Here is a 144,179-nt window from a genome sequence, read left to right as displayed (position 1 = left end):
TCATTGAAAATTATTTTAGTAAACCCTAGTTGGTTTCAGAGGGGACTGGGGGTTCTGTCATCCCCATTTCAGGTTTCTGCTGAAAGAGTAAACATGATGCAACACTCTAATGCATGACTAGCTAGGGTGTGACAACTCACCCCCACTCAAAAGAATCTCGTCCCGAGATTTGGGTTCCTCCGGGAAGAAGGCGGGATACTCAAGTCGAAGACGATCCTCCCTTTCCCAAGTTGCTTCATCTTCAGAATGATGCGACCATTGAACTTTGAGGAACTTGATGTTATGACGTCGCGTGGTACGCTCGGCCTGATCGAGGATACGGATGGGGTACTCTCGATATGTAAGATCATCTTGGAGATCAAGCGTTTCGTGGTCCACTTCACGGATAGGATCCGAGAAGCAACGTCTGAGTTGAGAAACGTGGAAGACATCGTGAACTCTGGAGAGGTGCGGAGGTAGTTCCAATTGGTAGGCAACTTCTCCTCGTTTGGCAAGAATGCGAAAAGGTCCAATGTAACGAGGAGCCAATTTGCCTTTGATACCGAAACGATGGGTTCCCTTCAGAGGGGTGACCCGAAGATAAGCCTTCTCGTCAACCTCGAAAGTCATAGCCTTATGTTTTCGGTCATATTGACTCTTTTGACGGGATTGGGCTGTTTTCAACTTTTCACGAACGATACGAACTTGTTCTTCTGCTTCCTGAATCATATCCGGGCCAAAGAATTGTCTTTCCCCGGTTTCTGACCAGTTAAGGGGTGTTCGACATCGTCGTCCATAGAGAACTTCAAAAGGGGCTTTACCCAAGCTAGATTGATAGCTGTTGTTGTAAGCGAATTCGGCAAATGGAAGGCACTTCTCCCAGTCCATTCCGAACGAGATAACAGAGGCTCGAAGCATGTCTTCTAAAATTTGGTTGACGCGTTCCACTTGACCACTCGACTAAGGGTGGAAAGCGGTGCTAAAGGAGAGACGGGTTCCCATAGCATTTTGGAAACTTTCCCAAAATCGAGAGGTGAAAAGACTTCCTCGATCCGAATTGATTTCCAAAGGAACACCATGGAGAGACACTATTCGGGAGATGTATAAGTCTGCCAGCTGACTAGCGGTTATACTCTCACGAACAGGTAAGAAATGAGCTACTTTGGAAAGACGATCGACCACGACGAAAATAGCATTATTCCCTCTTTTGGTCCTGGGAAAACCGGTAATGAAATCCATACCAATTTTATCCCATTTCCATTCAGGAATAGCTAAGGGTTGAAGGGTGCCAGCAGGCCGTTGATGCTCTGCTTTTACACGACGACAGACGTCGCAATTAGCAATATACTGAGCGATTTCTCTCTTCATCCTAGTCCACCAGAACCTCTGGCGTAGGTCCTGATACATCTTGGTACTACCGGGATGAATGGTGAGAGGAGATTCATGAGCCTCCTTAAGGATCAACTGCCGTAGATGCTGGTTCTTGGGAACCACTAGACGGTACTCAAAGTACACAACACCATGATCATTTGTGGAGAAACAACTAGCACCTCCGCTAGCAATGTTCTCTTTGATTTTAGATATCCCCTTATCTCGCTTTTGGGCAGCGATGATTTGATCCATAAGAGTAGGTTTTGCTACCAAGGTGGAAAGAAAACCTTGAGGTACAATGTGAAGGTTAAGCTTCCGAAATTCCTCATGGAGAAGCGGTTGACTTTGTTGTAACATCAGGTTGTTACAATAAGATTTACGACTTAGCGCATCAGCCATGACGTTGGCTTTCCCTGGGGTATAGGTTATTCCTAGGTCGAAGTCAGTGATCAATTCAACCCAACGTCTCTGCCTGAGATTCAAATCCGGTTGGGTGAAAATATACTTCAGACTTTGGTGATCAGTGAATATTTCGCAACGATTACCGAGGAGGTAATGTCGCCAGGTCTTAAGTGCATAGACTACGGCTGCAAGTTCTAGATCATGAGTAGGATAATTCTCCTCATGTGGGTGCAATTGCCGTGAAGCGTAAGCAATTACGTGTCGATCTTGCATGAGAATGCAACCTAGTCCTTGTCGCGAGGCGTCGCAGTAGATAACAAAGTCCTTGGAGAAGTCTGGCGGTACCAGCACGGGAGCAGAGGTCAGGCGTCTTTTCAGTTCCTGAAAGCTGTGCTCACATTGTGGAGTCCATTCGAACTTCTTATCTTTCTTGAGGAGTTCGGTTAGAGGTTTGGCAACTTTGGAGAAGTTCTCGACAAAGCGACGGCAATAGCTCGCTAAGCCTAGAAAACTCCGAACTTGCTTGACCGATTCAGGAGGAGTCCAATTAAGGACGGCTTGAACTCGCTCAGGGTTAACAGCAATACCTTTACCAGATATTACATGACCCAGATAGGTCACTTCTGGCAACCAGAATTCACATTTAGAAAATTTGGCATAAAGGCGATGCTCTCGAAGTTTCTGCAACACTAGCCTTAGATGTTCGGCATGTTCTTCCTCGTTCTTGGAGTAGATGAGTATATCATCGAGATAAACTACGACGAACTTATCCAAATACTCCATGAAGATTGAGTTCATTAACCGAGAAAAGGTGGCTGGAGCGTTGGTTAAACCGAAGGACATGACGGTGTACTCGTATTGGCCATAACGAGTAACAAAGGCCGTTTTAGGAATGTCCCCGTTTCTGATTTTGATTTGATGGTAGCCCAACCTCAAATCCATCTTGGAGAAGACTGAGGATCCAGCGAGCTGATCATACAGATCATTGATCCTGGGAATACCAACGCTGTCAGGACCCCGACTCGATGTCACATCGATCTAGCTGGTAACACCTCATATCACTTTGCGGCCTCACGCACGGTATCCCCACGGGTGTCGTCTTACCTTTTCCCGGGACCGTTTGCGCCTTTTGGCTCACGTATATGATAGTGTCGCTAGCATCCATATGATAAAGAGCCCGGGCTGACATGACTAGTCGTAAACCCAAAGTGGCACAGACTTACAGGGACAGGCATCCATGACCCAGCTTCGAACGTGTCGGTCATCAGCAAGTGGGTCCGGGCTGTAGCACTGGGCTAGCAGGACTCCGGTAAACCGGGCTGTAGCGGGCTAACAGGACTCCGGTACTCAAAGCGTGACATTTCCCCGAAGGGACAGACACAGGAACAAAGAAGGACACATGCCGGCCAGCCTAAGTGTTCCAGAGCAGTAGCAAGCTACCATGGCTCAGCGGTAACACTAGGAGACATTTCCCGGTAAGAGAGGCTACTAAAGATAAACAACTAGATAGTCAGATCCCACACATACCAAGCATTTCAATCATACACACAATATGCTCGATATGTGCAAATACAATGAAGCATCACAACATGACTCTATGACACAAGTACTTTATTTAAGGCTCAGGGAGCCATACATAACATTCACAAAGGTACGGGTCTCACGACCCAACATACAAGTCATACAGTCATACAAGCCAGCAGCGGAAGTACATTGTCTGGGTACAGACAACTAGTAAAATAAAAGAGGCTTGGAAGCCTAACTATACTACGTGGTCCATCACAAGCTCAGGGTCACCACCTGGTCTTTAGCCTACTCGTTGATGTCAACGTCTACATAGAACCCATCAGAAGGGGTTGCAGCGTCTTCTGTAAAGAAATGTAAATTATAGCAACATGAGTACAAAGGTACTCAGCAAGACTTACATCAGATCCTACATACATGCATAGTATCAAGAATGGTTGGTGGAGTTATTGCAGCAAGCCAGCTTTGACTCTTGGCTAGACTATCCTACGATACTCCAACTTGAAATGTTTTGCGCACACGAGTCCACTACTCACCACTTCAATACACTACCGAGGATCCACCTCCGTCTCCCTACGGAAGAGCCATCCTCGACACTCACACTTATCTTGAGGCTTTTAGTGGTTTCCATTTACTTGTCTATGAACTGTATAGGCAACCAAGTAGTCCTTTACCGCGGACGCGGCTATTCGAATAGATCATGATAACCCTGCAGGGGTGTACTTCTTCATACATGTTTCCACCACTTAGCGTCTGCACATGACATGTGCTCGGCAGACTTCAAGCGAAAGCCGACGTGGGTGTAGACCACGACCTACCTAAACACTTAAGCCTCTAGTCCAGGTTTATCGCCTATTCAGGTTCCATCCGCAGGGAGTCCGGCCGAGGTTTCCCATACGGCCCCGAACGATGTGAACAGGGTTCCCGAGATACCTAACGGGTATTCGGTACACCCGGCCACGTACCTACCGCATCACAGCCCACCCCTACGGTCAGCGCTGTCCACGGCCTCCAGTAGGCTACAAACACCAGAAACTACTTGCAACTCCTGGACAGAGAGCTAGGGTGAATAAGAAGTCGAGCGGGGTCATATTTTAGGGCCCAATGCATGGTAGTAGCTGTATCTTAAATCACACATACAGATCTCAGTGCTTAAGGTCGGCTTCAATGAAACAACCCACCATGTACTCCTACATGGCCTCTCATCGATACCTTTACCAAATCGTGTTCACCACACCACTCTTATTACCGACATAATCATTTCACTCTAGCCCATCACCCAGATGAACCAGACCTGACACAACTCTAAGCATAGCAGGCATAGCAAGGTAGGAACAACACATACATATGGCTCAATCAACTCCTACACATGCTAGTGGGTTTCATCTAGTTACTGTGGCAATGACAGGTCATGCAGAGGAAATGGGTTCAACTACCGTAGCACACAGCAGTTTGAATCGCGTTGTCTTAATGCAGTAAAAGAGAGCAGGAGCGAGAACATGGGATTGTATCGATATGATCAAATGGTTGGTTGCTTGCCTGATGGTTCGTTGCACGGATACGATTCTTCGTTAGGGTAATCCCGATACTCCTCGGGGACAGATCCTGTCGCAAAGGATAACGATACACAGGCATCACCAAACAATGTGCAACAATATGATGCATGCATGAAACATGGCAATATGAGTGTGTTGGGCTAATGCAACTAAAGCCAGAAGTGTTTGAGCAAATTTGAATCAAAGATTCAAATTCCAAATTCAAATATGGCCTTTTAAAGTGCCTTTTCTTGTTCTGTTTAAAACATCAATTTAACTTGTTTGATCATGCATGAAAATAGTACAGATGGATAGATTGGATTTTTCTGATCATTTTTCATATATAATTTGTCCAATTTGGAGTTACAGAATAAAAGTTATGAATTTTTGAAGTTTAATTAATATTCTGGAATTTCCTGATTTAATTTAAATCCAGAAATATCATTTACTGCGTCAGCCTGACGTCACAGTGACATCAGCAGGTCAACAGGGCTGGCTCAGGTCAAACCTGACGTGTGGGGTCCACACGTCAGTGACACAGGGGCTAATCCCGTGTTGACCCGGGCTGGTTAGCTTTGACTAAGCCCTGGGGCCCACTTGTCAGCGTCAGTAGGTGGTGGGTTAGTGGCTAATTAACTAGGCCACGTCAGCTCGCCGGAGTTCTGGCCGGCGGCGACCATCAGTGCGGCGGCGATAGTGGTTTTGGTCGTTTCGGCCACCAAATGAACCGCGGAGGCCACCGGAGTGAAGCTGAGGACGACCCGCGGCTCTTGGCGGAGTCCGTTGGGGTCGGGGTGGCCGGAGTCGACGGCGGCGAGCTCGGTTGCGGCCGCCGGGGTTCGGTCGTGCACGGGAAGGGTGTTGCAGGGGGTTTGGGGTAGCGTTGGTGCGTGCTACGTGCTCCTAGTGAGATGTGGAGCACGATGGTGAGCTCGGTTGGGCGCTACGGCGACCGTGGCCATGACGGCGACATCGCCGGCGGCGTGAAGCTTTCGGCCGCGGTGGGGCTAGGGCCTAGGGGTCGGGAGAGAGCAGGGAAGAAGGGGGAAACGGTGGCGTAGCTCACCGCGGTTGCAGTGGGCGTCGAAACGGGCTCGGGGACGCGCTGGAGACGGCGAATTCGTCGGCGACGGTGATCGGAGCCCGAAGAGGGGAACGGCGACGTGGCGGCGATGCAGGGCTTCCGGGGACTCGTGGAGCGGTGGGGAGGAAGAGGGAGTCGAGGCGGAGCTCCTGAGCTAATCGGGGGAGCGAGGGGTGGTCGGAGGCAGTGGCTAAGGCGAACGGCGGCGACGGTGTGCTTCGGCCGTGAGAGGGAGAGAGCGAGAGAGAGGAAGGAGAGAGCCAGGGAGAGTGAGAGAGAGCAGGGGGAGAGGCGTGGCGTCGTCCAGGGCGTCGAGCGAGGAGGGGAGGCCAGGCAAGCAGGCGAGCAGGTGGCGTGGCGCGGTGGCGCGCGCGCGCGCCGGCCACACTCCCCTCCCTCTGTCTGGACGAAGACGACAGAGGAGGGAGGTGGGCTGGGCTGGCTGGGCTAGCCAGCTGGCTGGGCCGCACAGTGGAGGAGCCCAGGTAGGTTTTTCCTCCTTTCTTTTCCGTTTTCCGTTTTTATTTAATATATCTGCAACTTTGTTGAATTAAATAAAATACCTAGGCAATTCCAAAAATCACCAAACTACTCCTGGCTCATAGTTGGATTATTTCCAACATGAAACATTTTAGTTTGGAGATATTTGAGCATTTAAATATTTTATATAATTTTAAATGCCCAAATTCAAATAGTTATGATTTAATTCAAAAACCCTAGGATGGCCTAGGAAAATGTGCACCACTTTTGCAGAGGTTCTGAACCAAGACAAAAGTGATGGGCATTTTAGAAGGGCATTTCAGGTTCATTGAAAATTATTTTAGTAAACCCTAGTTGGTTTCAGAGGGGACTGGGGGTTCTGTCATCCCCATTTCAAGTTTCTGATGAATGAGTAAACATGATGCAACACTCTAATGCATGACTAGCTAGGGTGTGACAACTCACCCCCACTCAAAAGAATCTCGTCCCGAGATTTGGGTTCCTCCGGGAAGAAGGCGGGATACTCGAGTCGAAGACGATCCTCCCTTTCCCAAGTTGCTTCATCTTCAGAATGATGCGACCATTGAACTTTGAGGAACTTGATGTTATGACGTCGCGTGGTACGCTCGGCCTGATCGAGGATACGGATGGGGTACTCTCGATATGTAAGATCATCTTGGAGATCAAGCGTTTCGTGGTCCACTTCACGGATAGGATCCGAGAAGCAACGTCTGAGTTGAGAAACGTGGAAGACATCGTGAACTCTGGAGAGGTGCGGAGGTAGTTCCAATTGGTAGGCAACTTCTCCTCGTTTGGCAAGAATGCGAAAAGGTCCAATGTAACGAGGAGCCAATTTGCCTTTGATACCGAAACGATGGGTTCCCTTCAGAGGGGTGACCCGAAGATAAGCCTTCTCGTCAACCTCGAAAGTCATAGCCTTATGTTTTCGGTCATATTGACTCTTTTGACGGGATTGGGCTGTTTTCAACTTTTCACGAACGATACGAACTTGTTCTTCTGCTTCCTGAATCATATCCGGGCCAAAGAATTGTCTTTCCCCGGTTTCTGACCAGTTAAGGGGTGTTCGACATCGTCGTCCATAGAGAACTTCAAAAGGGGCTTTACCCAAGCTAGATTGATAGCTGTTGTTGTAAGCGAATTCGGCAAATGGAAGGCACTTCTCCCAGTCCATTCCGAACGAGATAACAGAGGCTCGAAGCATGTCTTCTAGAATTTGGTTGACGTGTTCCACTTGACCACTCGACTGAGGGTGGAAAGCGGTGCTAAAGGAGAGACGGGTTCCCATAGCATTTTGGAAACTTTCCCAAAATCGAGAGGTGAAAAGACTTCCTCGATCCGAATTGATTTCCAAAGGAACACCATGGAGAGACACTATTCGGGAGATGTATAAGTCTGCCAGCTGACTAGCGGTTATACTCTCACGAACAGGTAAGAAATGAGCTACTTTGGAAAGACGATCGACCACGACGAAAATAGCATTATTCCCTCTTTTGGTCCTGGGAAAACCGGTAATGAAATCCATACCAATTTTATCCCATTTCCATTCAGGAATAGCTAAGGGTTGAAGGGTGCCAGCAGGCCGTTGATGCTCTGCTTTTACACGACGACAGACGTCGCAATTAGCAATATACTGAGCGATTTCTCTCTTCATCCTAGTCCACCAGAACCTCTGGCGTAGGTCCTGATACATCTTGGTACTACCGGGATGAATGGTGAGAGGAGATTCATGAGCCTCCTTAAGGATCAACTGCCGTAGATGCTGGTTCTTGGGAACCACTAGACGGTACTCAAAGTACACAACACCATGATCATTTGTGGAGAAACAACTAGCACCTCCGCTAGCAATGTTCTCTTTGATTTTAGATATCCCCTTATCTCGCTTTTGGGCAGCGATGATTTGATCCATAAGAGTAGGTTTTGCTACCAAGGTGGAAAGAAAACCTTGAGGTACAATGTGAAGGTTAAGCTTCCGAAATTCCTCATGGAGAAGCGGTTGACTTTGTTGTAACATCAGGTTGTTACAATAAGATTTACGACTTAGCGCATCAGCCATGACGTTGGCTTTCCCTGGGGTATAGGTTATTCCTAGGTCGAAGTCAGTGATCAATTCAACCCAACGTCTCTGCCTGAGATTCAAATCCGGTTGGGTGAAAATATACTTCAGACTTTGGTGATCAGTGAATATTTCGCAACGATTACCGAGGAGGTAATGTCGCCAGGTCTTAAGTGCATAGACTACGGCTGCAAGTTCTAGATCATGAGTAGGATAATTCTCCTCATGTGGGTGCAATTGCCGTGAAGCGTAAGCAATTACGTGTCGATCTTGCATGAGAATGCAACCTAGTCCTTGTCGCGAGGCGTCGCAGTAGATAACAAAGTCCTTGGAGAAGTCTGGCGGTACCAGTACAGGAGCAGAGGTCAGGCGTCTTTTCAGTTCCTGAAAGCTGTGCTCACATTGTGGAGTCCATTCGAACTTCTTATCTTTCTTGAGGAGTTCGGTTAGAGGTTTGGCAACTTTGGAGAAGTTCTCGACAAAGCGACGGCAATAGCTCGCTAAGCCTAGAAAACTCCGAACTTGCTTGACCGATTCAGGTGGAGTCCAATTAAGGACGGCTTGAACTCGCTCAGGGTTAACAGCAATACCATTACCAGATATTACATGACCTAGATAGGTCACTTCTGGCAACCAGAATTCACATTTAGAAAATTTGGCATAAAGGCGATGCTCTCGAAGTTTCTGCAACACTAGCCTTAGATGTTCGGCATGTTCTTCCTCGTTCTTGGAGTAGATGAGTATATCATCGAGATAAACTACGACGAACTTATCCAAATACTCCATGAAGATTGAGTTCATTAACCGAGAAAAGGTGGTTGGAGCGTTGGTTAAACCGAAGGACATGACGGTGTACTCGTATTGGCCATAACGAGTAACAAAGGCCGTTTTAGGAATGTCCCCGTTTCTGATTTTGATTTGATGGTAGCCCAACCTCAAATCCATCTTGGAGAAGACTGAGGATCCAGCGAGCTGATCATACAGATCGTTGATCCTGGGAAGTGGATATTTGTTCTTGATTGTGACCAAATTGACAGGTCGGTAATCTACAACCATCCGGTCCGTACCATCCTTTTTCTTAACGAATAGGACGGGGCAAGCCCACGGAGATGAACTAGGGCGGATGAAACCCTTTTTCAAGGATTCATCGAGTTGTTTCTTAAGCTCGGCTAGTTCTAGGGGTGCCATCTTATAAGGTCTTCTAGCAATCGGAATGGTTCCTGGAATGAGGTCTATTACGAACTCAACATCCCTGTCAGGTGGAACACCTGGCAATTCCTCTGGAAAGACATCCGGGAAGTCACGGACTACCGGAACGTCCTCAAGGTCTGGCAAAGGGCTGGCGTTAAGAGAATATAACTGTCGCTTGGCTATTCGGGTCAAGACATTGACTATCTTTCCCGAAGGATGGGTGAGTTGAACAGTCCTAGAGAAGCAATCAATTTTGGCTTGATGAGCTGACATCCAGTCCATACCCAAAATGATATTAATATCCGAAGATTTGAGGGCTATCAGAGATGCAAGGAAAACAAGTCTGTCGACTTGGATCTCATTTCCATAACTTACCCTAGAGGTCTGCCATCTAGACCCAGGGGTAGAGATTTCCATAGTGGATGGCAAGTCACAGAATGCAACGTTATGCAAACGAGCATAATTTTCAGATATAAAGGAATGAGAGGCTCCTGTATCGAAAAGAACAGATGCCGGGTGGCAATTAACAAGAAGCGTACCGAGAACGACGTTGGGATCCTCTTGAGCTTCTTCGGCAGAGACACAATTGACATGGCCACGTGAAGCGGTGACCGGTTTGGCATGGAACACCTTCCCTGTCGGCTTGCCACGGCCAACAGCTTTAGCAGATTGATTGGGGTTGGTCTGGGGACACTCACGCATATAGTGACCAGATTCCCCACACTTGAAACAAGTCACGGAACTGGTACGTGGAGGAGCATTATTGGATGGACCCCCATAGGGCTTGGCTGGAGCAGACTGTTGAGCGGGGCGAGGCGCCTGGAAAGATGGCCTCGGTGTGAACCTGGGTGGCAGGGCGGTGTTGGGTACCCACACGCGGCGCTTCTGAGGACCAGCACCGGATGAGGAACCCGTGTCACGTCCATGCTTGCGTGTTGCGTCATAGTCAGTCTGACCAGTTTCAGCACTGATGGCTTTGTTGACAAGTTTCGAAAAAGATGTGCACTCATGCAGACGGAGGTCACGGCGAAGCTCAGGACTAAGGCCCTTACGGAACCTTGCTTGCTTCTTGGCGTCAGTAGACACTTCCTCAGTTGCATATCGTGCGAGATTACCAAACTCTCTGCTATAGGCATCCACAGAAAGTCGGCCTTGGGTGAAACTACAAAATTCTTCACGTTTACGGTCCATGAGACCCTCCGGAAGGAGTACAAACTAGGTCATAACCCACGAGTCACGCGGGACGATAGACGACACAGCTAGTGCGAACTAGTGATGCTACCACTAACTTAGACCGATCCGTAGTAGTCCTCGTAGAAGTCACCTCCATAGCCTGGAAGCTCAACATGTTCATCCGGAAACAGACGATCTCGCGGAGCTTGTGGACCATAGGGGCTAGGATGAGGTCGTGGACCAACAAACGGTGGCCTGCGGGGACCGCGAGGTGGGGTGATGCCTCCTACATCACGCCAAACCATCACGTCTGGCAGAGCAGATCTCACAGGATAGAGATCGCGCATATCTGAATATCCAGCTTGCACCGCCGGTGCGAACCGAGTCAAAGTGGCCCAGTGGTCAGCACGGGTATTGAAGAGCTCTAGCCTTAAGGCCCGATTTTCACGGTCCTTATCCTCGAGCATCTCAGCAGTGGTGCGAGTCCGTGAATCCTCCTGAGTGGAGTCAGCATAGATAGCCTGGAGATACCCTTGTGCTCCCGGAAATGATCCTGGCATATACCGGAAGTCAGAGTCCCGAAATAGACCAGATCTGACTCGCATAATGGTCATCATAGAGTAGGCGGCATCCTGCACAGCCATCTCGATAGTAACCCCGAGTCCATAGGAGCAGTGAAGAGGCTCAGTGGATCCAGGATAAGATGGAAATATCCTGACAGTGCAGAGATACTGGCTTTGATTAAAATCTCGGAATTGCTCTTCGACCGTGTACTCGGGATACCAGCGGTATCCGGCCTCAGTCATTACCCTGACCAACTTAGCAGTATGGCCGGGTACATCTAGGCATCGAGTCAGGCGAACCACTTGATTGAGGTCGCGAGTGGCCATCTGAAAGCACAATTATAATGCAAAGGCATTAGAATTTCTAGCAAAATTTCGGCAGCATAACAGCTGTAAATGCTCAAAAAGGATATTGAGACATTTGACAAAGGATTTCGTACACACTCAACATCATCACATCAAAGTTCTGGAACCATTCTAACAACATAATGTGGTAGTAGAACTGAGCTAGGCTGATAACCATCAAACTTATAAGGTACTACTGATTAGTAACACGTGAACCTGATAGAGAGAACAGATCCAAATTCCTTAACCCCCGGTGGAAGAATGGACTGACTCAGATCAGAAAGTCACAAGGTATAAGGAGTAAAAAGAGCCTTACGTTCCATCCCACAAACAATTCCCCTACATATAACTAAAGAATTTCTAGACTCAACATCGACCAGTTTGGCTTGGAGAACCTACAGGCAGTCCGGCTCTGATACCAACGCTGTCAGGACCCCGACTCGATGTCACATCGATCTAGCTGGTAACACCTCATATCACTTTGCGGCCTCACGCACGGTATCCCCACGGGTGTCGTCTTACCTTTTCCCGGGACCATTTGCGCCTTTTGGCTCACGTATATGATAGTGTCGCTAGCATCCATATGATAAAGAGCCCGGGCTGACATGACTAGTCGTAAACCCAAAGCGGCACAGACTTACAGGGACAGGCATCCATGACCCAGCTTCGAACGTGTCGGTCATCAGCAATTGGGTCCGGGCTGTAGCACTGGGCTAGCAGGACTCCGGTAAACCGGGCTGTAGCGGGCTAACAGGACTCCGGTACTCAAAGCGTGACATTTCCCCGAAGGGACAGACACAGGAACGAAGAAGGACACATGCCGGCCAGCCTAAGTGTTCCAGAGCAGTAGCAAGCTACCATGGCTCAGCGGTAACACTAGGAGACATTTCCCGGTAAGAGAGGCTACTAAAGATAAACAACTAGATAGTCAGATCCCACACATACCAAGCATTTCAATCATACACACAATATGCTCGATATGTGCAAATACAACGAAGCATCACAACATGACTCTACGACACAAGTACTTTATTTAAGGCTCGGGGAGCCATACATGTCATACACACAAAGGTACGGGTCTCACGACCCAACATACAAGTCATACAGTCATACAAGCCAACAGCGGAAGTACTTTGTCTGGGTACAGACAACTAGCAAAATAAAAGAGGCTTGGAAGCCTAACTATACTACGTGGTCCATCACAAGCTCAGGGTCACCACCTGGGTCTTTAGCCTACTCGTTGATGTCAACGTCTACATACAACCCATCAGAAGGGGTTGCAGCGTCTTCTGTAAAATGTAGATTATAGCAACATGAGTACAAAGGTACTCAGCAAGACTTACATCAGATGCTACATACATGCATAGTATCAAGAAGGGTTGGTGGAGTTATTGCAGCAAGCCAGCTTTGACTCTTGGCTAGACTATCCTACGATACTCCAACTTGAAATGTTTTGCGCACACGAGTCCACTATTCACCACTTCAATACACTACCGAGGATCCACCTCCGTCTTCCTACGGAAGAGCCATCCTCGGCACTCACACTTATCTTGAGGCTTTTAGTAGTTTCCATTTACTTGTCTATGAACTGTATAGGCAACCAAGTAGTCCTTTACCGCGGACACGGCTATTCGAATAGATCATGTTAACCCTGCAGGGGTGTACTTCTTCATACACGCTCTCACCACTTATCGTCGTTTACACGACATGTACTCGGCAACCTTCAAGCGGAAGCCCAACGTGGGTGTCGGCCACGACCTACCTAATCACCTAAGCCTCCAGTCCAGGTTTATCGCCTATTCAGGTTCCATCCGCAGGGAGTCCGGCCGAGGTTTCCCATACGGCCCCGAACGATGTGAACAGGGTTCCCGAGATACCTAACGGGTATTCGGTACACCCGGCCACGTACCTACCGCATCACAGCCCACCCCTACGGTCAGCGCTGTCCACGGCCTCCAGTAGGCTACAAACACCAGAAACTACTTGCAACTCCCGGACGGAGAACTAGGGTGAATAAGAAGCCGAGAGGGTCCATTGGTTTCGGGCCCAATGCATGGTAGTAGCTGATTCTTAAATCACACATACAGATCTCAGTGCTTAAGGTCGGCTTCAATGAAACAACCCACCATGTACTCCTACATGGCCTCTCATCGATACCTTTACCAAATCGTGTTCACCACACCACTCTCATTACCGACATAATCATTTCACTCTAGCCCATCACCCAGATGGACCAGACCTGACACGACTCTAAGCATAGCAGGCATAGCAAGGTAGGAACAACACATACATAGGCCGTTTTAGGAATGTCCCCGTTTTTGATTTTTATTTGATGGTAGCCCAACCTCAAATCCATCTTGGAGAAGACTGAGGATCCAGCGAGCTGATCGTACAGGTCGTTGATCCTGGGAAGTGGATATTTGTTCTTGATTGTGACCAAATTGACAGGTCGGTAATCTACAACCATCCGGTCCGTACCATCCTTCTTCTTGACGAATAGGACGGGGCAAGCCCACGGAGATGAGCTAGGTCGGATGAAACCCTTTTTCAAGGATTCATCGAGTTGTTTCTTAAGCTCGGCTAGTTCTAGGGGTGCCATCTTATAGGGTCTTCTAGCAATCGGAACGGTTCCGGGGATGAGGTCGATTACGAACTCGACATCCCTGTCAGGTGGAACACCTGGCAATTCCTCTGGAAAGACATCCGGAAAGTCACGGACTACCGGAACGTCCTCAAGGTCTGGTAAAGGGCTGGCGTTAAGAGAATATAATTGTCGCTTGGCTATTCGGGTCAAGACATTAACTATCTTCCCCGAAGGATGGGTGAGTTGAACAGTCCTAGAGAAGCAATCAATTTTGGCTTGATGAGCTGACATCCAGTCCATACCCAAAATGATATTAATATCTGAAGATTTAAGGGCTATCAAAGATGCGAGAAAAACAAGTCTGTCGACTTGGATTTCATTTCCATGGCTTACTCTAGAAGTTTGCCATTTGGATCCCGGAGTTTGAATTACCATAGAGGATGGCAAGTCACAGAATGCAACGTTATGCAAACGAGCATAATTTTCAGATATAAAAGAATGAGAGGCTCCTGTATCGAAAAGAACAGATGCCGGGTGGCAATTAACAAGAAGCGTACCGAGAACGACGTTGGGGTCCTCTTGAGCTTCTTCGGCAGAGATACAGTTGACATGGCCACGTGAAGCGGTGACCGGTTTAGCATGAAACACTTTTCCTGTCGGCTTGCCACGGCCAACAGCTTTAGCAGATTGATTGGGGTTGGTCTGGGGACACTCACGCATATAATGACCAGATTCCCCACACTTGAAACAAGTCACGGAACTGGTACGTGGAGGAGCATTATTGGTTGGACCCCCATAGGGCTTGGCCGGTGCAGACTGTTGAACAGGGCGAGGCGCCTGGAAAGATGGCCTCGGTGTGAACCTGGGTGGCAGGGCGGTGTTGGGTACCCACACGCGGCGCTTCTGAGGACCAGCACCGGATGAGGAACCCATGTCACGTCCATGCTTGCGTGTTGCGTCATAGTCTGTCTGACCAGTTTCAGCACTGATGGCTTTGTTGACAAGTTTCGGAAAAGATGTGCACTCATGCAGACGGAGGTCGCGGCGAAGCTCAGGACTAAGGCCCTTACGGAACCTTGCTTGCTTCTTGGCGTCAGTAGACACTTCCTCAGTTGCATATCGGGCGAGCTTACCAAACTCCCTGCTATAAGCATCCACAGAAAGTCGGCCTTGGGTGAAATTGCAAAATTCTTCACGCTTACGGTCCATGAGACCCTCCGGAATGTGATGTTCACGGAAAGCCTCGCTGAACTCAGCCCAAGTAGTGACATGGCCCGCTGGGCGCATAGCTCCATAATTCTCCCACCAAAGACTGGCGGGGCCTTCAAGATGATATGCGGCAAAGGTGACCTTGTCAGCCTCCGCTACCAGCGCGGAACGCAGCTTGTGAGAAATACTGCGAAGCCAGTCATCAGCGTCGAGAGGCTCGACGGAGTGGTGGAACGTGGGTGGATGCAATTTGATAAAATCACTAAGTGACACCACGTTAGCCCTCTGATGGTGTGCTGTATTCTGTTCAATACGCTCCAACAAACGGTTTGTCTCCCGCTTGTTTCTCTCAGCTTCCATCATCACCTCGGCTAGTGAAGGAGGATGAGGCAGATTTTCATTCCTGGCTTCACTGCCTTCGGCCTGCTCTTGAGAAGCAGGGTTGGCGCGCGTGTTGACCATCCTAGGTAAACAAGACAATGATTTAGTCAGAATGATAAAATTCCGACATAGGATACATAATGCAAGGAATAACTCGGAATGCAAGATGATCATCCGTATGACATGGTAGATACAGAAACTGCTTCTTTTATTCCATCGTCATACACACCATACAAGGTTTAGTACAAGACCAAACAAAGTACTATTACGGTGAAAAGGGATTACATCTCATCGGAGGCATTCCAAACTCCTATACATTATTTTTCTACAACTCCGGAAAGAGTACAAACTAGGTCATATCCCACGAGTCACGCGGGACGACAGACGACACAGCTAGTGCGAACTAGGGATACTACCCCTAACTCAGACCGATCCGTAGTAGTCCTCATAAAAGTCACCTCCATAGCCTGGAAGCTCAACATGTTCATCCGGAAACAGACGATCTCGCGGAGCTTGTGGACCATAGGGGCTAGGATGAGGCCTTGGACCAACAAACGGTGGCCTGCGGGGACCGCGAGGTGGGGTGATGCCTCCTACATCACGCCAAACCATCACGTCTGGCAGAGCAGATCTCACAGGATAGAGATCGCGCATATCTGAATATCCAGCTTGCACCGCCGGTGCGAACCGAGTCAAAGTGGCCCAGTGGTCAGCACGGGTATTGAAGAGCTCTAACCTTAAGGCCCGATTTTCACGGTCCTTATCCTCGAGCATCTCAGCAGTGGTGCGAGTTCGTGAATCCTCCTGAGTGGAATCAGCATAAATAGCTTGGAGATATCCTTGTGCTCCCGGAAGTGATCCTGGCATATACCGGAAATCAGAGTCCCGAAATAACCCAGATCTGACTCGCATAATGGTCATCATAGAGTAGGCGGCATCCTGCACAGCCATCTCGATAGTAACCCCGAGTCCATAGGAGCAGTGAAGAGGCTCAGTGGATCCAGGATAAGATGGAAATATCCTGACAGTGCAGAGATACTGGCTTTGATTAAAATCTCGGAATTGCTCTTCGACCGTGTACTCAGGATACCAGCGGTATCCAGCCTCAGTCATTACCCTGACCAACTTAGCAGTATGGCCGGGTACATCTAGGCATCGAGTCAGGCGAACCACTTGATTGAGGTCGCGAGTGGCCATCTGAAAGCACAATTATAATGCAAAGGCATTAGAATTTCTAGCAAAATTTCGGCAGCATAACAGCTGTAAATGCTCAAAAAGGATATTGAGACATTTGACAAAGGATTTCGTACACACTCAACATCATCACATCAAAGTTCTGGAACCATTCTAACAACATAATGTGGTAGTAGAACTGAGCTAGGCTGATAACCATCAAACTTATAAGGTACTACTGATTAGTAACACGTGAACCTGATAGAGAGAACAGATCCTAATTCCTTAACCCCCGGTGGAAGAATGGACTGACTCAGATCAGAAAGTCACAAGGTATAAGGAGTAAAAAGAGCCTTACGTTCCATCCCACAAACAATTCCCCTACATATAACTAAAGAATTTCTAGACTCAACATCGACCAGTTTGGCTTGGAGAACCTACAGGCAGTCCGGCTCTGATGCCAACGCTGTCAGGACCCCGACTCGATGTCACATCGATCTAGCCGGTAACACTTCATATCACTTTGCGGCCTCACGCACGGTATTCCCACGGGTGTCGCCTTACCTTTTCCCGGGACCGTTTGCGCCTTTTGGCTCACGTATATGATAGTGTCGCTAGCATCCATATGATAAAGAGCCCGGGCTGACATGACTAGTCGTAAACCCAAAGTGGCACAGACTTACAGGGACAGGCATCCATGACCCAGCTTCGAACGTGTCGGTCATCAGCAAGTGGGTCCGGGCTGTAGCACTGGGCTAGCAGGACTCCGGTAAACCGGGCTGTAGCGGGCTAACAGGACTCCGGTACTCAAAGCGTGACATTTCCCCGAAGGGACAGACACAGGAACGAAGAAGGACACATGCCGGCCAGCCTAAGTGTTCCAGAGCAGTAGCAAGCTACCATGGCTCAGCGGTAACACTAGGAGACATTTCCCGGTAAGAGAGGCTACTAAAGATAAACAACTAGATAGTCAGATCCCACACATACCAAGCATTTCAATCATACACACAATATGCTCGATATGTGCAAATACAACGAAGCATCACAACATGACTCTATGACACAAGTACTTTATTTAAGGCTCAGGGAGCCATACATATCATACACACAGGTACGGGTCTCACGACCCCACATACAAGTCATACAGTCATACAAACCAGCAGCGGAAGTACATTGTCTGGGTACAGACAACTAGTAAAATAAAAGAGGCTTGGAAGCCTAACTATACTACGTGGTCCATCACAAGCTCAGGGTCACCACCTGGGTCCTTAGCCTACTCGTTGATGTCAACGTCTACATAGAACCCATCAGAAGGGGTTGCAGCGTCTTCTGTAAAAATGTAGATTATAGCAACATGAGTACAAAGGTACTCAGCAAGACTTACATCAGATCCTACATACATGCATAGTATCAAGAAGGGTTGGTGGAGTTATTGCAGCAAGCCAGCTTTGACTCTTGGCTAGACTATCCTACGATACTCCAACTTGAAATAGTTTTGCGCACACGAGTCCACTACTCACCACTTCAATACACTACCGAGGATCCACCTCCGTCTTCCTACGGAAGAGCCATCCTCGGCACTCACACTTATCTTGAGGCTTTTAGTAGTTTCCATTTACTTGTCTATGAACTGTATAGGCAACCAAGTAGTCCTTTACCGCGGACGCGGCTATTCGAATAGATCATGATAACCCTGCAGGGGTGTACTTCTTCATACACGCTCTCACCACTTATCGTCGTTTACACGACATGTACTCGGCAACCTTCAAGCGGAAGCCCAACGTGGGTGTCGGCCACGACCTACCTAATCACCTAAGCCTCCAGTCCAGGTTTATCGCCTATTCAGGTTCCATCCGCAGGGAGTCCGGCCGAGGTTTCCCATACGGCCCCGAACGATGTGAACAGGGTTCCCGAGATACCTAACGGGTATTCGGTACACCGTGCCACGTACCTACCGCATCACAGCCCACCCCTACGGTCAGCGCTGTCCACGGCCTCCAGTAGGCTACAAACACCAGAAACTACTTGCAACTCCTGGACGGAGAACTAGGGTGAATAAGAAGTCGAGAGGGTCCATTGGTTTCGGGCCCAATGCATGGTAGTAGCTGATTCTTAAATCACACATACAGATCTCAGTGCTTAAGGTCGGCTTCAATGAAACAACCCACCATGTACTCCTACATGGCCTCTCATCGATACCTTTACCAAATCGTGTTCACCACACCACTCTCATTACCGACATAATCATTTCACTCTAGCCCATCACCCAGATGAACCAGACCTGACACGACTCTAAGCATAGCAGGCATAGCAAGGTAGGAACAACACATACATATGGCTCAATCAACTCCTACACATGCTAGTGGGTTTCATCTAGTTACTGTGGCAATGACAGGTCATGCAGAGGAAATGGGTTCAACTACCGTAGCACACAGCAGTTTGAATCGCGTTGTCTTAATGCAGTAAAAGAGAGCAGGAGCGAGAACATGGGATTGTATCGATATGATCAAATGGTTGGTTGCTTGCCTGATGGTTCGTTGCACGGATACGGTTCTTCGTTAGGGTAATCACGGTACTCCTCGGGAACAGATCCTGTCGCAAAGGATACCGATACACAACATTACCAAACAATATGCAACAATATGATGCATGCATGGAACATGGCAATATGAGTGTGTTGGGCTAATGCAACTAAAGCCAGAAGTGTTTGAGCAAATTTGAATCAAAGATTCAAATTCCAAATTCAAATATGGCCTTTTAAAGTGCTTTTCCTTGTTCTGATTAAAACATCAATTTAACTTGTTTGATCATGCATGAAAATAGTACAGATGGATAGATTGGATTTTTCTGATCATTTTTCATATATAATTTGTCCAATTTGGAGTTACAGAATAAAAGTTATGAATTTTTGAAGTTTAATTAATATTCTGGAATTTCCTGATTTAATTTAAATCCAGAAATATCATTTACTGCGTCAGCCTGACGTCACAGTGACATCAGCAGGTCAACAGGGCTGGCTCGGGTCAAACCTGACGTGTGGGGTCCACACGTCAGTGACACAGGGGCTAATCCCGTGTTGACCCGGGCTGGTTAGCTTTGACTAAGCCCTGGGGCCCACTTGTCAGCGTCAGTAGGTGGTGGGTTAGTGGCTAATTAACTAGGCCACGTCAGCTCGCCGGAGTTCTGGCCGGCGGCGACCATCAGTGCGGCGGCGATAGTGGTTTTGGTCGTTTCGGCCACCAAATGGACCGCGGAGGCCACCGGAGTGAAGCTGAGGACGACCCGCGGCTCTTGGCGGAGTCCGTTGGGGTCGGGGTGGCCGGAGTCGACGGCGGCGAGCTCGGTTGCGGCCGCCGGGGTTCGGTCGTGCACGGGAAGGTGTTGCAGGGGTTTGGGGTAGCGTTGGTGCGTGCTACGTGCTCCTAGTGAGATGTGGAGCACGATGGTGAGCTCGGTTGGGCGCTACGGCGACCGTGGCCACGACGGCGACATCGCCGGCGGCGTGAAGCTTTCGGCCGCGGTGGGGCTAGGGCCTAGGGGTCGGGAGAGAGCAGGGAAGAAGGGGGAAACGGTGGCGTAGCTCACCGCGGTTGCAGTGGGCGTCGAAACGGGCTCGGGGACGCGCTGGAGACGGCGAATTCGTCGGCGACGGTGATCGGAGCCCGAAGAGGGGAACGGCGACGTGGCGGCGATGCAGGGCTTCCGGGGACTCGTGGAGCGGTGGGGAGGAAGAGGGAGTCGAGGCGGAGCTCCTGAGCTAATCGGGGGAGCGAGGGGTGGTCGGAGGCAGTGGCTAAGGCGAACGGCGGCGACGGTGTGCTTCGGCCGTGAGAGGGAGAGAGCGAGAGAGAGGAAGGAGAGAGCCAGGGAGAGTGAGAGAGAGCAGGGGGAGAGGCGTGGCGTCGTCCAGGGCGTCGAGCGAGGAGGGGAGGCCAGGCAAGCAGGCGAGCAGGTGGCGTGGCGCGGTGGCGCGCGCGCGCGCCGGCCACACTCCCCTCCCTCTGTCTGGACGAAGACGACAGAGGAGGGAGGTGGGCTGGGCTGGCTGGGCCAGCCAGCTGGCTGGGCCGCACAGTGGAGGAGCCCAGGTAGGTTTTTCCTCCTTTCTTTCTGTTTTCTGTTTTTATTTAATATATCTGCAACTTTGTTGAATTAAATAAAATACCTAGGCAATTCCAAAAATCACCAAACTACTCCTGGCTCATAGTTGGATTATTTCCAACATGAAACATTTTAGTTTGGAGATATTTGAGCATTTAAATATTTTATATAATTTTAAATGCCCAAATTCAAATAGTTATGATTTAATTCAAAAACCCTAGGATGGCCTAGGAAAATGTGCACCACTTTTGCAGATGTTCTGAACCAAGACAAAAATGATGGGCATTTTAGAAGGGCATTTCAGGTTCATTGAAAATTATTTTAGTAAACCCTAGTTGGTTTCAGAGGGGACTGGGGGTTCTGTCATCCCCATTTCAAGTTTCTGATGAATGAGTAAACATGATGCAACACTCTAATGCATGACTAGCTAGGGTGTGACACCTGTCCCTGTAAGTCTATGCCACATTGGGTTTACGACTAGCCATGTCAGCCCGGGCTCCTTATCATATGCATGCTAGCGACACTATCATATACGTGTGCCAAAAGGCGCAAATGGTCCCGGGCAAAGGTAAGGCGACACCCGTGGGAATACCGTGCGTGAGGCCGCAAAGTGATATGAGGTGTTACATGCTAGATCGATGTGGCATTGAGTCGGGGTCCTGACAGCGTTGGTATCAGAGCTTGACTGCCTGTAGGATTACCAAGCCAAACTGGTCGAAGTTGAGTCTAGAAATTCTTTAGTTATATAAGGGAATTGATTGTGGGATGGAACGTAAGGCTCTTTTTACTCCTTTACCTCATGCCCTTCTGATCTGAGTCATCTTATCTTTCCTACGGGGATTAAGAACTAGGCTATCTCTTCTTTCTATCAGGATCACGTGTTACTAATCTGCAGACTTGTAGGATTGATGGTTCTAAGCTTGAGTTCAGTTTCTACTTCTGTATGTTAATTGTTGATCTCGGAACCTTGATATTGTGCTTCTGAGTGGTTATGCCATCATTTTGTGAATGTCTCAAATCTTTTCTGAGCATTTACAGCCGTTATGCTGTCCGAGTCATCCCAGGTTTCTAAGTAGTCTGATGCATTTGCAAATCTTTTCTTCCCGTTTCAATGTTCCCATGGGCCAGATTAACCACACTAATCAGTAAGTTGAGGTACTCCGTTACCTTGACATATATGTTAGAGATATTATTATAACCCTAGGTGTCTTAGGGGACCATCTAGTAATTTAGCCATGATTTGTGTTCCCAGTGTGATGATTCTGGCTTTTATTCTCGAAAGCATCCCGTGATGCTACTTAGTAATAGGTATTCTATTCCTGGGTTCTTGAACCCGAGATTCACTCTACCTACTTCATGTTGATAGTAATTGCTAGTGCCTTTAGGATATTAGTAACCTTTGCGATAGTCCTTGAAATCCGTGGTATCTTCTTCTTCCAAATACCATGAACTACTTATGGCAGAAGTTCCTCGTTGAACTGAAATATCACAACAGGATTATTTTTTTATGAGTTCTCCATTATATATTGTGGCTCTGCCAGTTCTACCTTTCTGCATGGGTTATCCGGAAGAAATATGTTGAACTTCGTTCGACATGCTAATCCATGCATCCACAACTCAGAAAATCATATGTTCTTTTGAGTTGTCCCATCCTAGTTGTTTCCGACCCTCGCCTATCAATTGATAGTCAAGAGTATGCGTGCAATCGTTATCAATGTCTATTACTCTTGTGGTCCGTCAAGCCATTCTATCGCAGAATGACTAGGAGAAACAAACTCCAGTACCTCATCCATATCTAGGATTGGGTCAAAGTAGTTGTATTCCGCAGATCAAATGCCAATCCAGCTTTTGGTTCTGTTCTACCTTGGAGTATTACCCCCTTTATGTCAGAATTGTCATGAGAACTGCACCAACTCTCATGAATTTTGACGTAGTGATACTTCTCACCATCATTAGTCATTCCTCGGCCCTCGTGTTGATGCAACCGGAATACCGACAAATGAATTGTGATGTGTGAAATCAATACTCCCAGCAACCTCGTTGCTTGGTAGTTAAAGGATAATAATTTCATTCTTAGCGTGTTGGTTTTTGAATCATCCTTCTAAGACTGATCGTGCTACCTAGTCCTTATTTCGGTGCACCCTTCGATTAATGAGTTAGGAATTATTTCAAGTCCTCACTCATTTGATCATATCGTCTTGCCCTGGAAAGCAAGATTATTCTCGAGCTTAGTAACATACCGGTGGTTCGTGATTTTCCGAATATCTTCTCGGAAGTATTACCAGGTTGTTCCCTGACTGTTATGTTGAGCTCGTGATCAAGTTGGTTTCTTGTGAACCACCTTCTCTCCAAGAATCGGTGTTAGATATCCCTGAGCTAGTTGGTTAAGCTAGACAACAACTTGGAGAGTTGGAAGATAAAAGCTTGCCTGACTTAGTTCGTTCCAAAGGGATATTCTTGTGTAGTGTGTGTTGAAGAAAGATGATATCTTCATCGATTGGTCCTTGTGATCAGTTGCTGGACCTATTGTCTTATCAATCCTTTGATTTGAGTGTGGGCTATCGTCAAATCAAATCAGTACCAACGATGCTCGTAATGTTGTCTTATTCGTGGTTGATCCCCCGAGCATGCACCATTACATCTTTGGTCTGACCAATACTATCACCGTGTTCACTTAACTATGGAATTCCTTTTAAAAGGAAACCTAGATGAATTGTTGTTGAGCCCATTGACAACATCCTTATCTCCTCCATGATTTTGTTGAACATTAAGCTAGTGTTGGAAACTTTTGAAAGCATTTGTTCATGCTAGCTCATGAAGCATATGTTTGGATGAAGGTAGTGACTTCCTTTAATTCATGTGCATCTGATGCAAGTTGCCGCCGTGGATTCGAGAAAGTCAATGTTGCTTTCTTTGGAATCATTCCAAATCAGTCATGCACACGTGCGAAGTATTCTGTGGTCTGGAGATTTGCAACCTCCATTCTATATGTATATCCTAGCACACAAAGCCACTGATTGAGTTGTTCAAAGATAAAGGAGTCTATCCAAGGTGAACTCTTTGGACTTCCACGCGTGGAGACTTCGATGTCATTAATGATGGTTCCCCCTCCTGAACTCGGTAGTGTTTTATTATAAGACTACCTTGTGGTCATGCTTGTCTTGGACAACATGTTCACATGCTTGTAGCAGAACCAGCTCATGTTTTGGAGCTTGCTATCGTAGTTCATCTCCCGAGAATCCCGCAACGTCATCTCGTCGATTTGTGTTGCAAACTTTCATTTTTCTTCCTAGACTCGATGAGTCTGGAATATCCTGACACCAACCAGATCTGAATCTCAGGCAGATATGATGGTTTGGAACATTTCCCAAGAACTATAATATCGGTCCCTCGAAAACCGGTAAAGTGGATGTCGTGGCCAACACACCCAGCCGGAAGACCTGTTATTATAATATCTTGATTGAGGAAGTTGGCCACCTCCCCATAGGGATTTCGTAGGATTTACTCCCTAGTTGCCCCTATGGATTTTGAGATCCCGAAGTCCGACCTTTTTACTTGATGTTCTAGATATCAAACCATATCTATGAATGGGTTACACTAGCACATCAAGGAGAACATTAGAAGCGGAGTGCTAAATGTCTCTCGGTCGATCATCTAGATTTTATTTCCTTGGCCCCGCCAAGGGTGAAATCTGAGAAGGTGTTATCTTCCTTTGCATCTGCATCATCCATCATCACTCGTCATGGTAGCAAGTTGTGTTGCCAGGATCCTTGACACAGATGTTGGTAAAATCTTGATGGATATGGAAATGCTCAAGTTCTTGAGAGCACGCACAAGCGCTACGTGTTACCATCGGCTCTAACTAGGATTCCTCTCAGTTTCCTCGGTTATGCTATGATCTATTCAAACAGTGAATTCACTCTCTATTGTTGGGTTCTTCCCCAGTTACCAGAATCATTCCCAGTATTTGCATTTTGTTCCCAGCTTGCACCGCCAATGTGCCATTCTACCATGGGTCTCTTCCATTTCCGGTGGTAAGCAAATTCATCCATTACGTTGTCTTCAACAAGGTAATCCACATCATCCAAGTCCGAGTATGCCATTCTACCGACCCCCCTCCAAACGATCGGTCGAGAATTGCCTTAGGTTGGTTTAAAGAGTCTCAATGATCTCTGAATCAAAGGTAATTCTTTTTGCCAATTAAGGGGATATCTCTACGAGTCACCTTCCCTAAGGTGTATCGTTATGGTATCATGGCAACTCAACTCCTCGCTACGTGGACAATCGTTTACCACCTTCTTAGGTGTGGAATTGTTATCCACCTAGTGAACCTTCGTCATCCGTTTCTTTCCACCCCTCTTGATGTGTATCTCGTGTCTCAACCCGAGAGATGGTTCTATATCTCATTCCGTGAGTTAATCCTGAGTTGTTCGACCTTCGAGAAGAACGATTCTTTTAGGGTCTTTCCTTTCCTCTCGTTGTCATGTTAGTTGGAGTTCTCAGAACAAGACGACAAGACAAAGATGGTGTTCAAATCAACGTTCATTTGAAGTACAACCTGGATCGTGAAGATTGTGCTAGTTTGCATTCCCCTTTCACCTTACCCTACGCTTGAATCTCGAGACGAGATTCTTGTTTAGTGGGGGTGAGTTGTCACATCCCTAGCTTCTGGTAATGCTCTAGGCTAGCTTCATCTGAGCATCATGTTTTAATTATTGAAACCTGAACTGAGGAATTTTGGAAGCCTCAAAAACTTAAATAAAAGAGGGGCAAAAACCCTAGAAATCTCATTCATTGCTCCAAAATGCTCTTCTTAAATGTTTGATAATTTTTGGTAAGGGTTCTGGTCCCAACCAAAATATTGAACATTTTTAAGGATTTATTTTTGGGACTTTGGATTTAATTCATTAGCTATTTGAATTTGAATTATATTCATATAATTAGAATATAATTTCAAATACCCCTGAAATATTTTATAAGCTTTTGGAAAAGTCCATCTAGCAATATAAAATATTCAGAGAAGTTTTTGGCATTGTTTGAATTATTTTAAATTCAAAACAGTGGCAAAATAAATTAAATAAAACAAAACAGAAGAAAAAAATAAAACAGAGCAGAAAGCCACTGGGCCACTTACCTGGCGCCACTTACCTGGCCCAGCTCCATTTGGCCGGCCCAGCCCACCTCCTCCCCCTTGTCCTCTTCCTCCTCTGCCAGGAGGACGAACAGAGGCGAGGCGTGGCGCGCGCCCGAGAGGCCTCGGCCACCTCCTGCTTCCCCCTGGCCACCTCCTGCTTCCTCTCGTCGCCCTGGACCCCGTCCGCGACGCTACGCACCCCCCAGGCCTCTCACTCTCTCCCCGAGCTCCTCTCTTCCTCTGGCTCTCTCGCGCGCAGCCACCGAACACACCCGTCGCCGCCGACGAGCATCACCGCGGCCACCGTCCACCCATGCCTCTCCGATGAGTTCAAAGGAGCCGCCATCGCCTTCTGCGTCTTCTACACCAACCCATTCGACCGCGGGAGCCCTGTAGCGTCTTCCCGGAGCTCGTCCCCAACCTTCGGCCGCCGGCGAACTTCCGAGGATTCGCGAGCTCCAGCCCCTCCCCGGCCTCGCCGTTGCCTCTACCGGATCCGCTGTGAGCTCCTCTTCCATTTCCCCTCCTCCCTGCGCTCGTTCCCGCACGCTAGCCGCCCTTTTCACCGGGGCCGTGAGCTCCTCACCGCCGGCGATGACACGGACAAGGCCAGAGCCACCGGAGCTAGCTACCGAGCACGGCAACGTGCTCCACACCTCACCAGGAACCTAACTCACACACCAGCTTCCCCTCCCGTGCCCCCTAACGCCAACCCCGACCTCGCCCGAACTCCGGCCACCGCCGCGAGCTTGCCTCCGGTGAGCTCGGGCCACCTCAGCCCCTGCCGTTTGCACAGATGGATGCGGGCGAGTCCCAGCTCCACGTAGAGGCCCTCATCCGCCCGTTTGGCCGCCGGAGCAAGAAATCCGAAGGCCTCCGCCGTCTCGGCCTCGCCGGCGTCAAGCCGCCGGCAAGTTAGGCCCTGCTGACCAGGGGTTTGACCCCCCCTGGGTCGATGATAGGTGGGGCCAGCCCCCCCTGTTAATTAGTTTAGTTTATTTTAATTTAATTACCCCCCTGCTGACACTGACATGTGGGCCCTAGTGCCCTAATCTTCAATTAAACTAAACTAAACCCCCCCTATTTAACCTGTGACGCTGACATATGGGTCCCACAGGTCAGTTTGACCTGGACGGCGCCCGTGGACCTGCTGACGTCACTATGAGGTCATGCTGACGCAATAATTCCTTTCTGGAATTAAAATAAATTAGGAAATGATTTATAATTTCAGATAATAACCAAAACTTCTAAAATTCATAGAAAATTAACCGTAACTCCAAATTAAATAAATTATATATGAAAAATTATCAGAAAAATTCAAGGAATCCATCTGTACCACTTTCATGCATGTTAGAACAACTTATAGCTGCTGTTTAGCACAAATCAATTAAAGGGGCATTTATTTAATCACATATGGAGTTTGAATTTGAATTTTATAATCAAACCAACTTCATTTAATCTGTTGCTAGTTGCATTAGCTCAAAACACATTCATATTGCCATGTCATGAGCATGCATCATATTGTGCATTGCATTGATTGTGTTCCTTTCTGTGATGCCGGTATTTGTCCCCTCTCGATAGACGCGATACCGATGATGTGATCGTTGACACTGATGAAGACTCAATGTTATCTTCAGAAGTGCCAGGCAAGCAAAACCCCCTTGTTCATTCCGATAAAATCCCACTCTCTCGCTCCTGCTCTCTTTTACTGCATTAGGACAACATCGATTCTTCTGTTACTTGCTGCGGTAGCTGAACCCCTTTATCCTCTGCATGACCTGTCATTCCACAGTAATTAGATGAAACCCACTAGCATGAGTAGGAGTTGTTTGAGCCCTGTTGTGCCTACTCATTCATGTTTGTTTGTCATGCCTGCTACTGCTTAGAGTTGAGTCAGGTCTGATTCATCGGGGATGAATCAGAGGCGTGTGAACATGTCCTACTGTGTGTGAGCTAAGTGTGTGAACACGATTTGGTAAAGGTAGCGGTGAGAGGCCATATAGGAGTACATGGTGGGTTGTCTCATTGCAGCCGTCCTCAGGAACTTAGTTCTATGTTTGTGATCCATGATTCAGCTACTACCACGCATTGGGCCCGAAACCAATGGACCCTCTCGGCTTCTTGATCACCCTTGTCCTCTGTCCAGGAGTTGCAAGTAGTTTCTGGTGTTTGTAGTATGCTGGAGGCCGTGCGCAGCGCTGACCGTAGGGGTGGGCTGTGATGCGGTAGGCACGTGGCACGATGTACCGGGCGCCCGTTTGGTGTCTCGGGAACCCTGTTCACATCGTTTGGGGCTGTGAGCGAAACTCCGGCCGGATCTCCTCATGGATGGAACCCGAATAGGCGATAAACCTGGACTAGAGACTTGAGTGTTTAGGCAGGCCGTGGCCGACACCCACGTTGGGCTTCCGCTTGAAGGTTGCCGAGTACATGTCGTGTAAACGGTGGTAAGTGGTGAGAGCGTGTGTGAAGAAGTACACCCCTGCAGGGTTAACATCATCTATTCGAATAGCCGTGTCCGCGGAAAAGGACTTCTGGGTTGCTTATATCAGTTCATAGACAAGTGAAAGTGGATACTCTAAAATACGCAAGATAAGCGTGAGTGCTATGGATGGCGTTCTCGTAGGGAGACGGGAGCGGATCCATAGTGGTGTATTGATATGGTGAATATGTGGACTCGTGTGCGCCACCTCAAAAGTGTTACTTGCAGTCATAGTTTAGGATAGCTACCGAGTCAAAGCTGGCTTGCTGCAGATAAACCCCACCACCCCTTTGTTGATAATGATGCATATGTAGATAGTTCTGATGTAAGTCTTGCTGGGTACATTTGTACTCACGTTTGCCTATTTTATGTTTTGCAGAGAGACTTCGGTCTCACTAGTATTTCCACGTGGACTTCGACGTTTAGCTTGTTACCTCAGCTACGATCTTGAGCCCTCGGCAGGATCTGGTAGATAGTCAGGCTTCTCAGCCTTTTTCATTTATAGATGTCTGTACTCAGACATGATAGCTTCCGCTTGTGCTTTGACTTGTATGCTCTGATTGTTGGGTCATGAGACCCATGTTTGTAATATCTCGCTCCTCGGAGCCTATTGATTAAAATACTTGAGTTGTAGAGTCATGTTGTGATGCCATGTTGTATTTGCACATATCGAGCATATTGTGTGTATGTTATTAAAATGCTTGGTATGTGTGGGATCTGACCATCTAGTTGTTTATCTTTAGTAGCCTCTCTTACGGGGAAATGTCTCCTAGTGTTTCCACCGAGCCATGGTAGCTTGCTACTGCTCCGGAACACTTAGGCTGGCCGGCATGTGTCCTTCTTCGTTCCTGTGTCTGTCCCTTCGGGGAAATGTCACGCGATGAATACCGGAGTCCTGTTAGCCCGCTACAGCCCGGTTCACCGGAGTCCTGCTAGCCCAGTGCTACAGCCTGGATTCACTCGCTGATGACCGACACGTTCGATGCTGGGTCATGGATGCCTGTCCCTGTAAGTCTGTGCCACTTTGGGTTTACGACTAGCCATGTCAGCCCGGGCTCCTTATCATATGGATGCTAGCGACACTATCATATACGTGTGCCAAAAGGCGCAAACGGTCCCGGGCAAAGGTAAGGCGACACCCGTGGGAATACCGTGCGTGAGGCCGCAAAGTGATATGAGGTGTTACATGCTAGATCGATGTGGCATTGAGTCGGGGTCCTAACATGATCTTGGCGTTTCTCTGAACCGTGAAGAAGACGAAGCGGAGGAAGAAGACGTCGAGGGACTTGCCGATCCTTGGGCGCGCCTTGGCGTCGGAATGGAACCGTGATGGCGTGGCTGCGATCGGAGGCGTGAGGAGGGAGGCCGGCGGAGCTCCTATGCCGGAGGGCTCGTGGCCTCGCCGGCCATGGCTCCTAGAAGTAGCAGGGAAGGGAGCGAGTGGGGATTTGTGGAGAGGCGGCGGCGCAGAGGGAAGAGGGGGAAGGGGATAAACCCTAGTTTGAGGCCCGGGGCGGCTTTATAGGAGGGGGCGCGGCGTCGAGGCTTTCCCTCGTGGCCATGGCGTGCGTGTAATGGAGGGGAGAGGTAGGAGAAAGGTGGGTGAGTGCTACAGATCAGCCACGAACGCGTGGGCCCAGATAGGCCACGTGGGACGGGTGAGAGAGAGGGTTGGCTGGGTTTTGGGTGAGAAAAGGATCTGGAGGGACAGGTGGGCTGTTGCTGGGCTCCCTTCTATTGCACCGGCCTGCTGCTGGACCGGCCTGGTAGGAGGAGTCCCAGGTAGGCCGCTCTTGCTGCTGTCTCTTTTCTTTTTTTCATTTTCCTCAGGCAGAAAATAAACAGAAAAGCACAGGGATAAAAGAGGGGTGTATGAGAGATATAAGAATATCCCCACGACGCTGGAATTATGCACTAATTGAAATAATTGTTTTGGGCATTTTTAGAGAAAGAAAATTATCGCAAGTTTGAACTAAATTCAAACTTGAGGCAATTTTGATTCCAACCAAATCAAGTCCAAAAGGGCTGAAAATTGGCAGACAGGGTTTAGTCATGGTATAAGATTTATAGGAAAATATTGGACATTTATGGAGGAGAAAATGTCACTTGCAACAATGAACGAAAGAAGAAGGAAGGAGGAGAAGATGGTGCATTGATAGGTTGAGAGAGGAAACACGTGGTAGGAATATCAACACATACATAGCGCAAGTAAAGTAACAAAATGAATCTCACAATGCACATGAACAAGTAAAAGAAAACAAGCACAACAATCATATGGAGACGAAGGCATGATGCAAATAATAATAAAACAAACCTCACAAGCAAGCAAGCAATCATGAACATGATGGATACAAATGCATATGGCAACATATATGAAGATGGAATGCACAAGGTGAGAGAAACAAATAACACAAGCATGATGATGCAACAATTTGTTATGACAATCATGGACACAACAAAAATAAATAGAAGGCATCTGGAGCATCGGTCTCGGGGCGTTACACTAACATCCTCTTGAGAGATAGGTAAGTAGTTACTATCTTCCAAATCCTCGTGATTGGCGTCTTCGGGGCTGTGTTGACCCTCTTCCTTTTCATCCTGATTGAATGCAGGTTCGATGGGGTGGTCAGGGTCTTCGGCATTGTCTGGAGTGTCATTTTCTCCGTTGCCGCTATTGCTTTCCCTTGCCCGGCACGATCATGAGCAGCACCACTGATGCCGGCGCTTTGGTGGTGCATTGATGGGCTTGTCCTTTTTTGGACATTCAGTGCCATCATTGTCCTTCTTCTCAAGTGTATCCACCATCTATACATCGTAGGTAGAAGTCGCCGTCCAACGCCCTGTGATGGGCGGGTTATGACCTGGTTCGGCATCGACATCATCGTCCATGCCATCGATGTCTTCGGAGGCATAGTCTAGCATGTCGGTTAAATCCTCGACAGTGGCTATTAAGTGGGGGGTGGTTGGGACGTAAAATTCCCTGCTCTCAGCCCCCAGCCCGAGTTGGGTGTAGTTCGGAGGTGACTCTTCCGTGATGGCGAGAGATTGTATTAATTTTAGTGTTTCGTTTAAGAGCGAAAGTAGGATAGGAGTCTACGGATCTACGGAGCCAGGCTCGGTGGAAACCACTTGATCGAGCCTGATGAACGCAAACCTCGATAGTTTGGAGTTGACGTCCCGAGGCGAGTCCAGCTTCCCGATAACGGGGAGAGTCCCATTTAACTTCGGGTATGTAGACGATGTGGTAGCATCTGGGTTTCCATTTGGAAGCTCCATGACAGGAAAGATTATGGTGGGGTTCATCCTCCCGTCTTCACATGATGTGGTTCGCCCAAAATCTAAGGCCGAGGTAGATACGAGCGTCGACCCTTGGACGGGATCTGACAGTGGATCCGGAGGGCCACCTTCGTATGTGTGGGGAGTGGAGGCCTAGGATGCGAACCTTTGGAAGATTAGGTCTCCTCGGATATCGGTAATTTAGTTCAAGATTCCAAACCTGATCTGGTGACCAGGGGCGTAGCTGTCGACCTGCTCAAGGTAACCGGTCAAGTTGGCATGTAGCACGAAGCTGCCGAACACAATGATCTGACCAGGGAGAAAGGTCTCCATGGAAACAGCATCGTCGTTGATGACGAGGCGAGCCATCGATTCTTCTGTTGACAACACAGTGGAGCTCTCAATGAAAGCATCAATGTCAGTGTCAAAACTGGGAGATCTCAGGTAGGGGGGCCCAAGCGATGCGTCTAAGAATCAATGGTTACAAGGGACAATGGGGACACAATGTTTACCTAGGTTCGGGCCCTCTTAAACGATGTAAAACACTACGTCCTGCTTGCTTGTATTCCATGAGTATAGGGGTTACAAGAGTTGATCTACCTCGAGATCCTAATGGCTAAACCCTAGCTGTCTAGACTATGATTGTTCTGATAGCCTCTATGGACTAAACCCTCTGGTTTATATATACACCAGAGAGGCCTAGGGTTGTACATACTTCCGTTTGATGAACTCAATCTTCATTGAGTACTTAGATGAGCTTGTTGTGGTTTACCTCAATGATATTTTTACTTACTTGAAGAACGAGGAAGAGCATGTCGAACATCTTAGACTTGTGTTAGAAAAACTCAGAGAACACCGCCTTTATGCCAAGTTCTCTAAGTGTGAGTTTTGGTTGCCAGAAGTGATCTACCTATGCCACGTAATCTCTGGTAAGGGCATTGCTGTCAATCCTGAGAGAGTTAAAGTCATTCTTGATTGGACTCCACCTGAAACCGTTAAACAAGTTAGGAGTTTCCTTGGTCTAGCCAGTTATTGTCGCCGCTTTGTTGAAAAATTCTCCAAGGTAGCCAAACCCCTCACGGAACTTCTCAAGAAAGATAAAAAGTTTGACTGGTCCCCACAGTGTGAGTACATTTTTCAGGAATGAAAAGACGCCTGACTTCTGCTCCCATACTTGTGCCACTGGAATTCACTAAGGACTTTGTTATCTACTGTGAGGCCTCGCGACAGGGACTAGGTTGCATTCTTATGCAGGATCGTCATGTGATTGCCTATGCATCTCTACAGTTACATCCACATGAGGAGAATTATCCTACACATGATCTAGAGCTTGTAGCCGTAGTCTATGCCCTCAAGACCTGGTGACACTACCTTCTTGGTAAACACTGCAAGATCTACACCGATCACCAGAGTCTCAAGTATATCTTCAGCCAACCAGATTTGAACCTTAGGCAAAGACGTTGGTTGGAGGTGATCTCAGATTATCATCTAGGGATTACCTAAAACCCAGGCAAAGCCAATGTTATGGCTGATGCGCTAAGCCGTAAATCCTATTGCAACAACCTCATGTTGCAGCAGGGCCAACCACTTATCCATGAGGAATTCTGTAAGCTTAACCTTCACATTGCTCTTCACAGATTCCTTTCTACCTTGGTGGTGAAACTTACCCTAGAGTATCAGATCATTATTGACCAGAAGTTTGATAGAGGTGTTATCCGCATCAAGAGAAACATTAAGAAGGGAGTTGGTGGATGTTTCTCTATGGATGATCGTAGTGGTGTTTTGTTCGAGACTCGCTTGGTGGTTACCAAGAATCAACATCTACGACAATTGATTCTTAAGGAGGCGCATGAGTCTCCTCTCACAATTCATCCCGGTAGTACTAAGATGTATCCGGACCTACGCCAGAGGTTCTGGTGGACTAGGATGAAGAGAGAAATTGCTCAGTTTATTGCTAACTGTGACGTTTGTCGTCGCGTTAAGGCAGAGCATCAAAGACCTACTGGCACCCTTAAACCTTTAGCTATTCTTGAGTGGAAATGGGATAAATTTGGTTTGGATTTCATCACCGACTTTCCCAGGACCAAGAGAGGGAATAATTCTATCTTCGTAGTCATTGATCGTCTCTCCAAAGTGGCGCACTTCCTACCTATTCGAGAGAGTATCACTGCTAGTCAGCTCGCTGGCTTATATATTTCTCGAATAGTGTCAGTTCATGGTGTTCCACTAGAGATCAATTCAGGCCGTGGTAGTCTTTTCACTTCTCATTTCTGGGAGAGTTTTTAAACTGCCATGGGAATCCATCTTTCCTTCAGTACCGCTTTCCATCCTCAGTCGAGTGGTCAGGTGGAAAGGGTCAACCAAATTCTCTAAGGCATGCTTAGAGCTTGCATTATCTCATTCAGTATGGATTGGGAGAAATGTCTTCCTTTTGCCGAGTTTGCTTATAACAATAGCTATCAATCCAGTCTCAAGAAAGCTCCTTTTGAGATTCTCCATGGACGAAGATGTCGAACACCTTTGAACTGGTCAGAAACTGGTGAAAGACAATGCTTTGGACCGAACATGATCCAGGAGGCAGAAGAGAAAGTCCGCATCATTCGTGAGAACTTGGAAACAGCTCAGTCTCGTCAAAAGAGCCAGTATGATCGTCATGATAAGGATATGACTTATGGAATTGGTGAGAAAGCTTACCTTCGATTTACTCCCTTGAAGGGAACCCATAGTTTCAGTATCAAGGGCAAGTTGGCTCCTTGTTACATTGGTCCTTTTTGCATTCTTGCTAAACGAGGAGAGGTTGCCTACCAGTTGGAACTACCCCCACATCTTTCCAGAGTGCATGATGTCTTCCACATCTCTCAACTCAGGCGTTGCTTCTCGGATCCTATCCGCGGAGGGGACCACGAAACGCTTGATCTCCAAGATAACCTCACATATCGAGAGTACCCCGTTCACATTCTTGATCAAGCAAAGCATATCACCCGACGTCAGAACATCAAGATTACCAAGGTTCAGTGGTCTAATCATTCCGAGAGAGAAGCTACTTGGGAGCAAGAGGATCGTCTCCGACTGGAGTATCCCACTTTCTTTCCGTCGACCCCTGAATCTCGGGACGAGATTCTCTTAAGTGGGGGCCAGTTTTCACATCCCTAGTTCTGGTATGCTCAAGGCTAGCTAGTCATGTGTGCATCATGTTTAAATTCCATTAAAGTTTGAATTGGCGAGTTGTGAAACCCTCGGAAATCATTTCTGGAAATAACCCAGACAAAAATTGCTCCAAAAAGGTCCAAGAAAATGTTCATGTTGCTCTCTGAAAATATTGGTCAGAGGTAAAATCCAAACAAATATTTTTTAGGTGCTCAAGGATATTTATTTTTGGGCATTTGGATTAATCCATTAATTATTTTTGCCTTGGATATATATGTCCAAAAATTATGCCACTTGTTGAGGAGCTCTGGAATAATACCACTAGCCCCTACAAAAATTGGCATAAGAAAATAAAATGGTTTAGTACTTCTATTAAACCAAACAAATATTAGAATAATAGAAAATAAACAGAAAAGGAAAAACTTACATACCACTTACCTATAGCCCGTCTGGCCTAGCACTATGCGGCCCAGCTGGGCCAGCCCACCAGCGTCGTCGTCCTCCTGGTGCCAGTCGGCCAGGCATGAGGACGACGCGCGCGCACGGCCGTGCCGCCACGCCACCTGCCTGCCTGTGTCCCTCTTGGCGCCTGGATGTCCCGCGCGACGCCGCGCGCCGCCCCACACCTGCCTCACACTCTCTCGTTCTCCCTCCTCCCCTGGTTCTCTCCCTTACCCCGCGGCCGAGCGCTACCGTCGCCACCACCATCGTTGTCGTAGCTACCACCGTCCACTCGCCCCTCCGTCGTGCCCAGAAGCTCCGCCACGTTGCCGGCTTCCTCTCCGTCAAGCCACGCGCCTCGGGAGGCCCTAGAGCGCCTCCATCTTTGTCGTCTTCATCTGCGGCCGTCGGAGATCGCCTTCACCACTCCATCGTTGTCGGTATCAAAACCGGCGGATCTCGGGTAGGGGGTCCCGATCTGTGCGTCTAAGGCTAATGGTAACAGGAGGTAAGGGACACAATGTTTACCCAGGTTCGGGCCCTCTCGATGGAGGTAAAACCCTACTTCCTATTCGATTGATATTGATGATATGAGTATTACAAGAGTTGATCTACCACGAGATCGTAAAGGCTAAACCCTAGAAGCTAACCTAGATGATTATGAATGTCGTGATCGTCCTCATACGGACTAAACTCTCCGGTTTATATAGACACCAGAGAGGGCTAGGGTTTACATGGAGTCGGTTACAAGGAAGGAAATATAATATCCGAATCACCAAACTTGCCTTCCACGCCAAGGAGAGTCCCATCCGGACACGGGACGAAGTCTTGAGTCTTCTATCTTCATGGTCCAACAGTCCGGCCAAAGTATATATTCTAGCTGTCCGGATACCCCCTAATCCAAGACTCCCTTAGTAGCCCCTGAACCAGGATTCAATGACGATGAGTCCGGTGCGTAGTTTGTCTTCGGCATTGCAAGGCGGGTTCCATCTCCGAATACCCCAAAGTATTTATTGTAACGAGCGATGTCTGGCTTCCCATCAATGTTGTACTCCTCGGCTTGTGTGCTTCAATAGTGACCATCTCCACGTGTCGAGCGAATACGAGGGGCCGAGGCATTTTTGCATTTGCCTCCCCGGTCCAACAAGAAAAAACTATCTATTTTAAGGGACGGGGATTCTCAGATCCAAACTCCATCTTCTTCCCCTCAGCGAGCACCCAACAGAGCACGCCCAGAAAGAATCATTCCATCATGGCCGGTCGTTTCAGCTCCTCCTCTTGTTCTCCTAGCTCTAGGCTAGGTGAGTGGGAAGAATGTTCTGTTCCTCAAAACCGCTTAATAGAGCTGCAGACCCAGGGGTTTCTTCCACCGGCGTTCATGGTCCCCATCCGAGCCGGACGAGCCACCTATAATGGCGGGGAGCAAGCGGAGACATCTCCTAATCCATCCCTGGGGGAGCGAATATGCCTCATCCCGCATCTGCTAAGAGGCGTCGGGTTTCCAATCCACCCATTCATTCGCGAGCTCCTGGAGTTCTATGGCCTCCAGTTGCATAACTTTAGCCCTGCCTCCGTGCTGCACATAGCAGGATATGTCGCTCTTTGCGAACTATTTCTGGGCTGCAAGGCTCATTTCGGGTTATGGAAGAAGTTGTTCTGCCTCGTCCCTCGCAACCAGGGGGAATCCATATATCAAGTGGGCGGAGCCAAAGTATGGCACGTCGCCGAGACCTAATACCTATCCGGTACTCCCAAGAAGGCACTGGAGAACTAGCCCTCGGAGTGGTTTTATGTAGATGACGTTCCCCTTCCGGATCCAGTACAGACAGGTCTCCCTCAGTTCAGTAATGCCGCGCCGAAGGCACGCCGAAGTTGGCGCCCTCGGGGCCCCCAGGAGGAGGATACCAGAGAAGTATACTTCCTGATGAATATGGTAAAGTTACTGGCCAAATCAGGGCTGACAGTAGTCGAGGTTATTGCAATGTGCATAATGCGGGGAGTGCAACCGCTTCAGTATCGGGGGAAGCCCATGTGGCACTACAACGGGGAAGATGATGCCACCTGCTGTGGTCGTAAGGGTCCGGACTCCGCCACTGCTCTGGTGAGAATATTGTCCGATTTTTATAAAGGAGAAGAAGAAGAATTCCTTCATATTAAACCGCGGGATGGGTTTTCTATGTACAACCCCCCAAGTTGGGTAAGTCGTCACTCTTCCCCCCGCTTCATTCATTCTGGCGTCCTTCGTCAAGAATAGTTACCTCGATATTTCTGAGCAGGAACAGAGGAGGGCCGTAGAAGGATTCTCCAGCCTCTCCCTGCAGCCAGAGGACCCTGGAAGGGTCTGAGATCCAGGACTCGAAGAAGACCCGGATATTACCGTGGAGCTAGTCAACGGGACATTTTATCAGGTGAGCTGCGATGGTGCCTCAGTGGCTATTATTGCCGACTATCCTGGACTGCTACCTGCATCGCATGTAAGAAAAGCTAAAAAACCCTATCCTCTGAAGAGGGATCCTTTCTAATGTCATGCCTAATGCCTGGAATATCATATTTTTTCAGAGACGACAATCGGAACGCGGCGCCGAGCCCCTAGGGGCTCGTCGGCAAAGGGTGTCCGAATCGAGCAGGTTTAAGAGGAAGGCGGTTAGGGCCAAAACGCCGCTACAGAGGTATGGTAAAAACCTGCTCTATGATTATTGTGTTTGAAATGTGACAACGTCCTTTGTGCCCTGGCAGAAAGAGGAGTAGCCGGACTATATCCGGAGATCCTGCCAATCACGCCTCCACCAGCCAGATTCCAGGACCGACTTCGAGGGAGGAAGCAGACACGGGGCCGATGCCGAATTGTCCGTCGACAGAGGATGCTGATATGCTCCCCGCCTCGAATTCTGAAGTAGAGAGTGCTATGAATCACCGGCATCGATGGGCCATACTTCGCGACAACATCTTTTCCGAAGAGGCATTTAATGCCTTCAATTCGGGAGACGCATATATCAGAGCTGCTCAAGGCGGGCTTGCCCGTGCGATGGATCAGTATGCCAAAGACATACGGGCAAGAAAATTTGATAGGCATGTATAGCAGTAGCCCTTGAGACTTGAAATGGTTGGAACAACTGTTTTAAGGATCAATTTATGCACAGGTCCTTGTAGATAAGAATGAACAATTAGCTCGAGACCTGGAGGAGTGCAAGACCCAGCTAAGGGCCATGGTTGCCAAGCTACAGGAATCCCAGAAGGCCTCATTTGGTAACATTTGTCTCAATTATATAGAATTGTACCAGTTAGTAAGTGGCTTGTATGATAAGTCTAACAGAAAATTCTGCAGACAATCCCGGGGTGAATCCGGAGGCCGTAGGAGGTGACAAGTCACGTCTCCAAAGGCAGCTAAAAGGCGGCGAGCATATTCTTACGCAAGTTAGGCAGGAGAAGAACAATCTTCAAGATGCCAATGTCCGACTGGGCGTCGTATTAGGAGATGTTCATGCTCAGCTGGCGGACTCCGTGAAGGAGAACAGAAGGCTCCGTCGCAACATTTATGGTAAGTGCCTAGACGAACTGTAGGACAACTCAGCGAGGAAGCATATTGAAAGAGTTTATATATGTAGGTATGCTGACGGGCCGTCCTGAAGAGGAGATGCCTGCTTCCGCAGGTGATCTACTGCAGGACCTCTCACAACTGCACGAGCGAGCTCGGCAGGTGATGCAGGGTATTGCCCAGGCCTTGTGGCCATCCACTAACCTGCCGAAATACATCGGGGAGCTCGTGGATATGCTCCAAGGAGCACGGCGGCGCTTCCGATTGTGGAAGTTGTCAGCCTGCCGGCAAGGTGCAAGTGAAGCCTGGGCTATGGTGAAGACGCGCTACACCAAGCTGGACCCGAACCATATGGCCAAAGTCGGACCGGCGGGGCCAGATGGGCAAGAAATTCCCGTGAGTTTGGTGTATGACCAGGTAGCGTTAGCCGCAAAGTATTCCCAATAGGATTGTAAGCTAGATAGCCTGTTGGATGGTATAGAGGAAGAATATAGTCAATCCAAGTGACTATGTAATTCACTGGACATATGTAGTCCCTAGCCGGATTGAAATCATTTGTCATGGCGGAACTTTTCGCTTCAGCCCCTGGATCTGACAGTCCGAGGTGTATCCGAATACCCGCTCAGTTATACAAAACTGGGGTATGCGTGGAAACCACGCGTAGGGGTCATAAGTGCTTGAACAGACAAGTACCCAACTAGTTATGTTATATTACATGGATAGTAAGAAACATCTTCCAGGGAGAATAGTTCCGTTAGGGGTTCCTTTCCCTGGGTGCGCATGCATCAATGTACATGTCCGGACTGCGAACAGAGACGCAGGATAAAAACATCTAGGGGTTCACGTTGTAAACGAAAAAGAACATCTTTTGTCCACCGACCGAATATTCCCTTAAGAATGCTAGCTTTTGGCTTCAACCAGTCTGAGGTACACATCCGGCTCAACCGGCAGTAACAATCCCAGAAGTGCTCCCCTTATGCCCTAGTTGAATTAATGGGAACGTAGGGCGTAAATACAAGAGCCACACAACCCAGCATGGCCCCATCTTAAGTCATATCGTTGCATATAATGGTGAAGAAAAGGCACATATGGAAAAAGAACACATATGTGATAGGCAAGAAGCCATGAAAGCAATTATATTTAGCTTCCGTATAGGAAGCCCCCAGGTATGACTTATACACATAGTGCGATCGGAGCGATCTGAGAATCCGCACTGTATTGAGTGTTTTTTGTGAAGAATGAAAAAGAACGAGAAAGGAAAAAGGGGGGAACATAATGAAAAAGTAGTGGTAAGGGGACAAACACTGAGTTCGGCGTGAGGTGTAGAATCTCCGGAGTCTGGCCGCGTTCCATGGGTTTGGCTCGAGTCTGTTATCGGATGCATTACGTAGGCGGTATGCTCCTCCGGTGAGAACTTTGTCAATAACAAAGGGACCCTCCCACTTAGGTTTGAGCTTGTCCTTCTTCTTCTCTAGTAGGCGTAGAACGAGTTCGCCAATATTATAAGTTTTGGCCTGCACTTCTCTGCTTTGGTACCGTCGAGCCTGCTATTGATAGAATGCGGAACGGGCCTTTGCGACGTTGTGCTCCTCCTCCAGGGCATGTAAGTTATCCTGCCGGTCTAGCTCGGCTTCCTTCTCTTCGTACATGTGTACGCGAGGTGAATCATGTATTATATCGCAGGGTAATATTGCTTTTGCGCCGCATACAATAAAGAATGGTGTGTATCCGGTGGTGCGATTCAGCGTGGTCCGCAGCCCCCAGAGTACGGAGTCGAGCTCCTCGACCCAGTGCGTGTCCGATTCTGTCAAGGAACGCACTAGTCTGGGTTTGATGCCGCTCATGATGAAACCGTTTGCATGTTCGACCTGGCCATTTGTTTGGGTATGGTAGACGGAGGCGTAATCGACCTTAATGCCCATGTTGCCGCACCAGGTTTTCACTTCATTGGTTGTGAAGTTTGAGCCATTGTCAGTGATGATCTTGTGGGGGACGTCGTATCGGTGTATGACCCCGGATATGAAGTCTATCACTAGTCCGGATTCGGCCGTTTTGACTGGTTTGGCTTCTATCCATTTGGTGAACTTGTCCACCATGACCAACAAGTATTTTTTTCTTATGGCTTCCCCTTTAAGGGTTCCGACCATATCCAGCCCCCAGACCGCGAAGGGCCAACTGATGCGGATTGTTTGGAGAGCGGTAGGGGGCATGTGGCTCTGATTGGCAAAGAGCTGGCAGCCGACGCAGTGTTGAACAAGGTGTTGTGCGTCTGCTCTGGCTGTAGGCCAATAAAAGCATGTGCGGAATGCCTTGCTGACAAGTGCCCGAGCCGCAGTGTGGTGTCCGCCGAGTCCGGCATGGATTTCAGCCAAGAGCTATCGCCCTTCCTCTTTGGAGATGCATCGTTGGAGCACTCCGGTCGTGCTTTTCTTATAGAGTTCCCCCTCATGGACCTTGTAGGCTTTGGAACACCGCACGATGCAACGTGCTTCATTTTGGTCCTCGGGGAGCTCCTGCCTGTTTAGGTAGGCCAAGAAAGGCTCGATCCACGGGGCAATTACAGCCATGATTTCGTGGGCCAAAGGTGTTATTTCGGTGGCAGAGCCTCCGATTATGTCTGATGGTTCAGAGTCTGGGGGTGTATTCGGGTCCGTGCTAGTGTTGCCGGACTCCCCCTCCCATACCACTGATGGATTGAACAGCCTTTCCAGGAATATGTTAGGTGGGACAGGGTCACGTTTAGCGCCAATGCGGGTGAGGATTTCTGCCGCTTGGTTGTTTTCTCGAGCCACATGGTGGAATTTGAGGCCCTCGAACCGAGCTGACATTTTGAGGACGCCATTATGATAGGCCACCATTTTCGGATCCTTAGCATGAAAGTCTCCGTTTATTTGTGATATTGCTAGGTTTGAATCCCCGCGCACCTCCAGGCATTGAATGCCCATAGAGACTACCATCCAAAGACCATGCAACAGAGCCTCATATTCGGCTGCGTTGTTGGAGTCTCTGTATAATATTTGGAGTACGTATTGGACCGTGTATTCGGTGGGAGACATCAGGACTACACCTGCTCCCAATTCGGCCAGCATTTTAGAGCCGTCGAAGTGCATGATCTAGTTGCAGTACGCGCCGTACTCTTTAGGGAGTTCGGCTTCTGTCCATTCAGCGACAAAGTCAGCAAGTACTTGCGACTTAATGTCCCACCATGGTTTGTATGTTATGTCGAACGGAAGGAGCTCGATGGCCCATTTAGCAATTCGGCCTGTAGCGTCGCGGTTGTTTATTATGTCATCGAGTGGTACTTCGGAGGCCACCGTGATCGAACACTCTTGGAAGTAGTGTTGTAGCTTCCGGGATGCCATGAAGACCGCGTATGCTATCTTTTGATAGTGTGGGTATCGGGATTTGCATGGGGTGAGGACCGTGGATACGTAATATACCGGCTTTTGGAGCGGGAATTTGTATCTGCCATCCTCTCGTTCGACGACGAGGACTGCGCTTACAACTTGATGTGTTGCAGCTATGTACAATAGCATAGGTTCACCAATATTTGGCGCTGTTAGGACTGGATTACTGGCCAATAAGGTGTTTATTTCGTCTAGCCCGGCCTTGGCTGCATCCGTCCACATGAAGTGTTCGGTGCGCCGAAGAAGGCGGTAAAGAGGTAATGCCTTTTCTCCCAATCGGGAGATAAAACGGCTTAGGGCAGCCACGCACCTAGCTAGTTTCTGGATATGCTTGAGGTCTGTTGGGATAGCCAACTGCGATAGAGCTCGGATTTTTGCCGGATTCGCTTCAATTCCTCTATTGGAAAGAATGAACCCGAGCAGCTTTCTGGAGGGCACACCGAAAACACATTTTTCCGGGGTTAGCTTGATGTCCTATGTCCGGAGGTTATCGAATGTAAGCCTCAAATCATCTATTAGGGTTTCGACGTGTCTTGTTTTTATGACCAGTCATACACGTATGCCTCGACTGTTTTGCCGATTTGCTTCTCCAGGCATGTTTGAATCATGCGTTGATAGGTTGCACCGGCGTTTTTAAGCCCGAAAGGCATAGTGTTGAAGCAGAAAGGACCATATGGTGTTATGAAGGCCGTTGCAGCTTGGTCGGACTCTGCCATTTTTGTTTGATGGTATCCGGAGTATGCATCAAGGAAACACAGTAAGTCGTGTCCTGCGGTGGCGTCGATGATTTGGTCGATGTGAGGGAGGGGGAAGGGATCTTTGGGGCAAGCCTTGTTGAGGTCTTTGAAGTCGACGCATAGGCGCCAGGATTTGTCCTTCTTCGGTACCATTACCAGGTTTGCCAGCCAGTCCCGATGCTTGATATCTTTGATGAATCCGGCCTCAAGTAGCTTGGCTAACTCTTCTCCCATCGCTTGCCGTTTAGCCTCTGAGAAGCGCCTAAAAATCTATTTGACTGGCTTGTATCCTTTCAGTATGTTGAGGCTATGTTCGGCCAGCTCGCGTGGGATGCCCGTCATGTCAGAAGAATGCCAGGCAAAAATGTCCCAATTCTCGCGTACGAATTCGCGTAGTGCAGCATCCATTGTGGGGCTCAACTGTGTCCCAATAGAAGCTGTCTTCGTGGGGTCCGTTGGATGGACCTAGAATTTGACAATCTCGTCTGCGGGTTTAAATGATGTGGACTTGGGTCATTTGTTGAGTATCACGTCATCCCTGTCCACTGTGGTGTGCAACATTCTTAGTTCTTCGGCCGCTAGGGCTTCAGATAATGCCTCGAGGGCAATTGCTGCAGTTTTATTTTCAGCGCGGAGTGCAACATCTGTGTCACTGGCTAGGGTGATGATTTCGTTGGGTCTGGGCATTTTAAGCTTCATGTATCCATAACGGGGTATAGCTTGAAAGCTTGCACATGCGTCCCGCCCAAAAAGGGCGTGGTATCCGCTGCTGAAAGGAGCCACTTGGAATGTGATTTCTTCGGACCTGTAATTCTCCCGGGTGCCGAATACTACATCGAGTGTGATTTTTCCCGCACACCATGCCTCCCGACTAGGGATGATTCACCTAAAGGTTCTGCCACTCTGCTCAATGTGTGTTTTGTCCATTTCCATTTTGCTAAGTGTTTCTTCATAGATCAAGTTTAGTCGACCTCCGCCGTCCATGAGTACTTTAGTGAGCCGAAAGCCGCCCACGATTGGGCTAAGGACCAATGCGGCAGGTGCCCGGACTGTCTGGAATTGGGGTTCGTCGCTGGCACTGAAAGTTATGGCAGTGTCGTTCCACGGGTTTATTTTTGCCACGTGGTAAATTTCGGCGAGATTTCGATGCGCTCGCTTGCGCCTATTATTTGGGGCGAAAGTCTCGAAGACTGTCAGTACCATATTGTTTTCTTTGGCGGGATGTTGTTCTGCTTTATGGCTTACAAGAAGATCCTCACCACTTTTTGCTACCTGCCAGAGTATCCAACATGCTCTAAGGCTATGTGTTGGTGTAGTGTCAGGCGAGCTGTGGAGTTTGCATGGCCCATTGAGCCATTCTTCCAATACAGTTCCACGCCCTGGGGTGGCCTTCGGTTTCTTGGTGATTGGATCGGCTGACTTACGAGTGTTCGCCCGTTTAGTTCGGACAAAGGTTTTGGTGAGAGCCGGACTATCCCAAAATTCTGTTTGGGATTTCCAGGTACTTTCCATCACACAGTACTTCTGTACTAGGGCTGCTAAGTCAGCAAAGTGCACTATGTCATGTTGACTTATAGCAATAAGGATTCCTTTGTTCGTGCATTTTTTGCAAAAAATTGAAATTGCGTCCTCCTCGCGACAGTCCTTCACCTTGTTTATCACAAGGAGGAATCTGGCCCAGTAGCGATTTACTGTCTCTTGTAGCTCTTGTCTGATATGGGAGAGACGGTTTAAGTCCGGGTGGGTGGGTGTAGTTGAATCTAGATTCTGATCCGGTCTAACGCCCTGGGCCAGGGGAACTCTCGGGCTCGGCGGCTCGGGTTCCGGGATGTTGCCCGATTTCTCCGACCCTTTTCCCCATTCTAGGCTCAAGATCTGGGTCGTTTCCTCCCGCGGACGGGTATCCGGCTCAGAGAGCTCAGTGATCTGGACATAGTTCGTCCTCAGAATAGAGGGACAGTCCATATGTGGCTCCTCCACTACCGCTACTTCGTGGGTGACCGGCGGGGATTTAATATCCCTCTGGTCGGGTTTAAGCCCAATCCGGTCATAGTCTGTAGCGACTCCCAAAGCGGCGATGCGATCTAAGAGCTCATTAATGAAGGAGAGCTCTATTGGATCCATCTGTTCAGCAAGTTCCGAATTGACGTGGAGGCTACTCGTGATGACCCGAGAGGTCATCGTCGGCGCGACGGCCGATTTGGCGGCCATGATGAAGCCACCTAGCAGGAGAGTTTGGCCTACAGCTAGAGCTCCCCCAGAGGTGATGTTGTCCTTGACAACGAGACGGGACATCGAGCCTTGCAGCGACGGCACAGAGGAACTCTCAATGAAAGCACCAATGTCGGTGTCAAAATCGGCGGATCTCTGTTAGGGGGTCCCGATCTGTGCGTCTAAGGCTAATGGTAATAGGAGGTAAGGGACACAATGTTTACCCAGGTTCGGGCCCTCTCGATGGAGGTAAAACCCTACTTCCTGCTTGATTGATATTGATGATATGAGTGTTACAAGAGTTGATCTACCACAAGATCGTAAAGGCTAAACCCTAGAAGCTAGCCTATGATGATTATGAATGTTGTGATTGTCCTCAAATGGACTAAACTCTCCGGTTTATATAGACACCGGAGAGGGCTAGGGTTTACATGGAGTCGGTTACAAGGAAGGAAATATAATAACTCGCCAAGCTTGCCTTCCACGCCAAGGAGAGTCCCATCCGGACACGGGACGAAGTCTTGAGTCTTGTATCTTCATGGTCCAACAGTCCGGCCAAAGTATATAGTCCGGCTTTCCGGATACCCCCTAATCCAGGATTCCCTCAATCGTCTCTAGAGCATCCCCGAGCTCGTCGTCAAGCCCGTTGAGTTTGTTGTGAGCTTCTGCTCCGTTCATCCCTTCTCGCGCCGTAGCTCCCTCCCCCACCGCGGCCGAAGCACCTCGCTGTCGGCCATGTCACCATCGCAGCCACACCTACGGGAGCCTGCAACCGAGCATTCCACCATGGTCAGTACATCTCCAGGAGACGAACGTGACCAACCCCGGCCCCTGCCGTGCCCCATAGCCCCTTCTCCCCTCCCCATCGAACTCCGGCCGCCGCCCAAGTGGTCGCCACCGTCGATCTAGGCTATCTCTGGTGAAATGGAGGGCACCAGTGGATGCATGCGAGCACCAGCTCCTTGGAGATGGTCTCCGCCGCCCATTTGGTCGCCGGAGATGCAATCCAGCAGCCCACCGCCGTGTCTGGCCTCGCCGACATCGAGTTGCTAGTGGGGTTAGCCCTGATTGACTGGGTTTGACCCCGTCTGACAAGGGTTTGACCACCCTGGGTCACTGACGCGTCGGGCCAGCCCTGTGAACTAAACCAATTTAGGTTTAATTTAATTTAGGATTAGCCACAATCACTGACACTTGGTACCCACATGTCAGGTTTTACCCAGTCAGCGTTGTTGACTTGCTGACTCAAGCATGGCGCAATGCTGACAATCTTATTCATTTTCTGGTTTTAAAATAAATCAGGAAAATCCAGAAAATGATATAAACTTCAAAATATCATAGAAATTCAACCGTAGCTCACATTGAAATAATTTATATATGAAAAATTATTAGAAAAATTCAATCTATCCATTTGTACTAGTTTCATGCATGACAAACCAACTTATAATTACTGTATAAGTGAAAACATGTAAATGGCATTTATAAAGACTTAACTTGGAGTTGCATTTGAACTCTTGGTTCAAATGGACTTCAACCAATTGAATGCTAGTTGCATTAGCTCTAACAACATCACATCTTCATGCCATGTTCATGCATCATATTCTTGCATATGCTTGTGTATTCATTATCGACACCGTTCCTTCTTGATAGGTCCTGCTCCGGAGAGTGCTCGAGAGTACCTGTCTGTGAAGCAGTGCCCCCTCTGTTGATCTACCAGGCAAGCAAACCCCATTGTTCATTCTGATACAATCCTACTCTCTCGCTCCTGCTCTCTATTATTGCATTAGGACAACAAGGATTCAACTGCTACTTTGTGTTGCGGTAGTTGAATCCATTCCTCTGCATGACCTGTCATTGCCATAGTAAATAGTTGAAACCCACTAGTATATGTAGGAGTTGACTGAAGCCATTGTTATGTTCCTACCATGCGATGACTGCTATTGCATAGAGTGTGTCAGGTCTGATTCATTGGGAATGAATTGGAGTGAAGTGCTATGTTCTGATGCTGAGAGTTAAGTGTGTGAATACGATTTGGTAAAGGTAGCGGTGAGAGGCCATGTAGAAGTACATGGTGGGTTGTCTCACTGGAACCGTCCTTAAGCGTTGAGTTCTGTGTATGTCATCCAATGACTAGTTACTACCACACATTGGGCTCCAGGCGCTCCAAGACCTCCTAACTTATTAACCAACTTGATCTCTGTCCAGGAGTCGCAACTAGTTTCTCGTGTTTGTAGATAGTGTTATTTTTCTACCAAGTGGCACACGACAGGCTGGGCTTGGGACAGACTAGGCACACGTGGCCTGGTGTACCGAGTGGCACCCGGATGGTGGGCTTGGGAACCCTGCACACATCGTTTGGGGCCGTGATGGAAACCTCGACCGGACTCCCTTGCGCATAGAACCCGAATAGGCGATAAACCTGGACTAGAGTCTTGTGTGATTAGTCTGGTCGTGGCCGACACCCTCGCCAGGCTTCCGCTTGAAGGTTCCGAGATACATGACGTGTACATGGCGGTAAGTGGCGAGAGCATGTGTGAAGAAGTACGCCCCTGCAGGGTTAACATGATCTATTCGAATAGCTGGGTCCGCGGTTATGGACTTCGTGGATGCTTACGTGGTACATAGACACCTTGAAGTGGATACTCTAAAATGCTCAAGAAAAGTGTGAGTGCTATGGATGGCCTTCTTGTAGGGAGACGGGGATGAATCCATAGTAGTGTAATGTGTGGTGATTAGTGGACTCGTGTGCACCATCTCAGCTCAAGGAAGTTTCTCGTAGTCGTAGAACAAGATAGCCACTGAGTCAAAGCTAGCTTGCTGCAACTAAACCCCACATTACCCTCTTGATACAAATGAATGTATGGTAGGATCTGATGTAAGTCTTGTAGAGTACCTTTGTACTCACGTTGTTTATTTATGTTTTTGCAGCGGAGACTTCGGTCTTACTAGTGTTCTCATGGACTTCGACAAGTAGCTTGTACCTCGGCTACGATCTTGATCGGATATTGTAGATACTCAGGCTCTTCAGCCTTTTTCATTTGTAGATGTCTGTACTTAGACATGTAATGCTTCCACTTGTTGCTTGTATGCTCTGATAGTTGGGTCATGTGACCCCTGTTTGTAATAAATGCTATGATGGCTCTTCTGAGCCCTTATCTATATGAGTTGTTGAGTTATGTTGTGACGCCATGTTGTACAACACATACTTGCATGTTATGCGTACGTGTAATGTGTATTGCCATGTGTGGGATCTGACTATCTAGTTGTTTATCCTTAGTAGCCTCTCTTGCCGGGAATTGTGTCCTAGTGCTTCCACTGAGCCCTGGTAGCTTTCTACTGCTCCAGAACACTTAGGCTGGCCGGCATGTGTCCTTCTTTGTTCCTGTGTCTATCCCTTCGGGGAAATGTCACACGGTGTCTACAGGAGTCCTATTAGCCTGCTACAGCCCGGATTCTCCGGAATCCTGCTAGCCTAGCTGCTACAGCCTGGATTCCCTCGCTGAAGACCTACACATTCATTGCTGGGTCATGTATGCCTATCCCTGTAAGTTAGTGCCACTTTGGGTTCATGACTAGCCATGTCAGCCCAGGTTCTCTGCCATATGGATGCTAGCGACACAATCATATACGTGATCCAAAAGGCACAAACGGTCCCAGGCCAGGTAAGGTGGCACCCGTGGGAATACCGTGCGTGAGGCCGCAAAGTGATATGACGTGTTACATGCTAGATCGGTGTGACTTAGGATCGGGGTCCTGACATAAAATCCTACATAAAACTTGCAGATCATTGAATATTATATGTTTGATTCCTTGCAATAGTTTTGCGATATAGAGATGATAATATGGAGGCACTAGTGGATGATCGTGTTTAGTTAGATATTGGTGTTATGGTTTGTGATTCCTGAAGCATACAAGTATAGTCTCTCGTTATGCTAGGAAGTTGGAGCACAATTTATCATTGATTGTCTATTTTGGTGTGAAGGTCGGGGGCGTGCGAAAGTTAACTCCTACCAACCTCCCCCTAGGATCATCCGTAGTATTACATTGCTTCGAGGGCTAATAAACTTTTGCAATAAGTATATGAGTTCTTTATGACTAAGGTGGGTCCATGGATTATACGCACGCTTACCTTTCCACAATTTGCTAGCTTCTACGGTATCGTGCGTTGCCCTTTCTCACCTTGAGACGTGGTGCAAACTTCGCCGGTGCATACCCATGATATGATACACTCTATCACACATAAGCCTTATTGTTCCTCAAAACAGCCACCATACCTACCTATTATGTCCTTTCCATACCCATTCTGAGATATATGGCCATGCAACTTGCACCACTTCCTTTTGACTTGAGCATTCATTGTCATATTGCTTTCCATGATCATATAGCTGACATAGCATTTGTGGCTCAACCACCGTTCATCATTTTTATACATGTTATGCTAGATCATTGCACATCTTGGCACTGCGAGAGGCATTCATATAGAGTTATACTTTATTATACGTATCGAATTGTAATTTTTATTTCTTTTGACTTATAAGTAAACAGAAGTGTGATGATCATCATTATTCATTTTATAGCATTGCCCCAATGAGGAAAGGATGATGGAGACTATGATCCCCCACAATTCGATATGAGACTCTGGACTAAAAGGAATGAAAAACAGAAAAAAGAGAAAAAAGGAAAATAATAAATAAAAGAAGAAGAAGAAGGGGCATGCTAATTCCACACATGTGCTTCAAAGTAGCACCATGGTTTTCATATAGAGAGTCTTCTATGTTGTCACTTTCATATCCTAGTGGGATTTTTTCAAAGTAGAGTTTGATGCATAACGACTTAGTTTCATATTGAGCTTTCATACACTTATAGCTCTTAGTGCATTCATTGCATGGCAATCCCTACTCCTCACATTGATATCAATTGATGGGCATCTCCATATCCCGTCAGGTAGGCGAGTTGATGTGAGACTTTCTTACTATTTTGTCTTCTCTATGTTTACCCCTATCACTGTATTCTATTCCACCCATAGTGCTATATCCATGGCTTGCGCTCATGTATTGCGTGAGAGTGAAAATGTTGAAGCGCATTAAAAAGTATGAACCAATTGCTTGGATGATATCGGGATAGTAAATGATTTATACTTTGTGTTAGGAAGACATAGCATGACAAGGGTATATGATTTTGAAGGGATAACATTCTTTAGCATTTAATATTTTGAAAGACAAGATTGTTTGTTGGGATGCCCGAATATTGATGTCTTTATGTCAAATTATAGACTATTGCTGTGAATCACTCATGTCTTAATATTCATGCCATGATTAGACATATGATCAAGATTAGGCTAGGTAGCATTCCACATCAAAGATTACCTTTTTTGTCATTTACCTACTAGAGGACAAGCATGAATTGAGCTTTAGGATGTTGATATGTTTTCGTCGTATCTATAATTTTTTACTGTTCTATGCCAATATTATTCAACTTTTACATAATTTTGGCAACATTTTATATGATTTATTTGGAATAACATATGGATCCAGTGCCCAGTACCCGTTCCTGTTTGTTGCATCTTTTTTGTTTCGTAGAAAATCCATTTCAAACAAAGTCCAAACGCCATAAAAATTTACGGAGAATTATTTTGTAGTATATGTGATTTTTGGGACTTGGAATCAACGCAAACGGGGGCCCACAATGACCACAGCCCACCAGGGTGCGTCGGGCACCCCCTAGCACACCCAGGTGTCTTATGCCCTCCCTTAAGTCCGTTGGGGCCCTTCTTCTGGCACAAGAAACAAAACTTATGGAAAAAAATCATGTAAAAATTTCATCCCAATTTGAGTTACGGATCTCCGAGAATTTAAGAAACCGTGAAGGGCCAGATCTGTGCAATGCGAAACAGAAGAGAACAGAGAGGGAGATCCAATCTCGAAGGGGCTCCCACCCCTCCGCCACCTGTGAGGACATGGACAAGAGGGGGAACCCTCCTCTCATGTAGGGGGGAGGCCAAGGAAGAAGAAGGAGGGGGGCTCTCTCCCCCTCTCTCCCGGTGGCGCCGGAGTGCCGCCGGGGCAAGGATCATGAGGGCGATCTACATCAACAATCTTGCTACCGTCAACACCAACTCTCTCCCCCTCTATGCAGCGGTGCAACCTATCTTCCCCCCACTGTAATCTATACTTAAACATGGTGCTCAAGTCCATATAATATTTCCCAATGATATTTGGCTATCCTATGTTGTTTGAGTAGATCCGTTTTGTCCTGTGGGTTAATGGTGATCTTGGTTGGTATGTTGTATATTTTATTTATAGTTTTGTCCTACGGTGCCCTCCGTCTCGCGCAAACGTGAGGGATCCCTACTGTAGGGTGTCGCAATACGTTCATGATTATCTTATGGTGGGTTGCGAGAGTGACAGAAGCTTAAACCCGAGTAGGTGGGTTGTTGCGTATGGGATAAAGAGGACTTGATACTTAATGCTATGGTTGGGTTTCATGACCTTAATGATCTATAATAGTTGGGGATGCTTGCTAGAGTTCCAATCGTAAGTATAGATGATCCAAGTAGAGGAAGTATGTTAGCTCATGCCTCTCCCTCATACAGAATTACTAGAATGATTACTGGTACTTGTTATTGATTCCCTCGGGACAAATGGCTTTCTTATTGACAAAAGCTATCCACTTTTATTACTTTGCAATTTATTCATAGTTTTATTCTCGCAAAGTACTCGTAGTTTTATTCTTGCAAAATAGTTTCATACTTGTTTTAGGTAAAGCAAACGTCAAGTGCGCATAGAGTTGTATTAGTGGTCGATAGAACTCGAAGGAATATTTGTTCTACCTTTAGCTCCTCGTTGGGTTTGAGACTCTTATTTATCGAAGAAGGATACAAACGACCCCTGTACTTGTGGTTAACAAAACCTTTTTCATGTGCCGTTGCCGGGGAGCAATAGCGTGGGGTGAATATTCTCGTCTGTGCTTCTTTTCTTTATCACTGAGTAGTTTTTATTTTGTGCTCTTGTTTTCTATTTTTAGTTATGGGTAGGAAACATAAAATACCAAAAAAATTAGGTGTACCTACTAAATCAATGGTTGAAGAACCACCCAAAATCTATCACACTACTGAAGCTTTTTACTTGGATCATCTTTGAGCCCTATTTGCTCATGTTGAAACCCCAAATAGCTTAGTTGAGGGAAAATCATTAGATAAGCATGCTTGTAATGTGTGACACCCCTTATCTCAAAAGGTAGACTTTTATGGCATCAAATTAATACTATGCAATGCTATGCTTGGAATTTATGTGAATTTTATGATTTTAGTTGTTATTCTGAAGACCCTAAGAAACACCTTCATTACCAATTTGAGTTTAGTGATAATGGAATCGTATCTTTGTATTCTAAGGGTGTTTATAATTACTATGTTATTCAACAAATTGAAGAATTTGTTGCTTTTAAGGGTGCTTATGAAATTTCTTCTTTCATTGAAAAGTATGATGCTACTCTTTACAAATCTGAAAATTTTGCCATACTATAATATTGCTATGATAATTATGCTTCTAATTCCTATGTTAGACCATATGTTGAGGACTCCTCTACTGTCCAAGAAGAGACTAATATTTTGCAGGAGTTACGGAAGAAGAAATTGATGACATTATGAGCTAATTGAATGAAAAAGATGACTAGTAGAGCAAATAACAAAGGGAGGAAGAACTGATTAGCTACCCGTCCCCACCTTCTGATGAGAGTAACTCTTCAACTCATACATTTTTTAATTTCTCTTTGTTCTTAGTAAATGATGAATGCTATGATAATTGTTATGATACCATTGATTCATTTGAAATATCCCTTTTGGATGATGCTTGCTATGCTTGTGGCCAAGATGCCAACATGTACTATGCTTATGGAGATGAACTTGTGATAGTTCCTTATGTTAAGAATGAAATTGTTGCTACTGCACCCACACATGATAGTCCTATTATGTTTTTGAATTCTCCAAACTGCCTTATGTCGGAGAAGTTTTCTCTTATTAAGGATTACATTGATGTGTTTCCTTTTACCATTTCACATGATGATTTTGATTAATATAATATGCATGTGCTTGCTGATCCTAGTTACAATTATTGTGAGAGAGGAACTACATCTCCATCTCTTTATGTTTCCAATACGATAAAATTGCAAGAAACTACTTATGCTATGTATTGGCCTTTACTTGATGTGCATGAATTGTTCTTTTATGACATGCCGATGCGTAGGAAGAGAGTTAGATGTCGTCACTTCATGATTTATGTTGCTTTTTGCTATCTGCTAATTTTACAAATCATCGTTAATTAAAATTGGCTTTGATATACCTTGGGATCCAGGTGGAACCATTACTTGAGCACTTTATTCCTAGCTTAATGGCTTTAAAGAAAGCGCTACCAGGGAGACAACCCGGAAGTTTCAGAGAGTCATATTATTTTGTTGAGTGCTTTTACAAACTTCAAAAACAGAAAAATATAGAGTGGTACTTAAAACTTCACAAAAGGAAAAGTGAAAGTGAGAGGGACGAGCATTTTCAAAGTGGGAGCTAGCCTTGAACCTTGTTCATGCCCATGGAAACTTTGCGAATCTTAATTATAGAAACTTTTCAGCAAAAATAATTATCCCCTTGTACAAATCAATTGTATTAAAAAAAATTGTGTGCCAAGATTTGGCTTTAGGATGATTACATTGCTTGTTGGTATGTGCGTTGTAAAAAAAGAAACTTTGCTATAGCGTGTGAATTTTTGTTTTTTACTGGAACATCAAATGTTTCTGGAACTTTTTGTGCAATATTGCTATACAAATTTTTATGTTGTCATAAGTTTCCAGAATTTTTATGATTGTATGAGATAGTCCATGGTTGATTTATATAATGCGCATTGCACTTCACTTATATCTTTTGAGTATGGCTTTATAGAATGCTTCATGCGCTTCCCTTATATCATTTGAAGTTTGGATTGCCTATTTCTCTTCACATAGAAAACCGATGTTCGTGGAATGCCCTTTTGCGTCACTTATATTTGTTAGAGCATGGTCTTTTGTACAAAGAATTAAACTCTCAAGCTTCACTTATATCTATTCAGACAGACAAATGGAATTGGTCAATTGCATGGTTAGTCATAAAATCCTAAATAAAACTTGCGGATCACTGAATATGATAGGTTTGATTCCTTGCAATAGTTTTGCAATAGTTTTGCGATATAGAGATGATAATGTTGGTGTTAAGGTTTGTGATTCCCGAAGCATGTAGGTATAGTCTCTCATTATGCCGGGAAGATGGAGTACACTTTATCCTTAATTGTCTATCTTTGTGTGAAGGTCGGGGGCGCGTGATGGTTGACTCCTACCAACCTCCCCCCTAGGAGCATGCGTAGTATTACTTTGCTTCGAGGGATAATAAACTTCTGCAATAAGTATAAGAGTTATTTATGACTAATGTGGGTCCATGGATTATAGGCACTCTTACCTTTCTGAAATTTGCTACCTCTATGGTACTATGCATTGCCCTTTCTCACCTCGAGACGTGGTGCAAACTTCGTCGGTGCATCCAAACCCCGTGATATGTTATGCTCTATCACACATAAGCCTTATTGTATCTTCCTCAAAAAAGCTACCATACCTACCTATTATGGCCTTTCCATAGCCATTCCGAGTTATATTGATATGCAACTTCCACCGCTCTCGTTTAACTTGAGCATTCATGGTCATATTGCTTTGCATGATCATATAGCTGATATAGCATTTGTGGCTCAGCCATCGTTCATCATTTTTATACATGTTACGCTAGATCATTTGACATCCTAGCACTGCCAGAGGCATTCATGTAGAGTCATACTTTGTTATAGGTATCGAGTTGTATTATTTTTTTAATTTATAAGTAAATAGAAGTGTAATTATCATCATTATTCATTTTTAGAGCATTGCCCCAATGAGTAAAGGATGATGGAGACTATGATGCCCCCACAAGTCGGGATGAGACTCCAAAAAAAAGGAAAAAATAGAAAAAACAGAAGAAGAAGAAGAAGGGGCATGCTAACTCCACACTTGTGCTTCAAAGTAGCAGCATGATTTTCACATAGAGAGTCTCCTATGTTGTAACTTTCATATACTAGTGGGATTTTTTCATAGTAGAGTTTGATGCATACCCACTTAGTTTCATATTGAGCTTTCATACAGTAATAGCTCTAAGTGCATTCGTTGCATGGCAATCCCTAGTCCTCGCGTTGATATCAATTGATAGGCATCTCCATACCCGTCGGTTAGCCGCATTGATGTGAGACTTTCTATTACTTTTTAGTCTTCTCTATGTTTACCCCTACCCGTATTCTATTCCACCCATAGTGCTATACCCGTGGCTTGCGCTCATGTATTGCATGAAAGTCAAAATGGTGAAGTGCGTTAAAAAGTATGAACCAATTGCTTGGATGACACTGGGATAGTACATGATTTATACTTTGTGTTCAGAAGACAGAGCATCAGTTGGATTTCATGACCTTAATGATCTTTAGTAGTTGCGGATGCTTGCTAGAGTTCCAATCACATGTGCATATGATCCAAGTAGAGAAAGTATGGTGTGGGCCCCCGTTCTGGGAACTAGGGTACCCAGGCTTGCCTTCCTGTGGCCCACGACGTGGCTCCATCGATTGCCCGGTACGACCCATCTTCAGCATCGATAAGACTAGACCCTCACGAGGGGCCAAGCCTTGTGTGGCGGATGGCACCAAGACCTCCGGAAGGAGCGGCCTCCCCAGGTGGCCTGCTAAGGAGCAGAGATTCCTGCTAGCGCTCACCTCATGAGGTGGAGGTGACGCCAGCCATGGCAACCAAGGCCAGGTGTGCGCCAGCGGGCGCAGAGTGGTAGGTTTCCTCTTTGGTGGTAAGGAGGCAAACATAGGCGCATAGTGCCGAGGAATCAAGCAAATGTTACCGTTTACATGCAACAAGACCAAGACTATAGCGACCAGACCTCAAACAGTCTGATCTCTATGCATCAGTGTCATCCCTGGATTGGTAATGCTGACATGCACAGTACTCGAGGATTTATAACAGAGTAGCAATCACACACTTATTACATCGAATGTCTCAAAAGAGAACTTATTACAATACATATGGCTTAAGGCCATCTAAATCTGATAACAGCAGAAGGCTTGGAAGATAAAGTGAGTCCATCAACTCCAACGGCATCACTGAGTGAAAGACAACGACATATGGCACCTTACTCGTCGTCTTAAAAGTTTGCAACATGAACGTTGCAGCCCGAAACGGGTCAGCACATGGAATATGCTGAAAATGTAACACATAGAGTAATGAACAGAATAAATGTTATCACTACATGCATATATGGCTAGTGGAAAGCTCTATGGTTAAGAGTTTTGCATAAAGCCAATTTTTTCCTACAACAAAGGAATAAATTTTATTTAACTATCATGGTGGTTGTTAAACATTGAGAAGGCTCCTCCAACTCAATCCCAATTAAGCATCACCATTAAATCCGATCAATTATATTTAGAGTGATGAGATCAACATGATAATCCAAGAACTAGATACTCAAAAGTCCATAACCGGGGACACGGCTAACCATGATTAGTTTATACACTCTGCAGAGGTTTGCGCACTTTTCCCCGCAAGACTTGAATACATCCATGGTCGGAGATTCGAGACACAGTCTTTCTGAAGCATTAACTCTCTACTCTGGACAAACAGTACCACCTACAACCTCCTATATCTGCTAGTCTACCTCTTCAAGAGCTTCACGTAACTTACTCAACTATGCCAGAGCCCATATTGGCTTGTGGATGCACACGGAAGTTTCTAGCGTGAATAATCTTATGATCCCTTTGAGCCTGGGTGCCGGACCGTAGGATGATCACACGGGTACTCCGGGATATCCTAGGACAACACTGGGTTCTCTAGGTGCTTTGACAACCACTAGGTACTCTAGGGTGCCACAAGCAATCCACCCAGATGTGTATTTAAGTGGCCACCTGAATTCAACCATTAATTAACAATACTCACATCTGTCATGAATCACTCGAAGCAAACCACGTCTATGAGCATAGCATAGCAATATAAGCAACGTAGAAGTAACTCGGAAAGGTTTGATAATAAACAGGACAATGGGTACTACCTCATCTACTTCCCAAAACCAACATATTAATCAGATCCTAACCATGCAATTGTTTGAGGATTGATCTAATGCAATAAAACTGGGTAGTAAAGAGGTATGATCAAAGTGTTACTTGCCTTGCTGTTGATCCGTGAAACCTAGAGACTCGTAGTAGCACGCTTCGCACTTCGGGTGCTCTATCACAAACAAACAAGCATACAATAAGCACTCAACTAGAAGCACGGGTAAAAATCAAATAAGATCTAACCAGAAAGTTTAACTTAAGAACTCCGGTTTGCAACAAGAATCAAATCAAACGAAGCAACGAAACTCAAACTGCGAAAGAAAAAAGCTCCGTTTACTAATCTGTACATAAGTCAAATTTTACAGTAGAAAAATCTTGTTCAAGTTGGTTAAACACAAAGAGGGCTTCGAGACGAAGATCTAGGAGCTTGAATCGCCTAATTCCGATAAACAAGCGAAAAGATAAACTAAAAGGAAAATCAGGGCAGAAATCACGATCGAAAATAATCGTGGAAATACCCTGGAAAAAAGAAAAACTAACGAACAGGCTAATGAACGAACATTCACTGTCTGCGGCTAATGAGTGAAAGCCATTCTTTAAAATGAATGTACGAATGGGCGTTCACTAAATAACTAAACCAGGAGAAAAAAACTGATCTAGAACAAAAAAATAACCACAGGTTCTAAAAAACCGAACGGTTTTCTTACGAAAACCGGCCGCGGCGGCGGCGGCTACCTCGACGAAGTCCGGCCAGGGCGCGGCAGCTCCGGCGGAAGGCGGCGGCGGCGCGGGCTGAGCGAGTCCTGGATTAGGGGATATCCGGATAGCCGGACTATACACATCGTTCGGACTATTGAAGCGTGAAGATACAAGACTCAAGACTTCGGCCCGTGTCCGGATGGGACTCTCCTATGCGTGGAGGACAAGCTTGGCGATCCGGATATTGTATTTCCTTCCTAATAATCGACTCCATGTAAACCCTAGCCCTCTTCGGTGTCTATATAAACCGGAGAGGCTGGTCCTTAGAAGGCCGATCACAATTACAATCATACCATCATAGCCTAGCTCCTAGGGTTTAGCCTCTACGATCTCGTGGTAGATCTACTCTTGTACTACTCATATCTTCAATATTAATCAAGCAGGAAGTAGGGTTTTACCTCCGTCGAGAGGGCCCGAACCTGGGTAAACATTGTGTCCCTTGCTTCCTGTTACCATCAGCCTAAGACGCACAGATCGGGACCCCCTACCCGAGATCCGCTGGTTTTGACACCGACATTGGTGCTTTCATTGAGAGTTCCTATGTGTCGTCGCTTTGCAGCCTGATGGCGTCTCTAATCGCCAACAACACGGTCCAGGGTGAGACTTTTCTCCTCGGACATATCTTTGTGTTCGGCGGCTTCGCACTACGGGCCAATTCGCTTGGTCATCTAGAGCAGATCGACAGCTACACCCCTGGCCGCTAGGTCAGGTACGGAAACTTGAACTACATGACGGATATTCACGGAGACTTGATCTTAGACAGATTCGGGCCTGTGTCAGGAGCACCGAATAGTCACGACGAGCAAGGCCTAGACCTGCTGTCGGACAATGCTCGTGATATCACCCCTGCAGTGGCCCCGGACCTAAATCTGGAGCAGACTGCATGGCCCAAGGACGGGTGGAAGAACCCCGCCCCGCAAGTTGCACGCTCATCAGCGGCAGAGATGAACACAGGCCTCACTTTTGAGGAATCCTGTAACTCCGGACCCCGGACTCGTATCCGGTTGTTGGTTCCGATGCGCACACCGTCGAGCCAGTCGAGCCAGGTTGGGCTCCGGTAAAGGAGTTTACCGCTGCGGATATCTTCCAGCACTCGCCCTTTGGCGACATGCTGAACTCATTAAAGTCTCTCTCTTTGGCAGGAGGCTCAGAGCCGAACTATGTCTGGCTTGAGTGCGAAGTAGGCGACGAAGGAATTCGCTGACCACCCACCACCCACTTCATTGCCACGGTCTATGATTTAACCGTCGTGCTTGACTTCGACTCCGAAGACTTCGACGGTATGGACGACGATGCAGGAGAAGTACAGGAGCCACCGCTCATAGGGCGGTGGACAACCACCTCTTCATACGATATATATATGGTGGACACTCCGAAGAAAACCAACGGCAATGAGGCAATGGAGGATAACCCCTCAGGGAGAAAAGCAAAGCATGGGCGCCATCGGCGCCACTCCAAGCCCCGCTGCAGCAATACTGGCCCCAGAGATGAAAGCAATTTGGATGGTGCCGAAGAGGAATACAACCCCGATCAGCCTACCTTCAAGCAGGCCGGACCGGTCACGATGGGATAGTCAGAGAGAGACAACTATACACTCCCCTCCGAAGACGAGGTAAGACTCGGCAATGACGAATTCGGTGTGCCTGAAGATCCAGTGGAACAAGTTCACTTTAAGCGACGGCTCATGGCCACGGCAAAGAGCCTGCAAAGGAAGCAAGAACAGGTTAAGGCTGAACAAGATTTGCTCGTGGATAGGTGGACCAAGATCCTGGCCACCGACAAATACGGACTCGACCGCCCTGACACAGGGTACGCGCGGCACAACTGGCCACCTCAACCTGAGCAGGATAACCCAAGGCACACACCCCGACGTCCACACATAACTATGGTCCAAGATAGTAAGAAGGACACACGACGAGGCATCCTAAAGCCTCGGCGTAGCAGTCATAAACGTCAAGTCAAGGAAGCTGGTGCTAAGCCTAGTAACTCCCAGTACGGTCAATGGACAAAAAGCAGCTCAAGCCTATCCAGCCCGAGCCACATACTTGATCAACCATGCGAAATCCACCGTACTCCTAGAAGGGCGGCAAAGCATATCAATAGAGAATGCCGGATCCTCAAAACAAAGCGACCGGTCGTGTGCCAGATATAATGAAGGGAGGCGTCTAGTCAAGAGACACCAAACCCCCCCCCTAGAGCACAACAATACGGCCGATCGCCCCCTATCACACCAACCACAGCAATTCAATTGCCGTACCCCTAGACCTAGTAGTCCGGGGCTCCATAACACATAAAGCCCCCGCGGGTATGAAACCAAAAATAACACCTTCTACATGATGTCAGGTGCAAACGCCAAGTTCATTGGCCCACCGCTCTAACGGTTGATTTCAGATAACCAAAAAATTCCACGCCATCGGCGCATTCCCCTCATACGGTAACCCACCATATGCTAACGGGATGAACCACGTTGACTAGATTCCACGTGGTAAACCATTAGGCCAACGCTGGTGATATACTCATGCCTACGTACAAGGCCGAACCCCGCCCCTAGAGCGGAAATCATACAGCTACCGGAGTAGCAAGTCGTGCATCCCTATCACAAATTTTGATATGACAGCCAACTATACGGACACCAATTGAGGAGTCTGCGCTGGTTCACGGCATAGCGGATGGGGTCACCAGGGTCCGATCAGGAACCTTTAGACCAACCACAATAGGACGTTCGGCTACCTCCAAGCATTTGTTTTCACAAACTAACTTTGATGAAGAACAGGACTGGCGGTGTGGAATCGGCCCGGACACACAAGGACAGGACCATGCAGGTAAAAGGCAGTTCGGATAAACTTTCGATCCAATAACAGCCCCCTACAGTCCGGCCATCACAGGTTCCGCCAAAAACCATCTCTTTTCATAATCATAAATCGCACTCATATGCATAGCCATATTATCTTGCTACAATGCATAGACTTAAATAACACGTACCGGCCGTCGCTTAGCATCGACGCCTCTCTGCCACAAAATGGCAGCCACACTTCTGTTACGCCCGGTTGTGCCAGGGGCTTCATAATACGGCAATAAAGTCCGACCACCTTCTCGGTTGCTCGGCACCCCGAACTTATAGCACTATATGCATCAGCTCCGAATCATGTCTTGGGTCATTGGTTGGGTTTGCCTGGCTCCCATGTTTTGGTACCTTACGTTCCGTTCTGTCGGCTAAGGTAGCGCTGGGAGAACTACTGCGATTGTGTCCCGGTTCTGCTGGATGAGCACCTCAGTAGAGAAAGCCGAAAACTGACTGTCATGATGCAGTGAGAGCTGGTCAGCTGTTCGAGAGGTTGCAAAATCATTAAATATTTATTCCGCATAACGCCACTATAAATGCAGATTGCGACGGATCGGTCTTCCGATCAGGCACCAATAGAGCCCCTAGTTCGGCCTTCCGAACACTAGGGGCTGCGCCGACCATACTCGAATTCCTATGGCTAAGTGAGAATAGTAAAGCCCTATAGTCCGATTGCCTGGTTCGTGGTGAGAAACACCTCCTTAAAAGGACCCAACCATGGGATAAATAGTGTTCAGATATATCCTGAAAAGCCCCGTATTTTTTACCTGGGGGCTGAAGCCGATGACTGGGCAACTCTCAGAATTTACATACAATAAACAGCCAGACAGGAAGAACATATGTTCAAACAAAACAGGCAATATATAATAAAAGCGTCATTATCCCATATTAAAAATATCAGTATGAATGCCCTTAGGGAAACATAATTTCTTTGGTGCACTTATCCGCCGCAAGGCAGGCCCCTTCAGTACACATTCATAGTACAGTTCGGGCTTGCGGTGCTCCTTACCCTCCGATGGCCCCTCATTCATCAGCTTCTCCGCATCAAGCTTGCCCCAATGCACTTTTGCACGGGCAAACGCCATGCACGCACCTTCTATACAGACTGATCGCTTGATAGTGTCAAGCCGAGGATAGGCGCCCACAATCCGCTTCATGAGTCTGAAGTAACTGCTTCGAATTGGCTCCGCAGGCCACAGCCGGACAACCAAGTCCTTCATGGCTAGTTCGGCCGCCTGCTGCAGTTCGACCAGCTGCTTCAGCTGATCAATAAAAGGCACCGGATAGTTCGGCGTCAAATACTGCGACCAGAAGCTCCTCTCCGCAGACTGCCTCTCCTGGGTACGGTAGAATTGGGCGGCATCTGATATGCTGCGAGGCAGATCCACAAACACCCCTGTAAAGTTAAAGAATTCAGCTTGTCACTTAGAGTTCTCCCCACTATCATGTAATTATGGCCACGAATACAACAGGCCTTACCAGCCGCAACTTTCCGGGCCTCCTGAATGTCCCGTACAGCACCTCGAGCTTCTTCCCGAGTATCTCCCGCAGCTTGGAGAGCTTGGGCATGTTTGTATTCTTTCCCTACTAGACTCTGCTCCAAGCTCTCACTTTTCGTCACAGCCTCCTGGAGGTCCCGTTTAGCTGTGATGACCCTGGCCTCGTGTTTTTCACGAAGCGCCTGTTCGGCGGCAGCCTTCTCGTTGGCATCATCCACAGCCTTCTTCAACGCCTCATATTCGGCACTCACTCCTAGGGTGTACAACACAAATACATTTCAATAGGCACAATTACTCATTCTTGCCTAATGCAAGACAATGTTTAAACATACCTTGCTTCTCCTCTAATTGCTTCCTCACACGGTCAAGTTCTTCCTCGGCTCGTTCCAGGCTCTGCTTCAGTTCGGACACTTCCGCCTGATGAGCGGACGTCTTCTCCGCAGACGCCTGTTTTCAAACAAAGGGGTATACATCATTCACAAAGGTTCCCACTACAAAAGAGGGTTTGATCCCCTGCCCGGCTCTCTCTTTCACCGGACAGTGTATCAGGGGCTACTACTCATATCATGATGATTCTTCAAAGGTTCCTTAGAAACCATACCTCAAAAGCCTTTATAAAGCCAAGACAGGACTCATTCAGCCCGCTTTCGATAGATTGAATCTTTCCAACCACCGTACCCATGAGGGTCCGATGTTCCTCAACTATAGATTGCCTGGCAACTATGCATGGACAGAGGTTACCGGCAGAGTAGGCAAGTCTCCCCCCGTCGAATGTGGCCGCTCGCCCGATCCTAGAGCCTTAGAGGTATCCGGGGCCTTATCCGGCTGAGGGCCGAACTCGAGATCGCCCCGATCGTCAACACGTCGTGGGGCCGCTGCTCCCATGTGTCCGGACCCAGGGACACGCCCCCCTACTCTTGGACACTTTGAGACGACACCTCGGTGTCGCACCTGGGCTTCGAGGAAGGGGCCTCCAGAGGCGTCTCGCTCGCCACAACATCCGAGCTTAGCGAATCCTCCGTCGAGGACGGTTCGACAGAAGATCTTGCCGGGCTGTACGAGATATTGCGACAATTAAAACTACTGTACCCAGACAGCCCTGCATGCATAGGCGCATTCCGATTTCGGTCAATTACGATTTTTCCAGGGGCTGGGCCCTGGGATTCCACTCCGGGCTGTTGTCGGCAGGCATGGTGAATGCCTCTGGGTGGGAACCTCTCCCCCTTTTGAGCGATTCGGCCTCCATGGACGGGGAAGCCGCCCGCTTCTTCCCACCTTTAGAGTGAGGCTCGTCCTCCTCTGCTTCCTCCTCTTCGTCTTCGGAAGAGGGAGCATCGTTGGAGTCTTCGGATTTTGCATCCGAAGCCTCGCGGCGACGGAGGCCACTCCGGGTCTTCTTGACCTTCTTGGAGGCCTCCTTTTTTGGTGCCTCATAAGGCATGGGGACCAGCATTTTCGTCAGAAGAGGTCCGGCCGGTTCCTCCGGTAGCGGAGCCGGACAATGCGTCCGCTCCATCTTCTTTATCCATCCCTGAAGTCATGAAACACGATTAAAATGTCTCCCTCATGACATGCCAACTAAAGCATGGATGGACAGAGTGTGGCTGTAACTTACCGGGCTTGTAGACTGGGATAATTGGTACCCGCGGTCCTCGGCGGGGCCTGGTCACGATTTGCCGGACTTAAGGAGCACCTTCTAGATATCCTCGTGGGAGGAATCATAGAGCTCCCAAAGGGTTTGGTGCTCGGTTGGGTCGAACTCCCACAAAGTGTAGGCTCGGCGCTGGCAATGGAGAACACGGCGGACTAGCATCACCTGGACTACGTCGACGAGTTTGACGTCCTTGTTGACCATGCTCTGAATGCGCATCTGGAGCAGTGATAGCTCATCGGACGAGGACCAGTTCGGGCCCTTCTTGGGCCAGGACGTGAGCCGCAGTGGGGCTCCGGATCTGAATTCAGGAGTTGCAGCCCACTTTTTGCCGCATGGCTCGGTCATATAGAACCACTGCTGCTGCCACTCCTTGACAGGGTCGTTGAAGGCGCCCTTCGGCCAAACGACCTTGGGCATCTTGCTCACCATGGCGCCACCGCAATCGGCGTGTTCGCCGCTAACCACCTTGGGATTCACATTGAAAATCTTCAGCCACAGGCCGAAGTGAGGCAAGATCCGAAGAAAGGCCTCGCACACGACGATGAACGTCGAGATATTGAGGAAGGAGTTGGGGGAAAGATCTTGAAAGTCAATCCCGTAGTAGTACATGACTCCACGGACGAATGGGTGGAGGGGAAACCCGAGCCCGTGAACAAAATGGGGAAGGAAGACAACTCTCTCGTAAAGCTCCGGAATAGGGATAACCTGTCCTGCCGGTGGGAGACGATGGCCAATCTTCTTGGCCAGATACCCAGCTTCGCGGAGCTTCTTAATATCCTTCTCCCGAACGGTAGAGGCCATCCATCTGCCTCCTGCTCCGGATCCGGACATCTTTGGAAAACGTCTCTTCGATGGAAAAGAAAAAGTGCTCGGGCGTTAGGGCTCAAATAGAGGGGAGTGATCTAGCAGAAGGAGAAGGCGTGGGTAAAGAGGAAGAAACCTTGTCTCTTTATAGAGATGGTAAAAGCTTTTTGCGCCTCGCCACTTGCCTGGTGGAACCCGCTCACCTCCCACTCAGCATGATTAGCGGTGCAGTTGGATTACCCATACCCGTATTGACGAGAATCCCGTAATAAGGGAACACGATCTCTGCTTTGACAAGACATGCCAAGGAATCCGCCTCGCAATATGCACTGCGGCTGGTTGAAGGAAAACAGTTCGAGTAATGACCTGACCGTAATGACGTATCACATCGTCTAAAAAAGTTGTCAGCTGAGGTATCATTCTCTCTGCGGTGGTATGTGAAGTTCATTTTGTAAATCCAGACATGGTCTACGTGTTCGATAATAACCTTGGAGTATTCGGAAGGAGGAACCCGCCTTACAATGCCGAAGACAAGACTGCGCGCCGGACTGATCGTCATTGAAGCCTGGTTCAGGGGCTACTGAGGGAGTCCTGGATTAGGGAGTATCCGGACATCCGGACTATATACATCGTCCAGACTATTGAAGCGTGCAGATACAAGACTCAAAACTTCGGCTCGTGTCCTTTGCATGGAAGACAATCTTGGTGATCCGGATATTGTATTTCCTTCCTTGTAACAGACTCCATGTAAACCCTAGCCCTCTCCAGTGTCTATATAAACCGGAGAGGATTGTCCTTAGAAGGACGATCACAATTACAATCATACCATCATAGGCTAGCTCCTAGGGTCTAGCCAATACGATCTCGTGGTAGATCTACTCTTGTACTACTCATATCTTCAATATTAATTAAACAAGAAGTAGGGTTTTACCTCCGTCGAGAGGGCCGGAACCTGGGTAAACATTGTGTCCCTTGCTTCCTGTTACCATCAGCCTAAGACGCACAGATCGGGACCCCCTACACGAGATCCGCCGGTTTTGACACCGACACGGGCGGCAGGGCGGCGACGGGTAGCGGAGGGGTCGGCGATGGCGGCAGGTGGCGGCGGCGAGACGGCGCGGCGGCGGCGGCGCATCAGGCGGCGGCGGCAGATCGGGGTAGGGTTAGATTTATGTGGCGGCGGGGTGGGCTGGTGGGCTTCGGTGGTCGGTGGGCGCGGCTTTTAAAGCCTGAGGCGACGAGGAGTCCAGGCCGCCCACGGGCCATTAAGTCGGGTTTTTTTAAATAATTCCGCGCGCAGAAAAACAAATAAAAGAAATACTAAACAGACTCCAAAAATCCTGATATAAATTTCCCTGTCCTCTAAAAATATAGCGGACAAAGTGAACATTTATTTGGGCCTCTAATGCAATTTGGAAAAACGCATATTTTTCCTAATTCAAATAAAATAGCAATAAAACTCCGAATAAAATTTCTTATTTGGTTTTAATTTTAAATCTCCAATATTTCTTTATTTTGGGGAAGTCATTTTATCCCCTCTCTTCTATTTTCATAAAAGAAATATTTGAAGAGAAAATAATTAAAATCAAATGATCCTCTTTTCAAAATTTGAGAAAACTCAAATATGAAAATAACGAAATCCCCAACTCTCTCCGTGGGTCCTTGAGTCGCGTAGAATTTTTAAGATCAAGCCAAAATGCAATAAAATATGATATGCAATGATGATCTAATGTATAACATTCCAGATTGAAAATTTGGGATGTTACAAACCTACCCCCCTTAAGATGAATATCGCCCTCGATATTCGGATTGGCTAGGAAATAGGTGTGGGTGGTCCTTCCGTAAATCTTCCTCTCATTCCCAGGTGGCTTCATCCTCGGTATGGTGACTCCACTAAACTTTGCAGAACTTGATAACCTTGCTGCGTGTGACTCGGCTGGCAAACTTGAGAATCTTCAATGGTTTGTCCTCGTAGGTCAAATCGCTATCCAACTAAATCGCATCCAGAGGCACTGTGTCTCTCAGAGGAATATCGGCGATCTCTGTGTGGCACTTCTTCAACTGGGAAACATGGAACACATCGTGAACTCCTGACAATCCTTCGGGCAAATCCAACTTGTAAGAAACTTCTCCCATACGTTCCAAAACTTTGTATGGTCCCACAAAACGTGGTGCTAACTTTCCCTTAACTCCAAAACGCTTAACTCCTCGAAGTGGGGACACATGAAGATAAACTCCGTCTCCGACTTCATAAACTGTCTCCTTGCATTTAGAATCTGCATAGCTCTTCTGCCTGGACTGGGCTACTTTGAGTCTATCGCGAACCAACTTAACCTTCTCTTCAGACTCTTTAATCAAATATGGTCCAAACAACTGACGGTCTCCAACTTCATCCCACAACAACAATGTCCTGCACCTCCTTCCGTACAAAGCTTCGAAAGGGGCCATCTTCAAACTGGCTTGATAGCTGTTGTTGTAAGAGAACTCTGCATATGGCAAATTGTCGTCCCAACTAGATCCATAATCTAGCGCACAAGCTCTCAACATGTCCTCCAGAATCTGATTGACTCTCTCGGTCTGTCCATCTGTTTGTGGATGAAAGGCTATACTAAACTCTAGCCTGGTACTCAAAGTCTCATGCAACTGATTCCAGAACTTTAAAGTAAACTGGGTTCCTCTATCTGATACGATGGTCCTCGGAACTCCATGCAGACATACGATCCTGGTCATGTACATTTTTGCCAACTTAGCACTGGTGTAAGTGGTCTTCACTGGGATGAAATGAGCTACCTTCGTCAAACGATCGACTACAACCCATATTGATTCATAGCCTGAACGAGTCCTGGGCAATCCCGTGATAAAGTCCATGCCTAGCTTATCGCACTTCCATTCGGGTATAGGCAATGGCTATAGCAGTCCTGCTGGCTTCTGATGCTCCGCCTTCACTCTCTGACATACATCACAAACTGCTACATACTCCGCAATATCTTTCTTCATTCTGGTCCACAAGAAACTGTCCTTCAAATCCAGGTACATCTTGGTATTCCTTGGGTGAATCGAATATGGCGAATCATGGGCCTCTTGCAGAATCAACTTCCTAATTTCTGGGACATTGGGCACATATACGCGGTCCTCAAACCATAAGGTATCATGTTCATCCTCATGAAATCCTTTAGCCTTTCCTTTGCTCATCCTCTCTTTTATCTCGGCAATCTCTTTGTCCGTCTTCTGAGCTTCCCTGATCTTAGCCATGAAAGTAGACTGAATCTCTAATGCTGCTACATAGCCTCTCAAAACTATTTCCAAACATAGCTCACGAAGATCATCTGCTAACTCCTTGGGTAACTCTCCGGTCATGAGTGTGTTGACATGGCTCTTGCGACCCAACGCATCAACTACTATGTTAGACTTTCCGAGATGATAGTGCAATATCATATCATAATCCTTAATGAGCTCCAACCATCTCCTCTGCCTGAGATTCAGCTCCTTCCGGGTGAAGATATACTTCAAACTCTTGTGATCCGTGTACACCTCATAGTGGTTTCCGATGAGAAAATGTCTCCATGTATTCAACGCATGCACTACAGTTGCTAACTCCAAATCGTGGGTAGCATAATTCAACTCATGGGGTTTAAGCTGTCATGACGCATATGAAACAACTCTTCCCTCCTGCATAAGCACTGCTCCAAGTCCTCGACGGGAAGCGTCGCAATACACTTGATAATCCTTGCGTTGATCTAGAAGAATCAACACTGGAGCTGTAACCAAGCGTTTCTTCAACTCCTGAAAACTGGCCTCACATTCCTCAGTCCATTTGAACTTGGTGTATTTCTTTAACAACTCTGTCATAGGCTTTGCAATCTTCGAGAAATTCTCAATGAACCTCCGATAGTATCCTGCGAGTCCAAGAAAACTCCGGATCTCTCCAACTGATGTGGGTGCTTCCCAATTTTTCACAGTGACGACCTTGGTGGGGTCTAGTGCTATTCCTTCTCCTGATATAACATGTCCAAGGAATCCAACTTCCGTCAACCAGAACTCACACTTGCTAAACATGGCATATAACTGATGTTCTCTGAGCTTCCCAAGTACCAAACGCAAATGCTCCTTATGCTCCTCTTCATTTTTCGAGTAGACCAGAATATCATCAATGAACACCACAACGAACTTATCCAAAAACTTGATAAACACCTTGTTCATCATGTTCATGAAATAGGCAGGTGCGTTAGTCAGACCAAATGACATAAAGGTATACTCATATAGCCTGTACCTCATGGTAAAAGTTGTCTGAGGTATATCCTGCTCGCGAATCTTCAGATGGTGGTATCCCGATCGTAGATCGATCTTGGAAAATACTTTAGCTCCTTGCAACTGGTCGAACAGATCATTGATCATCGGTAGTGGGTACTTGTTCTTGATCATTACTTCATTCAACCCTTGGTAATCAACAACCATCCTTAATGATCCATCTTTCTTCTCTACTTTAAGCACTAGTGATCCCCAAGGTGACGAACTTGGGCAAATTTAGCCTTTATCCAGTAACTCCTTAATCTTCTTCTTCATTTCATCCAAATCCTTTGCAGGCATCCTGTACGGTCTCTTAGATATTGGCCCTGTGCCTGGCAAAAGCTCAATCAAAAACTCAATGTCTCTATCCGGTGGCATGCCTGGCAACTCTTTTGGAAATACATCGGGGAAATCCTTCACAACTGGTACTTCCTCCTGTACAACTCCTGATAAGGAATTCACTTGAGTCCACTTCGGCACATGCCGGGATACATACTTAATCCTTCTTCCTTCTGGATTGGTAAGAAAAATCGACTTACTGGCGTAGTCAATCTTCCCTCCATACTTCGATAACCAATCCATGCCTAATATCACATCCAGTCCTTGCGACTCCAATACTATTAGGTCTGAGGGAAACACATAGTTACCTATCCTTAATGGTAACCGATCACACCATAGACTAGCCATATATTCTGCTCCTGGTGAGGTTACTAACATGGGTGACCTAAGGGATTGGGTTGGCAGTTTAAACTTATCCACAAATCCCCTTGATATGCATGAATGCGATGCACCAGTATCAAAAAGAATGATTGAAGTAAATGACTTAACCAAAAACTTACCTATTACGGCATCGGGTTGCGCATCAACCTCCTCCACACTAACATGGTTCACTTGTGCCCTGTTGAAAGGGTTGGGCTTCTTCCCAGAGCTTCCATTGCCATTTCCATTCTTTGCCTCGGAACACTCCATGGCATAATGTCCATTCTTCCCACACTTGAAACAAGTAATGTAACTTAGATCCTTCTTGGCGGGCGTTGCTGTGTTGGAACGGTTCTGGCCGTTGGTTCCTCCATTACCATTCCCATTCATGGGGCCACTATGGTTGTGTGAACTTCCTCCATTGTGATTTTGACCTCCATGGTTATGTTGAAGGGGTCCTCCTGAGTTAGGGTAAAACGGGGTCTCTGTTGAGCTCCAGAATTGTACTTCCCTTATCCATACTTCCTCTTGTGGTTGTCAATCTACTGCTGCTTCCCTTAAATCATGAGAACTCTATCTACCAACTCCTGGTAGTTGTTGAAAGTTGCCACCATCAACTGCATGCTCAGCTCATTCAGTCCTTCCAGCAACTTCTCCTGCTTGGATGCATCTGTAGAAACGTCATGTGGGGCATAACATGCTAACTTACTAAAATCATCCACATACTGGCCCACTGTGCGTCCTCCCTGGCGCAAGTTGTGAAACTCGTGCTTCTTCATGGCCATAGCTCCTGCTGAAACATGGGCAGTGCGAAAAACCTGCTGAAACTGGTTCCATGTGACAGTGTCGATGGGGTAAGTGGCTGTGAAATTCTCCCACCATGATGCTGCGGATCCATCAAGCTGATGTGCGGCAAAATGCACTCTCTCCGCATCTGTGCATCCTGAAGTGGTCAACTCCCTTCCAATCTTGTGGAGCCAATCATCTGCAACAATCGGCTCGGTGCTACTAGAGAATACCGGCGGATTTAGCCTTAAGAAACGGGCTAAGTGATCAACAGGTGGTGGTGGCGGCGGGTTGTTGTTGTTGTTGTTGTTGTTCCCCTGGTTCTGATTCTGGACTAGTATCTGCATCAATGCATTCTGCTGCTGGATCAACTGAGTGAGTTCCGGTAGGAAAGCAAATCCATTGTCGCGTCTCTAAGGCATCTGAGGGTTTAGAAAAGATGAGAAAATAGAATAGAACGAGGTCTAGAGGGAAAACACTACCCATATGTACATGAGACAAACACAAACAATACCACTCCAATCAATTCAAACAGGGGCATACATCTGTCTAACTATCATTACCAAAGTGGTCGGACTACGCTATATATTTGGGGGAATACTACTACTGATATGGTGGTCGTCTAGAAAAATTGATCGGTGGAAGACTCCATGATATCTGCTCCAGCTTCATCAACAATGTCATCATCGCTATCGTCGGGGTCCGAGTTAGTGTCGCCAATGATGATGTAGTTCTCCTGATAGGTGGAATCATCGTCTTCTCCTCCTAACGTGGGGTCTCCCATGAATAATCCTAGCTTCCTTGTTAGGTCATCATTCTTCTCCACGAGTATCGTCATTTCCTCCTCATATCCATCACGTGTAGACTTGAGGTCTTCCTCCAGCTCAACGATCCTGGTCATTGCCTTCTTCAGATCTATCATGCCTGCACACATCTCATTCTCCTATCGACGAATGTGCTGGTTTAACTCCTGGATGAAAGCTACAATAGATCTATCCTTCCTGGTGCTAATCATCTCACATTGCTCATATCGGCGCCTACAAATCTAGTAGATAGTATCCTTGAGAACCATGTGGTAATCTTCTCCAATGCGTCCCATGGTGATGTGGGCTGCCATGCTCTTTCCTAGACTCCAGGTTGGTGCATCAAAGGAAAACTCTATGGGCTCAGTGACTGGTATGAACGACCTTCCTGGAACATGAACTCGAATCATCCAACGCTCCTCTTCAGGTAAAGTGGCGATGTAGGTCCCGGCGAAGCTTGGTATTCCGTTGTTCAGGTATCTAGTGACTTCCTTCAAGTGTCATCCAAAAGGTGTATCTTCATCCGGTTGCATGAACTTGTTCCTTGCATCCACCATCCGAAAGACTAGAAAAGGTAGAGGAGTCAGAAATGAGAAGAGAGTAGTGATCTAGGGCTTTAGCTTCATGGTCGTGTAATACATTCAGCGTGTGCTCTGATACCATCTTGAAGCGACCAGACCTCAAACAGTCGGATCTCTATGCATTAGTGTCATTCCTGGTTCAGTAATGCTGTCACACATAGTACTCGAGGATTTGTAACAGAGTAGCAATCACACACTTATTACATCGAATGTCTCAAAAGAGAACTTATTACAATAAATATGGCTTAAGGCCATCTAAAATTGATAACAGCGGAAGGCTTGGAAGATAAAGTGAGTCCATCAACTCCAACGACATCACTGAGTGAAAGACAACGACCTATGGCACCTTACTCGTCATCTGAGAAGTCTGCAACATGAACGTTGCAGCCCGAAACGGGCAGCACATGGAATATCCTAGCAATGTAGCACAGAGAGTAATGAACAGAATAAGTGTTATCACTACATGCATATATGCCTGGTGGAAAGCTATATGGTAACAGTTTTCCATAAAGCCAATTTATCCCTACAACAAAGGAATACATTTTATTTAACTATCATGGTGGTTGTTAAACATTGAGAAGGTTCCTCCAACTCAATCCCAATTAAGCAACATCATTAAACCCAATCAATTATATTTAGAGTGATGAAATCAACATGATAATCCAACAACTAGATACTCAAAAGTCCATAACCGGGGACACGACTAACCATGATTAGTTTATACACTCTGCAGAGGTTTGCGCACTTTTCCCCACAAGAGTCGAATACATCCATGGTCGGAGATTCGAGACACAGTCTTTCTGAAGCATTGACTCTCTACTCTGGATAGACAGTACCACCTACAACCCAATACATCTGCTAGTCTACATCTTCAAGAGTTTTACTCAACTTACTCAACTATGCCAGAGCCCATATTGGCTTGTGGATGCACACGGAAGTTTCTAGCATGAATAATCTTATTATCCCTTTGAGCCTGGGTGGTAGATCGTAGGATGATCACATGGGTACTCCGGGATATCCTAGGACAACACCGGATTCTCCAGGTGCCCTGACAACCACTTGGTACTCTAAGGTGCCTCAAGCAATCCACCCAGATGTGTATTTAAGTATACACCTTAATTCAACCATTAATTAACAATACTCACATCTGTCATGAATCACTTGAACCAAACCACGTCTACGAGCATAGCATAGCAATATAAGCAACGTAGAAGTAACTCCCAAAGGTTTGATAATAAACATGACAATAGGTACTACCTCATCTACTTCCCAAAACCCACATATTAATCAGATCCTAACAATGCAATTATTTGAGGACTGATCTAATGCAATAAAACTGGGTAGTAAAGAGGTATGATCAAAGTGTTACTTGCCTGGCTGTTGATCAGTGAAACCTAGAGACTCATAGTAGCATGCTTCGCACTGCGGGTACTCTATCACAAACAAACAAGCATACAATAAGCACTCAACTAGAAGCACGAGCGAAACTCAAAAATATCTAACCAGAAAGTTCAACTTAAGAACACCGGTTTGCAAAAAGAATCAAATCGAACGAGGCAACGAAACTCAAACTACGAAGGAAACAAGCTCCGTTTACTAATCTGGACTTAAGTCAAATTTTACAGTAGGAAAATCTTGTTCAAGTTAGTTAAACATAAAGAGGGATTTGAGACGAAGATCTAGGCGCTTGAATCGCCTGATTCCGATAAACGAGCGAAAAGATAAACTAAAACAAAAATCGGGCCTGAAATATCGATCGAAAATAATCGCGGAAAAACACTGGAAAAAGGAAAAACTGATGAACAGGTTAACGAATGAACGTTCGCTGTCTGCGGCTAACGAGTGAAAACCGTTTGTGAAAATGAACGTACGTACGGGCATTCGCTAAATAACTAAACCAGGAAAAAAATAAAACCAATCTAGAACAAAAAAATAACCATGGGTTCTAAAAATAAACCGGCTACCTCGACTACCTCGACAAAGTCTGGCGTGGGAGGCGGCGGCTCCGGCGGAAGGCGGCAAAGGCGCGGGCGGCATGGCGGCAACGGGTGGCGGCGGGGTCGGTGACGGCGGTGGGCGGTGGCGGCGAGACGGCGCGGCGCCGGCAGATCGGGCTAGGGTTAGGGTTAGGTGGCGGCAAGGTGGGCTGGTGTGTTGCGGGTGTCGGTGGGGGCATCTTTTAAGGCCTGAGGCGACGCGGAGTCCTGGTCGCCCACGGCCCGTTAAGTCGGTTTCATTTTTTTAAAATAATTCCAGGCGCTGAAAAACAAATAAAAGAAATACTAAACGTAATCCAAAAATCCTGAAATTAATTTTCCCCGTCCTGTAAAAATATAGGGGACAAAGTGAACATTTATTTAGGCCTCTAGTGCAATTTTGAAAAATGCATATTTTTCCTAATTCAAATAAAATAGCGATAAACTCCGAATAAAATTTCTTATTTGATTTTAATATAGAATCTCCAATATTTCTTTATTTTGGGGAAGTCATTTTATCCCCTCTCTTTTATTTTCATAAAAGAAATATTCGAAGTGAAAATAAGTAAAATCAAGCGATCCTCTTTTCAAAATATGAGAAAACTCAAATATGATCAAGCCAAAATGCAATAAAATATGATATGCAATGATGATCTAATGTATAACATTCCAAATTGACAAATTGGGATGTTACAAAGACCGACAGGACGGCAGGACGAATGTCATCACCGAGCCGACCAAGACGTCCCGACCAGAAGCTTTAGAGGCGAAGACCACCTTTCATTAGGATAAGATGTACTACTTGTCCTCCTTCAAAAATTGCTACTCTGGGATCCTTTCCTGCCTAAGTTTTGGGGGAAGGGGGACCGAGGCCACTATAAGTATAGACTAACCACCACCGTAGGAAGGAGGTCGAATCTCTTGAGCTCATATCCACCCCGAGAGCAGACCTTGCGAGGTTGTTCTTCCTTGTACTAGTTAATCCTCAGCCCCCGCGAGGCTAATCCACCACAAAGCAGGAGTAGGGTTTTACACCGCAAGGTGGACCGAACATGGGTAAACTGCTGTGTCCATTTCCTTTCATGTTCATCGAGCTCGGCCATGAGAGCGGCGAGTTGGCTCGCTCGACAGGTTGTGTTATTTGCACACGCCCTAGAGTTGGAAACTTTCTTTGGTCTGCAGAGCCCTGAATCCGAAATTTGGTGCGCCAGGTAGGGGTGTGTTGAAAGATTGCTTCATCGCCTGCTACACCTCCCACCTCTCTCACCATTTCGCTTCTAGGGAGGCCGTCGTCCCACTCGGAGGGCAGTCCGACACGTTCGAGGGCGCCGCTGGTCATCGGGCCTTCACCCCCACCTTGCGGCGGTTGTGATGGCCGCCGAAGTTCAGGACGCAGTTGCCGCCATGATATGATGGCGCAGCGGACCCCGCGGAGTTCATCTACATGTATGCGGAGGCCATCAGGGAGGCCGGCGGTGACGACAAGGTCATGGCAAATTGGCTCCCTATGGCTCTCGTAGACATGCCACGCACTTGGTTCCTCAATCTGCCGGAGTCCTCGATGGCTTCCTGGGAAGAGTTGTGTGGCCTATTAATCGAGCGCTTCGCGGCGCCAGCACCCCGCGCTGTCGCAACCCTCCTCGGTGGGTCACAAGCGCCAGCCTCGGACTGCCATGTCAAGCAGTTCTTCTGCCAGATGGGGGGCCTCCCAATCTCTCCGGGGGGGCCTCCGGGCTGGGCGGAGCCCAACGCTGATGTCACCTTAGACTCCAGGGATCACCGCAAGACAACGGCCGGTGCCGGTGTAGTTCCGATGCTCTGCACCCCCACCATCTGCAATGTAGCAGTCACCAGGACCCTCATTGATGGCGGCGCTGGCCTCAACGTCCTCTTAGTGGAAGCATTCGGCCTGCTCCATGTGCCTCATGTCTGGCTCCTCCCCACCAAGCCTTTCTCTAGAGTGGTCGGCGGCTCCACCTGCCCCCTGGGGCAGATTCGCCTACCCGTCACCTTCGTAACGCGCGACAACTACCACATAGAGCTCATTGACTTCGACATCGCGCGCATCGGGCTCCCATACACCATCATCCTTGGGTACCCGACCCTCACAAAATTCATGGCGGCAACTCATCCCTGCTACAACATCATGAAGATGTCGAGAAGCAGTAGTGTCCTCACCGTGGCGGGAGACGCTGGGGATGCGCTCACGGCCCTTAGGCTCACTTTCAAAGCCGCGGTGGCCGCGTGACCAAGCGCGGGGAGCGCTCTAGAGGGCCAGGGGGCTACGCCGGCAAAGAACAAGCAATTGTTCTCTCCAGATCGGGCCGAGACAATGCAAGTGTCGATCAACAAGGACGAGGAGTCAGGCGCTGCATTCACCATAGGCGCCAGCCTACCTCGGGACCAGGAAGAGGCGTTGGTCGGCTTTCTCCATGCAAACAAGGACGTATTCACATTGGAAGCAATGGACCTGGTCAGCACTCTGCGTGGGGTGATGGAGCACCTCCTCATGGTGTACCCCAACGCGTTCCCCTTGAAGTAGAAGGCGCGGCTTCAAGCTCCGGAGAAGCAGTCATTCATCATCCAAGAGACTCACAAGCTGTAGGAAGCCAGTGTTATTCGGAAAGTGCGTCACCCGGATTGGTTGGAAAACCCGGTTATCGTCCCCAACAAGGGCGGAAAGGAGCGCATGTGTGTCGATTTCACGAGCCTAAACAAGGCTTGCCCTCAAGACCGTTCCCCCTTCCACGCATCGACCAGATCATCGACTTCACTGTCGAGTGCGATTTGTTGTGCTTCTCGGACTCCTTGTCAGGCTATCATTAGATCAAGATGGCAGTGGAGGACATAGAGAAGACGACTTTCTGACCCCGTGCGGGGTGTGCTGCTACACCTGCATGACGTTCGGGTTGGGCAATGCTGGAGCAACCTTCCAGCAGCTGATGCACATGGCTATGGGCCACCAGCTCGGGAGGAACGCAGAGGCTTACGTCGATGACATAGTGGTCAAATCCCGGGAGGCGAGGACCCTTGTTGAGGATTTGAAGGAGGCGTTTGCTAGCTTGCGCAAGCTGAAGTTACGGCTCAACGCGGAGATGTGTGTGTTTGACATCCCGTCTGGCAAGCTGTTGGGGTTCTTGGTGTCGCACAGAGGGATCGAGGCCAATCCAGAAAAGATCAAAGAAATAGAAAGGATGAGCCCGCCGCAAACCCTCATGGAAATGCAGAAGCTAGAAGGATGTGTGACCTCGCTTGGGCGCTTCATCTCCAAGCTAGGCACGCGCGCCCTCCCATTCTTCATGCTGACAAAAAAGAAGGGCCCGTTTGAATGGACTCGGGAGGCCGACGCAGCTTTTCGAGATCTCAAGAAGTACCTCACCATCCCGCCAGTGATGGTAGCGCCTCGCCCTCTCAAACCCCTTGTGCTTTACCTGGCTGTCATGCCTCATTCAGCCAGCACAGCCCTTGTGGCGGTCAGCAAATAGCACACGACCAATGGTGTGGAGCGCGGCGCCCCGCACCGGACCAAGCCATTGCGGCTTTAGGACGGTGCTCCTGAGGACTCACCCACCCCATCGGGCGATGGGGTTCCTAAGGTTGGCGCTCCTGAGGCAACAGCAGCCCCACGAGAGGACAAGGCTCCTGAGGCTTCTTCGTCTCAGGAGGAGCAAGACCGGGGAGACGCTTCCTCCCTCGTCAAGCATCCCGTTTACATCGTCGGCACGGTGTTGTGGGACGTTAGGGCATGCTACCCCATGCCACAGAAAGTCCTCCTCGCACTCCTCGTCGCCTCCAGGAACCCGCGTTACTACTTGCAAGGCCACCCCATCAAGGTTGTCTCAGCCTACCCCCTGGAGAGGGTGCTCCGGAGCCCCAACGCTACTAGAAGGGTCGCCGAATGGAATATTGAGTTGCAGGTGTTCCAGCTGGAATTCAGCACCAACAGAGTCATCAAGGGTGCAACCCTCGCTGATTTTGTGGCTGAATGGACTGACGCACCTAGCTAATAGGTAGGGAGTGCTCTCTCGTGCCGGGAGATGACGCACCTAATGGTTGGATGTGTAATGGATGGCGCGTTTACACGCCAGGGCGCGGGGGCTGGAGCCGTGCTCATCTCACCTACCCAGGACAAGCTCTACTACATTGTGCAACTCCGCTGTTTGCACAACGAGAAGTTCTCCAACAACATCACTGAGTTCGAGGGCCTGATCGCCGGACTCAAGGCCACGGCCGCTCTGGGGGTCAGACGCCTCACCATCAGGGGCAACTCCCAGCTCCTCGTCAACTTCTCGAACAAGGAGTACAAGCCAAAAGACGAGCACACGGAGGCATACCTCAAAGATGTACACAAAATTGAGAAACAATTCTTGGGCATAGAATGGCAGCATGTGTCTCCCAACATGAACAAGGAGGCGGACGACATTGCCAAAAGCGTGTCCCGGCGGCTCTCCCAGGAGCCTGGCATCTCCGAGGAACGACTCCTCAGACTGTCGGCATCTTTGAGCGTGTTAGACCGGTGCTGCCTCAGGAGGAGTTGCCTGTGGCACCCAGTTCAGGCGCCCCAGCCTGTGGCCCGACCTCAGGAGCTCTCCTCCTCCTCGCACTTGAGCCTCGGGAGGGGTGCTCTATCAAGGAATTCAAGGTATACCTGCGTCAAGGCACCCTATCAGAGAAGGAAGAAGACACAGAGCGGGTGGCCTGCCAGGCCACTGCGTACTGCATCTAGGATGGTGAGTGAGGGATTCATATATTAGGGGGTCCTCGGATAGCTGGACTATATACCTTGGCCGGACTGTTGGGCTATGAAGATACCAGATTGAACACTTCGTCCCGTGTCCGGATGGGACTCTCCTTTGCGTGGAAGGCAAGCTTGGATATTCGGATATGTAGATTTCATTCTCTGTAACCGATTTAGTGTAACCCTAGTCCCCTCTGGTGTCTATATAAACCGGAGGGTTTAGTCCCTAGGACAACGACAATCATAATCATAGGCTAGCTTCTAGGGTTTAGCCGCTACGATCTCGTGGTAGATCAACTCTTGTAATACTCATATCATCAAGATCAATCAAGCTGGAAGTAGGGTATTACCTCCATCGATAGGGGCCAAACTTGGGTAAAACATCGTGTTCCCTGCCTCTTGTTACCATTAGCCTTAGACGCACAGTTTGGGACCCGCTACCCGAGATCCGCCGGTTTTGACACGGACATTGGTGCTTTCATTGAGAGTTCCACTGTGACGTCCCCGATAAGGCTTGATGGCTCGCCTCATTATCAAGGATAACATTACCTACGGATGATCCTTGGTTGTAGGCCAAACTCTCCAGCTAGGCGATTTCATCATGACCGCCCGTTCGGCCGTCGCACCAATGATTACATCACAGGTCATCAAAAACAACCTCCGTGTCAGCCCGGAATTCACTGAGCAGATGGATCCAATGGAGCTCTCCTCCTTGAACGAGCTCTTGGATCACATCGCCATCCTGGGGGTCTCAACGGATTATGATCGGATCGAGCTTAAATCCGACCTAAGGGAAATGAACTCTCTGCCGGTCACCCATCAGATAGCGGTGGTGGAGGAACAAAACGGCAATTCTTCCTCTGTTTTGAGGATGAACTATGTCCGGATTCCCGAGCTCTCTAAGCCGGATACCCGTTTACGGGAGAACATGGCCCAGGCTCCGAACTTAGAATCGAACAGCGGGCCACAAATATTGGGCAATATCTTGGAGCCCGAGCTACCATGCTCAGGAGCTCCTTCACCACTGGGTTCCAGATTGGGTCAGGACATGGACTTAATTTCACCCACCCACCCAGATGCAAGCGATCTTTCCCATATCAGACAAGAGCCCCAAGAGACAGTACACCACTTCTGGGCCAGATTCCTCCTTGTAATGAGCAAGGTTAAGGACTGTCACGAGGAAGACGCAATCTCATTCTTTCGCAGAAATTGCACGGACAAGGGAATTCTCAATGCCATAAGTCGCCGTGACATAGTACACTTTGCCGACCTGGCGGCCATAGTATAGAAGTACTGCACGATGGAAACCGCTTGGAAGACCCAAACAAAATTCTGTGATCCTCCGGCCCTAACTAAACCCCTCGTCCGAACTAAAAGGGTGCTCTTTCGCAAGTCACCCAATAGAATTGCAAAGAAGCCAAAGCCCTCTATAGGGCATGGAACCGTACTGGAGGAATGGCTCAATAGGCCATGCAAAATTCACTGCACACCGGACATCACACCAACACACAGCCTTAGAGCATGTTGGATACTCCGGCAGGTGGCCAAGAGCGGCGACGACCTTCTCATCGACAATACCGCAGAGCACCATCCCGCAGAGAATAACAATACAATACTTACCATCTTCGAGACTTTTGCCTCAAACAACAGGCGCAAGCGATCACTCCGCAGCCTCGCCGATGTCTGCCATGTTGCAGTAATAAACCCGCGGAACGACACGGCCATAACCTTCAACGCCAGCGATGAACCTCAATTCTGAGCAGTCCGAGCACGAGCCGCTTTGGTCCTTAGTCCAATAGTGGACGGATTCTGGCTTACTAAAGTGCTGATGGACGGCGGCAACGGATTAAACCTCATCTATGAGGAAACTCTTAACAAGATGGAAATAGATAAGAGCTGCATTGAGCAAAGCAGCACGACCTTCAGGGGAATCATCCCTAGTCGAGAGGCACGATGCATAGGGAAAATCACATTGGATGTGGTATTCGGCACACCAGAGAATTATAGGTCCGAAGAAATCACATTCCAAGTGGCCCCATTTAGTAGTGGATATCACGCCCTCTTGGGGCGAGACGCATTCGCAAGCTTCCAAGCTATACCCCATTACGGGTACATGAAGCTCAAGATGCCGGGGCCCAATGGGATCATCACACTGGCCAGTGATCCGACATAGCGCTCCGTGCCGAAAATAAAACTGCTGCACTAGCCCTGGAGGCATTATCCGAAGCCCTCGCGACTGAAGTGTTAACTGCGCTGCGCTCCACAGTGGACAGGGACAACGTGATACTCGACAAACGACCCAAGTCCACCTCTTTCAAACCAGCAGACGAAAGAGTCAAATTCCAGGTCCACACAACGGACCCTACAAAAACAACATCAATTGGGCACAGCTGAACCCCACAATAGACGCTGCACTACGAGAGTTCTTGCGCGAGAATTGAGACATTTTCGCCTGGCATCCTTCAGACATGCCAGGTATCCCACGCAGGCTGGCCGAACATAGCCTAGACATACTAAAGGGATACAAGCCGGTCAAACAGATTTTTCGGCGCTTTTCAGAACCCAAGCGACAAGCCATGGGAGAGGAGCTAGCCAAGCTACTTGAAGCCGGATTCATCAGAGAGATGAAACATCCGGACTGGCTAGCAAACCTAGTGATGGTACCAAAGAAGGACAAAGCCTGGCGCCTATGTGTCGATTTCAAAGACCTTAATAAGGCTTGCCCTAAGGATCCCTTCCCACTCCATCGCATCGATCAAATTATCGACGCTACCGCGGGACATGACTCATTGTGTTTCCTCGACGCATACTCCGGATACCACCAAATCAAGATGGCGGAGTCTGATCAAGCCACAACGACATTTATCACTCCATACGGTCCCTTCTGTTTTAACACCATACCTTTCGGGCTCAAAAATGCCAGTGCAACCTATCAACGCATGATTCAGACATGCCTGGAAACACAAATTGGCAAAAGAGTGGAGGCTTAATTAGACGATGTGGTCATTAAAACCAGACACGTCGAATCATTAATATACGACTTGAGGCTTACTTTCGACAATCACTGAACATAGGACATCAAGCTCAACCCGAAAAAATGCATTTTCGGCGTACCAGCCGGAAAACTCTTCGACTTTATTGTCTCCAATAGAGGAATCGAAGCAAATCCAGCTACGAGCTCTACCACAGTTGGCTACCCCAACATACCTCAAGAAAATCCAGAAATTAACAGGATGTGTGGCTGCCCTAAGCCGCTTTATCTCCCTGTTAGGAGAAACAGCGGTACCTCTTTATTGCCTTCTTCGACACACCGAACACTTCGAGTGGACGGATGTGGGTACGGTAGGGCTGGAGGAAATAAAATCCCTCTTGGCCACCAATCCAATTCTGGCAGCGCCAAATGTCAGCGAGCCCATGTTGCTATACACAGCTGCAACGCACCAGGTTGTAAGTGCAGTGCTCATTGTCAAACGAGAGACAGATGGACATTAATTCCCATTACAAAAGCCGGTATACTACGTATCCACCGTCCTCACTCCATGCAAGTCACGGTACCCACATTACCAAAAGATAGCATACGCGGTCTTCATGGCATCCCGGAAATTACGACACTACTTCCAAGAGTGTTCAATCACGGTGGCCTCCGAAGTACCACTTGATGACATAATAAATAACCGCGATTCCACGGGCCGGATTGCAAAATGGGCTATCGAGCTCCTCCCGTTCGACATAACATACAAACCACAGTGGGCCATTAAGTCGCAAGTACTGGCTGACTTCATTGCCAAATGGACAGAAGCCGAACTCCCTAAAGAGTACGACATGTACTCCAATTGGATCATGCACTTTGACAGCTCTACAATACTATCTGGTCTAGGGGCTGGTGTCGTCCTGACGTCCCCCACCGGAGATACAGTCCAATACGTACTCCAAATACTTTACAGAGACTCCAACAATGCAGCAGAGTATGAGGCTCTGTTGCACGGTCTTCGAATGACAGTCTACATGGGCATTCAACGCCTTGAAGTACGCGGGGATTCAAATCTTGCAATATGATACATCTTCAACGTATCTATAATTTATGAAGCATTCATGCTATTTTATTATCTGTTTTGAACGATTATGGGCTTTATTTACACTTTTATATTACTTTTGGGACTAACCTATTAACCGGAGGCCCAACCCATATTGCTGTTTTATTGCCTGCTTCAGTATTTCGAAGAAAAGGAACATCAAACGGAGTCCAAACGGAATGAAACCTTCGGCAGCGTGATTTTTAGGAAGAATATCACCCAGGAAACTTGGAGTTCATGTCATAAGAGCCTCGAGGAGGCCACGAGATAGGAGGGCGCCCCCTCCCCCACTGGGCGCGCCCCCCTGTCTCGTGGGCCCCTCGAGCACCTGCCGACCGACTTCTTTCGCTTATATAAGTCTACATACCCTAAAAACATCGAATATCAAGATAGATCGGGAGTTCCACCGCCACAAGCCTCTGTAGCCACCAAAAACCTCTCGCCAGCCTATTCCGGCTCCCTGCCGGAGGGAGAACCCATCACCGGTGGCCATCTTCATCATCCCGGCGCTCTCCATGACGAGGAGGGAGTAGTTCCCCCTCGGGGCTGAGGGTATGCAGCAGTAGCTATGTGTTCTATCTCTCTCTCTCTCATGTTCCCTCTATGGCACGATCTTGATGTATCCCGAGCTTTGCTATTATAGTTGGATCTTATGATGTTTCTCCCCCTCTACTCTCTTGTGATGAATTGAGTTTCCCTCTTGAAGTTATCTTATTGGATTGAGTCTTTGATTTGAGAACACTTGATGTATGTCTTGCCGTGATTATCTGTGGTGACAATGGGATATCATGTGCCACTTGATGTATGTTTTGGTGACCAACTTGCGGGTTCCGCCCATGAACCTATGCATAGGGGTTGGCACACATTTTCTTGACTCTTCGGTAGGAACTTTGGGGCACTCTTTGAAGTACTTTGTGTTGGTTGGATGAATCGGAGATTGTGTTATCCATATCGTATAATCATGTCCATAGATACTTGAGGTGACAATGGAGTATCTAGGTGACATTAGGGTTTTGGTTGATTTGTGCCTTAAGGTGTTATTCTAGTATCAACTCTATGATGGATTGAGCGGAAAGAATAGCTTTATGTTATTTTTCTATGAACTCTTGAATAGATAGAACATAAAGGATAACTTTGCGGTGGTTTCATACCCTACCATAATCTCTTCGTTTGTTCTCCGCTATTAGTGGCTTTGGAGTGACTCTTTGTTGCATGTTGAGGGATTGTTATATGATCTATCTATGTTATTATTGTTGAGAGAACTTGCACTAGTGAAAGTATGAACCCTATGCCTTGTTTCCTACCATTGCAATACTGTTTACGCTCACTTTTATCACTTGTTACCTTGCTGTTTTTATAATTTCGGATTACAAAAACCTATATCTACTATCTATTTTGCACTTGTATCAACATCTCTTCACTGAACTAGTGCACCTATACAATTTACCATTGTATTGGGTGTGTTGGGGACACAAGAGACTCTTTGTTATTTGGTTGTAGGGTTGTTTGAGAGAGACCATCTTCATCCTACACCTCCTACGGATTGGTAAACCTTAGGTCATCCACATGAGGGAAATTTGCTACTGTCCTACAAACCTGTGCACTTGCAGGCCCAACAATGTCTAAAAGAAGAAGGTTGTGTAGTAGACATCAAGCTCTTTTCTGCCGCCATTGCCGGGGAGGTGAGTTCTTGAAGGTATATCTTTAGATCTTGCAATCGAATCTTTTTGTTTCTTGTTTTATCACTAGTTTAGAAAACTACAAAGAAAATGGAGTTAAGTTTGTCTCATCCGCTTCGTCTTTTTAATATATTTCGTGAGTATGATGTAAAGGAAAATTGTGCTCAGGTGCTAGAAGAAGAAATCTATAGAATGTTTGACACTAAATATTTGAATGAAGAGCATGATTGCAATGTTGTTAGTATGAATTCCTTGAATATCCCTGATGCTAATGATATGCAAAGCCACAAGCTTGGGGAAGCTATGTTTGATGAATATGATATATTTTGTCCCCCAAGTTTTGATGAGAATATTTATTATGATGAAAGCATGCCTCCTATTTATGATGATTATATTGATGAAAGTGGGTTTGGAAGAGTGTAAACTTTAGGAAGTAGTGGTCCCACTATTTTGGAGGATGTTGAATCTTATTGTGATGAACATGAAAGTGGATTTGGAAGAGTGTCAACTTTATTTAGTGATGATTCCACTATTTCGGAAGAGGTTCCAATTGATTATGAGAACAAAGTTGCTATCTATGATGATTATTGTGATGACTTGTATGCTATTAGGAATAATGATAACCATGAAACTTGTCATCATGATTTTAGTTTTCAATTGGATTATGCCTCACATGATAATTATTTTGTTGAGTTTGCTCCTACTATTATTCATGAGAAGAAATTTGCTTATGTGGAGAGTAGTAAATTTTCTATGCTTGTAGATCATGAAAGGAATGCTTTAGGTGCTGGTTATATTGTTGAATTTATTCATGATGCTACTGAAAATTATTATGAGGGACGAACATATGCTTGTAGGAATTGCAACAATATCAAGTTTCCTCTCTATGTGTTAAATTTTTTGAAGCTATGCTTGTTTTACCTTCCTATGCCAGTTGATTATTGTTCCCATAAGTTGTTTGCTTACAAAATCCCTATGCATAGGAATAGGGTTAGGCTTAAATGTGCTAGTCATATGCTTTATGATGCTCTCTTTATGTTTCAATTCCTATCTTTTATGTGAGCATCATTGTCATCATCATGCCTAGCTAGAAAGGCATTAAAGAAAAACAATTGTTGGGAGACAACCAAATATTTATCCTTACTGTTTTTGTGTGTCCACAGGATTATGATACTGTAGTAATCATGTTTTATAGATTTTATTTCAATAAAGTGCCAAGTAGAGCCTTTGGGAAGACTTGGGTGAAGTTTATGTGATCTTGCGGTAAACAACAGAAACTTTTGCGCTCATGAGATTAGCTGCCACTTGTTACTGGAGAATGATTTTAGGATGATTCTTTTTGCAGATGATTAATAGACAAATTCCTCAGGCCCATCAATTTATTTCAGAATTTTTTGAGTTCCAGAAGTATACGTTTGATACAGATTACTACAGACTATTCTGTTTTTGACAGATTCTGTTTTCATTGTGTTGTTTGCTTATTTTGATGAATCTATGGCTAGTATGTAAGGGTATGAACCATAGAGAAGTTGGAATACAGTATATTTAACACCAATATGAATAAAGAATGAGTTCATTACAGTACCTAAGTGGTGATTTATTTTCTTATACTAACGGAGCTTATGAGTTTTTTGTTGAGCTTTGTGTGGAGGAAGTTTTTAAGTTTTGGGTAATGATTCGATGGACTATGGAATAAGGAGTGGCAAGAAACTAAGATTGGGGATTCCCAAGGCACTCCAAGGTAATATCCAAGGACAAACAAGAGCCTAAGCTTGGGAATGCCCCGGAAGGCATCCCCTCTTTCGTCTTCGTTCATCGGTAACTTTACTTGGAGCTATATTTTTATTCACCACATGATATGTGTTTTGCTTGGAGCGTCATTTTCTTTTGTTAGTATTTGCTTTCTGTCATTTATAATAATGTTTTTCATCTTTATTTTCAATAAAAATGTCAAGGATAGCCTTTGCCATGCTTATTTTGCTAGCATACATGTTGCTGTTTGAAAACAGAAAGTTTACCGCTGTTGCAAAAATTCCCTAGAAAAGTCAGAGAATGGTATAATGTTGAAACTTTTTGAATATTGAGCTCTGACAAATCTTCTACAGCGTAATATTTTGCTCATAATATTTGGAGTTGGGGATGTATGATGAATCTTGCATTCTTTACAGACTATACTGTTTTGGCAGATTGATGTTATGTTTGCATTGTTTGCATATGTTTGCTTGTTTAGTGATTCTATTTGATGATATGAGTATTAAATATGCAGAGGAATTTAGTATGAAATGCTGAATAATAATTTTAGTGATTTTTTACAGTAGAAAATGATAAGGTTTTGCATTGGTTTATACTAACCTATCTCATGAGTTCTTGTTGAGTTTGTTGTGAATGAAGCTTTTGATAAAAATAAGAGAAATCATGAAATGAGAGGAATTAAGGAGACATAAATTTCAAGCTTGGGGATGCCCAAGGCACACCAAGATAATATTTCAAGAAGTCTCAAGCATCTAAGCTTGGGGATGCCCCGGTAGGCATCCCACCTTTCTTCTTCAACAAATATTGGTTAGTATCGGTTGAGCCTAAGTTTTTGCTTCTTCACATGAGTTGTGCTATCCTTGCAATGTCATTTTATTTTTATTTTTGCTTGCTGTTTGAATAAGATACCAAGATCTGAAATTCTTTAAGAGAGAGAGTCTTCATATAGCTACATAATTATTTTGCTACTCATTGATCTTCACTTATATCTTGTTGGAGTAGTTTGTCATTTACTCGTGTGCTTCACTTATATCCTATGAGTAAATTGTTGAATGAGTTGATTGTCATAAATCTGAAATTATATATGTTTCATTTGCTTATCCCATGTGGAGTAATGACTTCACATCTAAGGAGTAGAGGTTGTAAATTTATTGACGGCTAGCAAGCATTGTATTAGTCATTTGAACAATTCATGAAAGAATATTGAAGGAAGAGAGATTTCACATATAAATATACTATCCTAGACATCTTTTATAATTGTGAGCACTCATTAAGTATGACATGCTAAAGAGTTGATGTTGGACAAGGAAGACAATGTAATGGGTTATGTTTTCTCACATCTCAGTTAAAGTATATTGTCATGGATCATTCAAACATGTTGAGCTTGCCTTTCCCCCTCATGCTAGCCAAAAATTCCTAGCACCAAGTAGAGATACTACTTGTGCTTCCAATTATCCTTAAACCCAGTTTTTGCCATGAGAGTCCACCATACCTACCTATGGATTGAGTAAGATCCTTCAAGTAACTTGTCATCGGTGCAAGCAATAAAAATTGCTCTCTAAATATGCATGAATTATTAGTGCAGAGAAAATAAGCTTTATACGAACTTGTTATGGAAGCAATAAAAGCGACGGACTTCATAATAAAGTCCATATACAAGGGGAAATATAAAGTGACATTCTTTCGCATTAAGATTTTGTGTATCCAACCCTAAAAGTGCATGACAACCTCTGCTTCCCTCTGCGAAGGGCCTATCTTTTACTTTATGTCTTTTACTTTATGCAAGAGTCAAGGTGATCTTCACCTTTCCCTTTTTCATTTTATCCTTTGGCAAGCACTTTGCGTTAGGGTGATCCTGATATATATCCAATTGGATGTACGTTAGCATGAACTATTATTGTTGACATCACCCAAAGGTGAATACATTTGGGGGGCAACATTATAAGCCCCAATCTTTCTCTGTGTCTGATTAAAACTTCATAACCACAAGTATTGTGTGAGTGTTAGAAATTGTAGAAGACTATATGATGGTTGAATATGTGAAGTTTGCTAAATCAAAGCTCTGACATAGACCCTTCCTGAAAAATAGGATGAATTGCAATTGTTTGATGACTACGAATGAAGTTTGCTAGTTTTCAAGAAAGTTTATGGTCTATGCTTTAACATGTGAATAGCTTGTTACTAGTTCGTGAAAAGTTTTATGAGATGAACTACTATTATGACATATAATTATGCTAGTATAGGTGCTTGAAATTATCATTGATCAAACTTGTGCACCTTCTAGCATTCACAATTCATAAATTCTTTCTTTATCATTTACCTACTCGAGGACGAGTAGGAATTAAGCTTGGGGATGCTGATACGTCTCCAGCGTATCTATAATTTATGAAGCATTCATGCTATTTTATTATCTGTTTTGAATGATTATGGGCTTTATTTTACACTTTTATATTACTTTTGGGACTAACCTATTAACCGGAGGCCCAACCGATATTGCTTTTTTATTGCCTGTTTCAGTATTTCGAAGAAAAGGAATATCAAACGGAGTCCAAACGGAATGAAACCTTCGGCAGCGTGATTTTTGGGAAGAATATCACCCAGGAGACTTGGAGTTCACGTCAGAAGAGCCTCGAGGAGGCCACAAGATAGGAGGGCGTGTCCCCCTATCTCGTGGGCCCCTCGAGAACCTCCCGACCGACTTCTTTCGCCTATATAAGCCTACATACCCTAAAAACATCGAATATCAAGAAAGATCGGGAGTTGCACCGCCGCAAGCCTCTGTAGCCACCAAAAACCTCTCGGGAGCCCATTCCGGCACCCTGCCATAGGGGGAACCCATCACTGGTGGCCATCTTCATCATCACGGCGCTCTCCGTGATGAGGAGGGAGTAGTTCATCCTCGGGGCTGAGGGTATGTACCGGTAGCTATGTGTTTGATCTCTCTCTCGTGTTCTCGCTCGTGTTCCATCTATTGCACGTCTTGATGTATCCCAAGCTTTGCTATTATAGTTGGATCTTATGATGTTTCTCCCCCTGTTCTCTCTTGTGATGAATTGAGTTTCCCTCTTGAAGTTGTCTTATCGGATTGAGTCTTTTATTTGAGAACACTTGATGTATGTCTTGCCGTGATTATCTGTGGTGACAATGGGATATCATGTGCCACTTGATGTATGTTTTGGTGACCAACTTGCGATTTCCGCCCATGAACCTATGCATAGGGGTTGGCACACGTTTTCTTGACTCTCCGGTAGGAACTTTGGGGCACTCTTTGAAGTACTTTGTGTTGGTTGGATAAATCGGAGATTGTGTGATGCATATCATATAATCATGCCCACGGATACTTGAGGTGACAATGGAGTATCTAGGTGACATTAGGGTTTTGGTTGATTTGTGTCTTAAGGTGTTATTCTAGTATCAACTCTATGATGGATTGAGCAGAAAGGATAGCTTTATGTTATTTTACTATGAACTCTTGAATAGATAGAACTGAAAGGATAACATTGAGGTGGTTTCATACCCTACCATAATCTCTTCGTTTGTTCTCCACTATTAGTGGCTTTGGAGTGACTCTTTGTTGCATGTTGAGGGATTGTTATATGATCTATCTATGTTATTATTGTTGAGAGAACTTGTACTAGTGAAATTATGAACCCTATGCCTTGTTTCCTACCATTGCAATACCGTTTACGCTCACTTTTATCACTTGTTACCTTGCTGTTTTTGTAATTTCAGATTAGAAAAACCTATATCTACTATCTATTGTGCACTTGTATCACCATCTCTTCGCCGAACTAGTGCACCTATACAATTTACCATTGTATTGGGTGTGTTGGGGATAGAAGAGACTCTTTGTTATTTGGTTGCAGGGTTGTTTAAGAGAGACCATCTTCATCCTACGCCTCCTACAGATTGATAAACCTTAGGTCATCCACTTGAGGGAAATTTGCTACTGTCCTACAAACCTGTGCACTTGCAGGCCCAACAACGTCTACAAGAAGGTTGTGTAGGAGACATCACAATATCTCAAATTAATGGAGACTTTGACGCCAAGGACCCAAAAATGGCGGCTTACCGTAATGTCATTGTCAAAATGTCAGCTCGATTCGTGGGGCTCGAATTCCACCATGTGGTTCGAGAAAACAAGCAAACGGCAGATGTCCTTGCCCGCATCGGTGCTAAACGCGACCCTATCCCACCAAATATCTTTTTGTAAAGGCTGTTCAAGCCATCAGTGGTATGGGAAGGGGAGTCCGACAATACCAATCCGGATCCGCATACAACCCCAGATCCCGAACAATCTGACGTAATCGGAGGCTCTGCCATCGAAATCAAACCTTTTGCCCACGTGATCATGGCGGTCATCGCCCCATGGACAGAACCCTTCCTAGCTTACTTAAATAGGCAGGAACTCCCGGAGGACCAAAATGAGGCACGCTGCATTGCGCGGTACTCCAAAGCCTACAAAGTCCACGAGGGAGAGGTTTATAAGAAAAGCACAACCGGAGTACTCCAAAGGTGCTCTTGGCTGAAATCCATGCCAGACTCGGCGGCCACCATGCCGCAGCTCGGGCGCACATAAGCAAGGCCTTCTGTACAGGTTTCTACTGGCCGACAACCACGGCAGACGCACATGACCTTGTCCAACACTGCGTCGGTTGCCACCTTTTTGCAAATCAAAGCCATATGTCGCCCACTGCCCTCCAAACAATCCCCATACTTGGCCCTTTGCGGTCTGCGGGCTCGATATGGTTGGACCCCTTAAAGGAGGAAGCCATAAGAAGAAATACTTGTTGGTCATGGTCGATAAATTCACCAAATGGATAGAAGCCAAACCAGTTAAAACCGCTGAATCCAAACCAGTGATAAACTTTATATCCGGGGTCGTACACCGCTACGATGTCCCCCACAGCATCATCACCGATAACGGCTCCAACTTCATAGCCGATGAGGTGAAAACCTGGTGCAGCAAAATGGGCATAAAACTTGATTACGCCTCTGTCTATCACCCCCAAACAAACGGTCAAGTCGAACGAGAGAACGATCTTATTATGAGCGGCATCAAACCCAGACTAGTGCGATCCTTGAAGGAATCAGATACGCACTGGGTCGAGGAGCTTGACTCCGTATTATGGGGGATGCGGACCACGCCGAATCGCACAACCGGATATACACCAGTTTTTTACGGTGTACGGCGCAGAGGCAGTGCTACCCTGCGATATCATCCATGATTCACCTATAGTGCGCATGTACGAAGAGAGAGAATCCGAGTTGGATCGGCAGGACAACTTAGATGCCCTGTAGGAGGAGCGTGACATCGCGAAGGCCCGTTCCGTATTCTATCAATAGTAGGCTGGAAGGTATCAAATCAGAGAACTGCGGGCCAAAACTTATAACATTGGCAAACTCGTTCTACACTTACCAGAGAAGAAAAACGACAAGCTGAAGCCCAAATTGGAGGGCCCCTTCATCATTGACAAATTTCTCACTTGAGGTGCGTACCGTCTACGTGATGCATCAGACAATCGACTCGAGCCAAACCCATGGAACGCGGCCAGACTCCGAAGATTCTATGCCTAGTGCCGAACTCTGTGTTTGTCTCCTTACCTCCATCTTATTTTTTAAATTATATCCTCTCTCTCTCCCTTTTACATTTATAGCCTTAAAATCTCTAAGTACGCTTTGAATGCACACTCTGGCCGCACTATGCACGCTCATCACACCTGGGGGCTTCTTACACAGAAGCTTATTTGTCTTCTGGGCTTTATGCCCACCACATATGCATCACCTCTACGTATGTGCCTTTTTTCACCACTATATGCATCGATATGACTTAAGTTTTGGCCAAGCTGGGTTGCCTGGCTCTTGTGTTTATGCCCTATGTTCCCATTAATTCGGCTAGGGCATAAGGGGAGCACCTCTGCGATTGTAACTACCGGGTCAGCCACATGTGTACCTCAGACTGGGTGAAGCCGAAAACTAGCGTTCTTAAGGGAATATTCGGTCAGTGAACAAAAGATGTATTTTACCTATTACAACACATGCCCCCAGATGCTTATATCCTACGTAAATTTTCACAGTTCGGACATGCACATCAATGCATGCACACCCAGGGAAAGGAACTCTTAACGGAACTATTCTCCCTGGAAAATGTTTCTTACTACCCATGTAATATAACATAGTAATGTAACGCCCCAGATGTAACTTTCCATATTTGTATCCAACTCTTGCCGTCTCCGGCGCTAAGTTATATTTATTTCTCGGGTTGGGTCTTTGTCTCCATGTGTTGTTCTTCTTTTTCGTGCATCTCTTATCATGTCATCACGTGCATTGCATTTGCATACATGTTCATCTCATGCATTCGAGCATTTTCCCCGTTGTCCGTTTTGCATTCCGGCGCTTCGTTCTCCTCCGGTGGTCATTTCTAGTCTTCTTTCGTGTGTGGGGTTTAAACATTTCCGGATTGGACCGAGACTTGCCAAGCGGCCTTGGTTTACTACCGGTAGACCGCCTGTCAAGTTTCGTATCATTTGGACTTCGTTTGATACTCCAACGGTTAACCGAGGGACCGAAAAGGCCTCGTGTGTGTTGCAGCCCAACACCCCTCAAATTTGGCCCAAAAACTCACCAAACTCTGCTCCTTGTCCTAGAGCGTTCGATCACGATCGTGTGGGCGAAAACCGCACCTCATTTGGACTCTCCTAGCTCCACTTGTGCCTATTTATACCCCCTCCATTCGGATCTCTTCTTCCCCCGTCCGAAACCCTAGTTTTAAAAAAAAAACAGATCTCCACCGACGGACGAGTCCGCCCCCGGCCGGACAACGTCCGCCCGCCGCCGCCATCCAACCCGCTGCCGCCACGTGTCCCCGCGGGACCAGTTCGCCGCCGCCACCGACGCGGTGCCGAGGCCCAGCGCCGGCCCCCGCGGCCCATCCAGGCGCCCCGCCGCCTTCGCCGCCTCCCCGCCGCCTTCTTCTCCAGCGACGGCCACCGCCGCCGCGCGCCATAGCCGCCCGGACCACCGCGCTCCTCGCCGACTCCGGCCGGTGGTCGCCGCCCCCGCTCGCCGTCCCCGCCGCCGAGTCCCTCGCCGCCCGGACCACCGCCGCCTTCGCCGCCTCCTCGCCGCCCCCTCGTCGCCGGCCGAAGCCCCGGCCGCAGCCCCTCTCCCCGGCGAGCCCCGCGCCTCTCCGGTGATCCTCGGTGTCCGTGCCCCGGCGAGCCCAGATCCAGATCCGCGCGTGAACAGTAAACCCTAGGGGTTGACTTTCCCTCTCCCCCTTATTTTTTTATGCATTCTTTGACTGCTTGTATCTCCGCATCCGTAGCTCCGTTTTGGGCATATGATATATCAAAATCTTCGCCTCGACATGTACATCATTTCATTCCATTGCATCATTTGCATTTGAGGTCATCTTGATGCCCAAAATGCTGTTAGAAAGAGGCTTCGTGAGTTAGATTGCAGATCCGTTAGTTCATCATGCACTTTTGTCATTTTTGCTATGTTTAATTCGTGCACGATATGCCTATGCCCCTTTGGGATGGATTGTTAAGCATTTTGTCTTCTTTCAAGAGGTGCCACCCATGTATTTTTAGGATGTGTGTGTTGTCTTGTGCAAGCTTGCGAAGAGAGGTACCTGAGATTGCAGATTTCAGGGACTTAGTGATTTTCACTAAGTCTGGGATATTTTAGTTCATGATGCTATATGTCCAGCTTGTTTCCTAGCGATCCGTGCCTCTTTTGAGGATGATCAGTAAGGGAGTTTTGACATTTATGTTATGCTCTATCCATCCATGTCTTTGTTTGCATATGTGGAGTGCTCTAGGTTGACTAAATCGAGTTCAACTTTTGCTTCGTTGTTAATCTGGGCAGATCGTCAACTTGTTTGCGATTTTGCCGATGCTACCGTTAGTGTTCCATGCATGCTATGCCTTTGTTCTTGCCATGTGTAGCTAGCACATTGTGCCTTCTTGCTGGTTATATGCTTTCCTTGCCATGACTTGCACCGTAGTGAGTGCATCGAGCTCGTTTACATGCCTTCGTGAGTTATATTTCAGCGTGTCTCAGTTTTCACTAAGTCTGAAAACTGATTGTGTTCGAGCTATGTTCGTGAGCACGGTAGAGTATTTTGTGAACCCTTTTGGCCCCAGGTCACTTTGGGTGTTTTGTTAAGCTTGTTGAGTAGCTCCATGCCATGTTCTTACTTGTCATGTTCAGGTTTTCTATCATGTTGTTTTGCTGCTCCGAAGAGAGCATCGTGATCTGAAATTTCAGACTAGTGTTAATTTCACTAAGTCTGGAAATCTGTTTTGCATTTGCGTTTTAGCCATGCTTGTTTGAACCTCTTAATGGATGAATTTGCCTATGGCTCAGTGCTAGTGTTTTGTCAACCATCTTGTGTACATCACTGCCATGTATTTTGTTTTCATGTTTGGTGGCTGTAGCATGTTCATTTCGTTGCATTTAGATGCCTACTTGCTGTAAATCGCAGACCGGTGTCATATCTTAAAACGCTTGCCATTTCCAAACCGTAACTCCGATTCCAATGATATTTATATCGTTTTCAAGCGATTTCATCCCCTCTATCCAGTGGCACACTTGGTTTTCCAAGTTGATGCCAGGTTCATGCATTTCCTGTCATATCTTGCATTTTGCATCCCGCATCGCATCCCGCATAGCATATCGTCATTTCATCATATTGCTTGGTCTTGCCCGTGGTTGATTGTATCCTTGTTGCTTGTTTGTCTTGTTGGGTAGAGCCGGGAGACGAGTTCGCTACCGAGGAGCCCGTTGAGTTTGCTTGTGAGGATCCAGTCAACTCTGACAACTGTGCAGGCAAGATGATCATACCCTCGAAATCACTACTATCTTTGCTATGCTAGTTTGCTCGCTCTTTTGCTTTGCCACTGCTACGATGCCTACCTTTTGCTTGTCAGCCTCCCAATTGCCATGTTGAACCTCTAACCCACCATTGTCCTAGCAAACCGTTGATTGGCTATGTTACCGCTTTGCTCAGCCCTTCTTATAGCGTTGTTAGCTGCAGGTGAAGATTGGAGCCGTTCCTTGTTGGAACATTTATTTACTTGTTGGGATATCATTATATTGCTATGTTATCTTAATGCATCTATATACTTGGTAAAGGGTGGAAGGCTCGGCCTCTCGCCTAGTGTTTTGTTCCACTCTTGCCGCCCTAGTTTCCGTCATATCGGTGTTATGTTCCCGGATTGTGCGTCCCTTACGCGGTTGGGCTATAATGGGAACCCCTTGATAGTTCGCCTTGATTAAAGCTTTTCCAGCAATGCCCAACATTGGTTTTACCATTTGCCACCTAGCCTCTTTTTCCCTTGGGTTTCCGGAGCCCGAAGGTCATCTTTATTTTAGCCCCCCACGGGCCAGTGCTCCTCTGAGTGTTGGTCCGAACTAGAGCCCTGTGCAGCGCCACCTCGGGGAAACTCAAGGTTTGGTTTTAGTTGTACGGATTGCTCATCTGAGTGTGCCCTGAGAAAGAGATATGTGCAGCTCCTATCGGGATTTGTCGGCACATTCGGGCGGTGTTGCTGGACTTGTTTTAACCTGTCGAATCATCTTGTTGTACCGAGATACCGAGTCTGATCGGTGTGTCTTGGGTGGAGGTCTATTCCTTCGTTGACCGTGAGAGCTTGTTATGGGCTAAGTTGGGACCCCCCTGCAGGGATTGATCTTTCGAAAGCCGTGCCCGCGGTTATGGGCAGATGGGAATTTGTTAATGTCCGGTTGTAGATAACTTTAACTAAACTTAATTAAAATGAATCAACCGTGTGTGTTACCGTGATGGCCCCTTCTCGGCGGAGTCCGGGAAGTGGACACGGTGTTGGAGTTATGCTTGCGCAGGATGTTCCTTTAGCTTCTCGCTCGTGCTTCGCCTTCTCTTCTCGCTCTCTTTTGCGTATAAGTTAGCCACCACATATGCTAGTCGCTTGCTGCAGCTCCACATATATTTGCCTTATCCATTCCTATGAGCTTAAATAGTTTTGATCGCGTGGGTGTGAGATTGCTGAGTCCCTGTGGCTCACAGATACTACAACTCCAGATGCAGGTCCAGGTGTTTCTGCTCCAGTTGACGATTACGAGCTCAAGTGGGAGTTCGACGAGGACTCTCAGCGATACTACGTATCTTTTCCGGATGATCAGTAGTGGTGCCTAGTTGGGGTTATCGATTCAGGACCTTGTCGCATGTTGGGGGTCTTTTCTATTTTGGCGCCGTAGTCGGGCCATGAGTGTTTGTTTGATGGATGTTATTTATGTACTCTGATGTGACGTGGCGAGTGTAAGCCAACTATGTTATCTCCCCCTTTATTATATATTACATGGGATGTTGTAATGATTGCCTGACTTGCGACATTGCTTTCAATGCGGTTATGCCTCTAAGTCGTGCCTCGACACGTGGGAGCTATAGCCGCATCGAGGGCGCTACAAGTTGGTAATCAGAGCCTTCCCCGACCTTAGGAGCCCCCATTGCTTGATCGTTTTTAGCAGCCGAGTTGTGTCTAGAAAAATGTTTCGAGTCCTTAGGAATTATATATCGGAGAGCTTAGGAATTCTTTTTACTTCCCAGTCTCCACATCGCTCTGGTAAGGCATCCTGACGTAGAGTTTTGACTCTTCTCTTCTCAAATTTCACAAAAAAAATTTTAGGATCACGCGAGTATTTTGGATTTGTTCCGATGGTTTTGTGACGAGAACATTGTTCTTGGTGCCTCCTGTCTTTAGGGGTTGTGGCAGTGTCCCGGGGAGTTGAGCTCCGAGGTGTTGTCGTCACAATTTTATCGTTGCAATTCTGGTATACTTGAGATATGTTCGCCGACATCGAAAATCTCTTTTATGCAGTTCGTTGGTGAGATAACCTCGACGCCACCCAGTACTGGGGCGGGAGTTCGGGAGTATCGCCATAACTTGTATAACGGATGCTTTTCGAAGGTTGAGGTAGATGGTTTCCGAAGTTTTCTTGGTTATGTGTTGAAGGATGGATACAGCTGGATGTAGGATTTGCTAGTTTGGGTGAGATATTGTGCTTCCCCTGTATCCCCAACACCTGATTGCATAACCAGAAAGGTTCGGGAATTTCATAGGTGGGAATTCTAGTAGCTCTAGTTCTTCTTCCACGGATATTGGTTTGAGATTGGGATTTCTTACCGATTATTCGTTCTTGATCCGTACCTTGTTGATTTATTTCTCTACCTTAATTCTACGTGGCTTCTCAATTTATGGATATGTGACCATTTGAAGAGGAATGCATTCGTTCATTTTGTTCGGATGTGAAGACTATATGTTGCAATTTTCATTCCGTTGGATTCAGCTTCTATATTGTTGTCTATCTATGTGCTAATGGTGGTCAACCTCTTCAGGATGGCTCCTCCTACGCGCACGACTCCGAATCCTGATCCGCCTCCACCTCCGCCTCCTCCGGAAGCATGGCAAGCTGTGATGGCCGCTACTAATGCAAACACACAGTTGATCATGCAAATTCTCCAAGAGCGCAATCAAGGCAGTCAAGGGAATCAAGGCCATAATCAGCACCACTTTGCTACTCTGAACCAGTTCCTCGCAAATGGCCCAAAGACGTTCAGCGGTTGTGTTGAGGCTACCGATGCTGACGATTGGCTAGTGGATCTGGGCAAGCATTTTGAATGCAGCAACGTCAGGCCTGAAGATTTCGTCAAGTTCGCTTCTTTCCAGCTCAAAGATCAGGCTGCAGAGTGGTTCCAGCAGTACAAGGATTCCAGAGGTGGACGTGTTATCACTTGGGACGATTTCCGTCAAGATTTCCGCGCTCATCACATCCCTCAAAGTGTGGTTGAGAGTAAGCGTCAGGAATTCCGCAATCTGAAGCAAGGCTCTTTGTCTGTCTATGACTACAACAAGTTGTTCCAGAAGCTCGCCCGTTTTGCCAAGCAGGATGTTCCTGATGAGAAGAGCATGATCTATCAGTTCAGGGGTGGTCTTCGTGAGGAAATTCAGCTCGCTCTTGTCCTCTTTGAGCCGTTGAGATACGATGAGTTCTACAACATGGCACTGAAGCAAGAGGCTGCTCAGATGAGGTGTGATGCTTCCAGGAAGCGTGCCAGAGATGTTACTCCGTCTTCCTCTACTCAAGTGGTCAAGCAGCAGAAGTATTGGCTTCCTCCTCCTCCGTTCCGTCAGCCGTATCAGCAGAAGAGCAAAGGTGGCAGTGGTTTCTCCCACCCACCCAACCCAGGCTTTCAGAACAAGTCTTCGTCTCAAGCTCCAAGACCGAGTGCTCCGTATCACCGTCCGCTTTCAGAGGTCACGTGCAACAAGTGCCAACAGAAGGGTCACTATGCCAACAAGTGTACCAACCAGAGGCGTCTTCCTCCTCCTCCTCCTGTCAGATCGGCAAGTACAGCTGTGGTCAAGCACAATCCCAAGCACGCCAAGGTCAATATGGTGAATGCAGCTCAGGCAGAGGATTCTTCAGATGTGATCATGGGTAACCTTCCTGTTAATGATATTCCTGCAAAAGTTCTTTTTGACACTGGTGCATCGCATTGTTTCATCTCGAGACCTTTTGCTTCCAAGCATGATTTTGTTACTCAAATGTTGCCGAGACCGTTGTCTATTGACTCTCCGGCCAGCCTCTTGACATCTCGAGTGTCTGTTCCGGATGTTACAATCACTTTGGGCGACTGCAAGTTTCTCTCTTCTCCAGTGGTTCTTGGCAATTCTGACATTGATCTTATTCTTGGGATGGACTGGCTCTCTAAGCATAAAGCTCAGCTTGATTGTGCAGCCAGGCAGATTCAACTGACTCATTCGTCTGAGGATGTAATTGTCTTTGCTGCTCGGGATAATACCATCCGGTTGTTTTCTCTCAATGAGAAGGGTGAATTGGATGCTATTTCGCAGATTCCGGTTGTTTGTGAGTATCAAGACGTTTTTCCAGAAGAACTTCCAGGGATGCCTCCAAACCGGCCAGTTGAATTCGTTATTGAACTTGAGCCCGGTACGGAACCTGTGTGCAAACGTCCTTACAAGCTCGGACCTGAAGAGTTGAAGGAGCTGAAGAAACAACTCGATGAGCAAGAAAGATTGGGTCTCATTCGTCCTAGTACTTCTCCGTGGGGTTGTGGTGTTCTTTTTGTGAAGAAGAAGGATGGATCGAGTCGACTTTGTGTTGATTACCGTCCAGTAAACAAGAAGACCATCAAGAACAAATACCCACTTCCCAACATCAATGAGCTGTTCGAACAACTCAAGGGTGCTCAAGTATTCTCCAAGCTTGATCTCCGTATGGGTTATCATCAGATTCGTATTCGTGAGCAAGATATTCCCAAGACGGCGTTCAGAACAAGCTTTGGTTCATATGAATACACCGTCATGTCTTTTGGCCTCGCCAACGCTCCTCCGACGTTCTCTCGCATGATGAACTTCATCTTCAACCCCTACACCAATGAATTCGTTTTGGTCTATCTCGACGACATTCTGGTTTTCTCGAAGAACAAGGAAGATCATGCCAAGCACTTGCGTTTGGTTCTTGACAAGCTCAGAGAACATCAGTTCTACGCCAAGTTCTCCAAGTGTGAATTTTGGCTCGATGAGGTTCTTTATCTTGGTCATATCATCTCTGCCAAGGGCATTTCCGTGAATCCTGAGAAGGTGTCCGCAATTGTGAATTGGGAACCTCCTCAGAACGTAAAGCAACTCCGCAGTTTCCTCGGTCTCGCAAGCTATTGCAGAAGATTCGTTGAAAACTTTTCTAAGATCGCCAAGCCTCTCTCAAATCTTCTTCAGAAGCACGTCAAGTACGTTTGGTCTCCGGAGTGTGATATTGCTTTCAACACTTTGAAAGAGAAATTGATCACTGCTCCAGTTCTGACTCCGCCTGATGAAACCAAGCCGTACGAGGTCTTTTGTGATGCCTCTCTCCAAGGTCTCGGTGCTGTACTGATGCAAGAGAAGAAAGTTGTTGCTTATACCTCTCGCCAGTTGAAACCTAATGAGAAGAACTACCCCACTCATGATCTCGAGTTGGCGGCAGTTGTGCACGCTTTGTTGACTTGGAGACATCTTCTATTGGGAAGGAAAGTGGATATTTTCACTGATCACAAGAGTCTCAAGTACATCTTCACTCAGCCTAATCTCAACCTCAGGCAGACTCGATGGGTCGAAATGATTCAAGAGTACAATCCGAGTATCGAGTATACTCCAGGCAAGGCTAATGTGATTGCTGACGCTTTGAGCAGGAAAGCATATTGCAACAGTCTGATTCTCAAGCCTTATCAACCCGAGCTTTGTGAAGCTTTCCGCAAACTTAATCTGCAAATTGTTCCTCAAGGTTTCCTCGCCAACCTTCAAGTCTCTCCTACCTTAGAAGACCAGATTCGCCAAGCCCAACTTCTTGATGCTATGGTGAAGAAGGTGAAGATTGGTATTGCAAAGAGTCAGTCCAAGTACAAGTGCTACCGACTTGATGACAAGGACACTCTCTTCTTCGAGGATCGAATTGTTGTGCCCAAAGGTGAACTTCGTAAGGTGATCATGAACGAGGCTCACAACTCTCTCCTCTCCATCCACCCTGGTAGTACGAAGATGTATCAGGACCTCAAGCAAGCTTATTGGTGGACTCGAATGAAGCGCGAGATCGCTCAATTCGTGAATGAATGTGATGTCTGCAGAAGAGTGAAGGCAGAACACCAAAGGCCAGCTGGTCTCCTCCAACCTCTTGCCATTCCAGAATGGAAGTTTGACCACATTGAAATGGACTTCGTGACTGGGTTTCCAAAGTCCAAGCGTGGCAATGATGCTATATTCGTCGTCATCGACAAGCTCACCAAAGTGGCTCATTTTCTGCCTATCAAAGAGTCGATCACTGCAGCTCAATTGGCGGAACTCTATACCTCTCGCATTGTCTCTCTGCACGGTATTCCTCAAGTGATATCTTCAGACCGTGGCAGCATCTTTACCTCCAAGTTTTGGGATTCTTTTCAGAAGGCCATGGGCACCAGCATCCGCTTCAGCACAGCTTTCCATCCTCAAACGAGCGGTCAAGTCGAGCGTGTCAACCAGATTCTTGAAGACATGCTAAGGGCTTGTGTGATCTCCTTCGGCATGAAGTGGGAGGACTGTCTTCCTTATGCTGAATTCTCATACAACAACAGCTTTCAAGCAAGTTCGGGCAAGGCCCCCTTTGAAATTCTGTATGGCAGGAAGTGCCGTACCCCTCTCAACTGGTCTGAAACCGGTGAACGTCAGCTGCTGGGTAATGACTTAATCACAGAAGCAGAAGAAATGTGCAAAGTCATTCGTGATAACCTCAAAGCAGCCCAGTCCCGCCAGAAGAGCTACTATGATAGTAAGCACCGTGATCTGGCTTTCGAGATCGGAGATCATGTTTACCTCCGCGTCTCTCCTATGAAAGGTACTCGTCGCTTCGGTATCAAAGGGAAGCTTGCCCCTAGATACGTGGGACCTTTCAAGATTGTCAGCAAGAGAGGCGACCTCGCCTATCAACTCGAGCTTCCTTCAAACTTTGCAAATGTTCATGATGTGTTCCATGTCTCTCAGCTTCGAAAGTGCTTCAAGACTCCTGACCGCACCGTCAACTTCGAGGACATTGAGCTCCAAGAAGATCTCTCCTATCGTGAGCACCCAGTTGCTATTCTTCAAGAGACTGAACGCAAGGCTCGCAACAAGTCAATCAAATTTCTCAAAGTTAAGTGGTCTCACCATTCCGACCGTGAAGCCACATGGGAACGAGAGGATCACCTCCGTTCTGAGTACCCGGAGTTCTTTCAGTCCTAGATCTCGGGACGAGATCTTTTCGTAGTGGTGGAGTGTTGTAACGCCCCAGATGTAACTTTCCATATTTGTATCCAACTCTTGCCGTCTCCGGCGCTAAGTTATATTTATTTCTCGGGTTCGGGTCTTTGTCTCCGTGTGTTGTTTTCTTTTTCGTGCATCTCTTATCATGTCATCACGTGCATTGCATTTGCATACATGTTCATCTCATGCATTCGAGCATTTTCCCCGTTGTCCGTTTTGCATTCCGGCGCTTCGTTCTCCTCCGGTGGTCATTTCTAGTCTTCTTTCGTGTGTGGGGTTTAAACATTTCCGGATTGGACCGAGACTTGCCAAGCGGCCTTGGTTTACTACCGGTAGACCGCCTGTCAAGTTTCGTATCATTTGGACTTCGTTTGATACTCCAACGGTTAACCGAGGGACCGAAAAGGCCTCGTGTGTGTTGCAGCCCAACACCCCCAAATTTGGCCCAAAACCCACCAAACTCTGCTCCTTGTCCTAGAGCGTTCGATCACGATCGTGTGGGCGAAAACCGCACCTCATTTGGACTCTCCTAGCTCCACTTATGCCTATTTATACCCCCTCCATTCGGATCTCTTCTTCCCCCGTCCGAAACCCTAGTTTTTAAAAAAAAACAGATCTCCACCGACGGACGTGTCCGCCCCCGGCCGGACAACGTCCGCCCGCCGCCGCCATCCAACCCGCCGCCGCCACGTGTCCCCGCGGGACCAGTTCGCCGCCGCCACCGACGCGGGCCCGAGGCCCAGCGCCGGCCCCCGCGGCCCATCCAGGCGCCCCGCCGCCTTCGCCGCCTCCCCGCCGCCTTCTTCTCCAGCGACGGCCGCCGCCGCCGCGCGCCATAGCCGCCCGGACCACCGCGCTCCTCGCCGACTCCGGCCGGTGGTCGCCGCCCCCGCTCGCCGTCCCCGCCGCCGAGTCCCTCGCCGCCCGGACCACCGCCGCCTTCGCCGCCTCCTCGCCGCCCCCTCGTCGCCGGCCGAAGCCCCGGCCGCAGCCCCTCTCCCCGGCGAGCCCCGCGCCTCTCCGGTGATCCTCGGTGTCCATGCCCCGGCGAGCCCAGATCCAGATCCGCGCGTGAACAGTAAACCCTAGGGGTTGACTTTCCCTCTCCCCCTTATTTTTTATGCATTCTTTGACTGCTTGTATCTCCGCATCCGTAGCTCCGTTTTGGGCATATGATATATCAAAATCTTCGTCTCGACATGTACATCATTTCATTCCATTGCATCATTTGCATTTGAGGTCATCCTGATACCTAAAATGCTGTTAGAAGGAGGCTTCGTGAGTTAGATTGCAGATCCGTTAGTTCATCATGCACTTTTGTCATTTTTGCTATGTTTAATTCGTGCATGATATGCCTGTGCCCCTTTGGGATGAATTGTTAAGCATTTTGTCTTCTTTCCAGAGGTGCCACCCATGCATTTTTAGGATGTGTGTGTTGTCTTGTGCAAGCTTGCGAAGAGAGGTACCTGAGATTGCAGATTTCAGGGACTTAGTGATTTTCACTAAGTCTGGGATATTTTAGTTCATGATGCTATATGTCCAGCTTGTTTCCTAGCGATCCGTGCCTCTTTTGAGGATGATCAGTAAGGGAGTTTTGATATTTATGTTATGCTCTATCCATCCATTTCTTTGTTTGCATATGTGGAGTGCTCTAGGTTGACTCAATCGAGCTCAACTTTTGCTTCGTTGTTAATCTGGGCAGATCGTCAACTTGTTTGCGATTTTGCCGATGCTACCGTTAGTGTTCCATGCATGCTATGCCTTTGTTCTTGCCATGTGTAGCTAGCACATTGTGCCTTCTTGCTGGTTATATGCTTTCCTTGCCATGACTTGCACCGTAGTGAGTGCATCGAGCTCGTTTACATGCCTTCGTGAGTTATATTTCAGCGTGTCTCAGTTTTCACTAAGTCTGAAAACTGATTGTGTTCGAGCTATGTTCGTGAGCTCGGTAGAGTATTTTGTGAACCCTTTTGGCCCCAGGTCACTTTGGGTGTTTTGTTAAGCTTGTTGAGTAGCTCCATGCCATGTTCTTACTTGTCATGTTCAGGTTTTCTATCATGTTGTTTTGCTGCTCCGAAGAGAGCATCGTGATCTGAAATTTCAGACTAGTGTTAATTTCACTAAGTCTGGAATCTGTTTTGCATTTGCGTTTTAGCCATGCTTGTTTGAACCTCTTAATGGATGAATTTGCCTATGGCTCAGTGCTAGTGTTTTGTCAACCATCTTGTGTACATCACTGCCATGTATTTTGTTTTCATGTTTGGTGGCTGTAGCATGTTCATTTCGTTGCATTTAGATGCCTACTTGCTGTAAATCGCAGACCGGTGTCATATCTTAAAACGCTCGCCATTTCCAAACCGTAACTCCGATTCCAATGATCTTTATATCGTTTTCAAGCGATTTCATCCCCTCTATCCAGTGGCACACTTGGTTTTCCAAGTTGATGCCAGGTTCATGCATTTCCTGTCATATCTTGCATTTTGCATCCCGCATCGCATCCCGCATAGCATATCGTCATTTCATCATATTGCTTGGTCTTGCCCGTGGTTGATTGTATCCTTGTTGCTTGTTTGTCTTGTTGGGTAGAGCCGGGAGACGAGTTCGCTACCGAGGAGCCCGTTGAGTTTGCTTGTGAGGATCCAGTCAACTCTGACAACTGTGCAGGCAAGATGATCATACCCTCGAAATCACTACTATCTTTGCTATGCTAGTTTGCTCGCTCTTTTGCTTTGCCACTGCTACGATGCCTACCTTTTGCTTGTCAGCCTCCCAATTGCCATGTTGAACCTCTAACCCACCATTGTCCTAGCAAACCGTTGATTGGCTATGTTACCGCTTTGCTCAGCCCTTCTTATAGCGTTGTTAGCTGCAGGTGAAGATTGGAGCCGTTCCTTGTTGGAACATTTATTTACTTGTTGGGATATCATTATATTGCTATGTTATCTTAATGCATCTATATACTTGGTAAAGGGTGGAAGGCTCGGCCTCTCGCCTAGTGTTTTGTTCCACTCTTGCCGCCCTAGTTTCCGTCATATCGGTGTTATGTTCCCGGATTGTGCGTCCCTTACGCGGTTGGGCTATAATGGGAACCCCTTGATAGTTCGCCTTGATTAAAGCTTTTCCAGCAATGCCCAACATTGGTTTTACCATTTGCCACCTAGCCTCTTTTTCCCTTGGGTTTCCGGAGCCCGAAGGTCATCTTTATTTTAGCCCCCCACGGGCCAGTGCTCCTCTGAGTGTTGGTCCGAACTAGAGCCCTGTGCAGCGCCACCTCGGGGAAACTCGAGGGTTGGTTTTAGTTGTACGGATTGCTCATCTGAGTGTGCCCTGAGAAAGAGATATGTGCAGCTCCTATCGGGATTTGTCGGCACATTCGGGCGGTGTTGCTGGACTTGTTTTAACCTGTCGAATCATCTTGTTGTACCAAGATACCGAGTCTGATCGGTGTGTCTTGGGTGGAGGTCTATTCCTTCGTTGACCGTGAGAGCTTGTTATGGGCTAAGTTGGGACCCCCCTGCAGGGATTGATCTTTCGAAAGCCGTGCCCGCGGTTATGGGCAGATGGGAATTTGTTAATGTCCGGTTGTAGATAACTTTAACTAAACTTAATTAAAATGAATCAACCGTGTGTGTTACCGTGATGGCCCCTTCTCGGCGGAGTCCGGGAAGTGGACACGGTGTTGGAGTTATGCTTGCGCAGGATGTTCCTTTAGCTTCTCGCTCGTGCTTCGCCTTCTCTTCTCGCTCTCTTTTGCGTATAAGTTAGCCACCACATATGCTAGTCGCTTGCTGCAGCTCCACATATATTTGCCTTATCCATTCCTATGAGCTTAAATAGTTTTGATCGCGTGGGTGTGAGATTGCTGAGTCCCTGTGGCTCACAGATACTACAACTCCAGATGCAGGTCCAGGTGTTTCTGCTCCAGTTGACGATTACGAGCTCAAGTGGGAGTTCGACGAGGACTCTCAGCGATACTACGTGTCTTTTCCGGATGATCAGTAGTGGTGCCTAGTTGGGGTTATCAATTTAGGACCTTGTCGCATGTTGGGGGTCTTTTCTATTTTGGCGCCGTAGTCGGGCCATGAGTGTTTGTTTGATGGATGTTATTTATGTACTCTGATGTGACGTGGCGAGTGTAAGCCAACTATGTTATCTCCCCCTTTATTATATATTACATGGGATGTTGTAATGACTGCCTGACTTGCGACATTGCTTTCAATGCGGTTATGCCTCTAAGTCGTGCCTCGACACGTGGGAGCTATAGCCGCATCGAGGGCGTTACAAGTAACTAGTTGGGTACTTGTTTGTTCAAGCACTTATGACCCCTATGCGTGGTTTCCACACATGCCCCGGTTTTCATGTAACCGAGCGGGTATTCAGATACACTCCGGACTGTCGGGTCCAGAGGTTGAAGCGAAAAGGTCGGCCAAGACAAATGATTTACAATCCGGCTAGGGACAAAATATGTCCGTCGAAGTACAATGTCACTTAAACTGACTAAATTATTCTTCTATACCATCCAACAGGCTGTCTAGCCTACAGTCCTGTTGGGAATACTTAGAGGCTAATGCTACCTGGTCATACACAAGATGTATAGGGATCTCCTTCCCATCTGACCCTCCAGGTCCGACCTCGGCCATCTGGTTCGGGTCAGCCTGTGTGTATCGCGTCTTCACCATGGCCCAGGCTTCCCTTGCTCCTTGTTTGCAGGGTGATATCTTCCATAATGGGAAGCGCTGCCGTGCTCCCTTGAGCATCTCCATAAGCTCCCCCATGCCTCCGGGCAGGGAGGCGGATGGCCACAAGGCTTGGGCAATGTTCCGCGTCACATGCAAACTTGTTCGTGCAGTTGTGAGAGCTCCGGTAGAAGGTCGCCTGCAGATCCAGGCATCTCCACTTCAGGACGACCGATCAGGATGCCTACAGACAAAATTCTGTTAGCATGCTTCTTCGCCGAACTTTATAATGGTTCTTCAGAGCAATTACTGAATATGCCGCGTCGAAGCATCTTATTCTCCTTTACGGAGTCAGCAAGCTGGGCCGGAACATCCATTAATTCGACGTCCGGTCGGACGTTCGCGTCCTGGAGAGTATTGTTCTCCTTTATAACCTTTGTAAGCACACGCTGGCCCGCCTTCAGCTGTCGTCGAACATGTTGCTCGTCTTCTGGTACGATCTCCGGATTGCCTCCTGGATTGTCTGCAGATTCTATTGTTAGAATTGCATTCAGGCCGAATACTTAACTGGTACATGCAATGACATTATTTTAAGTTTAAAGCAAATATTACCAGATGGAGCCTTTGTAGACTCCTCCATCACGGCAATTGCGGCCCGCAGTTGGGCCTTGCACTCCTCCAGCTCTTTGGACAGCTAGATATTCTTCTCTGTCAGAATGTACGCACACGAGGATCCTTAAATCAGTTGTGCCAACTGTTTCAAGTCTTAGGGCTACAGAGATACATACTTATCAAATTTTCTTACCCGTATATCCTTTACGTACTGGTCCGTGGCCCTGGCGAGGCCACCTTGATCAGCTCGGATGTACGCGTCCCCTGAGTTGAAGGCATCAAACTCCTCTTCAGAGAAATTAGGGTCGCATAATGCGGCCCGTCGGCGCCTATGATTTATGGCGCTCTCCACTTCGGAGTTTGTAGCAGAAAATCTATCCGCATCCTCTATAGGAGGATCGTCCGTGTTGGCCCCACCCTTGAATCCGGCCTCGGAGTCCGGCCGGTGGAAGCGTGACCGGCAGGCTCTCCGGATACACTCCGGCGAGCGCTCTTTCTGTCAGAAGGCAGAAGACATCGTTATATTTTAACAATGATAACTTTGTGGCAGGTTTTTAAACATACCTTTGCAACGGCGTCTCGGTCCTGACCGCCTTTCTTTTAAGTCTTCCCGACTTCGGTGCCCCTTGTTGGCGAGTCACCGCGGGTTCAGCTTGGCGCCCCTATGGCCTTCCCTGTAAGACAAAATACAGGTGCGGTGGGTAAAGCGTAAGGAGGGAATCCTTTTCGGAAGTTGGGACTGTGACTTTGCTACCTGGGATACAGGGAGTAAGCCAGGATAATCGGCTATAATGGCCACCATCACACCATAACAGCTCAACTGGTAAAATGTCCTGTCGACAACCTCCACAAACGTGTCCGGATCTTCTTCAAGTCTAGGGTCGAGAGCCTAGTTAGGGTTGGCTGTGGAGATGGGCTATGAACATCCTTCATAACCCTTCGCAGTTCCTGCTAGGGATTGACGAATTAAAACATTTGTGTTAAAAATGTGGGAAAGATTGGAATAAAAGATAGCGACTCACCCAACTTGGGGGGTTGTACATGGAGAATCCATCCCATGGCTTGATATGGATGAACTCCTCCTCTTCCCCTTTGAACAAATCGGACAGTATCTTCGCCAGAGTGGCGGGACAATCCGGTCCTTCATGGCCGCAGCAGGTGGCATCATCTTCTCCATTTAAGTGCCACATGGGTTTTCCCCGATATTGAAGTGGCTGCACTCCCCGCATTATGCATATGGACATAACATCAATTACTGCCAGCCCCTATTTGGCCAGTGTATTTATCCTGTCCATCAGGAAAAGGATCTCTCTATTATCTTACTCCTGGGGGCTCCTGGGGCGCTAGCTGTGGCGTTTCTTCAATGGAGCATCTACAAACTCGGGAAGGCCCTTCCGAACAGGGTCCGGAAGAGGGACGTCCTCCACGTAGAACCATTCTGAGGGCCAGTCCTCGGATGTCTTCTTCGGGGTGCCGGATAGATATCTGGTCCCGGCGATGCGCCATATTTCGGCTCCGCCCACTTGAAATACCGACCCCTTCTGGGTACGGGGTACTAGGCAGGATAGCCTCTTCCACAGCTCGAAATGAGCTTCGTAGCCCAGAAAAAACTCACAGAAGGCGACGTAGCCTGCGATATGCAGTATGGAGGCTGAGGTAAAGCTATGCAGCTGGAGGCCGTAAAACTCCAGGAGCCCACGGAGGAAAGGGATGATTGGAAATCCGAGCCCCCTCAGCAAGTAGGGGACGAAGCACACCTGCTCTCCCTAGGATGGGTTTGGAAAGCTCTCCGCTTGCTCCCGCCATTATAAGTGGCTAGTCCAATTCGGATGGGGACCATGTATGCAGGTGGGAGAAACCCTTTGGTCTGCAACTCTACTAGTCGGCTGTGGGGAACAGAACATCTCTCCCAATCACCTGGCCTAGTGCTACGGGAGCGAGAGGTGGAACCGCGACGACCGGCCATGGTGGTGTGGATTTTTTCTGGCGTGCTCTGATTAAAACTTGTTGTGAGAGGATGGTGCAATTTGGATCTAAGAATTCTCGTCTCTTTTATAGAAGATTTACCCGCATGGTTGGGGTGGAAAATGTAAAAATGCCCCGACTTCTCACATTCGCTCGACACATGGAAATAGCCATTATTAAAGCACAGAACACGAGGAGCGCGACATTGATGAGGAGTCGCACACTGCTCGTTACAACAATGCTCTGGAGGATTTGGAGGAGAACCCGCCTTGCATTGTCATTGAAGCCTGGTTCAGGGGCTACTGAGCGAGTCCTGGATTAGGGGTCCTCGGACAGTCGAACTATATAATTTGGCCGGACTATTGGGCTATGAAGATACCAAATTGAAGACTTCGTCTCGTGTCCGGATGGGACTCTCCTTTGCGTGGAAGGCAAGCTTGGATATTCGGATATGTATATTTCCTTCTCTGTAACCGACTCTGTGTAACCCTAGCCCCATCCGGTGCCTATATAAACTGGAGGGTTTAGTCCGTAGGACAACGACAATCATAATCATAGGCTAGCTTCTAGGATTTAGCCTCTACGATCTCGTGGTAGATCAACTCTTGTAATACTCATATCATCAAGATCAATCAAGCAGCAAGTAGGGTATTACCTCCATCGAGAGGGCCTGAACCTGGGTAAAACATCGTCTCCCCTGCCTCCTGTTACCATTAGCCTTAGACGCACAGTTCGGGACCCCCTACCCGAGATCCGCCGGTTTTGACACCGACAGTGAGCTCTACCAAAAGCACCCAAAGGACGTCTCCCTATGATGCGTCTCCACGGAGAAGGGGTGCCAGCTGCTGGCCGACATACACGGAGGGGATTGCGGGCATCACTCCTTGTCGAGTACCCTCGTGGGCAAGGTGTTCCGCAACGTATTCTACTGGCCCACGGAACTCAATGATGCTGGTGAATTGGTAAGATCTTTTGAAGCCTGTCAATTCCATGCTAAGCAGATCCACCAGCCCGCTCAAGGCCTCTAGACCATCCCACTCTCGTGGCCATTTGCGGTCTAGGGTTGGACATCTTGGGCCCGTTCCCTTGAGTGCCCGAGGGCTACGGCTGCCTCTCTGTCGCCATCGACAAGTCCTCCAAGAGGGCAGAGGTGGAAGTCGTCTACACCATACCGGCCGGCTCCACGGTCAAGTTCATCAGGGCCTCATGAGCCGCTTCGGGGTGCCCAACCGCATAATCACCGAGCATGGATCCCAGTTCACGAGCAACATCTTTAAAACATATTGTGCTAACCTTGGGATGCAGATATGCTACACTTTGGTGGCGCACCTACAGAGCAATGACTAAGCCGAGTGCGTCAACACGGAGGTCTTGAGGGCCCTCAAGGCCAGGAGCTTCAAGAAAAAGCTCGAGGCCTACTGCAGGGGCTGGCTCGATAAGCTCCCGTCCTTGCTATGGTCCATACGCACCACTGCAACCAAGCCCACGGGCGAGACTCCATTCTTCCTCGTTTATGGAGTCGAGGTGGTCCTCCCTCACGAGGTCAACCACTGCTCCCCGCGGGTCCTGGCATTTGACTAGGCGTGTCAAGATATGGACCTTGTGTTGGGGGAGGAACGCCACCGCCAAGCCTCGCTCCGAGCTACGAGGTACCAGCAGGTGCTACGGCAGTAGAATTACTGCAGCGTCTTCTCCAGGACCCTCGAGGTTGGTGACCTCATCATGAGGTGGCTGTGCTCCAGGGAAGGGCTTCACAAGATCTCCCCCAAGTGGGATGGCCCGTTCAGGATTGCCCATGTCTCCAGGCCTGGCGACGCATGCTTGGAGATGCAGGATAGGGTCCCCATCCATAATGCCTGGAACATCCAACACCTCCAGATGTTCTACCCATGACCAAGACCCCGCGCCTGCGAAGTTCTCCGCTTGTGACACTCTCATGTAATAATGCGTTGGGGCTGCACATGCCCAGAGTCTCCTGAGCATCGCCCCTAGGCCTAACGGGGCTCCCACCCACGTCCTAGTGGAGGCCACATGCTCCGCACTGGTGGGAAGGCAAGAAGGCTAGTGTAGGTGTCGGACGCGGATGTTCTTTTGCTGGATTTTTGTCACTAGTGTGCAACTTATTGAACGAATTTGGAGTTTTCTCCATCTCTTTTTGAGGGTTCGAAATTTTCTTCGCCTTGCATAGTTTGCTCTCTTAGCACACGCCTCGCCAAAGCCTCGGCTCCCTGGCCTTATGGTGTCTCCATCCTAGCGCGACGCTCTTGAACGAGCTCGCGAGTATGACACCTCGGGAGTTTCCCAATTCTACAACTGTAGGAGGGCCCTTGAGGCCTGGTGACATCCGAGTCACCTGTTGGCAAGGTGTACTCTCGTGGCACGGGAGTCTACCGTAGGAACCCTCAGCTCAGTCATCCAAATAACAATCGACGGCAACATGAATATTAGAAGGCAGCATAGAGATGATAACATAACAGCGCAAGCGCCATAATTCATTACATGCCCCAGTATGGCCTTCTACTTCTTTTTGCAGCACGAAGAAAAGAACAATAGCAAGTTGCACGACAACAGCAGCTCCCGAGGCCCGACCCTAGCAGCGCGCGGGCTCACTAGGAATCCTCCTCCTGCTTCATCGGGGTGCGGCAGCGACGTAGCTCGTCCTCACTCCTAGTCCAAGCCCGGCGACGCGGCGGCTCGCCGAGGTCGCCGTCGCTGGAGATTTCCTCGAAGGAAGAGTCGCCGCTGCTGGAGGTGGCACGACCGTCACCAAGGGCAAGCTCATCACCAACGATGATGCCGCCCCTTCGTCCACCATCGTCGTCACCATCATCATCGTTGTCACTCTTCGGGAAGGATCCTGCACACGGGCCGTCTTCCCCGAATATCCTCACATGGATGGTCGCGACGCTATCATACCTGAAGTGGAGGGTAACCTCCCATGCAGGCCGCGCGCGGGCAAACGACTACCACCCGTGGTTCAGTAACATGTTGTCGGCGGCTTGATCTCGGCCTCCTCGCATGAGGCGTTGCTGCAGCAGCCGTCGACCTGACACCAGAGACCGCCAGACCACCCGGCCGGTAGCATGCCCATGAAGAAGCACATGAGCTAGAGCCAAGCGCCTGCGGGCCTCTCCGCCCACAACACCAAATCCAGTGGTGCCTCGACCAAGTGGGACAGTGGGCGTGGCGGCCGAACGGCCGCTGTACGCCTCACCTCCTTGTTGTGGCTTCCTCAACCGCAGCGACTCCCTCCATGGGAAGATGTACCCCCACGGCCGCTAGAAGCTCCAGCCTTTGTTGGGGTACGCCCACGGGGAGCCGTTGCCGGCATCGCAACTTACTTGCTGGGGCGCCCGCGGCCTCTCCTGGGCGTGGGTGAATCCGGTCCCTCCTTGGGGGCCTTCCCTTTCTCCATGGCGGAGAACCTCCTCGTCAGTGCCATGGATGCTCTAGCAAGACAGCGGCGCGACAAGAAGGAGAAGCAAGCAACAAGAAGATGAAGATGGGCTGGGGGCTCCACCCCCTTCCCCAATTTATAGCCGAAGGGAGACCAACCGTCGGCCTCCCGTGATCTTGAGTAATGATGGTTTTTCTCCATGCAACAGGCAGTTGTCAAGTCGGACGGTTGATGAGGCAGTGTGGGGAAGTGGAGACGCCCATGTCCCATCAAGCGCCACACGTCGACTCGGTCCTCAGCAAATTTGGGCCCGCGACGCTTCGCCCTTGCCCTTTGGAATCGCCTCGAAGCCAAGCGCAAGCGCACCTTGGGCCCGGGCTACTGTCGACGTTCTGGGAACCAGGGTACCAAGACTTGTCTGCCTGCGGCCCACGACATGGCTCCATTGACGGCCTGGTGCGACCCATCTTCAGCATCGACAAGACAAGACCCTCGTGAGGGGCCAATGCTCACAAGGAGGACGACACAAGACCTCCGGAAGGAGCAGCCTCCCCAGGTGGCCTTCTGAGAAGTGGAGATTCCTATGCAAATTCTCATCTCATGAGGTGGAGGTGATGCCACCCATGATGATGAAGGCCAAGCGCGCACTAATGGGCGCAGAGCGGCAGGTTTCCTCTTTGGTGCTAAGGAGGCAAGCGCATGCGTAGAGTCCCAAGGAATCAACCAAAGGTTACCATTTACGTGCAACAAGACCAAGACCGCCAGGACGGATGTCATCACCGAGCCCACCATGATGTCATGACCAGAAGCTTTGCAGGCATAGAACACCTTTCATCAAGATAAGATGTACTAATTGTCCACCTTCCAAATTGGCCACTTTGGGATCCCTTCCCACCTAAGTTTTTGGGGAAGAGGACCGATGCCACTATAAGTATAGCCTAGCCACCACCGTAGGAAGGTGGTCGAATCCCTTGAGCTCATATCCACCCCCAAAGAAGAACTCGTGGGGCTGTTATTCCTTGTACTAGTTCATCCGCAGCCCCCGCGAGGCTAATCCACCACAAAGCAGGAGTAGGGTTTTACACCGCAAGGTGGCCCAAACCTGGATAAACTGCTGTGTCCATTTCCTTTCCTGTTCATCGAGCTCGGTTGTGAGAGCAGCAAGTTGTCTGGCTAGAGAGGTCGAAATCTTCACACACGCCCAGAGTTCGAACCTTTCTTGGGTTTGCGGTGCCCTGAATCCGACAGAAAGTATGTTACCTCATGCCTCTACCTCATATAGAATTACAAGAATGATTACCGGTACTTGTTATCGATTTCCTAGGGACAAATGACTATCTTGTTGACAAAAGCTATCCACTTTTATTACCTTGAACTTGTTTGTAGTTTTATTCTCACAAAGTACTCTCGTAGTGTTATCTTGCAAAATAGTTTCATACTTGTTTTAGGTAAAGCAAACGTCAAGTGTGCGCAGAGTTGTATTAGTGGTCGATAGAACTTGAGGGAATATTTGTTCTACCTTTAGCTCCTTGTCTGGTTTGACACTCTTATTTATCGAATAAGGCTACAAAGCGATCCCCTATACTTGTGGGTTAACACCCACCACCACGCGTCTGGGCCCTAGGGCGTGCCTTGGTGTCTTGTGAGGGCGTGGGCCTCCGTTTGCGTTGATTCCACATCCCAAAAATCACATATATTCCAAAATAATTTTCTACAAATTTTTATTGCATTTGGACTTTGTTTGATATGGATACTTTTGAGACAAAAAAACATGCAACAAACAAGAACTAGCACTAGGCACTGGATCAATAGGTTAGTCCCAAACAATCATATAAAATGTTGCCAAAATATGTGAAAGTTGTATAATATTGGCATGAAACAATAAAAAATTATACATGTGACGGAGACGTATCAGCACCCCCAAGCTTAATTCCTGCTCCTCCTCGAGTAGGTAAATGATAAAAAAGATAATTTTTGATGTGGAATTCTACCTAGCATAATCTTGATCATATATCTAATCATGGCATGAATACTAAGACACAAGTGATTCAAAGCAATAGTCTATAATTTGACATAAAGACATTAATACTGAGGCATCCCAACAAACAATCATGTCTTTCAAAATATCAACGGTAAAGTAAGCTATCCCTACAAGATCATATATTCTTGTCATGCTCTGTCTTCTTAGCACAAAGTATTTATCATGCAGAACCCTGATGACAAGCCAAGCAATTGGTTCATACTTTCTAATGCACTTCGGCATTTTCAACCCTCACGCAAATACATGAGCGCAAGACATGGATATAGCACTATGGTGGAATAGAATATGATGATAGGGGTAAATATAGAGAAGACAATAAAGTAAGCAAGTCTCACATCGACGCGGCTAACCAACAGGCTATGGACATGCCCATTAATTGATATCAATGCGAGCACTACGGTTTGCCATGCAACAGATGCACTAAGAGCTATAATTGTATGAAAGCTCAACATGTAAACTGAGTGGGTGTGCATCAAACTCTATAGTGAAAAATTCCCACTAGTATATGAAAGTGACAACATAGGAGACTCTCTATATGAAAAACATGGTACTACCTTGAAGCATAAGTGTGGAATTAGCACGCCCCTTTTCTCTTTGTCCCTTATCTTTTTCTTTTTTCTCTCTTTTTCCCTTTTTTATTTTCGTCCGGATTCTCATCCCGACTTGTGGGGGAATCATAGTTTCCATCATCCTTCCTCATTGGGACATGCTCTTATAATTAATAATGATGATCATCACACTTGTATTTACTTACAACTCGATACCTAGAACAAAATGTGACTCCATAGGAATGCCTCTGGCAGTGTACTACGATGTTCAATGATTTAGAGTAACCTTTATAGAAAATGATGAATGGTGGCTGAGCCACAAATACTATGTCAGCTATATGATCATGCAAATGAATATGACAATGAATGCTCAAGTCATCAAAATGGAAGCGGTGGAAGTTGCAAGGCAATATATCTCTGAATCGCTATTGAAACACTGGAATAGGTAGGTATGGTGGCTGTTTTGAGCAAGATATAATAAGGCTTATGTGTGATAGAGCGTATCATATCACGTTGTTGGTGCAACAAATCCTGGGTCCATTGCCCGGACTGTGAACAGGCCCAAGGATAAGATTACAACACCAGGATCAAACCAAGCACGAGGGATCAATTCTTTTGACCAATCCAATTGCAGATCAAGAAGACCAAGATGATCCGGAGAAGCAAGATAGTGCTAAGGAAAGAACCTTCCCTGCCGGGAAGGTGAGCCTGGCAAGGTTGGGTTTTGCCCCGGAAGCAAGCTTCCAGATCATCAGGCCCACTGGGGCTTATGGAGGCAAGCCACTACGCTGCTCCACCTCACGAGTGATGCAAGTCATCGATCAGTGCGGTGTCAAGCCCCAAAGTGACTAAGTGGCTGCTTTTTGCCACATGGCAGCCACTTCCTACAGCAAACACCTCCACATGACACCTGTCCTGAGACGTGTCAAGCAAGCAGGCTCATAGCTGGCAAAACAGCCTGGCAAGGGTTGCCAGGTACGCTGTGATGTGACACTCGACAGCGCATATAATGCGCTCTGTCAACCTGCAGAGTTAGGTATGATAGCACTATTTGCTATCTAATCAGTATGTAAAGACTGATTTGCCACTGTGGTGACCCCTTTATCTATAAAAGGAGGCACAAGGCGACCGTCGAAAGGATTAGGACCCTCAGACATTCACACAGGTGTAGCCACTCTCGTTCCGAGGCAACCTTGCCGGGAAAGTGTGCTACGTTCGCCACCATTGTCCACCATCAAATCACCAAAGCTGGAGTATGGTTTTACGCCTCACAGAGGCCCGAACCTAGGTAAAATTGCCCGTGTGATCTCTTCAACACTGTGTTATTATTCTCCTCTCTTTGTGCAACGTGCCCATCCCCCTGCCGAACCAAAAGGGGCTCATGGACTCATAGGTGGTCGTGGTTTCCCACGACATGTTTCGTGTGCCGGGTAGGGGTCTCACTTGCGCGAACCCAAGAGCGTCAGTAGCGTACCATCTTCATGGCCATTTTCTTCATCGGTGGTGCCATCGACTATGGCACCCAAGAAGAAGCTTGGAGCTGCAAATCACACGTCCACCTCAAAGGCTCCACCGCCCACTACCACCGATGTCGCCGGGGATGCGAGGACGCGTGAGGATATGGATGCTACAGGGGACGTGGTCGGCGCAGGCGGCATTATCACCACCTCCCCCATGACCGAAGCAGGAACGAGAGGCACCGAGGAAGGACAACATCAGCAATAAACCAGCGGCCATGATCCACGAGGTACGGATGGAGGAATTATTCCATCTAAACCCCTTGTCCTCGCCGAAGGGCACACCCGCAGTAGTGGTATTGCACGCGCCACCCTCGGAACGGGCTGACCCAGCTACTGTGCCCAACTTAGCCGCTCTCCAAGCGGCTGGTTCATAACAACGATGGCACGACGCGGTCACCACCGGCACCATCTAGAGACGAGCGACACTGCGATCTATATCGTCATCACCTATGCCAAGCAATACCTCAGAGGCCATGGCGCGGGCTCGACTGCTGTTGAGATTTCCGCTGGCAGCCGATCAGATGGATGACTGGCGAGCCATGATCCAAAGCCTTATTGGTTTAACCGAGGCGGGAAGATTACAACAAGCTGGCCCGCCACGGCCTCACCAGGTAACGATAACGGCTAGTGCAACTAGCCGTACGGAAGGGGCCAGCCCCATGGTGCAATCCCCACCACGGCAAGCAGCATGGGAGCCACGAAATCAAGAACCCAATGACATCTCGATGGCCTCTTCCGACCTCAAGTGCGTTAAGGCCAAAGGCGGGGCCCCGGAGGATAGGCGGAGGTAAGGCGCGCGATGACGATGCGACAACCACCGCTAGTTCAATGGGCGCGATGGCCCCGACATCGACGAGCCCGCGCTTGAAGATGGCGGGTGCCTGCCTTTCGAGTTTGGTGCCCTACCTTCACACGTGAGCTTCGGCGAGTCTGTTGGCCGTCCGCTCGCACGTTCAATCTAGAGATACCCGAGAAGTATGATGGGAGACTGAACCTGATAGAGTTCTTGAGCATCTACACCATTGTTGGCAAGCAGACAGGGGAAGAGATGAGAAGGTGTTCGCCAACTACTTCCCTTTGGCACTCAAGTCAAATGTGAGGCCTTGGCTGATGCACTTGTTGGAGTACTCCATTTCGACCTGGGATGACCTATGCCATGAGTTCATTGGCGCCTTCACAGGCGGCCATCAAGAACGAGGGCGGCTCAACGACTTGCAGCTTCTACAACAGAAAGAAGGAGAGAATCTACAAAAGTACTTGCAGAGATTCAGCCGAGTCCATAGAAATATCCTAGACATCCACCCAGCAACCATAATTGTTGCCTTCCAATCCAACGTGCACAATAGTAGGATACGTTCCAAGATGAACGTTCGGTTGCCCAAGACTATGAAGGAGCTTTACACCTTGGTGGACAAATGTGCTTGGGTGGAGGACGGGAGGAAACTCCCTGGAGAGGAAGATTGCATCAACATCGAATCAGAGGATGACGATGAGACCACCAGTCAGAATAAGAAGAACAAGAATCGCTAGAAGAAGCGCATGGATAAGGCGGTGATGACCGTTGAGGAATCAGGCATGCCTAGAACCGGCAAGAAGGCTAGGGCTGAAGCACCCGACATGGAAGCTGCCGCGTGCGCTGACTGCCGGGAGGCTGCGGCTGGCGAGAAAGCTGGAAAAAGATATGGAATGTACTGCAAGATTTATCGGACCAAGGGCCACAATCTTCCGGAGTTTCATAAGGTTGAGCAGCTCGTCAAGAGGCAGAGAGCTGAGTATGAGAAGCGTGATAAGGAAAAAGGTCAGAATGGTACTGGCGGGAAGGGCCGAGCGGTGAAGAAAATCACCCCGGCAAGGATCCTCGGAACCAAGGAAAACCCGCCAGGGGCCGAGAGAAAGAGGATTGCAATGATGAAAGTGATGGTGGGAATGAAGAGGAAACCAGCGAGCAGGAATTCTAGAAGGCCACTACCCTGTGTATTGTTGGGGGTGCATCTTTGCACTCCTCTCACCGCCAACTTAAATAGTGGGCACATGAGGTGTGGGGACCCCGACTCATAAGTCGAGATCAACGAATGCACGTGTACAGTGATCCCAGAGATCAATGCTCACTGAATAGACAGAAGCTGAATACCAAGAGTCTTACATCCATACATACCGTTTTACACAAGTAGGACCATTATGGTCAAGTCTTGAGTGTATCATCGCAGCGGAAATCTTCAATAACAACTTGGACCCATGCCATCTGCCTTAACCCTACAGGCATTCTGACTGGGAAGCATCCTAGCTCGCATGTTCGTCACCAAGGTACTCTTTATTATATCATGTTCTTTCATGCCTGGCCAATAAAATAACCAGTGGCAAGCCAATGAGTATTTTGAATGTACTCGCAAGCAACCCATGTTTTGGTTCAAGATACAACAATGCATGATATAGGTAATTTTTTGCAGAAAGCTAGTTTTGAGTGCAATGACGTGTTCAACAACTTGTAAGACATGCATCAGGAGAATTCAAGTAAACAGGAGGTCAGGTTACAGATATCAACATAAATAGAGTGGGCATCAACCCAACTCAATCATGTCAAGTCCTTTGACTTGACCCAAGTAGATCTTCCCACTTATCCAAACACACACACTGGTTTGTAAACATGTGGACATAGCCCAAGAGCGGTTACCCAACTGTCCTTGACCATGGACACAGCTATTCGAATAGTTTTACACTCTGCAGAGGTTGCACACTTTACCCACAAGATCCGGGGAACTTCCATGTCATCCACGACCCGCGATACCTCAAGTACCCGGGGTAAGCACCCGATCACTATCTTTCCCTATACTCCACTCGTTGTTCCGTATCCTCACGATGTACATCATACGAGACTCACTCGAGATCGTATCATCCAAGAGGGGACACAAAGGTGTGTCCGGTGCCCCATAAAAATGTTCTTGGCCGCCCTACCTGGCATGACCCCGTCCCGAGAGAGAGCACCAACTCTCCCCCGTCACTAGTAATGCGGGCTCCAAGCTAGTATGGGCATAGGTAATCAATAAGGCCCTTTCCCATACAAGCGTAGAGTGGTTGCGCATGTAAGGTTGGAATAACGGTCGCAACTTAAACGAATCCGTTTTGAAAACAACACACACTTGCCTCGGTACACCACTTGTCATCAAGTGGCTACCCAACCCATCATCTCCCCCGGGCATAAGTGGCACCCGATGGGGTTTTCGAAAAGTCTTTTGAAAATACTTTGTCTCCATCACCATACATATTCCCGTCCCTTTTTGTGTAGCACTACTTTAGCATCCTATCTTCCCCCACCGGCATAACCCTCATAAGAAGGTAGGGTCATGCACAATGCAAGTATCAACGAGGAAGTACGGTGGCAAACCATCAAAGTGGTTACCACCTCATCATGATTCGGTTGCAACAACAATATGGTGCTTTATGACATGCATAAAAAGGGTTTCATAGACATGGTCAAAGGGCTGCTTGCCTGTTTTAACAAAGTCTTCGAGGTCTTCAAATATCTCTGGTCCAACTCCGAGCATTTCGTCTACTTCGTCAACAATCGTCGAAAACAACCATAATAAGCCACACGACAAGGCAAAAATAATAATAAAAGTGCTCTAAAAATGTGAGTTGGACTTTTCTAGGATACCTCTGGTCATATGAGGGATGACCAAGGTGATTTTATTGGAAGTGGATCAATGGATAATTCTAAACATTTCGATATGATGGAATCAAGGGGTTTATGGATTTGCAAGAAGTGCACAGAAACATGATTTTGAAAAATCAGCAAAGGCACCCATTTAACAAAGCATGATTTTAGAAGCCTCTCGGAGTTGGTTTTACTGGATTTGGAGTTCAAATGATTTTCCTATGAATTGGCAAGGTTGACAAATATGAAGAAATGGCTCATTATTTTGTGGGGTACAGAAAGTATTAAGAAAAATGTTCATAAACTAAGTTATGAACTTAGAAGCATCTAGGAATATGAATCATGGCATTTCGATCAATTTTGAGCTCTCTGTGATTTTCTAAAGTTCATCACAGAAATAGGAAAAATAGGATTTTATAAATATTGGTGAAGGAAATGCTTCTGCAAAAATGTGACAATAGCGCCATGTGGTAGGGCATGATTTTATAAACTACTAGAAATTTGAATCATCCAATTTGGAGGTAATATGAATATTTGGGAGATTTTACAAGTTGTACAGAAAAGAAAAAGGAAAAAGGTTTTACCCAAAAGGGCTGGATCTGGGCGGCGACAGCATGCACTGGGTGAGACATAGCGGGGCCGCGCACTGGGCCGGCCCAGAGGCTCGGCCACGCGGGCGACAGGGCGATGTCGAAGGCGTCATTGCCGAAGCCGTCTCCACTTAAACGGCGGGGCCCGCCCACTGGGTCGCTGACGCGCGGGGCCCAGCTGCAGGTCGCCTTCAACCTCCCGCGCGTGCTCCGGCCGCGGGGAGGAGCGGCTCCCGCCGGCGATTGCCTGGGCTACAGAGCGTCTCCGGTGACGCTCCACCCACCGGCATGCTCAGGAGTGCACGCCGCACCCATCCATGTGCTGCACTCATGACGTGGAGGGCTGCAGCAGCGATGGCTTGTGTGGCCGCGGAGGAGTCCGTCGGCGAGGTTTGGGACTATGTGGCAGGCCCGGGGAGAAGGGAATGAAGTGCGGGGCGAGTCGGCGGTGGTGGTGAGGGGGCGTTGGAGTGGTCTAGAGGGGAGGAGGAGGAGTGGTGGGAGTGAATTTAGGCGGAGTCCGGCGGCTCGGCTCCGGCCATGGGGAGCGACGGAGGGCTCGATGAGAGGGTTGGCTGGGTCTCGGTGACGTACGGGAGGGAGAGAGGGCGAAAGGAGTAGAGAGGGGGCTCAGGGTTGGCCTTAAATAGAAGGGGTGAGGTGCACCGTGAGCTCATGCGTCGGCGAGGCTGTTGCCGTCGCTGCAAGCCACGAGGGCTCGCAGCGAGGTGTCGGGGGTGATCGTGGGGTCGGTCCAGGGTGAGGGGAGTGAAAAGAGAGAGAGAGCAGGGGGGCCGGGAGCACCGCGCGTGTGTGCGTGCTTACTGGTGCGCTCGAGCGGCCGGCGCACGTGCGAGCTGGGGCAAGAGGAGGTAGAAGGAGGAGGAGGCCGACCAACTGGCGTGATGTGGACGCCAAGGTGCTTCGTCGGGCGCGCTGGGGAGGTCCGAGGTGGCCGGAGGTGGTTGGCAGGGGGCGGCTACAGTGCGGGAGGTCACTGTAGCGCGCTCCAGAGCGTGCAAATGGTCGGCATGCCATTTTATATGCACAGTGGGCACGCCCATTGGTGTCTAGCAGGTGTGGGAGAGAGTAAAGAAAGGAGAGGGAGCCTTGGATGCTCTGGAGGGGCTCTGGTGAGAGAGGAGGGGTGAGAGAGAAGGGTGATGTGGCTGTCCAGAGGGATAAATGAGGAGGTTTCATCCCTCAATCATTGAGCTGAGGCCAAGGGAGAGTTACTGGAGGTATAAGAGGGTCAGGAGCAGCTGTGGTACAAAGTTGAGCCCATGGAGATTAGTGGAAGAGGTCAAAAATGGCATTTTGGTAAAGTGGCAGAAGGTGCTTGATATTGGTTTGGGCAAGTAGATGATCCCCATTTGTCATGAGGCTTGGCAGGGTCAAATGGTATGAGAAAATAAGAGGTTCCACCAAGATTGAGTTCATTTGGGAAAAGTTGCCAATGCAACTTTTGTAAACCCTAGAAATCAGTAGAAATGGACTTTCCAAGATTTAGTCATGCAAATATGTTCTCCTTGATGCACCACTTGGTCTAGATGTATAATTAGAACATTTGAGCATGTTCACAAGGTTTGAGAATATTTGGGAAAGTTTGGCAATGTAAAGTTGCTCAAACTTCAAAATGGACAGAAATGGTTTTGAGGGGGGATGATGTTATCTTGTTCTCCAAGACATGAGACTTGGCAAGATCACCAAATAGGGCATTTGTTACATGATGGAATTTTCTTGGATTTTTATGAAAATATTTCTTGTAGAAATATTTCAAATCCTTGAAATTGGCAGAAATGGTTTTGGGAGGTTTTGTCCATTATTTTGAACATAACCATGTGTTGAAACTCTTATATATGGGAAATATATGCCGACTGAGTTTCCCTGATTTTTCTCAAATATTTTTAAAACAATAAAATATTTTTTCCCTATTAAAGATCATTTATGGCCTTAAGAAAAAGCATTTAAATAAAATAGGAAAATAACTTTTAAAATTATATTTTTGTGGTTTTTGGGTATCCTATATCTAATAGGACTCAAATATATTTTTGGAAAGATTTTTACTGCCCTTAATTAAGTACTTATAGTGCAAACCTCAATTCAAGGGTTTTTGAAAAACTAATTTTTGAAAATACTATTTGGCCAAATTATTTTTGCAAGAAATTATTTTTATGTCCTATACACATGGCATGATCATTGGGAAAGGTTTTTTGGATCAAGGAGAAGGAGTATAAGAGTTGGAGGATTTATTTTATTTTTAGAGCACTTGCAAACAACAGACAAAAACCAATCAAGGCAAGGTCCAAAACACTCAAAAGTTTTTTTCAAACCACATTTTATCATGATTGTTAGCTTAAGTGTAGTGGCATGAAAATCAGGGTGTGACAGACCTACCCCCTTACAAGAATCTCGTCCCCGAGATTCCTAAACTAGGCGTGGAAAGGAATACGATAACTTGGATCCGGGGTAGTCTTCACGTCCTCATACTGCTTCTGCTTCCGTTTGGTGCCCCACTGAACCTTCAAGTACTCGATGGCGTGGTTTCATGTATGATGTTCTGCTTGATCCAGGTTGCTAACGGGTAGCTCGCAGTAGGTTAGATTGGGCTAGGGGTCGATGGCTTGGTGGTCAATGCCCTCGTAGAGATCGGGCAAGTTAGGAAGTTGGAAACACTTTCGGGGTTGTGATTCATGGAAAGCGTTGTGCACATCAGGTAAATTAGGTGGCAACTCCAGCTGGTAATTGTCTTCTCTTCATCTCGTAGTGATCTTAGAGGGGGTTGTTAAATCTTGGAGTGATCTCGAAGGGGGCCGATAAATCTTGGTGTGAGCTTCCCTTTGACACAGAAATGCTTGGTTCCTTTGAGAGAAGTGGCTTGCAGATATACCTGGTCTTTGATGCAGAGGTTTACTTCTTGACGATGGTGGTTGGTGTAGTTCTTCCCCCTGGACATGGCGATCTTCAGATGTTCCTTAACCAGCTTAGTGATTCTTCTTCCGTCTCCGGGTAGACAAGTATGTTACCAATATAAAGATGACAACCAATTTGTCCAAGTACTCCATGAAGACTTTGTTCATGAGGTACATAAAGTAGGATGGGGGGATTGGTGGTGGTCAGGGTTTAGTATGGTCCAAGGTGTTCTTGATCCAGAGTCAAGACCCAAGGTCATGGTCCAACCATGTTCTAGCTTGGTAGGGCTTAAGGGTTTCAAGGATTCTAGGGTGCGAGTGAACGTTTATCCTTGAGCACAATTCCTGAGATGCCAATTGTTCTACTTAGTCCTCCAAACAGATCACCTTATACTGCTGAAAGCATCATTTCGTATAGGTCAACTCCAATCATCACTCATGCTATTCATATCCTCATGACTCCCAAGAGGAGGTCTAACAAAATCATATATGTCTACGATCCCCAAACTCATGTGTGTGGCTACCCCTAAAAATCCGTGGGTAGAGCATACAAGCTTCCAAGATGGAATAAAACAGGACAATCCAAGTGCTCATCCTATTCTTCCAAGGTCCATGCTAGTGCATCTCTATCCTAAGGAAACACGTCGTATGCCACTCCAAAATCTTGTTTCCTTTTCTATTAATCAACTCCAACAACCCGTTAACTTCCATTAATCACTACATAATCCATTAATTCTATAAATCCAACACCTATGATGGTGTTCCACATGATCTCCTAAAGTCCTTATAATCCCCAATACTTGAAAGGGCTGCCTTACTATAGTCAGTCCACCAATTCCCGTTATTGTGATCTAGTAATACTCCAAGGTCAAGCTCACAAAGATGCCTAAATAAACTCTGACAATTAGTCCAATCTCCTAGTTTATTGTCCACCGAAAAACATGGTATCATGATCGAGATCATCAGTCTAAATCCAATTTACTCCGAACCATGTAGACATACTCAACATCTATATTCAACTAGAATCACCTACTTAAATCCAAATCTCTTGTCCAACGATAATTCCTACATGTTCCCCCAAGTCATTTACGTAATATCAACTGTCTCCTATCAATATCCCATGGCTAAGTTAAATCCAAATACTTCCAAGAATTCCAGCTTGCGAACACAATTATCCTACTAAATTCAATTTACTCAGGGGTAATGAAAGCTATGCTAATCTATACTCATGATCCCACCAAGTTCATCTACCAACATCAAAGCCTCATAATCCACCAAATAGTCTCATATAATTCCTCAAGTCATTGATATAAACCCATCAAGTCATTTGTCCTCTATTCCTATATCCTCAGATTGGTCCTCCCTATGGCATCTTCAGTTCTGGTGCTATCTTAGGAAGATAATGTGCTCGTTCACTATGTCCATTAGTTCCATAATGAACCTAGTGATAAGCAAGGCTTACTGCAGCTTAACTTGTTCTCTTGTGATTCTATAGGTTAAGCTCATGGTGCATATTGTCTTGCTTGTCTTCAGTTGAGGAAAGAGATGAGAGGGAAAAGTAGCATAGAGGAGGGGAATGCCTAAAGGGGATTCTATAGTGCAAGTGCAACCAAACAGGTGCAAAAAGGGCCAAACAGAAGAAGCAAGGTAAGGAAGGTGATATAGTCCCATACTTGTCGCCTAGGGCAAAAGGGTGACTGATATCAAACATAAACAATTAAAAGAAAGCAACACAGAATCATGGTTTTATTCGAACCATTGACTCGACTGCGCATAGGGGGTACACGACTTATCTTACCCTAGGGATTCTTGGACTCAGTAGTTGTGCCTTGTGTCTCGTGCAGTCTTCCGGGTTTTCCTCAGGTGTTGCTACGTCTCCTGTAGTTGTTCGATGAAACGATCCCGGTTGAGCTTGAAGAGTCTTCAACAACTTCTCGCCTGTTGGAGTGATGGGGTGAAGGTGGATCCTTGTAGCTGGCATTGACTTGGTCTCCTCTTGTCTTCTTAATCATGACGATCCCTTTTGCCTTCTAAGGCGTCGAGTGTACCAGGTAGGCAATCCTTTATGTAATGACACTAACAAGGCATAGTAGAGGTCCAATCTGCCGGATACACTGTTGCCAGTATCGTCACCGAGAGCGGGGGATGAAGAGAACCGTTTTCCTACTCACTATAGTGAGGCGGACCAAATGGCTAGGTTCTCATCCACCGGTGGTTGCTGATGCAACAATGATAAGGACAGGGTTGCTCTACTAGCGATGTATATCATGATATTGCATATCCAATGCCCCGATCATCATAGGCCAAGGTTGCATCATCCTGGGGCAAATTCAAAGGTGTCACCATCCTCTAGGTCTTCATGTCCTCATTCTTCAAAGGTGTATCTTCTGTTGGCATCGTCTTGTTGTGGTGTCATGAATCTTGGGTTCAAAAGAGGTGGGTGAGTGTTTGGCAAGGTGTACTCCTTCTAGGCAATCCACGAGGATTACAAGGAATCCCGTGGTCAAGGGCTTGAGGGTGCTAGCAACCATTTGCAATAGTTTTGAAGGGAAGAGATCGATGGGGAAAGTATACCTTAGTTTTTGAAAAACTAAGAAGGGAAAAGAAGTATAGATAGTTTTGAAAACTGGTAATAGTTTTGGAAATAGTTTTACCCTAACTAACGACCATGCTAACTAAGTCTCCCTATAGTCAGGATGGCTCTGATACCAGCTCTGTGGGGACCCCGACTCATAAGTCGAGATCATCGAATGCACGTGTACAATGATCCCAGAGATCAATGCTCACTGAACACACAGAAGCTGCATACCAAGAGTCTTACATCCATACATACCGTTTTACACAAGTAGGACCATTATGGTCAAGTCTTGAGTGTATCATCGCAGCGGAAATCTTCAATAACAACTTGGACCCATGCCATCTGCCTTAACCCTGTAGGCATTCTGACTAGGAAGCGTCCTAGCTCGCATGTTCGTCACCAAGGTACTCTTTATTATATCATGTTCTTTCATGCCTGGCCAATAAAATAACTAGTGGCAAGCCAATGAGTACTTTGAATGTACTCGCAAGCAACCCATGTTTTAGTTCAAGATACAACAATGCATGATATAGGTAAATTTTTGCAGAAAGCTAGTTTTGAGTGCAATGACGTGTTCAACAACTTGTAAGACATGCATCAGGAGAATTCAAGTAAACATGAGGTCAAGTTATAGATATCAAAAAATATAGAGTGGGCATCAACCCAACTCAATCATGTCAAGTCCTTTGACTTGACCCAAGTAGATCTTCCCACTTATCCAAACACACAAACTGGTTTGTAAATACGTGGGCGTAGCCCAAGAGCGGTTACCCAACTGTCCTTGACCGTGGACACGGCTATTCGAATAGTTTTACACTCTATAGAGGTTGCACACTTTACCCACAAGATCCGGTGAACTTCCGTGTCATCCACGACCCGCGATACCTCAAGTACCCGAGGTAAGCACCTGATAACTATCTTTCCCTAGACGACACTAACAAGGAGTCCACTCATTGTTCCGTATCCTCACGATGTACATCATACGAGACTCACTCGAGATCGTAACATCCGAGAGGGGACACAACGGTGTGTCCGGTGCCCCATAAAAATGTTAATGTTCTTGGCCGCCCTACCTGGCACGACCCCGTCCCGAGCGAGAGCACCAACTCTCCCCCTTCACTAGTAATGCGGGCTCCAAGCTAGTATCGGCCTAGGTAATCAATAATGCCCTTTCCCATACAAGGGTAGAGTGGTTGCGCATGTAAGGTTGGAATAACGGTCGCAACTTAAACCAATCCGTTTTGAAAACAACACACACTTGCCTCGGCACACCACTTCGTCATCAAGTGGCTACCGAACCCATCATCTCCCCCGGGCATAAGTGGCACCCGATGGGGTTTTCGAAAAGTGTTTTTAAAATACTTTGTCTCCATCACCATGCATATTCCCGTCCCTTTTTGCGTAGCACTACTTTAGCATCCTATCTTCCCCCACCGGCATAACCCTCATAAGAAGGTAGGGTCATGCACAATCCAAGTATCAACGAGGAAGTACGGTGGCAAACAATCAAAGTGGTTACCACCTCATCATGATTTCGTTGCAACAACAATATGGTGCTTTATGACATGCATAAAAAGGGTTTCATAGACATTGTCAAAGGGCTGCTTGCCTGTTTTAACAAAGTCTTCGAGGTCTTCAAATATCTCTGGTCCAACTCCGAGCATTTCATCTACTTCGTCAACTATCATCGAAAACAACCATAATAAGAAACACGACAAGGCAAAAATAATAGTAAAAGTGCTCTAAAATGTGAGTTGGACTTTTCTAGGATACCTCTGGTCATATGAGGGATGACCAAGGTGATTTTATTGGAAGTGGATCATTGGATATTTCTAAATATTTCAATATGATGGAATCAAGGGGTTTATGTATTTGCAAGAAGTGCACAGAAAATATGATTTTGAAAAATGAGCAAAGGCACCCATTTAACAAAGCATGATTTTAGAAGCCTCTCAGAGTTGGTTTTACTGGATTTGGAGTTCAAATGATTTTCCTATGAATTGGCAAGGTTGACAAATATGAAGAAATGGCTCATTATTTTGTGGGGTACAGAAAGTATTAAGAAAAATGTTCATAAACTAAGTTATGAACTTAGAAGCATCTAGGAATTTGAATCATGGCTTTGGGATCAATTTTGAGCTATCTGTGATTTTCTAAAGTTCATCACAGAAATAGGAAAAATAGGATTTGATAAATATTTGTGAAGGAAATGCTTCTGCAAAAATGTGACAATAGCACCATGTGGTAGGGCATGATTTTATAAACTACTAGAAATTTGAATCATCCAATTTGGAGGTAATATGAATATTTAGGTGATTTTACAAGTTGTATAGAAAAGAAAAAGGAACAAAGTTTTTACCCAAAGGGACTGGATCTAGGCGGCGACATCGTGCACTGGGCGAGACATAGCGGGGCAGCGCACTGGGCCGGCCCAGCGGCTCGGCCACGCGTGCGACAGGGCGACATCGAAGGCGTCATTTCTGAAGCCGTCTCCACTTAAACGGCAGGGCCCACCCACTGGGTCGCTGACATGCGGGGCCCAGCTGTAGGTTGCCTTCAACCTCCTGCGCGTGCTCCAGCCGCAGGGAGGAGCGGCTCTCGCCGGCGATTGTCGGGGCTATAGAGCGTCTCCCGCGACGCTTCGCCCACCCATCCATGTGCTGCACGCATTATGTGGAGGGTTGTAGCAGCGATGGCTTGGGTGGCCGCGGAGGAGGCCGTCAGTGAGGTTTAGGACTACGTGGCAGGCGCGGGGAGGAGGGAATGAAGTGCGTGGCGAGTCGACGGTGGTGGTGAGGGGGCGTTGGAGTGGTCTAGAGGGTAGCAGGAGGAGTGGTGGGCGCGAATTTAGGCGGAGTCCGGCGGCTCGGCTCCGGCCATGTGAAGCGACAGAGGGCTCGGCGAGAGGGTTGGCTGGGTCTGGGTGACGTACGGGAGGGAGAGAGGGCGAAAGTAGTAGAGAGGGGGCTCGGGGGTGGCCTTAAATAGAAGGGGGCGAGGTGCACCGTGAGCTCATGCGCCGGCGAGGCTGTTGCCGTCCTTGCAAGCCATGGGGGCTCGCAGCGAGGTGTCGGGGGTGCTCGTGGGGTCGGTCCAGGGCGAGGGGAGTGAAAAGAGAGAGAGCAGGGGGGCCAGGGGCACCGCGCGTGTGTGCGTGCTTACTGGTGCGCTCGGGCGGACGGCGCGCGTGCGAGCTGGGCAAGAGGAGGGAGAAGGAGGAGGGGGCCGACCAACTGCCGTGTTGTGGACGCCGAGGCGCATCGTCAGGCGCGCTGGGGAAGCCCGAGGTGGTCGGAGGTGGTTGGCAGGGGGTGGCTATAGTGCGGGACCGCACTGTAGCGTGCTCCAGAGGATGCAAATGGTCTGCATGCCAGTTTATATGCATAGTGGGCACGCCCATTGGTGTCTAGCAGGTGTGGGAGAGAGTAAAGAAAGGAGAGGGAGCCTTGGATGCTCTGGAGGGGCTCTGGTGAGAGAGGAGGGGTGAGAGAGAAGGGTGTTGTGGCTGTCCAGAGGGGTAAATGAGGAGGTTTCATCCCTCAATCATTGAGCTGAGGCCAAGGGAGAGTTACTGGAGGTATAAGAGGGTCAGGAGCAGCTGTGGTACAAAGTTGAGCCCATGGAGATTAGTGGAAGAGGTCAAAAATGGCATTTTGGTAAAGTGGCAGAAGGTGCTTGATATTGGTTTGGGCAAGTAGATGATCCCCATTTGTCATGAGGCTTGACAGGGTCAAATGGTATGAGAAAATAAGAGGTTCCACCAAGATTGAGTTCATTTGGGAAAAGTTGCCAATGCAACTTTTGTAAACCCAAGAAATCAGCAGAAATGGACTTTCCAAGATTTAGTCATGCAAATCTGTTCTCCTTGATGCACTACTTGGTGTAGGGTCATCATTTGAGGTTATGAACATGTCCACAAAAGTTGAGATCAAAAGGAGAAAGTTGCCAATGTAGAGTTGTTCAAATTTGGTTCTGGATAGGAAGGGTTTTGGGGCCCTTTGATCAAGTTAACTTGTTCTCCAACTTGTGCCACTTGGTCTAGATGTATATTAGAACGTTTGAGAACATTTGGGAATGTTTGGCAATGTAAAGTTGCTCAAACTTCAAAATGGACAGAAATGGTTTTGAGGGGATTTGATGATGTTATCTTGTTCTCCAAGACATGAGACTTGGCAAGATCACCAAATAGGGCATTTGTGACATTATGGAATTTTCTTGGATTTTTATGAAAATATTTCCTATAGAAATATTTCAAATCTTGAAATTGGCAGAAATGGTTTGGGAGGTTTTGTCCAATATTTTGAACATTACCATGTGTTGAAACTCTTATCTATGGGAAATATATGCCCACTGAGTTTCCCTGATTTTTGTCAAATATTTTTAAAACAATAAAATAAATTTTCCCTATTAAAGACCATTTATGGCCTTAAGAAAAAGCTTTTAAATAAAATAGGAAAATAACTTTTAAAATTATATTTTTGTGGTTTCTGGGTATCCTATATCTAATAGGACTCAAATATATTTTTGGAAATATTTTTACTGCCCTTAATTAAGTACTTATAGTGCAAACCTCAATTTAGGGGTTTTTGAAAAACTAATTTTTGAAAATACTATTTGGCCAAATTATTTTTGCAAGAAATTATTTTTATGTCCTATACACATGGCATGATCATTGGGAAAGGTTTTTTGGATCAAGGAGAAGGAGTATAAGAGTTGGAGGATTTATTTTATTTTTAGAGCACTTGCAAACAACAGAAAAAAACCAATCAAGGAAAGGTCCAAAACACTCAAAAGTTTTTGTCAAACCACATTTTATCGTGATTGTTAGCTTAAGTGTAGTGGCATGAAAATCAGGGTGTGACATGGGGTCAATGCCATGGAGCCAGCGGCAGAGTCTTTGAAGCCGCTCAAGTGGTCATGCACGCCCATCATATTTGATGAAGAGGATCACCCCGACCGCATCACAGCGGTAGGGTGCTTGCTGTTGTTGGTCTCACCAAAAATCTGTAACCTCAAAGTCAGAAAGATGTTAGTTGACGGCGGGGCTGTGTTCAATCTGATTTCCCAAAAGGTTATCAGCAAACTCCAGATAGCAGAGGAAGAGCTTAAGGCCACGGGCACGTTTCAAGGAGTCAATCCCGGTAGGAGTTATCCTCATGGAAAGATCATGTTGCCAGTGACATTCGGAGGAGAGTTGAACTACCGGACTGAGAAGGTTGTGTTTGAGTTGGTCGACCTCCCCCTGCTATACAACAGAATCCTTGGGCGCCCGGCCCTGGCCAAATTCGTGGCGGCATCCCACTAGGCCTACAACACCTTGAAGATGCCGGGGATGATGGATGTCATTTCCAGTCCATCAGACAAGAAAGACGCAATTATTTTCATGGATAAGATGTACCGGGACGCAGTCGTGGCAGAGGCCGCTGAAGCCATAGTTCCCGTTAGGGAAAGAAAAGGAAAGAAGAAGGCTAGCAGGGACGCCGGCAAGGTATCTGAGATGCGTACCTCTTCAGAGTGCGCCTCACCTGGTGATGACGTGTCGGAGAGTTCCAAGAGCAAGAGCTCCTAGGCTGGTGCACCCCATGTGAAAAAAGGTCCCGGCAGGGCTGGCTGGTGCTGATGGTACTTTCACTATTAGTACACCCTTGATGACAAATAGGAAAGAGCGCTCATTCCCTTCCTGCGGGAGAATATCGATATGTTTGTTTGGAGACCATCTGATATCCCTGGTGTTCCCAGGGAGGTAATCAAGCACCACCTTGCTGTCTGCCCACATGCTCGACCCGTCAAGCAGAAGGTTCGAAAGCATGCCTTGTAGCGGTAGCAGTTCATTGCCGAGGAGATCAAGAAACTTGAGGAAGCTGGTTTGGCCAGAGGAGTTGAAAGTGCGTTAATTTGACTCGAGGGGGGGTGAATAGGCGATTTTTACAAATTTGTCACAGAGGAATTTTAGGGTTAGGAAATTCCTAGGTCACGAACAATTAGCAGTGGAATAAGGACTCAGGTATAAGCATAACAAAGCAATAGCACAGTCATCATGATGAAATGAAAAACAAACACAGAATACAGAAAGCATAAGCACAGGATAAGCAGGCTGAAGACAATGTGACTGAAGAAATTGGATTGAGGAAATAGAGAAATTCTTCAGTCAAAGTCTTCAAACAATAATGATCGGGTTCATCAAAACATGAATGAGGAAATTAAAGGGTCAATGAAATAGAACCAGTAGTCTTGGTTAAGACAATGATTTGGTAGACCAGATCCAACTGCTGTTACACTTGTATGTGTGGTTGGAGCGGCTGAGTATTTAAACTCGAGGACACACAGTCCCGGACACATAGTCCTCACCATATTCTCCTTGAGCTAAGATCACATATACCTCACCCAACACTCGTGGTAAGTCTTCACAGGTGACTTCCAAACCTTCACAGACTTGGTCACTCGGCGATCCACAATTCCTCTTGAATGCTCAGACCATGACGCCTAACCGTCTGGAGAATGCACATTCCTCAAAGGTAACAAGCATCGGTTCCACACAAGAACAATCTCTTAAGTGATGCTCAATCACTTTGGGTTTGTAGGTGTTTGGGTTTGGGATTTGGGTTTTCCTCACTTGATGATTTTCGCTCAAAGTCCTAGGAGGATGGAATGCTCTCAATTGACAAGAGTTAGTTTCTCTTGGAGCAGCCAACCAGCTAGTGGTTGTAGGGGGCGCCCATTTATAGCCTAGGGAGTTGCCCGAGATGATAAGACATAAATGCCCTTCAATGATATGACCGTTAGGTGGTAGGATATTTTGGACAGCTGGCGCGTAGACCAACAACGGTCAGATTTGAGCTTTGAATTCCTCAGGGTTATCATGTTCCTCACTGTGTAAGCAATCCGCACTGGCGAATTCCTAACTCCTCAGTCAGAACAAATTCCTCAGAGACCAGAAGATCTTCATCTCTATCACTGAAGAAATTGGCTGAACTGATATGAGATTTCCAATGGCTTTACTCAAAAGGATTGGGTAGGTCACCCCCTTTAACTGTACGATGTTTCCTATGATTCAGGAAATATAAAATGAAACTACGAAAACAAAAGTCTTCACACTTCATAATCCTCGCATGAATATCCAAGTCTTCAAGGTCACACCAATTTCATTACTTTCAAAGTCTTCAGGAGAACCAAAGTCTTCAACTGAAGACATTCATTTTTAGGAGACGACATTAATTGTAAATATCAAACTCCTAACGACTTATAGAACCTGTGTACACTCACAAACATATTAGTCCCTTAACCTATAAGTCTTCAATACAGCAAAATCACTAAGGGGAACTAGATGCACTTACAATCTCCCCCTTTTTGGTGATTGGTGACAATATAGGTTAAGTTTTCAACGGGGATAAACATATGAATTGTGAATACTCATATTGATGTATTTGATTTCAAGATATAGAAGAACTCCCCCTGAAGATGTGCATAGTGAGGAATTTGCTTGTGAAGCAATGCACATTTGAAGAGTAGAATCACGGAGATGTCCCCCTATATCCTGTAATTCATACACGCATTTAATGTATCAAATGAAGAATTTTAAATGCATGGTGAAATATGGTGACTGATGTAATTCAGCATGCGTGCATAACATATATGAGGAAATAGCATGCAGAAAAACATAGCAAAAGTATCAGGTCACCATCGGACTTAAGTTTACAACTCGATCAATAAACACTTCAGAAGAGTGAGAGTTGCAACTTAAGAAAAAAAGCACATATAGATAGACCCGCTTGAAGACTAACTCAAATTTCTCCCCCTTCGTCATCAAATGATCAAAAGGGACGAAAAGTGAGGACTAACGCCCTTGAAGAATATCATCACGAGGTTGATGGAGGAGCGCCAGCGTTGTTGGGGTCGGTTGTTGGAGTAGGGACTGCTGCAGTGTCATCCAAGTTTTCATTTTCATCAGCCGCACGCGACGAAGAATATGAGCTGGCCACCAAGGGAGGAACCTTGACTTTCTTGAATTTCTTTGCCAGCGGCTTAGACCAGTCAAAATCTTGCTTGAAGCCCATCTGCTCAAGATGTTCGTCACCGTAGAGATGAGTCATAACTGCACAGGTGCGATCAAATACTTCATGGAGGTAGTAGCGGTTCTTCTTCACTGAATTATGTGTAGCAGTCATGTTGTGAAGAATTGAACCAAACTGATGCTTGACCCATTTGTGATTGTGATGAACCTTCTAAAGAAGACCGAGGAGAAGCTCATCATTAGTCATCACCCTTGGAGCTGTGCCTTGAGGATTTTGGTTGGAAGCATTGGCAGAGTCATGAGTGGTAGAGTCATCATTGGTGGAGTACGAGCCAGCTTTGTGAAACTGTCCATCCAATGGATGAATGCCTTCATCAACAATTGAAGTGGCCTTGCCCTTTTCATCAGCTGAGGAAAACTCCCACTTGAGGACTTCAATGGGGGGCAAGTAACTGCCATGGTTGAGTGTGTCATCCTTGTAATTGATTGAAGACCTTGATCTAAGGAATCTCATAATCCAGGGAGCGTAATGCTTCAGTTCAAAAGGAGATAGTGCAACATTTGCCATAATCTGCATGAAGAAGTCATGGTAGTTTATTAGGATACCATGCATGACAATGAATCACAAATTCTTCATGATGCCAACGACTTCTTCTTCATTCGAGTCATGGTCTTTGATTGGACTAATGTCTTGGTCAGAATGCGATAGACAGTCTGTGGTACATATAGAAATTCCTTCACGAGGAATTTGGTACTTGGGGCTTGATGGGGCTTCAGCGGCTTCATCAACACTTGCTTGTAGTGATCAGACACCTCAGGTTCATGATATATACGACGAGCAAATTCAAGGGGAGGACTAACAGGCAGGGCATGAAGCAATTCAGAGGCTGGTGCTTTGAAGTGAGTGTTCTCCGTCATCCAGTCCAATACCCAAGAATTTACATCTTCAACATTTCTGGTAATGTGCAGCGTCGCGTATAACTGAAGAATTAGTTCTTCATTCCAATCACATATATCGGTGGAGAAGTTGAGCAGTCCAACATGATGAAGAACACTGAGGACTGGTGTGAAGCATGGCAGCGATTCCATGTCCACATGAGGAATATGCTCATGGTCGAAGACTTTGTCCTTATCAAAAAGAAGTGAAGAATTCAAGTTTGCTTGGCTGGCGGTCCACAAGCGCTTCCTTCGAAGACAAGCCTAGTCATAAGGGTTGTAGTCTGTGAAGAACACATGCTCATGGAAGAAGTTATCATCTTTGAACTTTGGTGTCTTTGAGAATGGATCCTTCGGCTTAGGCTGAGGTGCATCAGTCAATTGCAGCACAACCTGAGGAATCACATTCTCAGGAACCACAGGCTGAGGAATTTTAGTTTCTACTTTAGTAGCAGTCTGGGTCTCCATTTCTTCAGCAGCTTTATCATCAACACTAGTGGCTAGAATTTTTCAGGAATGGAAGGAGTAGTGCGAGTTTCATCAGAGCCCATTTGAACTTCAGTATGTACTGGGGACTGAGGAATTTGTTGCAGCGGCGTGAACAAGGGATAGTTGGGGTGCTGACTTTCCCAAAAGTCATCATTCATCACAGGCATGGTGCTCCCAATGTCCACGTCTTCTTCTTCTTCATCCATTTCGTCAATGCCTGCCTCTTCAGTTGTGAACTGAGTCATGTGTGATGATACTAGAGGGGTTGAAGTGAGAGTGTCCACTTCAATTTCTTCATCCATCTGCTCTATCGAAGAAGCAGAAGGATTTTCTTCATCTGATTCACTTGGAATCACATAATATTCACCAAGAGGAATGATTTCCTTCGATGGCATGCTTGAAAGAGGACTAATATCAATTGGATTTTAAAATGAGCTAGTCAAAGTCTTCACCTTTTTGGGATCAGAAGACTCTGAGGAAGCAGATGGACTGAAGCCAAATGGACTGAAGCCGAACTCCCTAAATAGTATGGCACATATTCCAACTGGATTATGCACTTCGACGGCTCCAAAATATTAGCGGGTCTTGGGGCTGGCGTCGTCCTGATGTCCCCAACAGGAGATATAGTTCAATATGTACTCCAGATAATGTATACGGACTCTAACAATGCAGCCGAATACGAGGCCCTTCTACATGGTCTCCGGATGGCAGTCTCCATGGGCACCCAATGCCTTGAGGTGCGTGGGGATTCGAACCTCGCGATATCCCAAATAAATGGAGATTTTGACGCCAAGGATCTGAAAATGGCAGCTGATCACAATGCCGTCCTAAAAATATCAGCTCGGTTCGAAGGGCTTGAATTTCACCATATAGCCCGGGAAAACAATCAGGCAGCAGACGTCTTGGCACGCATCAACCCAAATCGCGATGCAGTCCCCTCAACATTTTCTTGGAGCGGCTATTCAAGCCATCTGTACAATGGGAAGGGGAATCCGGAAATAACAACCCGGATCCAGCCGCACCACCTGACACCGAACATTCTGACACAATGGGAGGCTCTGCCAACGAAGTAACATCCTTAGCCCACGTAATAATGGCAGTCATTGCCCCGTGGACAGAACCATTCTTAGCCTACTTAACTAGGCATGAACTTCCTAAGGACCAAAACAAGGCACGCTGCATAGTGCGGCGGTCTAAAGCCTATAAAGTCCACGAAGGAGAGCTTTATGAGAAAAGCACCACCGGAGTCCTTCAAAAGTGTATCTCCGAAGAGGAAGGGCGGAACCTTTTGGCTGAAATTCATGTCGGACTCGGCGGGCACCACGCCGCAGCCCGGGCCCTTGTAAGCAAGGCCTTCCGTACTAGATTTTATTGGCCTACAGCCCGGGCAGATGCTCAGGACTTAGTCCAACGATGCGTCGGCTGCCAATTATTCGCTAACCAAAGCCATATGCCACCCACCGCCCTCCGAGCTATACCCATCACCAGGCCCTTCGCGGTCTGGGGGCTTGACATGGTTGGACCCCTTATAGGGGAACCCACAAGCAAAAATACTTATTGGTCATGGTTGACAAATTCACCAAATGGATAGAGGCCAAGCCTGTCAAGACGGCCGAATCCGGACCAGTGATAGACTTCATATTAGGGGTCATACACCGTTACAGCGTCCCCCACAACATCATCACTGATAACGGCATGAACTTTACGGCCGACGAGGTAAAACTCTGGTGCAAAAATATGGGCATTAAGCTCGACTACGCTTCAGTCTATCACCCACAAACAAACGGTCAAGTCGAGCAGGCAAATGGTCTAATCATGAGCGGCATCAAACCCAGACTAGTGCGGTCCCTCAAGGAATCTAACACGCACTGGGTAGAGGAGCTCGACTCCGTACTCTAGGGGCTGCGGACCACGCCGAACTGCACTACCCGATTCACACCATTTTTTCTGGTATACGGCACAGAGGCAGTCCTGCCCTGCAACATAATTCATGACTCACCTCGCGTGCGCATGTATGAAGAAAGAGAAGCCGAACTCGATCAGCAGGACAGTTTGGACGCATTGGAGGAGGAGCGCGACGTGGCAAAAGCCCGTTCCGCATTCTATCAATAGCAGGCTCGAAGATATCAAAGCAAAGAAGTACGGGCCAAAACTTACAATGTTGGTGAATTAGTTCTATGCCTGCCGGACAAGAAAAAGGACAAACTCAAGCCCAAATGGGAAGGTCCCTTCATAATTGACCAAGTCCTGGCTGGTGGAGCGTACCGTCTGCGAAATGCATCGGATAACCGACTCAGCCGAACCCATGGAACGCAGCATGCCTACGAAGATTCTACGCCTAGCGCCGGACTCTGTGTTCGTCTCCTTCTTCTATCTATTTTTTATACATTAGTTGTCTTATATTTCTCTCCTTCTCCCTCCTTTTCTCTTACCGCCTTTTAAGGGCCCGTTTGTGCCTCGTTCACACACAATTGACGCGCTATCCACGCTCATTATACCTGGGGGCTTCTTTAACAGAAGCTTATTTATACGGGCCTCGTGCCCAAGACGTGCGGCACACTTCCGCATGTACCTTTTATTCACCATTATATGCATCGATATGACTTAATTTTTGGCCAAGCTGGGTTGCCTGGCTCCTGTGCTTACCCCTACGTTCCCGATTGTTCGTCTAGGTGGTAAAGGGAGCACCTCTGCGATTGTTACTGCCGGGTCAGCCGGATGTGTACCTCAGACTGGGCGAAGCCGAAAGCTAGCGTTCTTAAGGGAATATTCGGCCGGTGAACTAAAAGATGATTTTTACCTCGTTTATTTATCCGCCCCCGGATGCTTTTCTGCTTTTCGCAGTTCGGACATGCACTTTAGGGCATGCCTCCCAGGGAAAGGAACCCCTAACGGAACTATTCTCCCTAGAAGATGTTTCTTACTAACCATGTAATATAACATAACTAGTTGGGCACTTGTCTGAGAAAGCACTAATGACCCCTACGCCTGGTCTCCACGCATGCCCCGGTTCTTACATAACCAAGAGGGTATTCGGACACACTCCAGACTATCGGGTCCCGAGGTTGAAGCGAAAAGGTCCACTATGACAAACAATCTACAATCCGGTTAGAAGGCATTTCACATGTCGTTTTAAATTACATAGTCAATTTGACTGGGTATATTCCTCTTCAATACCATCCAACAGGCTGTCTAGTTTACAGTCCTGTTGGGAATATCTTGCGGCCAACTCTACCTGGCCGTACACTAAACTGACAGGGATCTCCTTCCCATCGGGCCCCACAGGTCCGATCTCGGCCATGTGGTTTGGGTCCGCCTTCGTGTACCGCGTCTTCACCATGGATCCAGGCATCCCTGGCGCCTTGACGGCAGGCCGATATCTTCCATAATCGGAAGCGCCGCCGCGCTCCCTTCAACTTCTCTGCAAGCTCTCCAAGGCCTTCGGGCATGGAGACGGACGGCCACAAGGCCTGGGCGACGCCTTGCATCACCTGCCGAACTCGTTCGTGAAGTTGTGAGAGCTCAAGAAGAAGGTCACTCGTAGAACCAGGCATTTCCTCCGCGGGTCGAACTGTCAACATACCTACAGACATAACTCTGTCAATTCGGCTTCCTCGCCGAACTCTACTTTTCATAGTTCGTTCAAGCACTTACTGAAAATGCCGCGTCGAAGTCGCCGATTCTCCTTCACGGAGTCCGACAGCTGAGCACGAACATCCTTTAGTTCCTCGCCCAGCTGGGTGTTGGCATCTTGAAGCTTGTTCTTCTCTTGCCTCACCCTCGTAAGCACGCTCTCGCCGGCCTTTAACTGGCGCAAGAGTTGCTACTTGTCCGGATCCACTCCCGCGCCATCTGCACTGTTATTGTCAGAATTGCACACATGCCGCACTTCAGAACATACTTATCTTTCGAAGCATATATTACCAGAGGGGGTCTCAGTGGCCTTCCCTGTTGCGGCTAGTGCAGCCTCAAGTTGGGCTTTGCACTCTTACAGCTCCTGGGACTGTTGGGTATTCTTTTCTGTAAGATCCTGCATAACAAATGATCCTTAAATCAGTTGTTCTTACTGTTTCAAGTCTCGGGGGCTACTGACATATATAACCATCAAATTTTCTCACCCGTATGTCTTTTACATACTGCTCTGTGGCTCTGGCTAGACCATTTTGAGCGGCATGGAGGTACGCATCTCCCGTATTAAAGGCGTCCAACGCCTCTTGGGAAAAACAAGTGTCACGAAGAACAGTCCGGCGACGCCTGTGGTTCATGGCGCTCTCCACCTCGAAATTGGTGGCAGATAGCTCGTCCGCGTCCTCTGTCGGAGGAGCGTCCGGTGCGCGCCCCGTGTTCGCCTCCGCTTCCGGACCCGGCCTTGAAGCCTAGCAAGTGGATATAGTCCGGCGGGCGCTCTTCTTCCTAAAGAGAGCATGAGCATTAGTATGCCTTGAGGGCATAAACCCTGGGCATTAAAGTTGCACGCCGTACCGTTGCCTCGGCGTCTCGATCCGGTCCACACTTCTTTTTAGCCCACTGGGACTCGATGGCCCTCGTTGGCTAGCCACCGCGGGCTCGGCCCTCCGCCTCAAGGACTTCCCCTGCGAAAAACGCCATTGGTATATGGCGATCAAAAATAAGCACAGATGGATCCTCTTGAAAGTACTGGGACTTCGGTCTCGGTTACCTTTGAGGCTGGAAGTAGTCCAGGATAATCGGTCGTAACGGCCACCAAGGTGTTGTCCTTGCTCAATTGATGAAACACCCCATCAATCAGCTCCACACATAAGTCCGGGTCCTCTTGGGAGTCCGGGTCGAGGGATCGTTCCGGGTCCTCGGGTTGTGGACGAGGGCTATTTATCTCCTTTACAGTCTGGCGTAGCTCCTACGTTGAAATTGCTAGACTAAGAACTTACCTATGGGAATGCGAAAACGGATGGGCAAGTGAAATTGTTCGCTTACCCAGCTTGGAGGATTGTACATTGAAAATCCACCCCGTGGGTTGACGCGGAGGAATTCCTCCTCTTCTCCCTTGTACAAAGCGGACAGGATCTTCGTTAGAGTGGCAGCCGAATCCGGCCCCTTGCAGCCGCACCGGGTGGTGTCGTCCTCCCCGTTGAAATCCCACATGGGGTGGCCTCTGTACTGAAGCGGCTGCACCCCCCGCATAATGCATGTGGCCATGACCTCGATCATGGTCAGTCCGGAATGAGCTAACAACCTTATCCGGCTCATCAGGTAAAGGACGTCCCTATCATTTTCCTTCTGAAGGCTCCATGGACGCCAGCTCAGGAGCTTCTTCAAGCGAGCATTATGAAACTCAGGGAGGCCGATCCATACAGGGTCGGGCGGGGGGATGTCTTCTATGTAAAACCATTCCGAAGGCCAGTCTTCTAACGCCTTCTTTGGGGTTCCGGATAGATATCCGGTCCCGGCGATGCGCGATAGTTCGGCTCCGCCCACTTGATATATCGACCCCTTCTGAGAACGGGGCATGAGGCAGAACAACTTCTTCCACAGCGCGAAATGGGCCTCGATGCCCAAAAATAGGTCGCAAAGGGCTACAAAGCCCTCAATATGCAGTATGGAGGCATGTGTAAGGTTGTGTAACTGGATGCCATAGAACTCCAGAAGCCCCCAGAGAAACGGATGAATTGGGAATCCGAGCCCTCTTATTAAATAAGGGACAAGGCATACCCGCTCTCCTTTGGAGGGATTGGGGATGCTCTCTGCTTGCTCTCTGCCATTATAAGTGGCAATCCCGACTCGAACTGGGACCATGTAAGCTGGGGGGAGAAGCCCCTTGGTTTGGAGCGCTACTAGCTCGCTGTGCGGGACAGAACACCTCTCCCAATCTCCGGGCTGAGGGCTGGGGGGCGAGAGGAGGAGCTTCATTGACCGGCCATGATGGAATGGATCTCTGTCGAAAGCACTCCGATGAATGCTCGAGGAGGGAAGATGGTGTGATTCAGATCTAAATCCCCACCTATTTTATAGGTGGCCCCTTGGCGCAGATAGGGGGGTAAATGGAAAAAAACACCCTGTCTTTTCGCATTCTTTTGACATGTGGAAGATGGCCATTATTGGGCGCAGAAGCCAAGGAGCGCAACATTCATCAGAAGTCGGACACCGTTCAACAGGTATATGGGATTTGGAGAAGAAACCGCCTTGCCATGCCGAAGACAAATCTGCGCGTCGGACTCATCGTAATTGAAGCCTGGTTCGGGGGCTACTAAGGGAGTCCTGGATTAGGGGGTGTCCGGATGGCCGGACTATGACCTTTGGCCAGACTCCCGGACTATGAAGATACAAGATTGAAGACTCTGTCCCCTATCCGGATGGGACTTTCCCTGGCATGCAAGGCAAGCTTGGCAATACGGATATGTAGATCTGCTCCCATTGTAACCGACTCTGTGTAACCCTAGCCCTCTCCGGTGTCTATATAAACCGGAGGGTTTTAGTCCGTAGGACGAACAACAATCATACCATAGGCTAGCTTCTAGGGTTTAGCCTCTCTGATCTCTTAGTTGATCTACTCTTGTACTACCCATATCATCAATATTAATCAAGCAGGAGTAGGGTTTTACCTCCATCGAGAGGGCCTGAACCTGGGTAAAAACATCATGTCCCTTGTCTCCTGTTACCATCCGCCTAGACGTACAGTTCGGGACCCCCTACCCGAGATCCGCCGGTTTTGACACTGACACTTTCCTTTTCTTCAGTGCAGCTCGCTCCGCAGCCTTGGTTTTCTTCACTTCTAATGCAGAAGGAAGAAATGTACTTTGTGTTGGCGTTGGTGTAGGATGAGCAGAGGACATTGGTGCAAGTTCTTCAGGCACAACTGATGCAGTTTTCCTGACTTGTTTAGCTTCTACAGGCGCAGCTTCAGATGCTTCAGCTGGCCTGACTTGTTCTTCAGGCACAACACTAGTGGTTTCCCTAGAAATTTCTTCAGCGGCTGGAATTGCTTCATCAGCCCTGGTGCTTGCAGTTTCATCAGCAGCCTGATTTTCATCACCGGTGCTGGCATGTTCTTCAGTTGGCTATGCAAATGCTTCAGCCTGAGGAATTTCAATGTGCGTTGGATCGGCAACATTGGAAGTGAGACCCTTCGCCATTTTGACGAATCTGACGTTGGCTCCTAGCCATTCTGCCTTGTAGGCATCAAATTTATCACTGAGCTTTTTGATCTCAGATTGCAGAGTGATAAGTTGTTCAGGCGATAGCGTAAGAACATTGTCCTTCAGAAAGCGTTGTTTCTTGTACTGGGCTTTCTTCACAAACCTGGCTTGCTCATATTTCCATTTCCCTTCAGAGATAAAAGCCGTCAACATGTGACTTCGACGAGGTGTGAGGTTTAACTCTAGAAAGGGAGTGCTTGGGTCATTGTGCCAGAGGTCAATGAAGTCCAGGATGTTCTACAGATCCAGCAGGTGGGGCATAGCACTGCCATTGGCTCTAGCAGCCCTTTGCTGTCTGTCCTTGATGATTTTGGCTAATTCCTCATCATTAGCTTCATCATCATCTGATTGCACTTGGAAGGAAACTTACTTCTTGTGAGGACTTGGTCGAGTGCCTCGTCCAGTAGTGGCATTGGTCTTCAGCAAAGTGGGGCCTTTGGAGGATGAAGGAGGAGCTGGAGAACTTGCAGAAGCTCCTCAGGCAATTGAGATGCCTGTGGTCCTTTGGCAAGAGGCAAGATGCACAGGTGTTTAGGACTTTGCTAGAGGAGCTGAGGGTTTTGCAACCTGAGGAACTGGAGCATCTTGACGAATATGTCATGAGGGCATAGATGAGCTTGGCCGTGAGGCCATTGCTAAACTTGGCCGTGA

The sequence above is a fragment of the Triticum aestivum genome, chromosome 7B (genome assembly GCF_018294505.1).
Source record: "Triticum aestivum cultivar Chinese Spring chromosome 7B, IWGSC CS RefSeq v2.1, whole genome shotgun sequence".
Taxonomy (NCBI): domain Eukaryota; kingdom Viridiplantae; phylum Streptophyta; class Magnoliopsida; order Poales; family Poaceae; genus Triticum; species Triticum aestivum.
The sequence above is the reverse complement of the archived record's forward strand: the minus strand, read 5'-3'. Positions refer to the sequence as shown.